The 121,896-nt window shown below is 36.6% G+C and overlaps 1 protein-coding gene and 1 long non-coding RNA gene across 3 annotated transcripts; one reads left to right on the top strand and one right to left on the bottom strand.

Moving 5' to 3' along the window:
- Nucleotides 1-19,523: 19,523 nt before the first annotated feature.
- LOC113965551 lies at nt 19,524-30,560 on the bottom strand. The gene is made up of 3 exons (XR_003533569.1): nt 30,475-30,560; nt 29,288-29,339; nt 19,524-19,752 (listed from the first exon to the last, which is right to left on the bottom strand). It is a non-coding gene; the product is annotated as an uncharacterized LOC113965551 (long non-coding RNA).
- A 3,681-nt stretch (nt 30,561-34,241) lies between these two features.
- Nucleotides 34,242-92,759, top strand: HGF (hepatocyte growth factor). Of its 2 annotated transcripts, XM_027679462.1 has the most exons (18): nt 34,242-34,490; nt 46,571-46,736; nt 51,422-51,534; nt 52,166-52,280; nt 56,292-56,434; nt 58,113-58,233; nt 62,636-62,754; nt 72,281-72,455; nt 73,910-74,037; nt 75,404-75,506; nt 77,363-77,502; nt 79,651-79,689; nt 80,148-80,244; nt 82,953-83,027; nt 83,622-83,768; nt 84,441-84,547; nt 86,404-86,549; nt 88,752-92,759. In XM_027679462.1, exons 1-18 carry the CDS (start codon nt 34,412-34,414, stop codon nt 88,920-88,922), a joined length of 2,184 nt encoding a protein of 727 aa, XP_027535263.1. In that variant the 5' UTR covers nt 34,242-34,411; the 3' UTR covers nt 88,923-92,759. The 2 variants fall into 2 exon arrangements, with proteins under 2 accessions (XP_027535263.1, XP_027535264.1); XM_027679463.1 differs by lacking the exon at nt 88,752-92,759 and having other exon boundaries at nt 84,441-84,611; nt 86,407-86,495.
- Nucleotides 92,760-121,896: the final 29,137 nt, after the last annotated feature.

The following is a 121,896-nucleotide window of genomic DNA, read 5'->3' as shown; positions in this document are numbered from 1 at the left end:
AAACAGTTCTGGTCTTGATGATCACGGAAGTAAGTGCCTTGCAACTCTATGCCACATCATTTGGACATCTCACTCACATTCATTTTAATGGCAATCGCATGCCAAATTACTAAGCTAATTTTGAAAACATGTTTTGCTGTTTCAAAATTGTACATGAAGATCAGAGAATGTGTGTTGTGTTGTCAAATAAATGTCCCTGTTAGACATCAGTCAAAAGCATGAAATTTTGAACCAACATTTTCAAAACCAGATGGCTAAAACTAGATTCTTAGATTCATATTTAGGCACTTATTTGAGTTACTTTTCAGAAGTGCAAGCTTTAAAATTGATGACTTCAGTAACATCAGAGAAGCTGATAGGCAGACTTTGAAAACAAGAGCACTCAGAACTCAGATCTGTGTCTGAACTCTGAAGACCAAGGTCCTTAGCGTCGTAGCAGAATTCCTTAATATTAATGTAAAATCTTCAATTTTGTGTTGCATAATACTTTTCATGGGCTTTTACTTAAAATCCTCTTCTGTTTTCCATTGCATTAATAGAATTTACTAGTTTTCTTACATTTATTTTGTTAAGTGAAAGAATCATTTGTGAAGCTGGTCGCTCCTGGTTCAGACAGCTAGAGGTTTCTCTCTCTTTCTTCCCCGTCCCAACTGCTAATCCATCTTCATTAAAATAAAACTGATTTTTTTAATTCATATTTTTAATTAGTTTAACTATGTTGGGAGGATGGATCCCTACGAGCAAATACTGATGAAATTGAGACAATGGAACGTATTATGTACATATAAGAGATAGAGTAGCAAATGCTTCAAAAGTACAGGAAAGAAAATAGGAAATAAATTAAGAAATACTGAACAAAAGATCTCTTTAGAAGAAAGTGGTTTCTCAACAAAGTTCAGACATTTTCATGTTTTAGCACAAACAAGAGATTGGGTGTACCTTAATGCACTCTTATGTATTTAAGATTCTCAGTCCCTTTCACCTTTTCTCCTGTAGATTGATAATGTTCAGTATCTTCCTTTACCAGAAGAGGCAAATTAGGCTGCTTACTTTTACAATTGAACTACCCATTTTTTAATTTTTTAAATTTTTCTTTGGCAAGCTGGCATGACATGGGCAGCCTATCTCTATCTGTTCCCCATTTCAAGAAGGCATCATTAACCCCACTCTTCTGGTAAGATGAATGAAATAAACCATGGCAAAGAAGCAGTTCCTTCCAAATTCTTTTAAAAATCCCTTATGTCTGGGAAGAGACAGACTTTTATGAACAAGTTTCAGAACAGTAACATGATTTACTGTATTTTCATCTCAAACTAATTCTGCATTAAATCACCAGTATATGTGATGTCAAGGTGAATGCAGATATGTAAAGAAAAGCAGAACATATAAATATTTTAGGGATTTGAAGATAAGGGATTTAAGCATGTGCAGTGGCAAATCACCTCTACAAATTTTGTTTGGTAGTTGCCAGCTTTTGGTAGACTTTCCATGGCAATTGATGAAGAAAGTTTTACTTATTCTTCGGCCAATACTGGCCTTCTAGGCAGCCTGGACATCATTCCAGTAAAACCTACCACAAGTATGTGTCTGTCTTCTTCTACAAGCAATTATTTTATTCACTTTCAGAGGTTACCTGGGTTTTTGGTGAACATATAGAATGTAACTCATCAGTGAATGACAGAATCACTTATGAGTCATACTTACATGGCTATTGGGAATTCCTCTTTTGAAATTACTTGCAGATGAGAGATGAAACAAAAAAAAAGTCCTCCTTCCTGGATAACATATACTTTTAAGATCTGAGTCAGTAGTGATACTGGGTTGTGAAGCAGAAAGGCAGGGTTGGTTAAAGAAAAGGAAAATACATACATCTAGCTCTACCTCAGTCCTCTGATTCAGGAAAGACTTGTCCTGTGGCTGCTTGTTAGTGGCTTTACTGGCTTTTGAACACTCCTGCATGGTTTGGTGACATTTTCTGTTATAATTACAAAGTGAATTTCAGGCAAAGTGAAGTTAAACCATGACTGTTCTTCTTTCACTTGGTCAGTAATTTAGTTTTCTTGAAAGGTTTTTATTTAGAGTCTTGGAGGAAGTGGCAGTTATCAGTAGAGCTGTTGTTAATGAACAGTTAGGCCCACAATGGCTAATAAAGGGTTAAATTACAAAGATAAGATTTTTATCAGTAAATGCTACATGTGTATAGCATAGCTATCTACATCAGAAATAATCTCTCCATGCTTCTTTTATTAATAAAGGGGAAAGGGCACATTTCTCTAACCTGTTTTAGATATCCAACTTATGATGAACATAATAGTGCCATGATTGCTTCTTGGCACTGACTGCGACAGGGGCCTCACTAACTTGTTTAGATGAAGTCATCAACATTTAGTCAAATCAATCACACCTAGATTTCTTAACACCTTGTATACTTACTCAGTGCTAAAGCAGCCTCTGTAACTTATGCACTCCATAAAAAAAAGAACAATCAAATAAGTGGAGACATGTAAAACAGTGGCACATGAAACAGTCTAGATACTGGCATTTTCTCATTTTATCAGAGATGTTTGCACTTCATGCTTGAAAAGGAATATTTGCTAACATTTCTGTTGGATCAGTTAGACATAGAGATTAAAAACACATTGCAATTATCTAACCAAAAGAAAAAGAATGGGAACTAAGCTCCTCAGAGAACAATAGTTGTAGTTTCTGAAGGTGATGTTGAGTCATCAGCAGATTTCTGCCCCTGGAAGAACGTTTAGGAAGTGAAAGTGCAGACTTGGGTATTACAGCCATCCAGAACAACCCCCAGACGAGATCAAATTATATGATCTGACTATGTCTGTCTCTTCTCAAAAAAGAGTGGCTTTTTGCTTGTTTGTTTGTTTGTTTCTCATTATAGTGATTGTCCTTAAGAATTTATGACTGTTTAAGATGGATCTGTGAAGGAATCCCCACTACATAGCAGAGTTGCAATCTCAGCCAACAATTCTACCAATTTATTCTGGACTTTCACGAATCCCTAATATAATTCTTTCTTTTAACGTTAAAACCAGAAAAATTGCCTTTATCATTTCAATCTTTATTTGGCCAAGAATTTTCTAGGATTCTCACCAAAAAAATTGTTCAAAAGTATGTAATTTATACTCAATGTATCACAATCCAGAAACTCATGAGGGGAGAGGAAAGCATGACAATGAAGTCATATAATTACTCAGCAGAAGGACTGGTCCTGGACTTTCCTCCTCTTTTCTTCAGTTACTCTCATTTTCCAACTTTATGTGTATGAACTCAAGAAACAAGCATGGGAACAGTGAATGGGGTGAAAAAATGCAATAACTGATAAGACAAGGAACACACTCTTTGAATAAGAGGTTGGCAATGGCCATGTGATGTATGGACTGGAAAACAAGAAGAGATGTTGGAATTATATTATGGATGTATCAGCAGTGGATATGGTCACTGCAGAAACTTTAGGGGGATGTGATTATTAAAGGCAGCAGTGTAGACAACTTGCCTTGATTATACTGGACTTAACAGACAAATTATTCTAGATGAGCTATTCTAGATGAGAACAGTATGAGTGAGAACATAATTCTAAAAGTTCTGGAGCATAGATGTGTAAATTCTAAGTAGTTAGTCTAGACATAGCAGCCAAAAATCCATATAAATAAATAAGGAAATAAACATGGAAAAGGGGGAGTCCTGATGTAAAGGCTGATAATGAGGAAACAGCGGGTCTGCTGACAGAGCAGTTAGAGAAATGAGCAGTGAAGAACAATCATGAGGGCCAGGGAGAAACTGGCTGCCAACAAGAAGGGAAATGACTAAATGCGTTAAGGACAACAGGAAGATCAACTAGGCTTTGAGCCAGGCCAGAAAAAGAGATTCAGAGGGAAGCTACCATGGCTCATGTGCTGGATTGAATGGTTATTCTGCAGTGAAAACAACAATTGAGATGTTATAAGCAGTCTAAGATTTAGAAGAAAAAACAGAGATAAGACAGATCCCATGAAAGAGAATAGACCTGCATCAAAGTTCAGTGGCTTTTCATAATTATTTTTGATAATTATTTGCAAATTTGCTCCTCCTGACTTGTGCAGTACTGTTTTGGTGTACAGGGATTCTCTGTTCCAGCAGGTTCTCATCACAATGTGAAAGGTTCATCTCATTCCGTGCTAGTAGCTTTTTATACTTGTAGCAATTCCCTCAGGTTACTAATGGATCATTTACACATCTGAGAATGTTGTTAAGAAGCTCCTGAGGTGGAATGGGATTCCAGCTGTAGCAGCTACCTACTGCTCTTATTTCTTAGGGCAGGCTCCTGAGAGTTGCACAACTGCCTATTAGCAAGTTGATGATGGATGGAACAGCTGTAAATTTACAAGTAATGGTAAGCTTGAGACTCCTAAATTAGTTAGAGAACAGCAATTTTCAAATCTTAAACCAGACATTGAACCAGGATCTTTTTACAGGATAATACCACCAACAAGACAACAAGTCAGTTGCTGAAAGGTGTAAGCATTCCTCTGTCCTTTCCTATGGTTCTCCATCTGTTTTGAAAATAGATAATCACAATCTCAGGTCAATTTAGCACAGGCTTTAATTTTTCTACTGATCTGCTGGATGGTAATCAGAAAATTATACGTTCCTCTCCACTTCGCTGGACTGTGTAGATCTATTCTTCTGCAAAATCACGTAAATGCATTTGTTCTGGGAGGTAAGTGAAAAGTAAGGAATTAATACAGTAAAGAGGCAAAGCAAGAATAGTCACGCAGGGAGAGTGAGAAAGAAGAAACAACAGAATGAGGAGGAAGGAAGAATAAGGCAGCTGGTTCAGCAGATGGAAAAGAGAGAGCATCATACCCCTGGTGATTCTGTGAAGCTCTTAAAGGCACATTAAAGTGAAGAGAATACTCTGGGAAAATGAAAATGAGAGAACTAAGAAGATGCAAACTTGATGCAAGAAATCTTGTTTTCCTCGTAGCCTTTGACAAAAAGCCAGAAATATATCTGAAAGGCCGGAAAGAGGCCTACTGAAGGAGAAAAGAACAACTTTCCTGGAAAGAGAAAACTGTTGTTCCAATCATATTTAAAAGATTGAAAGGAATAGAATGAGAAGTGACCTTTTTTTCCTGTTGTTTCATCTGCTGGTCTTACAAGACAAGGACTGATTGGTGGGCTTGACCTCACCTAACTTTACAAGTCTTTATCTGAGCTAATTTTTAGCACATGTACAGTTAGGTGTCTCTGGCACTCATTTACTACTAGGAAAGTAATTTGTGTCCATAATGTGAGGAGCTCTCTGGGCAGAAAGGAAGCACATCTGAAGATTTTGGATTAAAATTCTTTTCACAAAAAAAAAAAAGCCGTATCCTCACCGTTTGATTTTTTATCTTAGTTTTGGTATATCTCTAGACTTGGTCTACATTTAATAATGAATTACATGGAAGGTGTCTCCCAGGCCTAACAGATTTCAAATACCTCTTCCTTTGGATTTAAAAATCCTTGAAATGATTTATTGTAATGATAACTCAGTCTAAGAATACCTTATGTAGTTCATGCCAGGGAACTGAAATAAAAAACCTGAATTTTAAAACACACACAGGGGAGAGTAATATAAACTTAATAGTCCTGTTTTCATCTTCAGCAAGCATCGGTACTAATTGTTAATTGCTCTAAACAGGCACATGATTAGTGAAGGAGTACGTGGAGGACTTGTTTCACTAAATACTCGGGTTATTTTTTTTGTAGAACTACATTTTATACGAAAACATGGAATGCATCATAAGGGCTAAATAGTATTAGTAGGCACTTTTAATTAGTGTCTGTAGTCTTATATATGGATTTCAATGGTGTTACTATATGAAAATAAGCTTGCAGCATCTAGAGAATAGGACTCGAAGTTCAAAGCTAGGTAGCGAGCTCTGAGATGTGTATAGGACATTATATCATTGACAAGAGTGTGTTCCCACCAGCAGATACACCCATAGAAATGGAAGCTCAACCCATCTTTCCCCAAGACTTCAGTGCCTGATTTGTCTCTCCCAGTTATTCACATAATTCAAAGAGGTACCTGAGTGAATTTTTAGAGAACTGCTCACATGTTTAAACATTAGGTCAGAGTTAGATCTCTGTTTAATTGCCTTTCTCTTCTATTCACCAATTTTGCATAAAAAATTTCTAACACAATTCAATTACAATAATCTCATAGCGTGCATGAAAAAGGAGAGAAAAATGTCACCAAGGGAAATTAGAACACTAAGGCAGTCCTTTTGCTTTGGTACTTTTTTCCTATGAAGCTTACTTTTATTGATGGCTTGTTGTACCACTTTATTGCTTTGTTTGGATGATCTCTGCAGTACTTTCCAAATTTAAAAATGAAATATGTGACCCTCTTCTTTTGTTGTCCCCTTTAAAAAAATAGTGACTAAATGTTCTCATCTGACGTTAGCTGTGTCCCTTACACAGATGATTCATGAGATATCATGTCATGGTGAAAATTAAAGGGTAAAAGGGCATCTTGAATCCTATTACTTTTATTTCTCTGTTGATTATGGTTTTTTTGAAATGGGTGGCTTTTTACTGGTTCTCTATCTCCTTTTATGATTTCTACTAGTCTTTATGTTCTCACAATAAAGTAGTGGAACAATCACTGAAAAGGGAAAAATAATCAGAAAGCTAAAATACCACTTCAGATTCACTCAGATATATCACAATAATGACTTTCCTGGAAGAATCAAGCCTGATGCCAAACTTGAACATCATCTATGAACAAAGCACAAACAGCTAATACGCCACTTTCTCACAGCTATTGTAACTGTGGATAATTTCAGATCAAACGATAGAGTATACAGATGTGTTTAAACAAATATCTTGCCTAAGAAGAATTTTTTGGTTGTGAAACAAAGTTTAGAGTGGAAATTTACTGACAGGCTAGAATACAATGCTCAATTAGAACAGCGGACCTTCAAAGCAAGAATAAACTCCTATGCTCTTAAGAATATCTGTCCAATAGCTCTACTAATTAATGTTATTCAATTGGAGACAGCTTTTTGACCTCACTGCACAAAAAAAGGCCTCTTTCCTTAAATATAGTGAAATCATGCCCTTAAAAGTGTGAGACACCATTATTCCTCCATAACTCTTAACTCTGAATATAGTCCTAGAATTTGGATTTCTTTTTAACAGACATAAGTAAGTTTCCATAGCATGCCCATGGTAAGAATGTGTCTTTTTAGTTCCATTGTAATCTCTAGTTCAAGTATTGTTTAGTTTACTGATGAATTGGTTTTGTTAGCGTTGTTTATCTGATGCTATAAGAACATGAATTTAAATTCCAATAATGAAAACAGAGATCAAAGACAGAAAAAAATCCATTTTCACACTCAAAGATTCTTGACATGGTGAATTATTTTATTTTATTTTTAATAATGCAATTACAAATGTGATGAATGACATATATAGTGGCCTCAGGAGAATATCATCCTACATGTGTTTTTATAAATATGAGAATAAAATGTCAGTGAAATGCTGTCCAAAATCTATCTCCAAAACAACTCATTTCTCAACTCAAACCACCTTCAAATTTGGAATAAATTTTGATTTCCTCCACTCTTTCACAATGTTGATAGAAATATTAGTGTTACTTTGTTTATACATTTGCAAATGTTATTATTCCTCAAAATCATCATAGTGGTCCATAAGATCCAACATGTGAGTATATATTGATTTGTAGAGCAGAGATGTTTGAAAGGTTCATGATCTGCTTGAGAATGTCTTATTGCATGAACTGTTTTCCTTTATTAAATATGCCACAGTATAATGGAGGCCAGAATTTGGTTCCATTGTTCGAACTTCGGGATAAAGTTGTTAAAAATTTCAACCATAACAACATGTCTCTTTTGGGACACAAACTGCTTACATGTGTTTCTTGTTTGGTGAATCAGTGTGATAGCTGATTTGGAAAACCATTTCTGGTAATGTGAATGTAGTCACAAATATGCCATGTTCTCATACCTTCATGGAAAACCAGTACAACTTAGCATTCCTGTCTGTCTTCAACAAGACTAATTGGCAGGCTAACGAGGGTAGCAGATTGCACATTTTCCTTTGGGTTTTCAAAGGAGTCAGAGGAAAAGTCAGTGTTATTTGAACATTGCTACCTGTTTTACTTTTACTCTTTTGAAAATTCCATAATAAAATATAGATATAGAAACACACATTCACAACAATCAGAATACAAAACATATGTAATTGAATAAGATATTTTCTTTAACAGTTGCTTTGCAAGCTCATGTTTTTAGTTGCTATTAAAAATTCCTCTGCCATAACAGAACATTTTTGCTTCTGATGTTTCTGGTATTTATGTGCAGTATTTTGTTATTAGTGTTTTTTTCTATTCTTATTCTAATTTTATTTTCATCCAGGGTTTCTAGTAACATGGTAGATTTTTTTGTAGAAGCTTTGGTCTTTCTGATACCTATGTATCAGAGTGTGTAATGTGGTTAGGTCCAATTTGGTTGAGCTTCCATTTGCAGACATTTATAATGATCCTATATAGCACTTCTCTTAAGCACAAGAACATGCTCTAGTTGCATCTATTTGATTGGATATATTACAATCTTGACAGATTTTCAGATTATACACAACACATTCAGCTTTCTGAAGTGCATATTCTGAAGTGAATATTTCTCAATATTCACTATTGCTAGTTCTTGTTGGATTGTCCTTCATTTAAAATATGATTACATTTTCTAAAAAAATTGTATACTTTTTCAGGGGAAATAAGCTAGAATTTACTTTTGGAAACTTCAGTTTTATGAAACAGATATGAAATATTTTTAAGATAAGGATATTTCAAACTCTTTTTATTTAACATTATATTGTGTAAAATGGACATTGCCCAATAAAAAGTTTTAATAGTAAGTGTCTTCACGGTGTCTTCATAGTTTCTATATTACTGAAATATAAATCTTAGTGATGAATTAATTTAGAGATAATAGTATGATTTGCTTCCTTTGCTTACAAAGTTTGCTGAAAACATACTGCCTTATTATCTCCCAGATTAATTTCATTCTGTGCAAATGTATTTAAGACTGTGCAAAATGAACTGGAAAGAGAAGAAAGCCCTAAACAAGTTATTTGAGAAAAAAACCAAAAACACCAAAGAACCTCAGTCCTAAGAGTGCTCATCAGGCAATTTTCAAATCATGTATCTGGTTTTGTCTGGAATAAGACTGTGCATTGCAGTACAGTGTCTACTAATTCCATGTCATGTTGAAACTTTTAAACCTCAGCTATTTCTTGGGCTGAGTTTTTTTAAAAAAGGCACAAGATGTTGAAATGTTTTAATACAGAGTAAAAAGTATATGTATATGCATTTTCATTCTAATCAATGAAATCTTGTCTTTTGGAGCTCAGAACACTTACAGCGTAAGAGGTGAGAAATGATATCCAAGAACTGGATGTTCCATTAAGCTAACATGATCTGAACAATAAACATCATAACTGACATAATTTTGAAACTATTACTTTCTGCAGTTTGTTTCAGAAAAGAAAAGAGACATCAGCTTAGGCACATTTTCATTTGTTCTTCCAGAACAATACATCTGGTTTACTTAAAAAAATACATTATAAGGAGATCGTCAGGCCATCTACAACATGCATATTTTGTCTCCTAGAAGTATTCTGTATCTGAAATGCCGTCAATTCATCTCTTGTTGTTTGCCAGAAACACCCTTTCTTTGCATTTGGGGCATAGAATAGTATTGGAGTAAAGTTTTGGTGGGAGAGATGGAAGTTCCATCTGCTTAGGTACTGAAGATGAGTTTAAGCTTTGCTCTGGACTTGCACGTATATCTCAGCTGTATAAGGTTATTGGGAAGGAATCAAACGTGATGTTAACCACATCAATCTTTGTTTTCCTGTGGATCTGGTGCCCTATAACTATCCTGGCCTGGTAGTTGACCTATCCCAGGCCTGTACCTTCTCTTTCATGTAGAAGAAAGGAAGGAGTTGGATTTTGAGTAAAGTATGTAACATCCTCCATCCTCATGGGTGTTTCAGATTTCTTTGCAGATATTTGATACAGTGCAACATAACAAAGACCAGCATTGGCTACTTCTTGGTTTCCCAAAAATCCCATACTTCCAGCTGAAGAAAAACATACTTGAACATCCCTGGGCCTCTTCCAGTGACATGGAGATATACTAATTTCTTCATTTAAATTCATCAATTAAGAAGTCAGCTGCACTGTGAACTTTCTTTCTTTTTTGTTTCTTCTTTAAAAATTCTCCCTTTTTTCTCATTTGCAAAGCCCTGTGTTTGCAATGAAGGAGGAAAAATGAGAAAAAACTTGTAGCACCTGCTGGAAACAGAAAAGTAGAGATAATTTTGTGCATTTTGTGAAACACCTTCAAGAGTTCAACTCATAATGCCTAAGCATTTTTTATTTCCAATTACATATGATTCTTCTTATAGGTTTCTATTGACAATGACTGATGGCAATGCAGTAAGCACATGAGCTCTGGAAGAAAAAAAATGTTGTGATGAGGAAATTGTTTAAACAATATGAAACTGCCAATCTAAATTTAAATGTGCCCTTTAAACAAATCCATTGTCTCTACCTCCCTTTTGCAAGTACTGTAAATATGTCACTTCTGTTTTCTGTAGTTTCAGACTCTTCTTATCTCTTAATAGAGTCTGATGGAAATATCCCACTAGCTCTTTCTCCCTTTTCAACATGTTCAATGAAGTAGGGTTACAAAAACCAGGACAACACTGAAAAACTGCTATTTGCATGATCTTATCTCTTGCCAGTTTTCACTTCTGCTCTCAATTTATTCCACACAGCTTTTTTAATAACAATAACTAAGTTCCTGATATGTACAGTACAGGTTTTTTTGAAACTCTTTTTAAAGAAGTAGGCTAAAAATTTCCAAAGGCAGCTTTTAATTCCTCGTACAGTGATGATTTAAGCATTCAAATTAAGACAAGTGAGAGCCTATTTTAGAAGTGCTGAGCATCAGCAAGTCTGAGTTCTAGAGCATTAAAGCTCTGCACAGTCAAAGGATCAAGCAGGCACACACAAGCAACTCCAAATCAGAGACTGCTTTTGGAAAATTTAGCCTTGTTTCTTAAGGGTGAAATCTCAGCCCTTCAAAGTCAATTACAAATCTCCCAATGACTTCAATAGGCTAGGATTTCACCCTTTATATTTTATAGGAAAAAACAAGCAACATCATACAGAAGTTTCTCTTTTATGATTTTCTTGATGTTTGCTCAACCCTGGCTTCCCTTTAGGTAGGAAAAATCATGGTTTTAATTTAAACTCCATAAAAACAAATAAACAGTAGCTTAATTACAAGGGTGGATGGGATGTTTCACAATGCTTAAATTAATGTAGTAAAACATCAAGTGTTTGAAAAAACGTTTTTAAAACTCAGAAAACTTTAAACTGTAGTGTGTCTTCTCCTTGCTGTTCCCATCAGTGCTGGAGTTGCTAATTTTACAGCACAAATGGGAAACTGATGACAATTTCTAGTAAAGTAAGTTCAATTTATTTTGACTGATGCCAGCATCAGCACTATAGAATAACACTTTTAACTGCTTTATCTGTAGTAGGTACTTCATACACCTCTAAGGTACACTGTGTCTCTGCTCCAACTATGTCTTATTGATCTCTTCCCATTTACTAAGGTATGACCACTCCCCTTAGGGACTAGAGCAGAACAAAGAACATCAGTGGTCCACATACAGAGGGCCCTTGGCTAGAAGAAAGAGGGTCTTGAAAAAAAAAAGTCTATTCTTTTGACAGAGTAGGATGAGGACCACTCTTTCCTTTGAAACTTGTGCTACTCCTCTTCTGTTTAACGGTCAGTAATTTCAGGGCAGATTTCCTTTTTTACCTACAGGAGGTGGTGTTAACAGTGCTCATATTACATTTTCTTAATTTCACTTGGTGCATCAACACTAGTAGCTGGACAGTCAGAGGCCTAATTTTCTACTCAAATTATTTGTTCCTTGAGCCAAGCAACCTACCTAGGGTACAGGTAGCCTTTATGGGAAATAAGCTCAAGGAAAGAAAGCTCATCCTCTGTTATTTCAGTGGCTGGTTGTTTTCAAATGAATTGGTGAAGCTGTTCAGGGCTGGAGGGTCTCATTTGCAGAGGTACCAAAGGACAGACAACCACTGATCATGCCCAAAGCGCAACCCTGGACTCCATTTTAGACTACAAGAGTAATTTTAAAAAATTTGCCTTCAACAGCTAGAAAAGATAAAATAACAAGTGTATGGAAAAGACTTTTTCCTTGTTGTGTGCCCAGAGGTCATATTTTCATCTAGGCTCTCCAGAGCCTCAAAGTTTTCTTTTGTATATTCATTGCCATTCAATACTGATGCTAAATTTTAGCATCCTGTTAAACTACCTTTTTAATGGGTTTTTAACCAACCAAAATACTGCGGGTTATTTCTATAGATAAAGGGCAGTATTGGCCCAGTGTATCTTGTCTAGATCTGCTTTTAGACACCGTAAGCTTTTTTCCAGGATTTTAAAAGTCTCTTAATAGACAGTGTGTATCCTTACCTACCCACCTGTCAGTTCTGTGCATATAATGTGCTTAGAAAATAATGTGCAGCACTAGTCCACTTTACCTTTTGCCTGGCAATGCTCCTGAGGCATCTGTTCTCAGATCAAGGGAACATTGAAAGGCCTTAAATCTGATCTCTCAGACAGCTGCGCTAATTTAACTGAAGGGGCTACAAGAGGGGATGGAGAGAAATCTATAAAATATTTGGCTGACATTTGAAAAAAGAGATAGGATGTTTTCTTGTTAACCTTTAGAGCAGCCCATTACATAAATTGTGACAATGTTCTCAGATTAAATGAGACTGTATTCTGGTTTAGCTCTAGATTTATCACTTCAGCAAATGAATTCTACTGTAAATTCTGGCAATATATCTTTTAAAGAATGCTGTTTATCTCACTGGGGAAGCAGAGTGCTGATAAATAAGGAGCACAGCCTTTTGGATGAAACATGGTAAAGATGGATCGGAAAGAAGATTCAATAGCATTGCTTTTCTGCTTCAGTGTAGGAATGTTCCATGGTATGTATCTCATTAAATTACAGGTTTCTCATAGCATTTCTGTAAGTTTTAACATGATAAGCAAAAAGATCTGTGAAATGTTGCTTTCTCATAACATTTTATTATGTGAATTCTAATTACATATGAAAAGCATTTGTACAGAATTCAATAATGAATTGAATGGTTGTTCAGCAGTAGCTTCAATTCCTACTTAAGTTTCCATTCACTCTGAATGAGTAATTTTCACCAATTTATGAATATAAGAGCAGGCTGAGCACTGACATTTTAAATAATTTTATTTTAAACATTCCTAAAATTAAAACAACTTCAATGGAATTTTTTGAGTTCTCAGAAGACAAAATCCTGCACTAGTTTCTAAGCGATGAAAATTTCTTTATATTTATTTAAACTCTGAGTAACATGAGAAGCTGAAATAAAGACAGTTTACAAACTTCTAAAAAGTCTATGCACATCTTTAGGAAGAGAGTGAAAAAAAGAAGAGAGTAGAAAAAATCTAAATTATCTTAGATTAACATATGAAAATATAAGAGTATGAAATACTATCAGAGGCAGTCAATCTATAAAAACTGGTTTCTAGAAATTATTTATTCAATTTCTGTAAAAATTTTTGAAAGATGAAGAAATTAGCTATTAACAAGCCAAAGGAAAGGAACATGTATGTTGATTCCATTAGGATGAATTTTTGAAACTTAAAACCCACCCATTTTCAATGTTAGTACCTAAACTGCACTGCAGAATCTGTAATGAGTTACTTATACTTCCAAAGAAAGGGATTGCACACATTGTAATGTTCAAAAAGAAAGACCTTGATTATTCAAAGGGTAAATTCTCTGAATTGTTATAAAGACCAAAAGTTTCCAACTGTAATCATGAAAGTAAAGCCTATTTGTCTGAATAAAGCCTAGGATGGTTCCTTCTTGTAGGACAAGTAAGATTTTGTGTTCTCAGGGCACTGAACAGAGTTGACCAGAAAGCAGAAGTATATAATCCTACCAGCCCCAGACACTAATTTTGTTAAAGGTTGCTGTGTTTCTTTATTTTATCTTTATTTACTGTAGAAAATTTGTTGGATGATGGTGACTAATAGCCGAACATCTGGATGCAGTGACCTTTAAAAGCCTTTAGTCATTACTGTGCCCAATTAAACTCAATATCAACAGAAGTGCTTGCATTTTGACTGCACTAGTATAAATCACTCTCCAAATACATTGTACAAACATGGGGAAGTATTACCATCCTGGGCTCATTCCTCTCTAAATGACTTCAGCAGGATGGGCCAGGAGCTAAGGATCTGTTTTGGTTTTTGTTTCCAAAGTACAAACTTTGAAAATTAAGAAAATTAATTAATGAGGTTAACTGAACAAAATAGCTCAAAAACTTCATCGGAGAACAAGATTGGAATTTATCTAAGGCAAACGTACAAAAATTATCTGGGATTCACATCTCATCCAGAGAGAAAGTAACTTTTAAGAAAGCTTTTTAAAGGCCTAACTGGATAAACAGCCATCTCATAAAAAGGATATTAGAAATAAACAGGCAGTCTATCTGGAATGGGAAAAGGACAGATCATTAAAGGAAGCTTTACTTTAAAGGTCAAAAAGAGCAAGTACAAAGTGACAATTTTGAAAAGCCAAGCTGGGTTTGCCTTCACAAAGGAAAATAAAACAAGTGAGCAAAAGGCTCTTCTAATAATGTCTAAGATGTAGAAGTATGACTCCTGTTCAGTGAAGGCTCAAGATAAAAGACAACCTAACATGGCACCGAAGCCCAATATTCAACAGAGTAATTAGTGGAATGAGAAGATGGATAGGCCAGGGACCAGCTTCAGGCTGAATCCTTTGGCACAGCAAAAGGTCAAGGCCAGCCTCGGACCTTGATCTGCAGGTGGGGTTTGGGATCCAGGCCAGCAAATGGAAACGGGGTCTGTCCCTGTCCTGGATGGCCCATCAGGGTTGTGGGGACAGACCTGGGGTGAGGCCAGGCTGAGCCATCAGCCAGCAGCCAGCTGTGTCAGGGTTGGAGATGTGTCCTATGGCCTCTCTGGGGCAAGGACTGATGGTACAGGAGGCTGGAATGGGGTCCTGCACTGTGGCAAAGGCAGGGGGAGCCCTGGGGGCAGGGATGGGCATTTGGGTCCCTGGAGTGCACTCAGGACCCTGGTAGAGTTTCCCCAGTGTTAAGAGTTAAGCAGAGCAATCCAAAGCCTGGTTTTTCCATGCTCCTTTAAAATAAATGGAAAAAAAAGGCCTCTATAAACTCCAGTTCAAACTAAAAACTAAATGCGTGTCTGAAAATTCCTGTCTCTCCATTGACAAGTAGAAGGACTTTGGGTGGTGCCTGCATTTATGTGTTGTGAAGCGATAGGCTGACTTTGGGAGAGCTGGTAAGCATCATTTCAGACCTTCAAGAAAACTGACTCACAGAATGTAGCAAGAAATAATAAAGAATTTGTCAAGCTGAAGATTGTTCTTCATAGCTAGAAGCTATACGATGTAGAATTTTTATTTAAAAGAAGAAAAATGAGATCTTGGGTGGCTGAGGAACAATTGTTTAACTTTTGTAATATGGAACACCTGGAGTAAGTGTAATTGAAGATTTCACAATAAACAGAAAATGACATAATGCACAATGAGTTTATCAAAGTTAATCATGGCTTGCCAACAGGAAACTTTTGATATCACTGTTTTCTAGACAGTGCACATATCCAAAGAGCATTTGATATTATGTCACATAGGAAACTATTAATTTTACTACAATAAAATTATGAATTTATGAGAGTAAGATAATAGATTGTGATAAAGGTAACTGTCAGTGTAGAGGCACTGCAATTCTTTGGAACTAATGTTGTTCAGTATTTCTAATAAGTGGCTAGAGAATAAAAAGTAGACATTTCCATGAAATTTGTTAATATTAGCATGTTGGATGTACTTAAACTGGATGTCACATTATACTTCATAACTACCAAAGGTCCCAGTTCTTGAATTGGTTGCACTGATGACCTACCTGGAACAGATTACAGTTCCTTCTGTCCAGATATCTGAGTATCTGGCAAAAAGGAGGCTGCTGTGTGCCTTGATCTTGCTCTGAGGTAGTGTTAGGAGAATATGAAGTAGGTTAAATGCAAACATTGTTTAGAGGACTGAAGTGCTAGGAATAAAATTGAATTCAACAGTAAAATGTGCCTAGGCTTACATGTGGATCTCATAACAGAGAAATATCGTATAGTTGAACAGTCATAAATACAGAAGCAGAGAAAGATTAGATACTTTAAACTTTACAAACATTGCTGGAAATAACTCAGTCCTTTTGTTTTGGAAAAGGATAGAGAGGTATTACTGTTTGCTGGTAGTGCATCTATTAGTAAGAGGAAACTGGTAAAATACAATGTGATTTGGAGTCATTGACCCCAAGTTGGAAACTGTAAGGGAGCATTAATATCTAGAGGGATTGAAACGCTTTACGATAAAAATTCCTGTTATTCAAAGCTAAACAACCTGACTTTCTTACAAGCCCAACTGTGAAGCAGTGTGCAGCTGAGTAGTTTGACATCTGATAAGTCCAAACATTTATAATATAAATCTGAGAGCAATATTCTGCATTTCGGCTTTACTTTCTGCTTCTTGTTGTTCCAAAAAAAGTATTAAACTTACTTATAGTAGGTATAGTGCCCTATCATGAGCTAGCCCAGCTTTTCTGCACCATATGTTGACGAGTGGCGCTAGTATCTGATTTCTTCATTCCTCCTCTTTACAGTATTGGCAGGTTTCAGTGGGTGGTTATAGCAGTCCTACAGGTTGTGTCTAAACTGAACTGCAGTAGTGAATGCAATGTGAGTCAAAGTCTTGATTCCTGGTAATTCAGAACAGGGAGCAAGGCTGAACAGTTGCTCTGATCTGATCCAATATCCTAGGTGCTATTATCTGCAAACCAAGAGCTAAGGGAAGAAGGGAATGTGATTTGTACCTGTCATGGAACGGATGCTAATTGAACTGAAGGAAGCGTTTCATTGTTTGGGCAACATCTAGCTAAACAAACTGTCAGTCATACTTTCCCTGCAAGTTTTGCCCTCTGTTTCACTGAAAAATGGACAGAGAACATGGTGTTTATTTCTGATTTCTAAAATATTTGTATAGTATGTATTTGAAAGGTATGAAAATTTTTGAGTAATTTTCAATTTTTTTCAAAATACTATAATGTGTTTATTGTATAATGTGCAAAGACCACATTTTTGCAAGCATTTTTTATAATGAAAGTTTGATGTTTACAAGGAAACTCGGCTCAAGATTTAGATACCTAAATTTAGTTGCCTGTGATACAAATGTCGGTTTATGAGCTGGATGTGTAAGATTCCATTACCAATGGAAGGCTCAGGGAAGATCTTATCAATCTAGACATATAGAAACAAGATTATAGAGCCAGTCTCTTTTCAGTGCTGCCCAGTAACAGAAGAAGGGGCAACAGACATAAACTGAAGCACGGGAGGTTCGGTCTGAACTTAAGAAAACACTTTTTACAGTCGTGGTCACTGAACACTGGCACAGGTTGCCCAGACCGTCACCATTCTTGGAGATATTCAAAAGTCCCCTGGATATAGTTATGGGAAACCTGGTGGAGCAGGTGGGTTCAACCAGATGACCTACAGAGGTCGCTTTCAACCTCAATCATTCCATGCGACTCTGATTCTGCAAAAATGATAATTTTCAGTCTCATAATCTCTTTGAGATAGTTTCTTCCTTTAAAGAATTGTAACCAGAAGAACTAAGCAAAATTTTTGAGGCTGAAATAATCATTATAAAAGAGATTGAAAATCCTCTCTAAATAAGAACACTACTGCCAACAGAGTATTCAAAATACATGTTATATGCTATGTATTTAAAATTAATGCTTTGGGGCTTTTTTACAATATTCTTGAGAATATGGGTTTTGTAATTCTTTTAAGTAGGTGACTAATCTTACTTTTTATTTAAAATTACTAATTGAGACTTTTTTAAAAAGGTACCTTGTGGAATGTATATTGAATAGACTATAAATAAACCAATTAAACCCTCCTCCCCCCCCAAAAAAACCAAAACCCACCTTAAACATTTTCAAACCATATGGACTCCATTCATAGTCAAGTACTATTTAAATAATAAATATATCAAAACTCCATAAAAGAGTTTGGCGAAATAAACACTTGAAGAAAAGTACAAAGATCAGTGTTTACAGAGCCATTGTGCTGTCTACTCTTTTATGTGGATCTGAATCTTGGGTCATCTACCACCACCACCTGCAACTCCTAGAACACTTCCATCAACACTGTCTCCGCACAATCCTAAACATCCACTGGTCAGATTATGTGACTAATACATCTGTTCTAGAACAAGCAGCAGTCACAAGCATTGAGGCCATGTTACTGAGAACGCAGCTGCGTTGGGCAGGGCACGTCTCTAGGATGAAGGACCACCGCCTCCCTAAGATCCTGCTTTATGGTGAACTTGCCACCGGCTGCCGCAAGAGAGGAGCCCCAAAGAGGAGATACGAGGACTCCCTGAAACAACATCAGAGCCTTGGCCATATTGATCAACATAACTGGTCTACTCTGGCCTCCAGTCGAGAGGTCTGGAGACACACCATCTATAACGCTGCTGATTCTTTTGAGAACACATGCAGGATCACTCTTGAGGAGAAAAGACAAGGTAGAAAGAACTGTGTCTTGCCGATACCACCTAAGGAGTCTTTCTGCTGTGCCTTTTGCAACCAGACTTGTATATCTCACATGGGCCTTTTTAGCCACCAGCGTGCTTGTAGTAAGTGTGGGTAGAGTCCTTCCCAAATCTTTGTTCATGAAGCCTAGCCAAATCTCTGAGTGTGAGTGTAAAAAGACAGGGATTAATTTACTGAAACAAGACAAGTCCTGAATTTCAAAGTTAGGCTTTCTGGATTTCTTCAGTAACTTCAATTTCACCTTGAGCAGCCAAATTTAGGGCTTTTTATGGAGAAAATAAATGATGTAGTGTCACAAATTAGGAACACAGATATAAAATAATCCCATAATCATTAGTGAGCACTTCCAATCAAGAAAAAAAGGCTGAAAGAAACAATATAATGGAAAAAGTTGTAACAGGAAAAGACGTGGAACAATATCCTCTCACAGTAGACAAAAATTACAAACACTTTTAAATTTAAGTCCTCACAAAATGTTATTGCATGTAAGGTTAAAACTCTTCAGATTTATACCTGGTTGAAGTGTGAGAGGCAAAGGAATGTATTCAAACACTTAATTCATGAAGTTATATCTGTAAGCAAAACTAAATAGGCATCTAACTTGACTTTTAAATATTCTTGACAAATATGTACATGAAAATTAAATATAATTAATTTTATCCTCTTACCATGCATTTTTTATAAAAAATACCAAAAAGAAAATGAACTGAAATAATTAGTGACCTAACTATGTAAGTATCTATATAGCAGCCATCTTCTCAGATGTTACCTTGCTCAAACTAGAACTGGTAAACCTGCCAATGGACCTTCTGGCCTCATTCTTCCTTTTTTCTTCCTCCTTTAGTTTTTATGGACTTATTCCAGAGACAATTTGGCTATAAATATCTTATTACTTTTTCACCCAGTCTGTGACTTCCTTAATTCATAGACTGCCAGCACATCTGTGGAAAAAAAAGAATGTGCCATTATTGAATTTTACAATGAAAGATCTGAACTCTACAAGTGATCTTAAGTTCATGAGAAAAATAGCACATCAAACTTATATTATCACAAGACAAATTAACAGAAAGACATACAAATCAGACCAGTTCCTGTTTTCAAACCGTATTCCTGATGACCTGTGAATCAAATCTCTGCAAAAGATCTCTCTCAATATATGATTATATATTACATAAGTAAGACATGGCATAAATCTTTGTTGTTGAGGACACTCAAGACCTAAGATCTGAGAAAAGACATGCAGCTCATTGGCTTGGATTCACGGTTTCAGATATGTCTGGAAGGTGTCTCAGTGTAAAACTCCAAGCCTCCTGCCTCAGGGCTCCCCACAAATTAACATGATGCTGGACATGTCTGGACAGGCCCTCCATGAGGCAGCTTTGTGGAGTGCAAGAAATATGACAGGGCTCTCCCATGGAACCACTATTTAAGAAATTTGTAAACATCACTATAGACTCAAAGCAATTTAGGATTTGCTACAAAAGCTGCAGGCAATGAAACAGCAGGGACCTCCATTCACATATGTTCTCTAAGTTGTTCAACGTGGGATTTTTAACAGCCCTTGCAACTGTTCATAATACAATCAATTGGCAGGTTTTACCCTGGATACATTGAGGCAAAAACAGGTTAGGACCGAGTGACAGCAGTAACACCATAAACCAAAAGAAATCTTTCTGGAGTGGCCCTCTTGTAAGCTTGGGAATATCACAATTGCTGAAAATGTCTGTGGCAATTCCTATGACTATGAGGAATTGTGTTCCTGTTTACTGCCTATTTCAGCTGTGGCAAACACTCAGATCCTGTGTGTTGTGTATTAGTTATTGCCTGCCTTGCAGGTTACTCTCAGAGAAAGAAAGAGCATGTCATAAGAGACTATGCATTATCTGTAGTGATGAAAGCAAATAAAAACTGCAAGGTGCTATGATGTATTTACCTTTGACTGCAAGACCCTCTGTTTGGATATAACAAATTAGCTTCTCAGAATTTTGCTCATCTGAGCAGCAGCTGTTTGCCATATGGATCAAAACTGCATTTGGCAAATGGAATAATTTCCTTATGCCCATCTGATTTTCATGTACAGTCATATATCTGAATGTTTAAAGGAAGGAGTTTGCTGGTCTGCTGAGGGTGGTTCAGCTGAGAAGTGTTTATTTTGAATCCCAGTTTTCTTTTTTTATTTTCCCCAGAAAGTTCTTCTCCTCCAGAAGGCTTAAAACACAACAAAACAAAAAGTCCTAAAACTAAAACTTATAAAGTAATATGAGGAAAACAAAAGACAAGGGAGAAATAGGTTTTAATCTTAAAAAATAAGACAAATATTCTGAGTGAAATTCTATCTCTAAGGAAGTAAGAAACAATGCATTTCTTGATTCTTCTGACTATTGTATTATTATCAATAGAATTGACAATTTAATTGAAGAATAAATGAAGATCATGACTGTCAGTGATAATATCAGAATGCAAGAAGCTATAATAGTTTTAATATTTTAAAATGTGAACAAGGAAGTTCCCAGTTTAATGAATTATGGTTTAAGTCTATGAAACAGGATTATGCAAACAGAAGGAAGAAATGCCCTTTTCCTGTATAGGTTATAATGCTACAAGCACATAATTTCTTTTTAGTTATAGACTTCTAGAACTGCTCATGCAAAGCTGTCACAGCAGATTTCATGCTTTTAATGAATGAACAGAGCCTCACAACACCTTCTGGCTATTATGGGTAAGAATTGTTGGAACCAGTAACTCAAGCAAAGAAGATTAAGGAATTTATTCACGGATATAATGCACATTCAGGTTTACATATTATGTTCACGTGTTCCCAAATGGATTCCTACACTAACAACACAAACCATAGAATTATCAGAAAGATAATACATACATAAAAATTAGGTAATACGTAGTTGTGGATTCATTTGTAACTTTAGTGTGTTGTGCTCATGACTAGAACATGGGTTTCATTGACCTCTTGAGTTCTCGACTCATGACCTATCTAATCAGAAACATAGCTACACAGGAAATTACTTTTTAACATCATAAGAATTATTTTTATTAGTTTTACTTTTCTAGGTTTTTTTCTGTCTGATGAAATGTCAAAATATGATATTTTGGGTATCCAATATTAAAAATCTACTGAATTGCAGCAATTAAAGTGATCCATTTTCTTTTAATTCTATTCTATTTTATAGTTCTCTATGTTACACATTAATTCTGACTTTAACCTAAAGTATCTTCAAAATCGAAAATGTAATTTTAAACTCTGATATCTGTCAGAAAATTCAGATGGTTTTGTAATTTCAGAACTCCTTAAAATTAGAATAAACTTGCAGAATGTACCCTTTCATCATTTTTTTTGTGATTGCATTCTGATTTTGATATATCTGACATATAAATTCTCAGTCAGTTTCAAATAATGCTCAAGATCCTATAAGTAGTTTGACGTAAGTTCTATGTATATATATTAGCAATAGATTGTGTTTTGGACGTTTAATGCAGTCAAAATTAAATTTTCAATTAATCATATAAATGCTTCAAATCTCCCAGTAGTTTTTATTATTCTCTTTATGGAGCTTCATACACCTCTGTTGTTATCAGCTGTGATAAACTCAACAAATAATGTAAAATGCAGGACTGTATTTTTTTTGTTTTTAAACCAGGGAACTAGTCTTCTAAAATAAATCTATAACCCAGAGCTAGATGCTTGAGCCACTTAGACAAATTTAAAAGTTGCATCATATTCCAAGTTGTAAATATTCCTTTAGATGCCTGTGGCCACACTGGTACATTCACATAACAGAGCCTTTTGTTATGTGCCTTTTGCTCCTAAGGAAATATGGGTGTGTTAGATGATGCTGTGCCTAACAGCCTTCACTTCAGAAAGTGTATTTAGCTCAAATCCAACACCAGAATGCTGTATTTCTTGATTCTAGTTCTAGAAACAGACAGGTGCAATTTTGATGTGCATGTGCAAATAAAGATATAATGACCCTAGATGCTAAATCAAGCAGTGAACTGAAAAAGCTTAAGTATGGATATTAATCCATATTTTTCTCTAGAGTTAAACTCTTGATGAAGGGGTTTTTTTCAGTGTTAGGGAATTGGAACCCTTAGATGAAGCAATGGATACTCAAAACAAATATTGAAATAGTGCAGCTAGGGTCCTTTCATTTTGCTGTGGTGTGCATAGAAGGACACTCAGGAAATGTGAACTACCAGTTCATTGTCCCCAGAATGATTATTGACAACTTAGGACTTAAATCTTCAATTCAGCTTGCTGAGTTGCAGGCTGGACTCAAGCCTGAGTTCTGTACTAAGCCATCATTCAACCCAAAACCCGAAGTCCACAGTAAATTTTCTACAAATTCCCACTGATTCTGTATTACATCATAAACATATGAAAATGGCATTTTTATGTGTGGTCACTACTTTTAGGATGGTTTTCTAATTCGTCAGATCACTTCTGGTGCACTAAACCAACATAATTTCTGCCCTTTACCTACTTTGTGCCTTTCCTCATGGGATATACTTCCTTAGCATTTTTTCCTATTAATTTACTTAACATCTTGAAATCAAAATCAATGAGAAAATTTCAGCTAAGAGAAGTTAAGCTGAGGATGCTCAGAAAGGTGGGCATTTGACTCAGAGGAAATAAATACTTCCAGAATACCTTAAAGGGCAAATTTGAAAGTTGCCCTGAAAGTAGGAAATATGGGGTATAACATGGCAGAAATACAATGTGACAAGCAGAAATACATGTTTTCCCATCTATTTGTGATAGAATCATAGGTGTAATGATTTGCCTCTCTTCTAGTAATATTTTTATAGGCTTCCTAGAATATATTTGGAAGTGTTCTTATGTTCCTTATATTCACTTCTGGTTCCCTAGTGTATACATAAAAATGCCTTTTAAAATGTAGTTGTGGGTAGGCAACCTTCCATTCCAAACACAGATGGTACATCTGCATTTATTATACAGACATGCTAAATGGAACCTTTTTTACAGCCCATTCTGACTATCCTTTTTTTCTCACCAACTTAATAAATTTGGATATGACGCAGTGGCTCTTTTATTTAAAACGGAACATTTATACTCTATTTCCTATTTAAAAAAATGAATAAACAAACTGCTTTATCCCTTCATTACAGTTGCTGTTCCACAACCTACTTGTCTGCAGGGATTTTTACCTACTGAGTAGGTTCTGTCATTGTCTTGATGTTCATCAAGTCTTGGCCTAAACAGTGTGAGGCACCACTGAAAAATGAGTTTCCTTCCTGTTTCAGTTATGACACATGTGCTTGAATACTCATTTCACCATGGTTGCTACTTCACTGGAATTTTTGCTGGCCAGATGACCTATGATTCTCAGTTTGAATGAGTGTTTTTCTGTCCTGACATTCTCCTTTTCGAATTACATCACAAAAGCTAGCTGTTCATTTAGCCTGGATTTTACAAGACAGATATTTATATTTTATCAATTTTATTGTGTTTTTACTCAGAATAAAGCTTAATGAGTTTTTTATCAATAGTTTTAAAGTTATTTTTGAGTCAACATGCTTTGAAGTACCCTCTCCCTTTTCATAAAAATAGTCCCGTATGCTTAGAGCCAAGTAAAGTTCTTTTGAACATATCTAAAAACATGAGTAGTCCCATAGATATAAATGGGAGATAAGTAAATTTGTGAGCATGTTTTATTATCTCTTTAAATGTGTCACACAGAACAACAACTAGTTTATGCTATTCAGATGTGATCTTTGTGATCAGTATAAAAGCTGATCTCTGCTCTTAATCTCCATCTTCAGATAGGCTGCTGTTTATAGTGCTGGTTCTTTATCTGTATTAGATGGATACACTGATGTGATAGAACCATTCCAAGCTGTTACTGTTCTTTCTTCTACCTCCTTAAAAAGTTTCTTTGAAAATCTATTGCAGAAAGGTATCTTTGGTTTTATTGCAACATTATATTTCAGTAGTCATTCTGGTATCAGCCAAGTCAGGAAAGAAGACCATGGGCAGTATGGCAGTTAGCATACCTCAGTTTCTCACCTAAAACGCACACTATCTGGAATTGTAGCAGCTAAATTTTGCCCTCAGAGTCATGATACTTTGTTAATTTTTCTTCTAGTGTTTGTTTCAAAGGCCAAAATTGAATTCATAAATCTTAGCCCACATAACTGTATTTTTTAACTGACAGCACAGAGGAAGACTGTGGAGCTTTAATACAACTTTTAAAAGAGAGAAAAAGACAGAAGGAAAGAAAAACAGAAAAACAGAGAGAAAGTTAAAGGAAGATGCTGATGGGGAGAAAAGGATAAAAAGAGAGGAAGAAAGAGATACAGAAATATAGAAGATGAAGTGAGAGATAGAGAAAAGGAGAATGAAAGACAGAGAGAGAAGAGAAAGATTAAAAAAAAAAAGAAGAGAAAAAAAGAAAGAAAAGGATATGTCTCATTGCTGCTGCCAATGAGACATATAAGTTGTTTATAAGACTAATTAGCATTCAAAGTTTTTTTAAAAATGTGATATACAGTATTCAACTTTTTGGTTAAATATGCCTCCTATTAAAAATTGAAAGATTATTTCCAGATACAGAGCCAGGTTTCTACACCAGTCCTTTCAGTGGGACCATATCAAACATCCTTGTCATAAAACACAGATTAATTTTCAATAGTGTGCTTGCCATTTTAATCTTGGGAAACAAATATCAGATTTATTTTTTTTCTTTCCTTTCCCCAAAGAAGCTATAAGAAAAATAGTTTGAATGTTGTTCATCTCGAGCTGAGTGATATAGCCCTGTATTTCCTGTGGGTGCTCAATGCGCATTATCAGTGGGTTATTTGAAGTGTTTCCATAGCTGAAGGACATGTGCATAAAATAATCTCAGGCAAAAATAAAGACTGTTGCCTTTGCTCCTTAATATATGAATTGAAACCACATTGGTTAATCTAGTGGGAATAAATGATGAAATACATTGAAATGGTAAAAAAATAGCTGATATGTGGCATGTAAATCTACATATTTTCTGTATTGATGATTTTACTCCCTTATCAAAAATTGTTTATTCAAGGGTTTATATGAAAATCAAGTAAAGGACAATGGAGTTATTGAGGTTCGGTTTGGCTTTGGGTTTTTTTCTTCTTAAAGAAAAAGTAATTAAGTTTTAACACGGAATATTTATTGTTCCATAGAATATGAAAAAAGCTATTACTTGTCAGTTTTTTATATGTAAAACATTTTGTACCAAAAGTAAAAAGCAACTCACAAAATTGTATATCTGAAAATTCCTTGCCCAGATGATTCATCCCATGTTTAGCTGTTTACACGGGAACTTTGGTAGGTTGCATAGAGAGAGAAAAAAGTTATGAATCACCAGGAAGATAATTAATTTCATAGCACCAAAAGTTGGATGACCATAAAACACTATCAGGTTACAAAACATTCTGAGGAAATATCACTGCAAACTTACTCTGTTTTTATACTTTTCCCTAGACAATCCTCATTGATTACTGTCAGATAGAATTTCTTGTCTACGTGGACTTGTCCTTGAACCCAATCTGCAGATTTTTTGATTAAAATCCAGGGTTACTGATCTGGGGAGTTAGATATACAGTGAGTATTAATCTGTATACCACTATTATAAGAAAGACTTAAAAAAAGCATTCTAGTAATAATACAAAGTCAGAAATTATGTGTTTCAGTTTAGGGTAGACCACACCTGCTATTCAGCAGAAAAAAAAAAAAAAGAAACTTTTCCATAGGTTTTTTCTATGCCACTACTGTAAGTGCATTTTTGGCTTAATGTTTATTTATATCAATCTGATTTTATTAATAAGAAAATCTTATTTAATAATTTAATAAAAATATTGAAATAGACTTAGCAGTAGTGTTCCAAATTAAAAAACTTATTCTTTAATTGGCAAGTTTAATTTTTGATGTCAAGAATGGGATCAAAAACTCCATGAAAGTTGAGCAAAGCTGCAGACAGTTTTAGAATTCAACCCATAGACCTCTGAATTGTGCTTCAATCTCATCTTTGCTGCAGAAGTTGGTAGCAAAATCCTCAGCAGTAGAGTATGCCAAGGCAAGAATATACTCTGTCACTGTTTGATGTGCAATGAAGCCTAATTATCCATGCTCAAATTTCACCTATAACAAAAAAGATTGGCAACAGTTAATCTCTATGAAAAGTGGGGATTGGGTACTTTTTAAAAATAGATACCATAGTGTTGAGGTATAGAATACTAAAAATAGCACAGAAAAGTGCATATGCTTTATTGGCACAGCAAATGTAGAGCAATCACACTGTTATCAGCATTGTTTCAGTGCCAGCATTACCTGTGGTCAGATCTTAGGGGAGAAAGCTATGCTGAAAAAAAGGTTTTTCTTTAGGATATAAAGAAATGACACAGCAAAGAAATGTAAGTTGCTCTACTCTTCCTTTGAGAGTTCCTGTCTTGGTTCTGCAGCCACACGTCCCTTTTCCCTACTTGACTATTTTCCAGTAGCTGCATTACAAAGCTCATATCCCAAACAAGGAGACTTTGATTCAAATAAAGTACCCAAAGCTTCTTCTTGAAAAGAATTCAAGCTGAGATTCCTCCTCTGATAACATCTTTTCTGATAACTTGGCAAGCTTTCTGTCTCTGGAGTTACAAACCTTAAAGCAGGAAAGATCAGTTCTTTATGGCCATGAATCGTGAGCTCTTTTTTGTTGTTTGTGTTTTCTCTGAGCTGCTGTTAATATGTCCTCATGTCTGAAAGATTGCTAGGAAACTGATGAATCCCCATTTAGGTTTCTTCTTAAAATCTTTAACAGCACCCTAGGTAGAAATTCTCCTCTTTGATATGAAATCCTAGAGAATTTACTCTTGACAGCAAGTTCTGGAAGTCTTCAGTCTCTGGAATTCAAAGAGCTAATGCTTTTGTCTCTGGATTCTTGAAATGCTGAAGTTATTCCATAGCATATAGTCCACAGTCAAAGACCAGTTTAATTTTATTCTTTGGTACTCTAAATATATTGAAAATATTTTTAAAAAATTATACTAATCTGTGATATATTAACAGCATCTTTATAGTTATATCTCATTTTTATTAAACCACTCTATGTTGCCTTTATTTTTTTTGGTAGATGATTTTTGGTAGTGTTTTCCCAGCATATCTAACAATAACGTTTCCTTTACAAAAGTATCATATTGGAAGATAAAGACTCTGCTGTTTGCCAACCATTTTACCTCTTCTATATACTATATGTATCCTACAGAGAACCTGTTTTAAACTTTTCCAATTTAGAAGCAAATTTTTCCAATTTAAAAGCATTTAAGTTGAACAAACTAATACATGGGCTTGCATTAACATCTCTGCATTGCTTTTGTCAAAATTTTTCTGGAAATCCTTTTTGTTAGTTTGGATTTTTTCCTTGTTAATGATACATTTTTTAATTTCGAAGTCAAAAACTATGTCATGATTTGAAATCCATCAAAAGTTTATTATATTTTTTAAATAAGAGCAATTATTGAAAATAAAAAATGCTCTAGGAAATCCAAAAATTATTCTCCAGTTTGGGATTTAACATATAAAAAGATCTTAGAAAAACTACCCTCAATTTTATGGTTTAGCCAGTTAAATGAAAAAAAATATTCAGCTAGAGATGTTCAGTGGTTTTGCTTAAGTACACTCTTTGTTTTCTCTGACTTAAAAAATACAGATGGAAGGGTGAATTATCTGTACATATAGAAGTTTCAGAGTAAACATTGCTGTATGGTCCAAACGACATATATACACACCTTATCTCAGAAACTAAAATCATTAAACTGCTTTAAAAGACAGATAATTCTAAGGATAATATGATTTGGAGATTTCCTTAGTGGCTGAATATTTTGGGTTGATATTTTCAAGCTTTTCAACAATAAAGAAATTTAAATAAATTTAAAAGTACATATATAAATGTCATTTTCCTTGATCAAGTTTCAACTTTGTATTTTACCTAAATATTCGAAGGCATGAAGACTTTCTGAACCAAAAAAAAACAGCAGCTGGAAAAAGGGAGATCTGAAGACTGAGTGATTACCACAGATGAATTTGGTCAAAGCTTTGATTTTCAGACTACATTGTCCTAGAGGATATATCTTTTAATAAGCGTGAAAAATAAATGCTTCTTTATTTGCTAAAAATGATACACTTATGGAGAAGTAAAAGTGGATGAATATTTTAATGGTTAAATAGTATAGAGACCAACTATCCTCTTAACTACGGCATGGAAATTAAGGGCTTCTGGGGCCATTGCTTCATATCAAATGTATTCAGCTTCTGGTTTTTTTCCAAAGGCCAGTAGCACTACTTAATTCTAGTGGACCAAGGTCAAAGAGAGGTTCATTTTTTCTTACGTTGTTGCACAAAAAAAGAAATTAATAAAAAGGTATTGTAAAGCTTTTGCAGATCAAGTTAGGCCTTGAGTAATACGAAGTACATTAGAATCTACTTACCAGTACTACCAATGATGTTTATTCTTTGCAGAGTTTCTTGACACTGCAGAGACTAATAGAAGAGGAAAGAAACAAATATATTCATGAAGTTTAACATGCTCAGTCAATATACTTAAATTCAGAGTACATACGGGGAATAAAATTCTTCTGAGTTGAGTGAGGGATTTTTTGTGTTTCTAAAAGCACATAGACGTAATGCAGCACATTTCCCAAAACTTCAAATGGATATCGCTGCAAATTTTAATGAAAATAATAATAATTTTGCATGCACATTTGTTTGCAAAATTGATCTTGTAGATGAAGAATTTAGGTGTGGAAATATATAAATTTTGATCAGATAAAATTTGAACAGATATTTCCTACCAATAGCAATGTACTGTATATAGATTTTGCCTTGTGTGTGGGAGGTTTTGTTGTTGTTGTTTGGGGTTTTTTTGCTTTTGTTTTGTGGGGTTTTTTTTTGCTCCAAACTATTGGAAATAGCAATTTCTGAACTGCTCTTGAAGAGCTGTTTTGTCATCTGCTGCCATTGGGTACCATTCCATAAATTACTTCAGTGACTTTCATACTAGAAGTTAAAAATTGTTTTCTTATTCATCCTAATTCTTCTTAGTTAACATATAACATATATGTGACAAGCAGTTACAATATGTCTCACACAGGAAATCCATAAGGATTTATGCTACTGAATGAATGCTGGGTTACCTGGCTAGGCTTTAGGAACCAAACCTGAATACCTGGGAGTCTGGGTGCAGGAAGAGTTGTGAGTTATGTATGTTTGAATATTATGAAGTATAATGGGGGAAACCAAGCACATCCAAGTCACTTTGGAGCTCGTGTTCCTTTTTAACCTCAGCAACTTCAAACCCATATTTTCCATTCCCCAGGAGCATGCATCTGTGTATAATATGATAACCTAGGATGTTTCATATTTTGCATATGCACTGCATTATTTTGCATGTTTGTGCCATGAGCATGTTTCATCAAGGTGTGAAGCTGCTTACAGTAGTTTGTTTTGGGGTAGAGGAAAGTGCAGCTGTATAGTTTCAAGCCAAGTTGTATCAAAGGTGGGTCATAGCCAGCCCCTGAATAATTTTATTATTTTGTAAGCTCTGACACAGGCCAAAGGACTACGAGGTGTTTTAAAGCTAGACAGTTTTGTTTAGTAAATACACTTGGAATGTTACCTGTGAATGCCATATTTGGTGTCTGCTTCATGTCTGCAGGTTAGTGCCCTCAGTGCAGAGCGAGGCATGGCTTGTCTTCATTCTTGAGTTTCCCTGGTGGGTGATCAACAAGGAGCCTCATCTGAGGAGCCACTTTCCTGCTTCCCTGCACTTGACTGGTGTGGTGAATCTGCCCTCTGGGATTACAGTTCTGATCTGCAACATTTAGTATGATGACATGCTAAGTCCTTTTGACTGAATCTAAAATAGTAGCCTATGAAGTTTCTGAGCCTCCCCTTTCAACTGGACATTAATCCTTGTGCATGGATCTTGTTATCCCCTTCTTCCTATTCTTCCTCTCAGCTTTTACACCCAATTTCCCTTTTTCTTTCTGCATGAAGAAGGTGTGGGGATTAGTTTGGAAAGTACCACACGTCTCCAGAGCTGGGGCTCTGGCTGAGGTACCTCAGCAAGTATTGAGACCTGGCATGTGCTGTAGCTCTGCTTAAACTCTGCCTTTCCCAGCAGTGTCAAATCTTGCAGCATACACCTCAGTCTTTTCCCTTTCTAGTCTAAAGACCAGTTTGTAAAAAAAGACAATAAAATTTTATCCTGCTTGAAATGTGTAGCACAACTGCTTGGCTTAAACTACTCAGGCAGCCTGAGACTTTTTCATCGACCAACTCTATGTTAAACAATAATTACTGCAAGCACTTGCTTATTTTATTTGTCTTATTATCCAGTAGGACTTTAACAGACTGATACCTTACCAGATAAATCAAGAATTAAAAAGGTTTATTTTGATCAAAAGAGGTGATTTATATGACAAATGCTGTTTCATTTAGAAAATCTTTCTTTAAAGCTTATTGTGACTTAGTATTACTCACTATACATGTAAAGACTCCTGCTCAAACTGTGAATATCTAGCATTTCTGAATAGATCTGAAAAACAGACCTAACTGTGGTTATGGTCAGAAAACAGAATATAAAAATAGCAGTTTGTACATATTTGGTCATGTCTGCTTACTTTTCCAACCAAAATAAAGTTTTTCAATCTTTTTTGCTATGTAGGCAGTCCAGAGAAAACACATCTTTGGTAAAGTGTGCAGTAACTGTTTTCTCTTTAGATAATTCCTACAGAAATGTTATGCTACTTTCCTAATACAGACCTACACTGATTTGAAAGTCAGGTTATCAGGGCAAGTTTGCAAAACTGCCAAAAAAATAGAAATGCCCCCCTCCCTCCAAAAAAACCAAACCAAAATGAAAAAACCCAACAACCCCAAAATCCCCCCTCTCGGCTAAGCCCCAAAACCAGAAAAAGAGTTAGAGATTTATAGGCCAGAAAACATGCCCTCCAAAGGTCAGAAAACATAACAGAATATTCTTGCATAAAACCTATTACTTTTGATTATCGTATTTAGGTCTTCAGTTACTCTGAAATTTAACACAGAGTTTTTTCTGAAAACTTAAGCATGAAATGTAATTTTTGCAGCCTTCCTTCACAGTGAAATTCATTTCAAGGTAAAATTTGATTGAAACTGAACTAAACTAGTAAGCTTCGGTTGTAAAATACATGGGGTCAGAAGACACAGAAAAAGGATCATACCACATTTCGCAGTATACGATGAAGGACCAAAGAGCATTTTCATTTCACAGATCCAGATGCAAATCTTTGTCTTGACTGCCTACAAATAGAACATCTAAACATAGTCTCTATATGATCTTTCCCTTTCTAATGTGCCGTCTCTCCCTGGCCTTCTACTCAGTGTGACCTGGTTTCCACTGAGGGGAGATATATAGGGATTATGTAAAAGGCAGAGGTGTCCTCCAGCAGTGCCCCAAAATTGGACAAATGGAGAACCAGGATAATGAAGTTGCACCTCCCCAGCATAATATATGCAGCCAAGGAAGCATATGACCATGACTTGAACTCTCATGCAGAACTGAGAAGCGTGAATAATCTACAGGACTACGTATTAATAATAGAAATCCACATGGCAAAATATTTTCTCCATTAAGGAGCACCTTATTCCTCAAGAGACACAGCAACAAATCTTCCTAAAATTCAGGATAAATCTGACTACAGGCCAAATATTCCCCTCAGGGAAGTCAGTGGCAAAAAAAAATCTACTTGACTTTAATGGCGCATGATTCTGTGCTCTACAAAAAAGGTCACTCAACACATGCACGGACAACAAGTCAAATACATCTGGTTAACAGAATGTGGCTATTTCAGGCTCAGCATGGTGCTATGATTATTTGTTGTTGCTTTTTGTTTATACTTATGTCTATCTTTGACAGGGAGAAAAACAGAAAACAAAACCCAAGATATCCATGTTCTATCAGTTGCAGTGGACAAGGATTGTACACAAGATTGTTGGCCAGTGGAACACACGTTCTCTGTTTCTCAGGTTGTACATCTTTAGAAAACCCCTGTAAATTAACTTTTATGCTTGTGAGAAAAACAAGGACGACAACAAAACCAAAAAAAATCAACTAAAAATCCTAGAAATAATGCTCATTCTGCAATGGAAAGTATTTTTTTTTCACATAAATATGTTTTTCCTGTAATGCCAAATGTTCAAAATATTTTCTTCACAGACTATCTCTCAACTCCCTTTTGTCCCCTTACTTTCACTTAGCAAGGCAGTAATTCCCAAGTGGAAGTTTTAGGTTTTGCCCCTGAGCACATATATGTATATATATTTGGGAATACTTGATTAAAAGTTATTTCTGGCTGGGGAAACAACCTGTTTTTTAAGAAAAACTGTTTCATTCCAAGGTGTTTATCAACATTATGGGCAAAGGAGTCTGGGCTGGACAAGGAGACACATTTTTCTGACTCACGTGGCATGAGGCCACATGCAGGTCTCTGGTTTATTTGAGGAAAATGGAGGGAAACAGTTTCCTCTGTTGTCACACACTTGTGCTGTAGACAGTAGGTGGGTGCATGGGAGAAAGGAACAGTTTAAATTAAGGCAAAACTTCTCCTCAAGTGTTTATTTTCGAACACTTGCATGTCATGAAGGCCGGTCTCATGACTTTAAACAGAAACCAATGTCATTGCTTCCATGAGGTTAAAATGAAGTGCAAGAGAAGAATTACAACGACTTTGCCTGCGACAGAAGGAAGGTCAGGCATTGCTTTGGACTGAAGCTTGTCTCCATGGAGCGATGCCAGCAGCTGATACTTGACCTTTAAATTCCCCAGAGTTGCCACAATTTTGGGGAAGTGGCATTTGTCAGATGGCCAAAGAGGGTGATGGAAAGGCCAGGCTGGTGGCCAGGGACAGGCATGGGCAGGTCAGAGGAAAGGTGTTTCCTTACAGAGAAACCGGCCATGGGGTGGGAGAGTCCCACTGAAACAGCTATGGATGAGGATGCTGCCTGGGGACAAGGACAAGGGGCAGGTGGAGAAAGGGGGACATAGTGAAGGGAAATGTCTGCGGGGAAGGAGAGGTTTGTTTTGGCTGCAGGAGGGATGGCAGTGGAGGCTGTGAGGCCAGGAAGGACTAGGGGGTGCTTCGGGGAATTGTGCAGTGGGAGACACCAGCCCCGGGGCAAGAGCTGAGTGGCCGGCCAGGTTGCCCCTCCCGAGCCTCTAAGGGATGAAGGGAGAAGGGCGGGGAGGAGGAGGGAGGGAAAGATGAAGGGAGGGATGAGCCGGTGGAAGCCCTCTCCCTGGGCTGGTTGAGGGGCGGGAGGGAGGGGAGGCAGCTCCTGAGGAGGGGAGGAGGAGGAGAAGAGGCAGAGAGGGGATGTTGTTAAACAGTTTCTTACCGTAAGAGGGAGTTGGGACCCAGATCTTTCTAGTTAATCACACAACAAACTTAGATCATCGCAATAAAAAGCTCAGCTCACTCTGCCTCCTCTAGTGACCGGCGGTGCACGGGGTCCCTCCGAGGAGCCATCTCCCTTTCTCCTCCCCGCCAGTCGCAGGTGGGGCCGCCAGCACCATGCGGGCCACCCACCTCCTGCCAGCCTTGCTGCTCCACCAGCTGCTGCTGCTGCTGCCCACCGCCATCCCCGCGGCAGGTCAGTGCTTCTATCACTTCGATAGCGAACCCCCCTGCGCCTCGCAACCGCATCACGTCCCCTCTTCCCCGCTCCGCCGGGGCAGGGAGAGTGCTCGGGGCGCACCCCGCAGGTGGGGCGGGAGAGCGGGCGGGGAGACCCCGCTGCCTCCAGCGCCCGGCAGCTCCCGGCAGCTCCACCTGCGCGGCCGGGCGGGGACGGGTGCGCCGTGCCCGCCCCGCTCCTCCCGATCCCGCGGAGCACAGCAGTGCGGGACCATGCGGGGGAGAGAGGAGCGGAGCGTGCGGTGGTCGGGACAAGCAGTGCTCCGGCCGCGAAGGGCGTCCACGGCAGTTCTGCGGGAGGCACCTCCCGCCCGTCCCGTCCCGTCCCGTCCCGTCCCGTCCCGGGGTCTGCGGAGGGGCCGATGCTCCCACCACCGCCTTCCCGCGTAAGCGGGGCGCGGGGCTAGCTCACGACGGGCAGACCTGGAATCCGGGAGAGAGGAGAAGGGAATCTCATCGTTGCCCAGAAGGTTCTCCCCGGTCATTTTCAGGACATCACCATGTATCCTCAGTTTCCAGGGGTAGAACGAGTGTTAAATAACAGTCGTTGACAAGGAATGCCCCAAACGCAGGACAGTGCGTTGCTGAAAGGGCATGTCCTTGCTGAAGTTCAGCAGCATGAACATGCTATTTCCAGACTGAAATACTTGTAATTTCATTATATGTTCCCGATGAAATCCGGGAGGTGAAGGGGGGCAGGGAACAAACAATAAGTAATCAAGTGCTGGATGCTCTTTAGCTGAATTTCTTTCCTGAATTGTCCCCCTTGGACTGGATATCTGAAGAGCCAATTCTGTCCTTCTATTGGCCCTCTGGGAAGACGTTTAAGGAAAAAAAGTTTGTAAAGGTTTCTGCAAACCTTTCCTTCCTTCCGGCAACATTGTTAGGGTCAGACCTTTGCACAGACAGAAACAAAGGACAGGCACAAGAGGGAAAGAATTCTTTCAGGGAAAGAATCTGCCAGGATTGGGCAGAGGAAGGACAGGGACATGTGGCGGCTGGGTCCTGGGGCAAGGTCTGAGGGCATCAGGCAGTGTGTATGGCAAGGAGCGTTGATGGCTTCCGAGATGTAACCACATTTTCTAGTGAAAAAAAAAATATTCTGAAATAGGATTTCAAAGTGGAATATTTTGTGATGTGAGTGGGAAAGTCAAAAAAAGATTGGCAGCATCACATGCTGTAAAACCTGTTGTTTTCCCCCTACAAGTATGAGTGTGGCTCTCTAGGATGCTGAGCAACCTCACCATAGCCTCTGTGCTCAGTCTGCTCATTGAGGATATTGTTTTCACAGGCATTCTTAGCAGGTGACACAGAGACACAGACACTATGATACCACACTTTTCTCAACTCCTTTTCCACGTACATTTCAATTTCCATTTTTTGGACATGCAACTTCTCTGAAAAGTGATGACTAGAGCTGGTTAGGAATTTTCTGAGTTTTGGTTGGTTTTTTTTCATGGAAAATGCTGACACAAAAATTTTCACAAAAATAATTCCTGCTAAAGAGAAACTTTCTTTCATTTGTTTCCCTCAAATCATATGAGAGAGAAATATGCAGTAGGAGACGTTCCCAATAGATTGTGGTACCTGCTGTTGAGAAACCCTTACCTATGATAGAAACTCAACAACTGATGTGCTAGTTAGAAGGAAAAAACAAAATAAACACTGCCGACACATCCACACCCAGAGTTTATTGCAGGAGCCAAAGATACAAAACTGGTTTATAGCCAAGCTCATAAGAAGCTTGGTCATGCTTTGCTCTCTTGATAGTCAGGATGATTTTCTTGAACAAGAGAAAGTCCTTGTTCTCCCTGACTGTAAGCTCTTGGCACTGGTCTGTAGTTTACCAAGCTCAATGAATATTTGATCTATCCAGTATTCCAACAGGAGAGATTGAGAGACAGCTTCTGTACTGCTTGTATCAGTGGGCTGACGAATAAAGTTGTGTCCTTTCCAATGGGCTCTCCAGATTAGGAATGGATGGTCCATCTTGATGAAGAGAAAAATTAGATTTCCAAATCATCAGCATTTTTCAGAGTAGAACTTGTTTTCTGGCCAACTTTCATGGCGACAGTTTCTTGGCAACTCCCCCTTTCCTAATTTCCCTCCCTCACCTGCCTAAATATTAATCAATCCTATTGTTTACCTTATTGGCAAGAAAGATGACTTTTATCATGTGCTGCCATTGTGCTTACCTTGTTTTTAAAAATATGTGGTCTTCAACAAAAGTGTCTGGGTATTAACAACATAAGCAAAGGAAAGTCGTGCCATTTCTTTCTGAAAATACAGTGATTGCTTTCTCAGCAAACATATTATCTTTGTATGGGATGCTGATTTCTTTTTACTGGGATGTTTTTAACAAAGATTAAGATCTGCCTACCTATGATGATTTTTATATATGAAAGACAAAGCTAAATAATGAAAACAGAATTTAAGAATAGGAAGAAAAGAGAAGTCTTTTGTTAATGTATGTCCATACTTCTTCTAGTGCTATTCTATCAAACCTGATTTCAAATGTACATAATTATGAATATAGTTTCTTCTATGAATGGGTATTCTGGGTTTGGAATCCCATGCCCTAAGTTCTGTGCAAAGACAATGTCCTGTGTAACAGAAGTTGCTGACTAATACAGTTGGGTTATATTAATGGGTAAAGAAAAAAAGAGGGTGAAGAAAATGCAAGAAATTTAAATGTCATCAAGCTGTCTACATTATCAGTTTCTGAGTTTCTTTTTAATATGTAAAAGATAAGACAGTGATTGAAGAAAGATAAATGTGCATAGTTCCTATAGAGTCCTTGCCTAGTCATTATCCATATCGTGTAAGTCTCTGTCACTTGCACAAAGAAATTAATATGTAGCTAATAACTTTATCAGGGAGTTTTCTTTCTTGTTCAGATATTTTTATAATCCAGTAGTCTTAGACAGTATCTCTTTAATAATGTTCATCTAGTGAAACTAAAAATGACTTTTTAATCAAAGCAACAAGTAGACTGGCATGCTGCAAAGGAGTGAATTATAAAGTTTTATTTAAATTAAAGATATATTTTTTTCTGTGAAAGGACTGTCAGCCAAGTGTGTTTATTCTAATTTCTCAGCACTTTCTGTAGTTTGGATGATCTGAAGCAGTTGCTAATGAAGATATGGGAGTTTCATTTAGTTCCGATATATAATTATTGCTTAAAAAAAATAAAATCAAATCCCATAGCCATAATCTATGTATGAATGTTGTGTATTCCTGTGGTTTGCATAGCTAAGTATGTTTTAAAAAATTAATGTGATTTATACTTTCCCATCCCAGCTGTGGATAATCATTATACTATATACTGTCAACAAAGCAAAATGACACTCTGCCAGTTGGAAGAGTGTATTCCTTCTGTTTAATGGAATCCTTTTGGTGCTCAGTGCCAGGGGCTGCTTGTTTTGCTCTCATATCTAATGCAGCACTTACCCTGCTTAACAGATTTTCTGTTTCTATTAATGCCATTTTCATAAGCAACATAGCAGGAGAATAGAGTTGAAAGACATGAGATTAAAATGTTGCATAAAACTCTGGAAAATCGACCACTGAAGTCAAGGAAAGGAAAGCCTCTTATTGGAGGAGCTCATCTGTCATTATTGTAATACTTAACTGAGGCCAGGGTTGGAAGGGAAATGTGCATTCTCCCTCAGAGAACAAAATATCTCCCCTTTGGATCTTTATATTGAACATTAGTTTGCCACTTAACCATTTCAAACTTTTCCAAGGAGATTTGAAAGCAGGATGACTGGGCCTCTTGTTTGGTAAAAGCTTGATGTGGAGAAAAAACATTGCCCTGAATGTTTTGCAATTTCTTGTACTGTATGAGTGTTGGAACTTCACTTTCTCCCCATCAGCATTGAAGAGGGGTGGAAGGGCAGAGGCTGGAAGGCAGCACAGAGGTGAGAATGGGTTGATCATAGAGGTGAGAAAGGATGGATCTCCATACTTACTTGGGAAGCATGAATAGTAGGAGAACTGGCATAATGCAAGCGATGTTTGAACCTTGCAGTGGGGAAACACGGCAGCTACAAAGAACTGGGAAAGTGTGAGGACATCCTCACTGTTTCCCCATCTTTTTCTGTAGGTTTTTGTGGCAGTGCCCTAGGAGGATGTAGAGCTGTTCCCAAACATAGTTGGTACCTACACATAAAGCAGCACTGCAGTGAAGCAGAGCTGGGAGTATGCTCCATATTAGTCAAATGTGTTGGCAAAATCTAGCTGTAGGAGTTTTCAATGGCTTGTGGGCCTCCACCCATGTTCTGTCTGATGAGCCCAACCGTGCCTGGCAAGTCCTCATTGCTGCTGGCCCAGCTGGGGACTGGCTGCTCCCTCTGTCCCTGCTCAGTTCCAGCTCTTCCTATGACTGCCAGCCTTGGCCAGCAGCACCACTTTTATGTATACAACATACAACAAGGTCCTCATCACTCAGCACAGGGGCTGTTTTGCTGCCCTCAGTCATCTGTCATTCTTTGTTTTGCCCAAATCCCTGCCCTGCCTACTTGTTGTTTTCTCCTTGCCCCTCGTTCCATGCCCGGACATCCGGTGGCTGGGATACCATCACAAAGGAAGTGCAAAACATTCTGTGTGCCTTGTAGGAGACACCACATGCTTGTGAAGATCGAGGAATGAAATGGGAAATGGTGGGGATTTAATTCTTGTGCACAGTGCATAAGAAGACAAATATTAGAAGGGAAAATCCTCTCAGTAATTTAGCCAGAGGTTAGATACAGCAGGTCAGAGTACAAACTACAGCACATTTGTTTCTGCCAATAGGTCCCAGCATCCTGCAGAGAAGATAACCTTTTCTTGGAAGAGAAAGAGCTGTCCTTTTGCAGCTACCATCCAATTTTAGAATATACTATCAGCTGTTAGCATTATCCTTAGCTCCTTGAGCTTTTGTGTTGACTATAGGAGTGGGTTTCAAAGGCAGAACTTAGCAAAAACATGAAGTTGGGTTCCCAGTAACATGGCAATCTTTGCAGTTGCTAACAAGGGGGTGTGTATGTGTGTGTGAGTGGTAATACGCAATGTGAAGCCAAAAAGAAATATCTTTTTCATGAATTTCCTGAATCTGCCTAACAACTACGCTGAGAGCCAATGTAAAAATAAGGAAATCATTATCTCAATATATATAGATACTATATAGATAGTCATATATATTTCAAACTTTCTAAAAATTGTAGATTTTTTTTTCCCATGAGGCTCTTTCGCCAAAAAAATAAATTTCAGGAGTTAAAATATTCACATCATTCTCCAGGTACCTTTCTGATAAACTTTAGTTGTGACAAGCTAGAAATGGCTCCTTGGACAACTGGTTTTATTTTGGTGACTTTCCATCTACACAGATGACTGCAGATTTTGTGGGTATGGTTGCTAAACTTCTTTCATGCCAAATTATTGTCTTACATAAAATAACCGCATTAAGCTTAATCTGGCATCTAAGTCTATCCAATCTACAAAGTTCTTTTCTTGGGCACAATTCAGATTGTTTTAGTTTCTCATTATGTTGGTCTGCTTTTCTTCCATTTTTTTTTTTTATCCCAAATGAGAAGTCATTTGGAAAAGGTGTTCGGTTTGCATTCCAGCCAGGAATCTGGACATTTCCGATACTGAAACAGACATAAGGAAAAGTCAAAGTAAATGAAAGCAAGTTAAAAGTGTTGAGCATTAAGCCTTTTTTCCAGAGTGAGCCTGTTAGGACTTGATTTATGAGGTAAAAGTGCCTTGAATGTATTTGTTCAAAGAGTTCTAACTGTTCACACAGATAACAATACTTTGTTGACTCTATTAATGATCTTACTATCAACGTTCAGCTTTAACATGTTTTCTTTTATTACTGTGGCCATACTGTTAAACTTAAGCGTGTGGTATCTGAAAGCATTTAGTAAGAACTACTTTCACCATCTGGTCAAGTTTGGGTTTGTTTGTTCATTTTTGATTTTTTTCTTAATGGAACCAGTATTTATGCCATCATACTGAGGTGTGCACCAGTATTCAATTTACCTTTGATGTTTTGTATCCTTTGAAAATGATTGTCTTGTAAATACATTATTGAATTTAATTAAAAGTATTCCTTGTATCATATTTTGTAGACAAATTAAACACCTCACTGTATTTACATACTGTTCAACCTATACATGACAGCAATGGTTGATTTATTTCAAACCCTACTCATTGATTTTTCTCCTCATGGAAATTTTGCCAAATGCTGTTTTATGCATATAAACATACTTTAATTTTAATTTTCATAGTAAATTTACCCTGTTTGTACCGAGGTAAGCATTCAGCTTTGATATAACTGACACTGTGATAATGCATGGTTTTGCAGATTTTTTCTTTTCACATTTTATTTGCTTGTTTGGTTTTTTTTTCCCCATTCAGATACATACTTATTAATATAAATTGCCATGCAATTTTTGTCAAGTACTGTGTTCTCTGATAAAATGTTTGATATGTTTATTGTGTTGGACTGGGCTTTCCTACATTCATTTCAGATGTGTTTAGGGTTGGGTAATTTTTATTTTCTTGTTTTTTCCTTGAAGGTCTTTCATACAATGGTAGATTTCTAATTTTCCACCCTTCTCCTCCTGAGTTTTAAATCACATGAAATTCATCTCTCAAAATTTATTTTTTTTCCCAACTCATTGGGGAAATCCAGTTTACTTTGGCTTGAAGTGATGATTGTTTGCAAAATTAATTTCATAGCTAATCTCATTTTAACATTCTGACCTGTTTATCAATTATAACACAAATAATTCAATCTCTAATTAGTTCATCTGTTAACTGCTCAAGGTCAAGTGACTTCATTTCATTACAAACATAACACAAAATATTAAACAGAGTTTAAAAATGCCAGTTGATACTAAAGAAAGAGGCTATGTCTGTTTTATATTTCTGAAATAATTATGTCAATTTATATGACCATTTTTCTTCACTGGAATATATTTTGAATCTTTAGCTTCTTCCTGCACAGAGCATAGACAATTTCCCTCTCTTGAATTTTTCTCCCCATGCCATCTTATTTTGTATTTCATTCTCCATTTGGAAGGAGTGCAGTTGATTCCTACTGTTCTTTGACAGTATCTGCTAGCCTAAGAAATTCAAGTATCTTACTTTTCTTGATTTGTTTTATTTTCCCAAAGATTTAGTTTGTCTCTGACAAACATGAAAAACAATGGTGCTGTTGTGTGAATGTCCATACTCTTTTCAAAACTGGAAGTTATAAAAGGTCTTTATCTGTGGTATGAAGACCTATATCCAGCTTATTTGTATCAAAAAATGTGATCATAGGAAATAAACTAATTCATTACCCCACACAGTTGAAAATTTACCACAACAAAGCAAATAACTACTTAGTAAATGCTCAAGTTCTGCAAGTCTAAACAAATGGAATAGGGAAACAAAACTCAAACCCAAACCATCAAGTTTTTATCAAGAATCTCAATTTAAACGTAAAAATTTAATTTAAGTGTATTTATCCTCTCATTTGGAAAATCTAGTGTCTGCGTTTGCTCTATATAATAAAGTGGGATGCAAAATTTGAAAGAAACTAAAGGAATAAACTTTCTCACACTATCAGGAGACTTCACAATGTGTTTCTTTAAGAAAGTACTAACTTTTGCACATACTGGAGTGAAACTTGGTAGCCCAAGAAGTTGACATGCCAAATGCATCATATCTGTTATTTAATAAAAGCTTTGTAGAATCTGTGGCAAGTCCATAGAAGCAGAGATTTTTCTAGGGGATGCAGCCAGTATGCTCCAGTTGTAAGATCATAACTTTGAAACCTAAAATATACATCTACATTAGAAAAAGCTGGACTGATAGAGGAAGGAAAAAGGGATTACCAATTGAGTAGATAAAGTCAGATAGTCTCCTTGTAAAACTTTGTTGTGCAGACAAAACAAGTAGTGTTTTAATCTCATTATAATGGACAAAGGTGATCCTTGGGCCTGTTGACATCCTGTATGTTATTTTGATTACCACAACAATGGTGTTGTATTTGCTATATTAGGTTTTTTACTACTAAGGAGGTAATGAAAAACAAAAAATCCTTTTTTGTGGCAGACTAAGACCTGAGGGTCTGAAACTTGACTTGTTCAAGTTTCAGGCTTGTATTTGTTCAAGTTGAAACTTGTATTTGAACTGTAAATGACATGAAACTAGATTTATACTGAATTTCTTGACTCTCATATAGCTCAGTATCAGGTCTGTTGTATTCTGTGAAGTGTGAATTTTAATTTGATATACAGAACATAATCAGGCAGTTTCAGGGCTGAGTGATGTGGTGGTGTGGGACCTCAAAGCCCTTTTTGGTGTGGGACTCAAGGCCAGAAGAGAAAAAAGAAACTACTTTGCTGCCATTTTCCCATTAGCCCAACGATTAGAGAATATCTGGAGAGCAGAAGAGATCAAAATGCAAACACCTTTGCAGATTCAAACCTACTTCTCTTGCTAATCAAGAAAGTGTCTTAATTTCTAAGATACTGCATATTATGGTGTCCATTACTTTCAGTTCTCTGTGTAACTGGTTCTGTTTTGTATAAATATACTTAACCTCATAGTTAAGTAGGTTCTAGCATACAGGAACTGCAACCTCCTGGTGAATTTTCTTACAAAAATGTTGCAGAATGACAGTTTTCTTTATCTCTGATTATTGATTTGACACGGTCTGGAATTGTCCCAAGAAAAGCTATTGTTGGAAATCTTTTCCCCCAGGTGCATTATAGTTTGAGCAGTCCTAGTCAATGATTCTTATCTGAGAAGATTGTACAGAAACCTCATTTGAAAACGTAGAAAGGGAACCCAAAGGTGAGTTCTCGCAGCTCCCAGGTAAAAGACTTTGCTTGTGAGGAACATTTTTTCTTAAGTAAATATTTAAAGCCTTTTATGAAAATGGGAGAGATCCAGCAGGGAGACTGTGGAAATCCCAAATGAGATTATGGAGCACTTGTCCAATGCTGCATCCTACCAGAGCAAATGTGGCAGTTTCCATCTCCTCGGGCACTGACTGAGCTCTTGTCTTTTCTGTTCAACTTCATGTTTAGAAATAGAAAAGGGCACCACGCTCACCTTTTTGAGTTTTTTTTTAAGTTGACTGAAGAAATATTTTGAGTTAGTGGTTGTTTCTGTTGAAGAAAAAAATGTTGGTTTCATGTTTGACTGGATTCCTTTGTGTCTGAATCAGCTGCTATTATTGTCAAATTTAAGTGGAATGTCAGACTTTCTCGGTAACATGATATTCAACTACAAGAAACATCAGAGGACATGGCCCACAAAATAGGCGAAAGTCCCGATTAATCAAAGTTTAGGAAACTGAAATGAATGACAATCACAAATCAGGAACATTAGTTATAGCATATTGCATGCTAATCTTTAAAGTAGAGCATGTCTAAGATGCTATTTGATTTAACATTTTAATAATAAAAGCACCTACTTTGACACAAAAAGGCTATTATTTTTGTATATTTTGTTGTGAGAGTTGTAAAAGTTGTGCTTTGCATTATTCTGATGTTTCTAACAGTCACACCACAGATGCACTTGGCCCTTTGCCTTTTGGATTATAGGCAAGACATAGAATGTTGTTGTTTGAAAGCTAAAGTAAATCAGGCTGTTATGAATTGCTAAATGCAAGATCAAACCCATAATCCTCTTTGGACAACTGCTAAGAAAAGATGGGGAAAAAAAGCAGAACTATGAGCTGTGTTTTTCAGGCAGAACAAAATTTCTTGATTTTTAAAATCATTTTCTTGCATGCTAGCTGGTGAGTTTAAGAAGCTGTTATCACTGGGAATTAAGATAATGACACTTATCAGTAGATGGGAAATGTTAACATCAGCAACTGGAAGAAAATACTTTGATATTTCTATACGGATTCTTACCACCATTTGACATAAAAATCTTGGCTGAGAGAACATAGAACTAACAAGTATGTCTTGGAAGATAATAGATTGAGAAATATACCACAAAAGCTTTATAGAAGATTTGTTTTTCTGTGACTGACTTAAAGGGCAAATGTAATCCTTTTTGCAGCACTTTGGCTCTATCACCGGTGAAGTAAAAAATAAAGCAGCTTCAATGTGGACACAACAGTTTCTAGTAACAGGAGGCTGATCCTTATGGTGACAATTTCCCTAAGCATAGTGATTCATTTTTGGTGCATGTGTAGTGCACAAATAGAAAGCTGAAAATGCTTAAGAGAGCTGATATGAGTCCCTAACACAATGCCAAAATTAATAGCATTTGATCTTTTCATCAAAAGCTTCTTCATATAATAATAACAACATGGATTTGAAGACAAATTCTTTTTTTCTTAAATTTTTTGTGATTGGAATTAAAAATGTGAGTATTAGATGCTGGGGAATAGCATAGCTTACCTTCATCAGTTCAAAACCAAAGAGACTAGGATGGGGTGAAGATTATTTTATAAGGACAGTGTAGCACAGATATTCTAATCCTTATATTTATTTTTTTTAAAAAAAGCTGAAGCTTGATGAGATCTGATTTCGATGTCTTTAGTGTATTTCTAGGTGTCTTAGGCATAACTCACCACTGAGAGGTGTGATTTAGCTGCATCAAGTGAAAATGTGAACTCAATGATCAGGATGGAAGTTCTGTAAAGGGAACACCCTTAAGCCCTCTTTGGCTTTACAGTATGTGGAGCTGTCAGTAACTCCTCCAGAGCCTCAGCTATTGCACTTTACAGTTATTCTGAGCTTCTGCAAAACGCACCAAGCAAAAAATTCACTGGCCTGAGTGCACTCTGCACTTGCATGAGGAACTATGTATTCAGGATAACAGAGTACTAGGCTGAGGTTTTATATATTTGGAAAACTCTGGCAAAATGTAATGACTTGCACCTGAGCATTTGTGTTCCATTATTGTTGCAGATTCTGTAAAGAAAAATGAAAGGACATCTGTGAATACAGTTACATGGAAATAAGTTATGGAAAATACTATTATCTAGTTTGTAAACTAAGGAGGAATTTATTCACCTAACCTTACCTGAATTAGCCATCTAATCCAAAAACATCATCTGGGATCATTGAGTGAAATAGGAAAATCAGATCCAAGGCAATTTATCCTCCCTACGTTACTCATCTGACAGAATAGGGACAATTACTCTCCAGATGTACTTATCTGCCTTCATTGATGATGGAGCAGCCTACACTGGCAGGTTGGATTTTATGGAATGCTAAGTAAAAGTATAAATAAATATTGGGAAAATTCTGGGGTTTTCTTGCAAATATCAAAGATCATTCCTCTTGCACTTTAGCCAAACATCTCCAGCCAATCTTTCCCACTCCATTTTATACCTCTTCCTCTGGGCCTTTCAACAGAGACAGGGAAACCAGATCAGTGTGTTCACTTTTGTAGAACTGTTTGCAGCACAGCAGACTTTCCATGCTACGGCCTCAGTTTGACCTCCTAATCTTTTCTGTAAGCTAACAACTCAAGTTCAGTCGCACTTAAACTGGACACAACACTCACACTGAGACTTCGCTGGAGCAGAGAGAGGACAAATGATTATTTTGTGTCACTTCCAAAATCCACTTCTTTTCACAATTTGTGATAACCTTACTCTTCTAAGAACAGTTTATCACATTCAGCTAGTGATAATATTTTTCACTTGAGCTTTTCATGGAAATATTTACAAGATTTCTGATTATTATCAGACATATTTTGGGAGGTCTGAAAAAAATTTACAAAGAGTGAAAAACTTCCTCTTACCTTTTTACAGCATTATGTGTCTTTATTTAAAACTAGTTTTGTTAAAATTCCTACTATTTCTGGTTTTAAGTATGGAGATCACCATCTAAAGTAATCAATTCTTCTTCAGTAATTCCTTTAACCTTATTTTTGTGAAATTTTCTATGCTTTAGGTACTGAATGAAGATCCTATAATTCCTTTTAAATGTTGTCCATATCTAATGCCAACTTTAATGTCAGCACCCTCCTTATAGTGTTTTTTTGTTTGTATCTTTTGTTAATTTTTTTTCTTTGCTTCTTTTTTAGAGGGTAAAGGAAAAAGGAGAAATCCTCTTCATGACTTCAAAAAGACAGGAGAGTTGATGCTCATTAAAGTAAATAAAACACTGGAAGTAAAAACTAAGCTGTTAAATACCACTGAGCAATGTGCCAAGAGATGCAGCAGGAACAAGGGCCTCTCGTTCACTTGCAAGTAAGTTATGTATCTCATTTATTTTTTCCCTAATGAAACATATATAACAGCCTTTGACCAAAGGTATCTCTGTAATTGTCATCAGCGGTAGCTTGTACCTAGAACAACCTAAAGATTGTGATTTTTGATTTCAGTGATGTTGTTCTACCCATCCAGAGAATATTAGTCTTTTCTGAAGCTCTATATGAATTATCTGTCTTCTTAGCTTGTTCAGTCTCTGACCTTTTCCATAACATAGCTTAAATAATGTACTCATGCTAAGATGTGGATGACTTGGGCTGCACTGTAGAGGTCAGTGAACATTTCTGAGATTTCTATGTCTCTTATAAAATGGTTATTGTCACACTTCACAGCTGCAGTATTTCAGCACCACTTCAGACCATATTCTGCTTTCATTCTTTGCACATTACTCCTGCTGCAATCAATGAGAACCTCACACATGGAGCACAGACACATGCACTGCTGAAGTTGACTGGCAAGTACCACGAAACTAATACAATGGAATCAAACCTTCTGGGCTGTGGATAGCTATCCTTCAGCATCTGTCATCTCTTAGAAACACATCATGCAGCTGATTGCTTGTCTGCCTTGTACATATCCTCTACTATTTTTTGGAACAAATCACTATTATTTTTCTGACGTGTTAGATTTAAATGATCCCCTTGACCTCACTTAGCCTGGACCATTAGCAATAAATGAAAGACCATGAATGCAGGAGAATCTTGGAGAGAATGGATGACTTCTGTACTAGCCAATACCGGGCTAAATGTGAGCCTGAATTTGAGACATAAAAAAGTTTTAACAATTGCTACAAATGAAAGCTAGAACAAATATGACAACAAAAACTCCTTGGCAGAAAAGGTTCTCCACTGTGATTTAATTCTTCTGTAAGCCTTTAATCCCAGTGTTGCAAGATCTAGTTAGTATTGTTCTGTACTCTGACTATTTATATATGTAAACAATGAACAGAGTTTACTTTTTTCTGATAGAAAATATTTGCCAGGCACTAATATTTTTCACATGGTGCAAGCCACTCCTTTTCTTATTGGCAGAGCTTCCACTACTGTTATTGCCAAGGGAATCAGGTTGTATTCAATACAGCAAGACATCCTTGAGTTCTGATGGTTAGCAGTGAGGAGTATTATAAAATTATGTTTCATACTATAAAATAAATTCTGAATAATGCCGAGCAAACAACAATTCTATATTCCAACATCAGCTTAAGAAAATTGCCTCAAGCTAGTTGTGGCTGTTCAGAGTGGTATCTTTTGTGTTCTGAACAGAAAAGGTAAGTTAATGTATTTGTCTGTTCTATTTTACATTAATATTAATCTATAATATCTCTGAATTGTTAAAATGTTCTCATTTATTGTAGATTTTTTTCTCTATTGGGGCAGTGTCTGATGGATTCCTTAAGGAGTAAATTCTCCCTGGCTTAATCAGTCCATACAGCAGCATAGAGCAACCATGAGGGACTTTGAGAACACAGTTTGGAAAATTCCCGCTCACAGATATCAGAATCACAATCTGTCGTGCAATTACTTCACACTGAATATGAAAAAGAACTAAAAATCTGACGACTCATTCTCTGAATGCCCCATTTTCTATGCCATACTTTTAGGAAGGAAGCGGTGTAGGTGATCAGGTCTTGTCTTGCTACTGTTGTGCAGCAGAGCAAGTGGGATTTTCTTTTCTGGGATCTTGGAACATCCTTGTGGTTTTCCTTTTGGCCCCAGAGGAGTCCCACTGTAGTGTGCATAGTTCTTTGATGCTACTGTAAACACACATTTGACATGTGTTCCCTTTTAAAGGACAAGTTATTACTAATGTTTTCCTTTTATTCCTGGGATCATAGTCTTTCATTTCATACCAGTACATGATTACTACAAGGTGAAATTTGTTGCCAACTTAAATGAAAACCAATTAGTTTACTGCTTGCTGAGAGAGCATTTTAAAATAAGAAGTAACACAAAATAACATTTTAAATACTTGAAATATAAGACTTAGATTTTCCTTTGTTTGTTGTTTTCATGGCTTGATTCTCATACTCCCTACCCATGTATCAGTTCTCCATCATTTGGGCCACAGCACTGATATTTTATTTTCTGGATGCAAACTCAATTTATTTAAGCATTATTATCCAATAAAAAGGAATTGTTTTTTAATATAATTGTGACAATAGCACTGGGAACAACAACATCTGAGTCTGTGCACTGTGAGGTACACAAGCAGGAAGAAGATTAGGTTTGTTTTCTGCCAGAAAGTTGTAAAGAAGCAGATTTCAGGCACTACAGACTTATAAAGGATCAGCCACTCTTTATTTTCTGGGAAAAAAAAAGACAATTTTTGATTTCTTTATTATAAGTTTCTGTATCACTTGCAAGCAAATTTTGAGTATTATGTCAGTTAATAATTAATCCTTGCTGTTTTAATCTCTGGCACGTTTTTGTTGGAACTAATATATGTCACTTTTCAGAACAGATGTTTCCTCTATTCCCTTGCTCTCATGCTTGCACAGATCTTGTTCTTTCCGACTGAGTTACAAGATCCTTATCTAGACCTGTTTCTTTTTTATAACATTATTCCTAAAACCCTCCATCAAAGAACTCCTTAGATTCATTTATGTTGTCATTTTAACTTCATAAATCTCTGTGCATCCTTTTGTGCCTTCTCAATAAGCTTTATCAACCTGCTGCTGCTAAGCTCTTCTGTTCCTGAGTTTCATCACCCTTTGCAGTCCATTATTCCCACTGTTTTCTTTCAGTCATTTTTGCAGGTTTTTCCACTACATTTACTAGGGAGGATAAAAAGATAATGTAGTTACTATTTTATTACCTATGCAGGTGACTTTTGCAGGTATGTCCCTTTCTTAGCGACAAAGTCGCCTCTGTCTCATCCTTTATCTGCTTGGAGTGTCTCCATTTACACAGGAAGGGATTCCAGTATAGATCACGGAATTTCAGTACCTGATGAGAAAATCTACTGACTATCTCAGTACAAAGAGCAACAAGAAAAAATGGTTGTGATCATCAGTATCAGTAGAAGAAAGTCCAAGAATTTTCTCAAATATGTTGACTTTGGAAGCATAAAAAGTCTCAAGATTTGGGTCCAAGAAAAGATTGTTAGAAACTTTTATGTGCAGAAGTGATTGAAGCCAAACTGGAAAGAAACCAAAAGGCAACTGAAAGGCAAAAACTGAAAGAACTGTTTGTAAACAGTGCATTCTGCATTCCCACTTTAGGAGGGAGGAGTGAAAAAGAGAATGTAATCTGAAAGGCAGGAAAGGTCAAGGATATTTTTGTGAAGATGGAGTTAGAGGCACTTGGATATGCTCATATTTGAGAATCAGCCAGAAGAGAACAGAAGGCTGCACAAGGGCAGAAGGATGAAGGTTAGCAGGTTGGAAACATTTGGAGTCAACAGAGTAGAGAGAGCAGTTGGATGAAAAATCTGTTTGGTGATGGAAACGATAATGAAGAAGATGTTTGAAAGAGAGAAGACTGGGGAGATTGGATTGGATCGTGTAATATTTTTAAGCGAAACCAGCAAGATCTCCCACAAGAAAGCTTGTATGGTGAATTAAATGAAGATCAAACAGTTTTTTGTTGAGGGATGCAGTGTTTAAGAATATGGCACGGCCAAAATATGGGTGAAGTGTAAGAAATCCGTGTGTCTTTTCAGTATTATCAAGTAGTGATAAAATGCCTTCTCAGATCAGAATAAAATATCTTAGAAGGTATGGGATGACTGACAGAAATGTAGATTTTGTGGTAGGCTAGAGGCAACAGTATGATGTCCATGATTTGTTGTTTTGTTCTAATGAAAAAAGTTAAGGAAAAAACACCTGTGGGGTTTTTTTCTGTCTTATTTTTCTATCCTTATTGGAATAATTGTTGCCCCCTCCAAGGCAGTCAATTATGTTCTTAAAATCTTTTAAAACATTTTACCTACACTTAAAGTCTATCCTTTCAAAATGATGTTAAGAGAAAAAGCCTGCATTTTTCATTTCAAATATTGAAAGAAGGTGTTTTTACTCTTCTGATTTCTGTTTGTCTTTCTTGCCCTCCCCTCAACCCAGTCAATTCAGCACACATTGTGCTCTATCCTTGAAAGCAGTTAGAATAAGAGAAAAGAAGAAAACAAAAGCAAGGCAAGGACAAACTCTAGGCACACTATCACAGCTTAGTTTATTCATAAAAATACAAAGAATCTTGTTTTTAAGCAGCTCTGTTGATCTAGTTAAGAAACAGATTTCTTGCTCTTGAATTTTCCTCAAGCCACCAGTGTGAGATATGGAACTATTTCAGAGCCATATTGTAAGCATAACAAAAAAGGATGTTTTAGAGTCTTCCTTTTTTTTTCCCCGAAAGCGGCATAACTGGGGACACATATGCTGTCTCAGGCACATTTATCTCACTTTTAAAATAAAGATCTTTAATGACAAGGGAACTCTTAGATTAGTGTGAACAACTAAGCTGGTATTTAATGTAATGGCCACATCAATTTAATTTCTTTGTTTCTTTGCTCTTGTCAGCAGAGTTGTGGGTTTAAATAGTAATTTGGACTGTTTCTCTGACTTTCCCAGTAAAAATAAATCTGATGTCATTGCATGCTCTTTGGCAGGCCATGTGTCATTATTATAAACCACACAGAGATTTTTGTTCTCATCCAGATTTTCTTTTCAGGGCCTTTGCTTATGACAGAGTTACAAAACGGTGCCATTGGTTATCCTTCAACAGCTTGACAAATGGTGTGAGAAAGAAGCAAGACCATGCGTTTGATCTGTATGAAAAGAAGGGTAACTGATTTATTTACTGATTTTGTTTTTCCAGCAATGAAGGGAGAAAAGAACCCCTGAGGTCAGTTAGTGATTTTTGACTGGAGGAACATCCTGGGCAGGGACAGTTCTATGAATTTTGAAAGTTGCATTTTACAGTTTTATTTACACATATCCTGAGTTTGTTGTCATGCTAATTCCTCTACAAACTTGGTCAGTTTTCCAATGTACATATTTGCCTGCCATCATACATACTAGCCTAAATTGGTACTTCATCTTACTACTTAAAAGCTCAGCTGTATGTTAACATTTTTGACTTAATATTGTTTTTATTCACCTCACTAATGAGTGGGAGACTTCAGTCATCAGACTTAAAGAGTTTTGTTCAATCACACATGTTGGAAACATTTTCAGGAGAGTTTTTAAGTCAGTTAGTGATCAGTATTTTGGAAAAAAAAAGGGGACATGAATGTATGCCAACAACTAAACAGCATTTTGAATAATTAGGAATTTAAAGGCTATTAAATTATATTATTTTTATAATATTATTTATTATAATATTTATTATAATATAATTTATTAGAAAAGAGATTATGAACTTTAGTTTATATTGCATTAACCAAAACCCTAATTGTCTTATTTATTTCAATAGACTATGTCAGGAATTGTATCATCGGGAAAGGAGCAGACTATAAAGGAACAATATCTGTTACCAAAAGTGGTATCCAGTGTCAGGCCTGGAATTCAATGATCCCCCATGAGCACAGGTAAGAGTTCAGGAGCAGAGACAATGGGAATAGTGTCGAGACAGCTTCCATAAAGCATAAGAATTTATGGGAAAACTAACCTTAGACAACAAAATCTCTTCGATATTTTCTTGCCTTTCTCCAAGAGATGCAATTCTCTAGATCCCAGAAAATCCTTACTTTCATGGGCTTTCTCCAAAGAGGCCTCTTTTAATACCAGCCTGTGTGTCTGTATCCCTTCCTTTCCTGTGTCAGTGTTTTTAGCGGTTTATATCCTTTTGATCTCTTAGTTACTGACAGGAACAAAACATCTGCATAACTTCAGCCTGGGATCTGGAAGTTTATCACAATTTTCTAATTGTCTCCTAGGGAATGGGCAATTTTAAAAACCCCATTATTAGGAGGTGGGGGATAGCCCACCTATTTGTTTAGTATATAATTATTTTTACTATAGTTTGCATAGTTGTTGTTAATTCTCTTCTATTTGTTGAATACGTTAAACTCTATAGAGCACTTAGGCCAGGCAACAAACACATAGAAAGGACTGAAGAGACTATTGAAATCCTTTCCTTCACATCATACTGGCAATAACTAAAGACTGATGCAGCAGGTACAGGACTTAACTTTTCAGGTTAAGACCTGATACAATGAAAAACTGAGGCCAAATCTACATCTTGAGAGTAAAGCTCGTTAGACTTCATTGTCTAAGGAAAAGAGAAGAAAGCCAAAACGTGAAGCCAGTAAGAATAGTGGTAGAAGCAGAGTCATCCACAACAAACATTGCTGGAGACTAGTTAAAGGACTATGAAGTACTGGTCTACTCTTTGACCATTTCTCTTTGAATCTTTTTATATTGACTTTAGCCATTTAGATAATAAAACTTTAAGAGACAAAACTAAAATGTCCTCTCACCCATAAGCGTCCTGTCTATGTTGCTGCCTTTTGCTCCAGACTCCCAGCATCAGCACTTTTTTTAGGAGCCAAACTGGAGATTGCTAATGAGGAACTGGACTGAGGAACTGCTCAGTCCTGCCCTGACCAAATCAATCCAGTGTACAAGATGATATCTTGGAACAACATGAAAAGGCGAAGGATACTTGGTTCTCTCCTCTTATGATGTGTTACAAAGCTGAGCCTCAGGCTTGGACTTACTGGACTTGGCTGCTTACAGTATCGATGGTAGTGAGTCTGATTTTCAGAGTGGGGCCAGACCTGTTCTTGGCTGGGAGCATATCATAAATATCACCAGGTCCCACAGCAGTGACCTCTTGAGACTTAACACCTTGAAGTATACAATCTTCATCTTTCAGAAGGGAAAGAATTCTAAATAATTACAAACTAAGCAAGAATGAGCATTTATTCTGTGTAATATACATATGACTTTATATAATTAGAGAAAGGAAAGTGTCTTTATAGTGCATATTATCACTGAATTGCATTTTAATACACAACATACACAGTTTTATCACATTTGGACACCCACTCTTCTACGATGAATTTTATGAGAATGACTTTTCTCCTGCCTTGTGCAATAAGTTTAATTTTTTAAAGGTCACCGGATAAATGAGGTGGCTGCATGCTAATTTTGTTTTTCAACATCAGAAAATATGATTTCATCATCAGAGACATGAGGGAGATGGGAAGAAGCAGACAGTAGTGGTGTGTTTGGAACTTATTAGTACAAAAGGCTTAGATTTTTAGGTCAATTTTTCTCAACATCTGATTATCTCAATGTGCCATTGTAAAATAAATCCCCATTTCATATTTAAAGGAAAATGTACTTAAATGATTTTAAATTATATTTCTAGACAGAATAGAAATAACTACAGACTAAAGTTGTGCTTGAATCCAATGAGTCATATTTTTATTGATTTGTATTCCAGTAGAACACAGAGACTCCCAGCAAAACCCAGGGTTCTATTATTTTCATCTCCATCCCGGTACAGATTGCAGGACTCTTAGAGAGTATTAAATGGATAAAGCCAATGTAAAAAGGGCTCAAAAAAATGGTCAAAAAGTAGACCAGTGCTTCACAGGCTTTTGGCTAATTTCCATGACTTTTGGGTGGTTGAATCTGTTTTTACCATTACTCTTACTGGCTTCAGTTTTTTGGCTTTTTTTCTTTTTTTCCTTACCTAATGTAGTTGAACTAAATCATCAAACAATCTTAGGAGTGGCCCTTTCTTCCATTTCTGGATGGACCTTCACTGCAACTCATCTTTTCCTCTCTCAAGAACATTGTTTCAGTACCTGTTGAAGCCATTTGTTTATCTGACTCATCTTGCGTTTCTAAGGTTATTCATTCAGCCTTTTTTTTTAATGTTTTTATAGCATATCTGATACAATTTGAGATGCCTTTTCCCTATATTTTCTTATGTCCATAATTTCTGAGCAGAAGAGTTAAATAAAATGATCCTATATGCACTGACATACTACTTTAATATATTTGCCGGTTGGAATATCCTATCAGAAATGTTTCCCCAGGGCTGTCTTTAACTAAAAAACATTTAAGATATTTATATTACAAGACCACAGAGAAAAAAAAAAAGCAATCATTTTATAGGCAGCAGCAATGACATAAAAGTACTCTCTTAAAGCACCAAAAATAAAAAAAAAGATAAAAAACCCACTTTTATGTAATACTTCCACATTATATTGGCTAGAACCACAATGTAATTAACAGAGGTATTTTTCACCTCAGTTAGTTCAAATATTTCATTAATGGGAATAAAACATGATTAAAATGTCACATGGCCAATTTTTTTTAAATTTAATAACTTAAATATACTGACAGAAAAAAAAATGAAGCAAATCTTAGAAAGTTCAAAAATTAAATCAATTAATTAATTCAGTTACAGGTTTTGTGTGATCCCCTATGCGGTTTGCCCAGTGTTTTAATTAACAAAAAAACCCTCATGGAACAGATCACACAGATCACTCTGAATTTAAGGTGTTTTCTAGCTACAGAGATTTAGCTGCAGTTTAAACATCACTGCAGCGAAACTGGCAGTGAAATGTCACTGGATTTGTCTGCAATGTGCAGCCTGAGCGTGGTCGTGACCTGTTACAGTGGCATTGAACAGACCAGTCTGGGGTTTGGTTCCTTGCTATGGAGTTAACAGTTCCTTAGTTGGAGGAGAAAATTAACTAACAAACTTTTATGTGTAAATATATATATGTGTATGCCTATGTTTATATGTCAGTGTGCATGTGAGGGTTTCTCTAGAGGTAAACAAATACATTTACAGATAGTTGGGAAGACAAACCTTGCACCTGGACAGTTTAAGTCAGCTGGGCTACTGTTAAATGCTCTAATTTATGCAATAGAAATGATGAATAGGTCTGTAAGTAGCAGACCCTAAGGTGACAACAGTCAGGCTTGTGGCAGAATATGAAGCAAGACAGCTTAAGTGACATCTGGGGAAATTTCTGATGCTGAAATGCAAAGCAGTCCATGGTTTCATGCAGTGAAAGCCTCTTGGCGAGGTGTATCACACCACTCAGTCACGCTCACATGCTCCTGATGATCAGTTCTAGCTGCTGCCTGAGCAGGGATGCAAAGAGGTTTCTCTGCTTGTGGACTTTTTAGTCTAAGCCCAAATGGACCCGTTGTTTGTGCCAACAAGCACAGGAAAGACAGGTCTGACTGGCTATAGACCCGATGAATTTTTCCCCTATGCACCCACAGTTCATGAGGGAGAACACAGGGTGGCTGGCAGGGAGTGTGTGGCTGCTTCTGGTTCTGTGGTAGATAGTTGGCTCTGGACAGCTGAGGGATGGGAGTAAAACTCACTACAGCATGCTACAGGCTAGACAAATTGTCCCAGATTTAGGCCATTTAGGTGGAGTAATCCCTACTGAAGATGTGTATTTTTGCATGGACAGATGTTTGGGGGGTTACATTTCTTTAGGTGGGATGGAGGGAGAAGGAAGCAGAAATGTGATTTTTTTTCTAACTATTTGTAAAAATAGTATGATTAACCCCAAAGTTTGCATGCTCTTATACTGTAATGATTGTCATTTTAAAACTAGCTTTTTGCCTTCGAGCTATCGGGGAAAAGACCTGAGGGAAAACTACTGCCGGAACCCCCGAGGGGAAGAGGGAGGCCCGTGGTGTTTCACCACCAGTCCAGAGATGCGTCACGAGGTCTGTGACATCCCCCTCTGCTCAGAAGGTAACCTGGCATGACTTCTGCAGAAAGCTGCTTTTGCTCTGCTGACAGCAGCTGAACAGAACTTCCAGTAGTCACTTGCTTGTGGCCTTTGGATAAAGAATAGGTGATTTCTCAGCAAGAATAATTCACATAGAAAGAAAAGGAGGTATTAGAGGAAGAGAAGTTCTTGTATGATCCAATACGCTGGAATATTTGAACAAAGTTTCAGGCTCAGCAGCTTTTTTCAGGTCATGGAGGAGCTTGAACAGTGTAATTGTGCTGAACACACAAATGTGATTTGCTTGTCTAGTCCATAGTGAATCCATTACAGTCTCAGTATTACTATGTGATAAAATCATCTAGTTCCATTCCATGGTAAAATCAGCTTTTCCTCTTCTTTTTGATGAAAATTTAGATACCGAATTACAAGATGAAAGCTCAGGATAAGCATGCCCTTTGTTTTTCAAATAAATACTGTAAATAAGTATAACTATAAATCCAATCCCATTTGACTTTCAAGTCACAGAATTCGAAAGACACTTCATGTGCACCATAGCATTTGTTGACTTTTAAGTTCTGTTAACCTCCAAACTAAGCTCTTATATCTTGCTAATCAGCCAATTCAGTTCCAATCAATCAACTCATTTAAATCCTCAAGATAGGATGCCTTTAATTTTCCTGCTAATGTGTCACATGCAATAGCTGTGGTGTTGTGGGGGAATTAAAAGGAGAGGGAGGGAGAGAGGGAGAGAAGGGGGAAGCAAATAATTTACAAGGAGCTTGAAAACCTATTAAAGCCTAACATTTAAAGATAAATTTAAATGAGCTTCAAATGAGATAATACCTGGAGCTCACTGCAGAATGAAGACTTTGGTAGCAGATGTTTTGACTGAAGAGTGAGATCTGTAAATGCATAAAATAGTATTTTCAAAGTGATCCTTCTTTAAAATTACTCTGATTAGGGAATACTTGAGAAGTTTGTCTACAGTTAGTTATGATGAATTTATTTTATATTTTCTGACTTCTAAATCTAAATTTTGTTCAACAGTGGTTTCAAATCCCTTTAGTAGTTTTTGCCCATTCTCCCTCTACCCCCCTCCACTTTCCCAAACCAGGGCTGAAAATGTATCTTAGTGTAAGCTGCCAAAAAGAATTATCACCGAAAAGAAACAGTATCATATGTAGCTGAAAGTGCTGGGAATTTAAAAAATATACTGTACTGCACTGAAATTGGGATTCAGCCATTATTCTGCACTTAAACTCGTGCTGTAATTATAGCAGACTTAGAGTGACTTGAAATAATGGATGATACTTAATTGGAAAACACTACCTTTAAAAAATACTTCTTCCTTAGATATGTGTCTCTCTCTGCTACTAACCATAAGCGAGGTTAAAAATCTTTTAGGAACATGAATGCCTCTAGCAGCTGACCCCTACCTGCCTCAAAACTGTAAGTGTCCTATAAAGTGATATCAAATTTAAGATCCTGGATTAGATCTAAGAAAGAGATGTTATTCTGTTCCAAAGGGCATTACCCACACTAACTCACAAAAAGGTACCATTTTTTTATAACTCTTTAGTTTGTTTTCAATATATAAGAGCGGGGATGTGATTTATTTCTTTTTAACTTTCTTCTTTTTTTTGTGGTGCAAGTCATCAGTGCAATAAATGACTAGTGTCTACTTTTCTTTTTCCCTAGTTGAATGCATGACCTGCAATGGAGAGAATTATAGAGGGCCAATGGATCACACCGAGACGGGCAAGGAGTGTCAGCGCTGGGATCTTCAGAGACCACACAAGCACAAATTTCGACCAGAGAGGTAACCTCTCCTCCCCCCCAAGCAAGACCATGTGGTCATAATTTGAAAATTGCACACATTCTGGAAACAGCTGAGTAAAACTAGCGTGAGCTCAACTGAAATTTATGGATGTCATCAGTTTTAGATATTTGGGCTTCTGGTCCATAGTGTAGGCTGGCTACTGTCACAATGGAAATGCGGGATAGGAACTAGAGGTTGTTTTGTGCAGTTGTGACTACATCCCATGCCGGTTTAGTGTAGTGGTGTGCATGTGCTGCATTAATTGATCAAAATTAACTTCATTGATACTAAAAAATTAACCCCTGAATGTTTCTGTATATATTGATTTGCAGCTTCAGTGAGCTTAAAATACCTTAAAGTCTCCACAAAGTAAATAATGATTAAAAGTCATAATTTTTTGTTAGACTTCTTGACACAATTGTGAATATAAACTTGCAATATCATCAAGTAACATTATTCTCCTTTTTGAGATATTGAATAGCCTTAAAGCTGTGGATGATCTTCTGTTATAATCACATTTAAGTACCCAATTTGTTTGACCAAAATATTTGCTCACTGGATATGTTTTTTCAGCCTGGGAAAGGACTTCATTGCTCTGTTTAGTACTTTATGACTGTGGATTTCTATCTTAGATTTGTTTCTTTTTTTTTTTAATTTAGGCATGAATGCATAATGCCAAAAGTTGAGTCAGAAATACAAAGACAAATTTCATCCCTATTAGGGTTTGTCCTAGAGGGCAAAATTCACCTGACCACAACTGGTCATCTATAATACACCCTTCTGGAAGGATTGTGGGGCATGGGCATGGGTGGGGGTTAGGCCACATAGGAAGGCCTCTGTGATCATCTAAACTGGACTACAGTTTCATTTTAGTTTTATTCTGGATTTTGGATTAACTCCATTTATAAATTGGACTAAATAAACTGCCAGAGGAAGACTGCAAGAATCAAAAAACCCAGAATGATTAAGATCTTTCACTGAAAGGATCTTTATATATGTCAAAGTGTTTCACTAAATAAAGCATTATTTTTATACTCAATAATGTGAATACTACTAGATTTTAGAAAGCCTGATCATTCAGCAAAACATTAAGGATCTGAAGTTTTGGAGTTTATGTGATATAATCTCTTTTCTCCCTTGGCTCAGATGATCTGCTTCATGAATAATAGCAGGCATCCCACAGCTCCGCTACAATAAATATTTTGTATTAGCAGACTGGGACTGAAGATAATCTGAGTTTTGCCATGCACTTACTGTGCATTCTAGAACAAGTCACTGAAAGAGTTTTGTTCCTTGGGAGTGAAACATTTGTAGAACTTCTGAGTACAAATAATAACAATTTTACTGTCAGGAGGAAATTTCTTTTTTTCCATTAATTTCTAATTGTTTGCAAAATGATTTTTCAGACTAACAGCAGTCTTACCAACAATTGTGTTCCTCCTTGAACTATTTCCTTCAGAAAACATCTTCTTGAGAGTTTTCAGACTGTAATAAAAGTGGGGTTTTTTATCAAATAGCAACCCATCCAGATTGAATTGATTTGTATGAGCTTTCAGAAGAGTAATGGGGCCCAATGCATTTCTAATACACTGATATTAATTACCTTCATGGTAGTAACAATTATACTTTAATTTTACTAGATTTTAAAAATGTTGTGGGATTTGCTTTGTGGTTTGTTTTTTTTCTAATGGTCATGTAAGTTAAAAATAAGAGGAGAGGTTTGGAACAAATGATTCATTAAAACACAGTAGTCTCTAGAGACATTTATAATGTGTAATGTGAATAACTTGTAAACCAGGAAGGACAATCTAGGCAGATTTAAACCTATTTTCATTTATGGCTTCACCAGTTGTAACTATGAAGAAAAGGAAACAAAGCTAGTAGTCATTTAAATGCTCCAGTCTACCTGCTGTTGGACAATGCTTTCAACTCAGGGTGAATAAATCTCACTTTTGCTTTTTGTCACCTCAGTGAGTTGTTCCACATTCATTCCCCTCAGAGGTCAGTTACCGACCAGAATTGATAATCAGCCCTTGCTTACTCAGATTTGATTGAAGTTAGCAGAAGAAACCCCCCAAACAACTCCTGCATGGCCCATTTTTAGCTATTAGTGGATGCAGAATTGTATTCTAAAGCTCCAGTTCTTTTGTGTACTCCTCACAGGCATCATGGAAGGAAGACCATTGAGGGTAATGACTTAGGCATAGAGCAGTGTAGAGGGGAAAAATTTTTCTCCTTTTCTGCTTGTATTTTCTGCTCAAAGTCAAATATGCCATGAAAATACTTGTTATAAGGAGGAAAGTAGGGTTGAAGTGTAGCATAAGAGATGAACGACTGTAGGAATCCTTTTATTAATACCCTGGTTTATATCTCTTGTATGAAAATTTACTTTATAAAAAATCAAGTTTCCAAGATCTTTAAAAAAAAAAAAAAGAAAGGGAAAATAAATATTGGTGAAGAGCTTTAGTACTAAATTTCATTTAACTTCCAGGATAGCTAGAGATCAGCCTCTGTCTCTTTAAAAAGAATAAATGTTATCTCTTTGACTAATACTCTCCTTCCTCTCTAGAAAATGAGAAAAAGTCTTGATTTTGACACCAGATGTGTATCTTGATGCTTCATTTCAGTTTAATAAATGAAGTACAACTTCCCCTTTTTTTCAAGGGGAAAAAAATAAAATATGTAGAGTTCTGAAAGATCTCTGAAACCTCAGGCTCTTTAGGTTAGGTTTAAGCAAGGAGTCTGTGTCCAAGGTACTTGGGAAGGAGGAGTGTACAGATCAAAGGGACTAGCTCTCAGGGAATCCTCCACAGCCTCACTACGGAATTGTGTGGAACAACTTGAAGTCCTGTTGTTGTTTATTTAACCTTTGTGTCTTAAAGGTGTTAGTTTGCGTTTTTTTGTAGGAATTGTTGCTTGCTGGATATGAAGGAAGGCAGAAGCATGTCTGAATATTGTGGAAAGACACTTGTATTCTAGAAAGTGGATCCTTTACATCCCCATTTGTTTCCTGGACTCATCTTGGTTCTTAGGTAGTGACATGAACTCTCCATGCTACTTGACATGGAATGTGTTCTACCGACATCAAAGCTCATCACTGCATCTACTGGATGGCCAAAGTCATCTCGTTTTCTACTGTATTCTTAGCCCATTAACTGCTTCCTAATGAAATCCTTGGACACAATTTGTTCCTTTACAGTTCATCTTTCACCTAGCAGAAAACAGGGTACTGTTGCTAGATCTGAAACTACCACATTCTTGACTGCCATTGAATTCTTAGTTTGGTGAGGTTTCTCCTTGCTGTTTTTTCTGTGATTTTTTTTTTAATTCTGCTTAAATCCTGTCCCTGTCCCTTGTATAGTTGAAGGAACCCAACTTTCCTAAGGAATGGGAGATCAAGTTGCAAATGCATGAGTCAAAATTAGCATGAACATTTGGCATGAAAAGCATCCTAGCAAAGACGCACACTTGTAAATCATATTTTCCTCTGCTTCTGTGAAACACATCTGCTTGCAGTTGTAAATGGATTCAAGTTCCCAGGTAGTTAACTTTATTGTTCTCTTACATACTTTTCATGATTCCCTCAGGGCAAATCTACTTTTTGTTTCTTTTAGTAACACATTTCAATAAAATTGGAAAGCCAAGACAATTTTTATTCACTAGAGGAAAAAAAATAGGATTAATTTATCTCTTTCTCTTTAAGTTTACAGATGTTATCATTGCACATTTATGCAAAAAAACCCTACTTATGTTGAATATCTCTCTGACCGTTCAATGATGACAGTAGGAATGTGGAAACATTTAAATAGCACGATAGTATCAAATCTTAATGAGATAAAGTGAGACAGAAGTTAATTCCTTACTTCTTCTTTCTCCCAGTACTTGAAATGAGAGCATGACCAAGAATGAGCTCTGTTACAAAAATGGATCACTAGTAAAATTGCTACTCAAAATAGCTTCCAGTTTGAACCCAGGGCTGTTGCACTGAAGAACCTGCTTTGTTAATGAGTCCAGCATGGCAGACAGTGTTTATATAATCCACACTTAATTGGGCTGTTTAAAAAAAATGAGTGGCTTCAGTGTCTGGTCATCAGTTGACAGACACAAGAGCAAGTGTTTAGCAATTAGCGGAGTTACCACATCCGGTACCCTGTGCATTAGCACAGCAGGGAATCCCCTCAGTGGAGATCTGATTCTGCTGTATATTTGGAAACTGTTTATAAGTTATTAGCTTTCTAACAGTATTAAAAGAGTTGCATCCATCTTACACAATCAGACCCCAGGTAAATAGGAATTGGTTCTTGTTTGCCTCTGCTGAAGTCTGTCCTTTAAGTACCTTGTAGAAGCCTCCGCAGTGTTGGCAGGAAGACTTCCTTGACACGTTTCTCATTGTGGTTTACAGATATCCTGACAAGGGCTTTGATGATAATTACTGCCGCAATCCCGATGGCAAGCTGAGACCATGGTGCTACACTCTTGACCCTAACACCCCCTGGGAGTTCTGTGCAATTAAAATGTGTGGTGAGTTCAAGCAAAATTTATTACTTCCTTTTCCTTTCCAAAATCTGGACACAAATATTTCAAGGAGTATAGGACCACCGCTAGTTCGTTCATTGCCCTTCACTGGCTTTTAAAACATAGCTTTCAAAGAGGGTCTCCTATAAACATTTTCTTTTTAATCTGGACAGGAAAGAAGAGTTGTGTATTACTTACCACTGGAATATGTGAAAATCTTACATACTGGAAGTTGCAATAAAATGCAGGAAAATCAAGAACCAAAAAAAGTGAGGCAACAAAATCATGGAGACCTCATGTACATTCTTACTTTGACCATGCTGGGCATTTGCATTATCATTTAAGAGTAGCTGCATATACACACCATCCCTACTCAGAGTTCTCTGCCAACAACTCTTCACTGCTTTGCAGTTCTAGGCCTTGGGTCCTGCACACTATCCACTCTTGTGCTGAACACAGAATTATTAATTTCCCCATGGGTTTTTCTCTGATATTCAGCACTCCATATCAAAGCACTCCTCAGGCAATTAATTTCTTTTCATCCATCAGCTAGAAGATGGTGGCATTTACTATCCTTACTTTACAGATAGAGAATGGAATCAAAATGACATTAAGGTATACAAATATCAGATGTCCTCTTTGAGATGCTTTTGTTCAACATTTTCAGAGCATCCTGCAGCATCCTCTATCTTCAAAGCCCAGATCATCTTAACTTTCATGATAGCTCTGACAGCTCTGTTCACTGATAATTAGAGGTTAAATAGATAATTAGAGATGTGGAGGAAAAATAAGAAAGTTAAAACTATTGAACCTCTCTTGAAAACTTTTCTAGACTTTCATGATATTGCTGTTGCTAACGCAGATGGTAGAATTCAGTTTTGTTGAGACATGCTTTAATCAGGAAACCAGGATTCACATCCCTGGAATTCCTTGCCTCATTCACAGCTTATGGATTCTACAGGTGATAGTATCCCATCTTATCTCACACAATTCTCATTGCCGTATTTAGGGGCCATTATTTTGCCCCAGTGAATGGACAACATTTGAAATAATGTGCAAGCATCATATTAATGGCAGTTTCTTAGTACCTAAACTGTTTTTGTTTTATTCTCTTTACTCAAAATTCTTTATTTATAACATCTTGGGAACAAAGACAATTTCTTTAAACGAGGCATAACTTTAACTGAACCCATACTGTGGAAACCTTTCAACTTCATGTGCCCCAACCCTGTGGCAGAGCCCCCCAGGAAAACAAGCAGAAAAGGGGAAACTATTTTTGGATTTTCCATGAAGTGGAGGCAAAAGGAAGCTTCTAAAACTTCTCAGTCAAACTCAGTGTCATATTAGCTCATGAGAAAGTCAGTTTTTCTGACTTTTATATTGTTGTCCTGCTTGAACTTCGACCAAAATGAAGTGTTAAAAAATTGTTCTCGAAACCAGACTGTCTCCTTTTCATCTAGCTCTGTGTCACTTCAGTAGGCTCATTGTAAAACTAATTTGTCTCTCTTAGGAGGAGGATAGAACAGGAGAATAGAATCAATTAAAAAGAACAATAAAGCTCACCTGATGGTGGCTTAATGTGAGAATTCAAAAAGTGGAAAAAAATCTCAAGCACAAAAGGAGTGATTTTTAAAAACTGTTTAATTTTCAAGGTCCTCTATATTTTGTAGCTCATGATATATATATAAAGATAACCCATTACTGGTGTATCTAAAATCAAGGTAAAATAGAGACAGCGTGAGTCTGGCAAAAAGTCTGTTTCCAAAATGTAATCTGTATTTTCCCTATGATGTTAGCATATACATAAATACTGAGGCAGGCAGGAGGGGAAGAGGTAATGGCTACAGCATGAAGCTGTGTATGTGAGCAGTTGTTATCTAAAGGAAGAAACATGGCATTCTTCATCTTCACTTAGGATTCTTAAAAAAAAATATGCCGTGTTTTCTGCTTCCACCACCAACAATTCAGAATTTTCTCTCCTTGGTTGTTCTTAGCTTAAGCCAGTCTAACGTCTTGGAGATTCAGTCACTTCTAATGAATTCATCAATTTTTGAAATCCAAGGGTTGAGTAAGAATACTCTTAATGTACTTCCAGATGCAGAGTAATTGAGCTTATTCTGCTCTATCATAAGTCATTGTAAATCCAGTATAAGGTAGTTACATTATCTATATTATTCCACTGTAAAAAAAGGTGAGGCTAATTTGCTACTTTGGGCAATGTCTGTAATAAGGTTTTCTAGAGACAGAGGGAACTTAACAGGACCACTGCTTGTTTTGGGTCAGGCACCCATGAAGTCACACCCATATTGAAATTCTTACCTGTGAACTACAGTACTAGTTCATGTCATTTATACTGAGACTTACTGATAATCTTTAATAATAGGGAAAGCTAAGTCTTTCCCCTTTGTGAACACAGGCTTCCTTAGTTATACAACTGAATCATCTTTCAATTTTTTAGTTAATCCATTAATTTAGGAACTGTTGCTTTGGATTTTTGGCTTGTGTTGGTCTGGGTTTTGCCTTGTTTTGTGTTTTTTTTTTTTAAATTAAACTGTGCTTCCTACACTTCTCCAGTTATTAGATAACGTATGAATCATGTGTAGCATACTAGATCTGTTCTTTTCCCCTGCTGGATATGTTTTTATTATGAAAGAAAAATATTCCTACGTTACAGCTGACTGTTTCACAAATGCAACTTTTATAAACCTTTATCCTTTGGCATTTCCTGAGCTGATGTGTCAGTGTTCTGAGGATTCACATCTGGCTTTGTTGGGCACGTAAAGTTACAGTCCATGCAACTTTCAGTATCTACAGTCTGGCCAAAGCTTTATAAAATAGTTGGGTGGGAGATCTCCTGCAAACTACTGGATTATCACCTCTGTCTACCAAATCACAGTTAGAGTCCTTAATAAAAGGTAAAGATCAAAATGAAATTTAAAAACAAAACCCATAGTGAAATTATTTTAATGTTGTGATGAAAGTCTTTGATCTTGTTTCTAGGCAAAAGTTGACTGAAGTAACTAGAAATTCTTTCTTTTATCTTCAATTAGAAAATACATTAAAATCAGTGGAAATTTCCCATATAAAACTGTATTTTCACTGCAGAAAATTGTAGATTTTTGTAAATTAATAAGGCAATCTATTTGAGGAAGTATACAAAAGTGGTGGTCTTGAAAGTGCTTAATCCAGCAGATATTTTCAATGGATGTTTCGGACAGGCATATGGTACTGCCCTCTACATAAGATGCAATGCTGCTCAGTGCTTTCTTTTATAACCCACAGAGGGAATTTATTGCTGATACTACTGTTGTATCAACAGCCAGAATACCAACACAAAATATCGAAGCCCTATTTTCAGTTTTCTGTCTTTTTTGAGGCACATAGAAAAACTCTTTTCCCACCTCCTAGCAGGGAGCCCAAAACACTTGGCTATTCTGAGTTTCAGTGGCTGCTCTGTGTTTCTGAAGCTGTGGCTGTTTGCAATCTCAGTGCACTAAAAAGAGAACATCATGAGTTATAGGTCTTTATAGCTTTGTGGTTTGGATTCTCACACAGGTTTTTAATTCCTATGCTGAGGACTGTTTATTTAATTTACAAGAAATTCTAATTAGGAAAAATACTTTGCAAAATCCAAGTTCTTGGACCGTATACAAAAATGTAGGTGTCCTCTCTTTGGGGGAGTGACCACAAGGCAGCATGCTGCTTGTGGCTTTTGCTACATGTCATGAGGGCTAGTGTGCTCTATAGCCAAAATGCTGACAACAGCTCATATACAAAATTTTCAGCAAAAAAGTCGGTGGAAGGAAGCATTTAGAAAATAAATATGGTTTTAAAACTGAAGAGAGAGAGGGCATTGTAATTTTACTTCCAAGCACAGAATACAGCATAAAACATTGTGGCTTACAGCCAGGGCTGTGAAAAAGAGATGACAGGAACAATTAGGAATTAGAGATGGCTCAAGCTGCAAAAACTGGATTTGGATTAAGACTTCAGGGACCCCAGGACTGGTTTGAAGTTGCTCACATATGTGTCTGTGGTTTTGGCTCGAGACAATTTTTAGTTAGAAGAGAGGATAAAAGGACAACTAACAGCAATGAAGAAGTGTAGGATGAAATGAAGAAATGGAAGCAGTGACAGCAAACATGAAAAAAGAAAATGACTGTTATTATGGCATGAATGAGGACATGAACTACAGGGAAGACAGGAGTAGGGAACTAATGCTACTTTAAAATAAAAAAAAATGGGTAACAGCTCTTCTATGGATCCATTATAAGGCTATAAGAGAGATGCTGAGGCCCAGAAATGAAACTACTTATGTCAGTCATTTAAGAGCTTCAGAGTTACATGGAATTATTAAGGACAGTGTACTGTTGAGGCCCACCTGATTTCCAACCAACCCAGATGCCTTTATTATGGATTTAGCCTTTGCTGTCAGTATTCATAGACAATAGGCAGGAGTGACTGAAACTCAAAAAACCTTGAAAGAATTCAATAAAGGTCTAAGTTTGATGGGAAAGAACAAGTAATGAAACAGCAAAATTGAGACTCTAGGTTGTAAAATGAACCATTGCAGTGTGCCTATAACTTTTGGGAAGGCAAAATACTCACCAGTATTAAATTATTCATTCTTTAGAAAGAGATTTCAACTGCCCATTTGAATGCGAAGTTCTGAATAAAGAGTTATTTGTTGAATGATAGTATGTAAACAAATAAAAGTTACACTCAATTTAAACTTAATATTTGTATAAGATAAAGATGTTTATAGAAAGGGGGCAGTGAAAAGAGACTGATATTTAGTAGATGATAAAGTGTTACCTTCCATCTCGCTTCACACAGAGACATAGAATAGGTCCAGCATCCACTGTTTATGCATCAGCTTAATCTACATTCCCTCAAAAAAGATCCATCTCAAATCCTTTTCATCATTTCTGTGATAGTTTTTAAAGTGAGATTTAAGAACTCTAAACCTGAGGGGATCCATTTTTACTATTTTTTTAAATGTATTTAAAATAAAAATTGTTTGGACTTAAAGTCTTGTTGTAGACATTGAAACTACCTGGAAAGGTCTCTCTCTGCTCAAGGACAAATGAACTGTACATGTGAAGGTTTTAGGTGCAGGTTTTAGGTGATAATGAGTTCTTCAGTACTGTGATTCTTGAGCTTGGCTTTAATTGATTTCTTCACTTTCTCCTTTGTTTTTACTGAAAAAAGCAAAACACTAGAAATCAGTCAGTCTTTCACATCTTTCTTGATTGTGAGTTAGTACACTGAAGAAAACATGGAAAGGAAGGAACCACCACTAACCTAATGCCCAGAACTGTAGATGTCATTGCTTGAGGTAGGGATGCCTACAGGCAATACAACTGAGCATGAGCGGCTTCATAACATCCCTCAGCTTACTCAATGACATTTGTAGAATTGCATGGATCAGGTTTAAAATCTACTTTTTAAAATTTTTTTTGCTAATCGGGGCACATTTTCTTTCTGCTGACTGACACTGTAGAAAAGACACTACATGAATATAAGCAAAAGCAGGTATTTTCCTCATGATGTGATTTAGGACCCTGCTTCTTTTCCAGCAATGTCTTTTTCCAAAAATACATAGATTATATTGCAATGAAAAAACATGAATTCTCCAGCAATATCTCTATCTTCTTTTAAGTCAGTAGGAGCTTCACATTGACCTAAAATTTGTGCAGGATTTTCTTCTGGGTCACTGGGATTAAAGACAGAAATAGTACTCTAACTGGTTACTTCAGCTGTCGAATGACTCAAGGCCCCTGCTGATCCCTCATGCTGGTGTTACTGTGAGAACCAGAGCTGAGAAGACTATCTGTGGCTTTACACATGAAACTGGATAATGTTTCATTTTTTTTACTTAAGCTTCTACAAATGCATGAGCTGGCCCTTATTAATAAAGCTATGTATTTTAAAGTATCAAAATAGGGAGGGTTTTCTGGAAAAAGGATACCTTTGCATAATTGCACTTTGGTTGAGGACTTCAGAGTAAACATGTGGAGGTGGAAATACTACTAATGGGAAATACCCTCATGTAGCTGGCTGAATTACATGGTTAATCTTAGTCACCCAGAATTAGAAAAAAAAAAATCAAACTACAAAGTTCAAAAGTAGCAAAATACTGCTGACAATTACCAAATTCTTCTGTTCATAATGAGCTTTTATACAGGAGTAGGAAGTGACATTTAATCAATAAATCATAAATAGTAGTCTTTCATAAGATGATACATTGTGTGTTCTTCCTTTAACAGTACTTTTAATCTTGATTCAGAACTATAAAATTTGAACTGAAGCAAAAAAATCCTGGGAACTTATATTATGAAGTATTAGTAAGTAATGCAGAATAAGGATTGCTTATTGATTTTAAATTAATCTAGCTTAATTCATAGTATCTTTCTCATTGGAACAAGCCCTTGGTTTGCAGATCTTGATTTATATTTTAGAGGAATTGCAGGGATAAGGATGGGAATTCAGCTTTATGGATTTTTATCTTGAGCCCGATTTTGCCTTGTAAAAGAACTGGTGATTGTGGTCTCAGGGCTCTTTCACCAGTGCTCTGCACATCTGATGTTCATGCTAAGAATTATTAAACTTTAGACGATTGGCCATGTGGATGATGAGTAATTAGCCTCAAGGACAAGACCAATAGCGAATGGAGATGACTATAAAAGTTGTAGGCTTGGACAATCTGGGCACTGCCTTATAGTCTGCAGAGCTGCTCTGTAATGCCTGGTGAGGCAGGCACTGCTCCTCAAGCTCTTGCATGTTCCTGTGCACATCCAGCCCAACTTTCATTAACAGGAACAGGGAGACTGTTCCCATCATGACTGTTTGAGGAAACCACCAGCTGAATGAAGGATTTCTCGAGCCTTTATTGGTAAGTTTTGAGTTTTCCGTGAGACTCAATAACCAGAAAGAGAATTGTTTCAGAATAACATTTCACAAATATTTTGGAGTCTCATTGTTCACGTTTTGAAATGAGACATTTGTAGGAAATGCAGGTGGTACAGCACGAAGAGTTTGGGGATGGGTTTGTGGACCTTTTGGAATGAAGGAACCGCTGTATTAATTAAAATGAGAATATTCTAGCAATCCTTTTCATTAATAGAATTCTTATTGAGAGCTGCCACAAAGTAGCAGCAGATAATCACATTGTAGATTTTGAAATAATTTCTCTCTTAGTCATTATAATGTAAGTCTTTCCTGAGATGGTTTGGCTGTGCAAGTATTCATGACAATGTGAGAGTTAAGTTTGTCTGGTGCCTTTACATAGGACATTTTGGCATGGAAAAACTGTAAAATCTGATCTACAGATAGAGGTCACTGTCCAGACATGCAGTGTAAGGTTTGACAATAAACTGCGCATCTGTCGACGTACAAACAGGAATGCTCTACGGAGTGACTATGGCCTTACTTAAATCAATTGGTGCATTACTTACTTCATTTCAGGTACGTGATTTTAAAAACCCAGATCCACACGATGATATATAAACACCTACCCAATTACTTTTTCACTGGTATGACTGAGTACACAGTAGATGTACCAGATAGTTCATTACAGTTGAAATAGTAACTTCTTGTGCATATATAAGGTATTTGCAACAGCTTTTATTAGGTTGATTTTTTTTGTGCCTTATTAGTAGTATTATTTAAGAAGACTTTTTACTAGAGTTATGTAGTTGTAGTTTATTAATTTAGTTACAAAAATAATATGAAAACGGGATTTATGCTGAAATTTCTTATATTAGAAAGCTCTTCCCCCCCCAAGTTATTCACTACATCTCTTACATTTGCATGTATTTTCTGAAAAGACTAAGATATATTTGAACGTGGCATAGCAATGCCCACTCCAATCAGTTTAGAAGCTATTTTACAGTATAATTCCAATATGTTTTATATATTATTTATGATGGAAAACTGAAATGTGCATCTATTTATTTCTATTAGTTGTATGAATTCATCTTTTTGTAGTTCAATTATTTTAAAAGTAATCTATAAAGACTAAAAAGATAGTTACTAGCTGCAAGTCTGTTTGATGAATCCACTAGAAAGAACACATTTGTCAGCCTGCAGAAACCTACTTGTGATACTTGCAGTGCCATATCCTTTTGACTTTGGAATGAGCTTGGAACTCACAATCACATTGAAACAGGACAACATTTGGAGAAAAAGTGCCTTGGGAAGGATGAACAGGAAATGAATTTGACCATGAAATACTGATTTGAAAACATCAACCAGATGAAGAGAAAAAGGGATGCGTGTATAAATGTGTAACTCAACTGCACAACCTGATGTTATCATTTGACAGGGAAGTGATCTTTAACATCAAAGATCAGTCAGCAAATCAGCCAAAACCATCTGTTATGACATTTGGTTTCCTTAAGATCCATATTCTCTCCAAGTTCATAGAACTGACTTAAGTTACCAGGAGTGAAGTATATTATGAGTAACATACAAATATTTTCTATTCACTGGACCATTTGAAGAAAACTAGTTAAAAAACTTTATTAACATACTTATTGTGAGCAACTAATACTTTTAAAGTAATTTATAAAATTAGTCTTCTGAACAATATAAATTACCAACAAATGGGCAGTTACTTACAGAAATATTGTATTGGGAACCTTTGGGGACATTGTAGAAGGGTTGCTCTTACTGCAGGGTATTTTGTTTTGTACTACTTCGTATATATCTGATGCAATATCTGTGCCATTAATTTGCAATTATGAAAATTGCATAAGAAATAAAAAGAGACTTTCAAGTTATGTGAATGAGTCATTTGAAAACCACTATTTTTCTGAATTTAGTTCAAGACAGCCCACACCAGGGTGAGTACAGAGTATATCAACATCTGTAAAAGATCTTGAGTCTGTTGAATTTGTTAGTCTTTAAAGCATTTGTCTCTCTGTAGAGCATACTGATCTTTGATTTTAAAAGCTGGATTTTTCCCCTCTTTTAACCATATGAGGCACAACCCCCCAAAAACTTCAAGGAGAAGTTAATACTTTACTTTATAATAGGATTTATCTTTTGCTTTAATTTTTTATCTGCAACTTTTTTCCTGTGATTTGATATTCTGTGAATTCATTAGAGAAAACCAATTGTATTTTATTGCTACAAATATGTATTAACATGTGTAACAGTGCACACGTGGGTGGTCACTCAGTTTTGTAAAGCTAAGAGAATGAGAAGGTACTTGCTGAACAGAAAAAAGTAATCAGGAATATCTTCTGACCTTTCATGACACAACACAGGCCAGGTGTCTCACAGAACAAAAGCTATTAAATGTTGCAGATTCTCCGCATGCAAGCGGATAAAGTAACATAAGGTCTAGCACTTACTTTGATTTTGTCTATGTTGTAAACGTGAAGAGGGGAAAATTGTTCTGTAATCACATCAGCAATTTCACCAAAGAACTCCAATCATCATGATTTGAACTGCAAAGTAGAGTTCAAACCTGACATCCTCAGCCAGCCTTAAGAGAGTGAAACAGCATTTACTCTCTGGTCTGCAGATGAAAGCATCACGAACAGCACAGAGGCAGCAGCTGAGACTTCAACATGCATCCAGGGCCAAGGTGAGGGTTACCGCGGCACAGTCAGCACCATATGGAGTGGAATCCAGTGCCAGAGATGGGACTCTCAGTTTCCTCACCAGCACAATATCACTCCTGAGAACTTCAAATGCAAGTGAGTAGAGATGTGTGGGTACTATTACTGCAGTGGGAAAAGAATTTAGTTTTAAAATGTTTAAAAAGTCATACCACTGAAGTAAGCCACAGGGTCCCTGTCCCTGCTCTGCATCCTGATGCATTCACTCGACTTGCTGACGCTGAAAACCATTTGAACATGGGAAAATCAGTTCTTCAGATCTCAAAATAGTAGTTCTAGATGAACTTGTGTGAAACCCTAGGGGTTTTTATGAACTTTTTCTTCAAGCATTATTTTAAGTGTCTGGATGTTTTCCAGACTGGGACCTGAATCCCAGCAGTGCTGGTACATTATCACCATTTTTCTTTCATGGAACTAGATACTTGTTCACACTTTGATTGCTGACTTTAACTCAATATGTCCTAAATATTACCTAAGTGTAAACTTCTTGGCAGTACTTAACATTTATAATATTTGACAACATTTCTTTTATTTTCCATATTTTAAGTCCTTTTTCTGTCTCATTACTAACTGTACTTGCATCAATAGGACTGCTTTTACCTGAGGGGTCACTGGTCATCAAACATTTCTGTGCAGTTCAAAAACTCCCAGGATGTGAATAATCTACTAATTTTAAACAGTTACCTTTGTAATGTTCTTTCAGTCCTTTTTTAACTGAGCATAGAGGAAACCTTGCTGACCAGCATGGAGCCACAGCTCAGTTTGTACTAAACGTCTTTATTGATGGGTAGATATCAGTAAGAATTACAGTATTAGGCCCATTCTTTCCATAGTCTGTTGTCAGTAAGTGTTGCAGATGGAAAAATACAGTGAAATATGGAGATGCACAGAACATGGCAAAAACTGTCAGGAGATGGGAAAATAAAACTTACATTTAAGAGGTTTGACTATTTCATGCAAGCTATGAAAGACATTTCAAGATGTTCCCTTGTGACTAACTTTTATTTTAAAGGTAACAGCTGTATGGAATTTCAACATACATTTTTTTTATTTTTCAAGATTCAGTTTCTCAAATGAGTCACTGATAGTCTACAGGACTCTTCTTTCTCTAAACTCAGTAGAACCATTCAAAATACAGGGAATTTTAAGCACTTTGGTAATGTTTGTATTTAAAAGCACTTGTAATGGATTGCAGGTGTATCCAATGTCAGTTGCATGCAAATTTTGATGGAGAATCCTGAATGAAAATAAGCTATATTGAAAATATTGTTAATCTTCAAGTGAAATCTTATATCCAGTCAAAACATATGTCTACTGAAAATAAATTCCCATGAACATATTCTTATTACAATTACTATATTTTTCTGGACACTGTGTTCTTACTGGCTCCTCATCTCCTTGCACTTGACACTGATCAGTAACATAGAGACCTGAAGGAGCTTATATAATTGTTAACTCATAATAAAAAACAATGGAATGCATCAGTGGGTTTAAGTTATCCCTGCTGTGAGCTAACATATTTATTTTTATAGGGATTTGAGGGAGAACTACTGCCGAAATCCAGATGGATCTGAGTCACCCTGGTGTTTTACCACTGACCCAAACATCCGTATTGGTTATTGCTCCCAGATTCCTAAGTGCGATGTATCAAATGAACAAGGTAACAGAGGAAAGGGTGATAGCGTGATTTTAAGTGAATGCTGTACTGTTCCAAACAGCAGATACATAGGCTTGAAAACTGGAGAAGTTGATCTGTATTACACCTGTGTGGTTCTGCTTTGGCTTTATTTGCATACTTGGGATTCATCGTGGTGTAAATGAGATTCATTTCTCGGTTCAATTTTCGATTCCAGCAGGGAAAGCTGTAGCAAAGATTTGCTATTTGATCTGACTTTTAGACAAGGTGAATCTGTGTATCTGCTCCACTGCCTTTACCTTCTTAGTTTGAAAGGCCTTTTTCCAGAGCTGAGATGATTTCCTTGGTTCACAGTCCTTCTATAATTGCACATGAGGCCACCAAAAGTTGTGGGGTTTTTTGTGGGTGTTTTTTTGCATATACCTCCTTGTCTAAAAGGAATTGATCCTCTTAGATACCTTTGCTTGTGAGGTCCACCCTTGAGTCTTCATGCAAATGTTTTTTCCCATGAGGTCTTGGTATTACTCTAAGAAGTATTATTGCATCCTGACAACTGATGTCAATCATACATTAACTGAGGCTAAGACCTCAGACCTATAACTCTACAGCAGGGTGCATTAACATCTCCATCTTTAAATTTTAGACAATTTTTCTTGTAAATTTGAAAAAGTTGCAGTTGCAAGAGTTATATTAGAGAAAGGATTAAAGTTTTACTTTCATTCTGTGTTTCTTGTAAAGTATCAATTATCAAAAAGTAAAATTACTGATGAATATGAAATTAAATGCTTTATGCAAAAAGTCTTTATAGTAGTGATAATTTTAAACAATCCTCTTGAAAAGTCTCAAAAAGGCTTGTGATAAAAGCTTATGAATTAAACATGACTTCTGCTGGAGCGAACAGGCAAGTTTTTGAATTACATTAAAATGAAAGTCATCTTGATTTTTTGATTTTACTGAAGTATTACTCAAGTCTAGGATTATACACAGTTGCCAGTATCCAGAACCTACACAGAGCTAAGCTGTTTCAAGTAGGCTGAGTGCCTATTTTTTGAGGAGGGAGGAATAGGGGAGCATTTTTGCTTTGTTTTGTATAACCCAACTTCTAACAACTTTTAGAATATTCTATGTGACCCCTCTAAATTAATCATAAACAAACTATTTAAAAAAGAAATTTTCCCAGTTTATCTAAGTAAGCCAATTTAAAATTTGAAAACTTTTTCCCATTTTCTTTCTGAATTGATTTATACAATTTTCTGATTTATATTATATAGCATTTGCTAAATGAAACACTTGTCTTTAGTAATTTGGGTTACTGATGGAAAGGAAGAGTTTTCTTCTCAGTGTTGCACAATCACTCTCCACTTTTTTGACTCAACATTCTTTTTTTCAGATTGTTATCGTGGCAATGGCAAGAGTTACATGGGGAATCTATCCAAGACAAGATTTGGGCTAACTTGCTCCACATGGGACAAAAATATTGAAGACTTACGTAGGTGTGTACATATGAAACAGAAAGAGATGGTTCAATGAGTCCTGAATAAATACTGCCTCCAAATGGCAACTCTTTCTCATCTGCAGTGATTCTAAAGCAGGTCCTTATGCCCTGAAGCTTTTAGTATCTTTTTCTTTTTTTTAATCTTTATCTTTTTCTTTTTTCTTCGTGTTTAAATACGTTACACAACATGACTTTGTTCCAGCTAACCACTAATTGCAGGCTTTGGGATGTTTCTTAGTGTTTAGTTTATCGACCTGTTTTACCCCATCTCTGTCCTTAAAAGTTTTGTGCGATGAGACGACAGCAGGAATGAGGCAGAAAATTATTATCTCATCAACCTAATCTCATAGCTCACACTGCTTCAAAGAGGAGGTTGGACTTGAAACCACCTAATGTCCCTTGCTGCCTGAAATTGAATCTTGAGTCTACAATCTAATGACACTGACATCAAATGCCATCAAAAAGACTTGCGATTTCTGTTGTTTATCATTACTTTGGCTTCACATTCAAGTAGTGGAAATGGCAAGTTACTTTAATTTATTTGTTGAAGTAAAATGAATCAGCACGAAGTACAAAATAAGGGATTTATCTAAAATTTCGCCATGTATGAGATATCACACACACTAGTGGCCCCGATGGAAACAGGGGGGCCACTTTCCTTTGGTTTCTGAGGCTCATGTAAATATGCCAATATTGGCTTTGGTACTTGTTGAGTCATAGTGCCCAACATATTGGGCACTATTGTCCTTTGTAATCTGGCTGTCCCTGATTCCTTCTGCTGATGTTGTTGTCAGTCAGGACAGTGTGTAAGTCAGCAAGTCAGCCTTTGGGGAAGCTCTATTGCAAAAGGCAGAATTCAGTGGCCCTGTCTGGAATCATCACTTGAACTGCATGTGTTTTTCCCCACAGAGGTTAAGAGAGAGGATACATATTCCAGTGTGCTGTCCATGTAAGGGAAGCAGAGTTATAAGATCATGACTTCTGAGAAGCCTGATAAGTCTTCAGTTAGCTGTGAATGAGACAGCATAAACCTACTGGATGCTTGATGCAATTGCATTCATTTAATTGAGCACAGATCAGCCTTGTTTTTCTTACTCCCACGCATTTTCCATCTGGGAACTTCTTTGGGGAGTTATCGGTTCTCACTGCAACAGTTTCTTTGGTTATGGGTGTGCTAGAGGCAGCATACGTGGTTGGTTATGAACTAAAAGAGCAGTACAGCTGTAACGAGGGAAGCCTATATCATTGTGTCTGGCAAACCAGAAATAAACAGATTTCTCTGCTTCAGATTGTGACCCCTAAATTTCCCCTTTAAAGTGCCCCACATAGAAGCAATTTGGGTGACCTATCACTGCAGTTTGCTTGAGCCTTCTGCTTGCCTGCTGTTCAGCCTTGCTAACTTTCTTAGTTTACCCTTCCTTTGCCTATGATTCATCTTTGAATTCATTTGCCTATGAATCAACACTCCCTTGTGCCGTTAACCTGCAAGGAGGAGGTACCTGTGCTCCCTAGCGAGGACTGCAGGTTTGCTGAGGACATCACAGGCACCCTTCTAATCAGTGTAACAGTCCCTCCTGAGGGTATCTGGAGATTTTAGGTTGACTGGAAGATCTAGAAACCTCCCAGCTGTCCAGTGCACACTGTGCTTAAAATACCAACCAGAGGAAACTTGGACCCAGATCCAGCAAATATTTGGGTCTCATCTTCTCTTTGATTTTAACCAGCCCTAAACCCTGACCTGTAGGCTTCTCAATCAGCTAATAGTACAATGTGGAGCAAAGCAACATTTAACCTTTGAAAATTTGGGCTATAGTATAAAGCTTTTCAGCACTTTGAATTTTTTTTTCCCTGTAGGCATATACAAATATTCAGAGAACCAGATGTTAGTAAACTGAAGAAAAACTATTGCCGCAATCCAGATGATGATTTTCATGGTCCCTGGTGTTACACAGATGATCCTCTCGTTCCCTGGGATTACTGCCCTATTTCTCGATGTGAGTACTTGCTATGCCTCTGGCATTGTCAGCTGTGCTGTCCCAGTAAAGCCATGGTTTCACAGGCATATGCACACCTTTCCATTGTCACTTGTGGCAGTGGAAAATGTGTGATTCTATCAGGAATCAATTGTGCGTGACTGAGAAGGAGCAGACAGAAGCTGCTTGTGCAATATATGAACAAGGGGTTCTTTTCCTTGACCAGCTTGGAGATTTCAAGGCTTATTTATGCGGCAGGAGCACAAAAGGGCTATTACAGATGGTCAAACATTTTCCAGCAGATCTAGCTATTGAATGAGGGCTGGACGGAGACAAAGAATTGTCTGGTGGTCAGAATGCTGGCTGTGGCCTCAAGAAACCCAGGGAGAGTTATCTTCTAAACTACAAGCTTCAGAGTCTCTTTGTGTGATCTGTATTTGTAAAGTTAGGATAACTCACTACATATACGCTGAAGTGTATATGTGCTATACAGATTAGATTCTGCTTTCAGATGTTTATGGGATGATTTAACTCCTGGCAAGAACCAGGAAAATTACGCCCCCAAAGTTGAATGTTTAAATCTAAATAGCTTAAATAAACAGAACTAAAAATCCTAGGGAACTCAGTAAGAAACTGATGATAAGTGGGAAAAGATAGTTTTATGCTGAAAAATGTACAATTCACATATGTGTTCAAAATCTTTCTCTTCAATTCTTATTTCTGAATTACTCTGCTGTGTATCCTGGGAGAACACTTAAATGGTAAATCAAGCTTTTGAATACGTCTCTGATCTCTAGAGGTTAAGGATAATGTTACACTCATTCCTAGTGGCAATCTGCTGCATTTCCTCAAAAGTCTGAACTCCTGCATCTCTAAAAAGTGATATTTGAAGTCTCAGGCGATGCTTTGGCATCTATGAGAGGAGTAAACAAACTGTGCAAAAGGTTATTTGTGTCAATATAAATTAAAAAAAACAGCTGAAGAAATATACTTTTTGTTCACTTATTCTGTGTTCATTATCTGAATCTATGAATTCCTAAGGAAATATTCACAGCAAACATTTCTAGGGTAATGCAACATTGGTGACTATTACAATTTCTGCAATCAAACTCCAGAGTGGGAATATGTCTGTTTTACAACTGTAACTCATATGGACTACTACTAGTAGCTCATTTACTTATAACCAGCTTAACCTGTACAGAAAAAAATTCTCACAGTTCCCCAATGAACTCACTTAGTGCCTTTAACTGCATATATATATATTCTATATATATATATATATATATATATACACACATACATATATATGCATACATACATACATATGTATATGTATATATATGTGTGTATATATATATATACACACACATATATATACACATATGTATGCATATGCATGTACATGCACATAGAAATTTAACTCTGTATATAACTCTATACCTTTATATTTTATATATACATATATATGTGTCTCTATATATATTTGCTTAAGGGTGGAAATCTAGTTAGATGAGACTGTTTAAATTTTGCTTGTGCAAATTTTCGGCAGCTACACCTGTACCTCCGGTTCAATATGCTGGGTAACTCTGTAGACTTTACTGAAGGCAAAAATTTTGAGTGAGGGTTAAGAAACCTTTTGTAACTGCCTTTTTTTTTACTTGGACTAGATGGAAGAACTGAACCAGATTTTGGGGAACACATTTTGATAAGGATAAGTTTTTTGTTGATAGGAACATAGAAGGACTTTTGAAGTTTCAAAGATTATTAAGGAAAATAGAATTTATTTTAGTCTGATTTGGATTTAATCACATGACTTCCATAGTTCCTCAAAGCTTGTAGAAAAGTCACAACTTCATTTTTCAACATTTGCTTGTTTGAATAAAACATGTAAATTGAACATGATAGTCAGCCTGATGTATTCAGAATTCAGCCAAGTAGAAAAATGCTTACATGTCCTGTTGCAAAATGTTTATTTCTTATTTCATTCTGTTGGGATAAAATTCTGCCTTCTTGTTAGTTCTTACTAAATTGTATTAAAGAAATCATTGAAGTTTAAAACTTGGTGTATCATTAAAGTTAACAATATGCCATTTGCTGGTGATTTTTACTCTATTCAATTTTTAACTGTGTTTTAATTTTGTATTATGGTTATCATACGTGTCTGTCTAGGTGAAGGTGATACAACTCCTACGACAACCAGCTTGGATGGTAAGTAAGTTTGTACATATACTGTGCAATGCATGACTGTATCCCCTAAAACTAACCATTTCTTTCCAATTGGGAAACAAGTAAAGATCAGTTAAAGTCATAAAAAACCCCATATAGCCTGTACCAGAGGAAAATGAGGAACAGCTTTATTGCACTCCTTTATCTATTCTCACTGTCATGTCTTGCCAGTGGTAAGATTTGGTAGTGATTTACAATGTTTGATTTTTAGCTACATAAATCTCAAAAAAACTAAATGAATGTATTTTATATTTCCTATGGATATTTATACAGACATACTCAGCTTCATTGAAGTAGTTTTGGTGGTTTAGAAATATATTTCATTAGCACAGGGAAGTTAATCTGCAATAAATATTGATCTTCTTGTGGCCCTTATGTGCAACTGTGCAGGTTTCCTACCGCTGTTTTTAGTAAAATGTGATCTCTGGACCTGCTTTCAGATACTGCCATTCCCTGTGCCTCAACAAAACATTTGAGAGTTGTAAATGGAATCCCAACACAAACTAACGAAGGATGGGTGGTTAGTTTGACCTACAGGTAACTATTACTTTGATTAGAAGGACAATACATCTGATAGGGCATTTGTTTCGGAATTGTAGAAAATGTTGAACATACTAAGAATAATTCTACATTGCAGTTAAATTCTGTAAAAGCAGAGAAACAGGATTCCTGTAATGTCAGATGATGCCATAGTATGAAACCTGCTAGTGAAATATTTTAAATGTTCATTATTACTAACTTAGCCACATGAACTTGTAAGGCATTCATAGTGTTCTGCTCTTTCAATTACTGCAGATGTTTTCATAACATTGGCTTAGCATTCAGCACTAAATTGTTTATTTTAAAGACTGTTAATAAAAAAGTTGAATTTCATACCAACATTTTCACTGTGACAGTAGAGCATTAAGTTGTGGAGTATAGGATTGAGGACTTATACCCAGGTCAAATTTAGCTTTCTCCATATATCAATGCATGCAATTAAAATTTGTTTTGTATTAAAAAAAAATAAAAAGTAGGAGCTATAAGGAAACCCTTTCCATTCTGTAAAACAAGACCCTAACACGTACAGCTTATGTTTAACACATGTATTACATTATGGCAGATCTTACTTTGCTACTGTGTAAAAGCCAGAACACAGAATTGCTGCTTCCTATGTTCTTTACTCTGGTTCATAACTCATCAGCTAGAAGTGTGAATCATTAATTTATAACAGGATATATCTCATGCATCAGCCTACATCTTCTATCATGGAAAAAAAAAGTAAAAAACCTTTTGTCTGCAAGTGCAGACCAAAGTAATGCTCAATTCTATGAGCTTATGATTTATCATCTCTTTTAAAACTATATCGTAAAAGACATCTTAAATGAAAAATGAGAGCAAAGGAAAAGATTAAAAAAAATATTTTCTACATTGCTTCATTGCTAGAGAAATTCCAGGGGTTCTTCCCATCCGTAGTAATCTTTGCATCTTGTGAGATCCCATCAGAACCGTTCCTTTCTGGAAGTGTAGTGAATGGTCCAGAAAGATATTTCCAAAGGAACATTGCTATATTCCTAGACTAAGTAACCAGATAGGTGGGCTAAATCACTCTGGAAAAGTTCAACTTTGTTCTGTTTTAAAAGCAGCCTTGATATTTGAGGAACTTTTAGACAGGTAAGGTGAATTATGTCTAGGTACCCAAAATTTAAATAGCTAACGTTACGGTAGTTGAACCTGGATTTTTTGCTATGTGACAAAATTCCATGAAATAGACTAGTGCTTAAATGATTGCAGATCCTTTTATGAATAAGGGATTCCTGGAATACTCCAGCAGCAAAATATATTTTGAACAATTACATGTGGGCATAAAAATGTAGCTTTATTTTGTATTGTTACCAAGGAAGCAAGTAGAATATTGTCTGAAACAAAATCCTAATGACTTCAGAACTTTCTGCAAGAAAACGTACACTTTAAGATGGAATTGCCGTGTCTGAATGGTGAGGGCTTAGTGATACTTAGAAACCATTCTTATTTGGCAACGAAAGCACACCTTTAAATGTTAAATTAATCAATGAAATTTTGTTATATATCAAATCCAGATTCTGGTATCAAGTATATTTAAGTATATTTTGATGGATTTCATCTGTTTCATGGAACCAGCTCTAAATTTGTCCCATACTTAAATAAGAAGTTAACCTTTCTAAGTGTACTAATTAATCTTCTAAAGCAGATGATGAAATCTTGTATAGTAAAATAATAATAAGTGATGCAACTATAACATGAAAGAACTCATTTATACTCCTGTTTGTGACATTTTTATAATAAAACTGGGGAGAATCTATATTTTCGAAAGACTACAGCCTTTTGGACCAGATATTTTGCTACTCAACCAAATTCAATTAAAAAAAAATCAAACGTTTGTGTTATTCTGCTGTCTTTGAGCTCCATATAGAATCTGGTGTCCATCCAGCAGTTCTTTGCAAAGCTTTGAACATTTGTGTGATTTGAATTTATAAATTGTGAGATTTTAAGCTTTTCTGAAATTGCTGACAATTCTGATTCCCTTTCCAAAATGCTGCAGAAAATAAATGTGATTTTGGAGGCACAATGAAGGAAACTAATTAATCTACATTCCACAGTAATCTTTTTTTTTTGAAAGAACTGTCATGCCTAATTGTTTTAATTTTACTTGATATATTATGCTTCAGGTTTTCTATAATCATATGTAGGATGTCATACACTGCAGATTGTTTCCAACTGAAGTATGTGGGGACACAAATCTCCTAGGGCTTGTAATCAAGTAGGAACTCTCCACCTTGAGGTCAATGCTTTGAATGATACTTACATGAATAATGACCAAATGTTGTTTACATCTGGTGGCAGTTTGGAGACTGGCTTGAATGTTTGAGTCCAGCTCCTGTTAAAAGAATTTGCTCATTTGGTTTATTGTTTGGGTTTTTTTTTATTTAATTTTAATTTTAAATTAGGTCTCTTATTACAAATTCAACTTTGAAACCACTAAATGAACAGAGTAACTGAACTGGTCTTTCTTTCTGGTTTTTACACATTAGAGTAAATCTTTGCTAAGTCATGTTACTGTAAGTGTTAAAACTGTACAGCAATGGACAGAGACAGGTTTCTGTGTATTGTCAGTCCGCCACTTTTCACCAGCAAAAATACATAGGGAGCAAAGTACTATTTAACATTTTGACTATGTAGAAATTAATACTATTCCTTTTTTTTAATCTTTTTTTTTTCCCCCCCAGGAATAAGCATATTTGTGGTGGTACTTTGATAAAGGAGGAGTGGGTTCTTACAGCAAGACAGTGTTTCCCTTCTCGGTACAGTAGTCTGTAACTTTGCAATATTAAAATCCATCTATTTTCAGGAACTTATCAGCACAACACTTCAACTTAAACGCAGCAGTTTTCCCTCCTGTTTGGCTTTAATACTGCTTTTCTAATATAAAAGGCCCATGGGACCTTGGTATTTTCTGTTATTATTGTTGTAAATCTAAAGGAGCTCTGGCTATTTTACATAGAAGCATAAATAGGTTTTCCAAGTGTCATGGTTAGACAATTGCCTTTTTATGAGAATAATCTCATGTCTCTGCTTAACTCGACAGAATAAAATAGAAAACTTGGGCAAATCTCAAAAAGTTCAAAGTTTCATACTGTCCAAGGATCTAAATGTTTGGATACTATTATGAAACAAAAATTAGATTTTAGTAACAGTTAAAGATAAAATTATGTAATGGCTTCAGGCCAAAAACTTACGTTCAAGCATGTTGATTTTGGAATAGCGTTTGGCAGCATAAAGCCATTTCTGCTGAAGAGCATTAGTTAAGATCTTCTAGCCTAATCGTATTAAGCAGAGGTTTTTGAGTTATTTTATCTTATACTCAGTAAAATCATAACCAACTTTGTCTCATTTAGGTACAAAGATTTGAAAGACTACAAAGCCTGGCTTGGAGTCCATAATATCAAAGGAAAGGGAGAGGAGAAGCATAGACAAGTCCGGAATATCTCCCAGTTGGTATATGGCCCTGCAGGGTCAGATTTGGTCCTACTGAAACTTAACAGGTTAGTGGTTGTTATTGTGAAGTCCAGGATTTTCATCTGATGGATGAGATTCTTCCTAGATAAGATTTGCGAGTTCATTACTCTACTATCTCCAATACTACAGATGCTGTCTCCATGGGCTAAACTTCCAATTCAAAGAAATTTTACTTGGTATACGCAGAAATACATATCCATCTACAGTGCTCAGATTCAGAAATATCATTCCTACAGTTGTTTTTTTTCCCGATAACCATGTTTAGGTTTGTTGGGAGATTTTAAAAAAACCCACAAACTCACAAAGTACCCACATGGACTAGTATAAGGTTTTAATTTATAGAATAAGCACCAGATTGTAACTTAAATCCTTGTGTATATACAAGCTTTCAAACTCTCTCCAGATTAACAAAACTATATATTCAAATGAAATACCATTATTACTTACTTTTAAGATTAAAACCCAAGTTAAATAGCATAAAAGTGGTGACAGCATTTCAAGAAATCTTTTGACAGTTAACAGCTGTAGCACAAAAATTAGGTAGAAGAATCCATCACATTCTTTAAAGACAAAAAATGAAGTAAAAGAATTGGCACAGTTTTTGGTTGCTGTGGTATATAATAGATTTAATGTAATTTTTAAGATACATTTTAGAAGATCAAAATCCATTGTATCTGTTATTTTGTCTCTCATTTCAGACCTGCTATATTGACAAATTTTGTAGAAATAATCCGATTGCCAATTTCTGGATGTACCATTCCAGAGAAGACCAGTTGCAGTGTTTATGGATGGGGATACACTGGATGTAAGAAACTATTTTTAAAAACTAAATGAATACGTTGACAGCTTACTTCCTCTTGTCATTATAGGTGAGGCTGCTGGTATTGCCTGATGCCACAGTTATCCAACACTTCTTGTTATAAAATACAGTTTCTTTTTTTTTCCTAATTTTATAAATCTTTGACCATTTTATGTAAGTTCATTTAATACGGAATATTTTCTACTAGTCTATCCTTTTTTGTTGTTGTTTCAGTGACAGGTAAAATGATTCAAATATTTCAAGGAATGAACTAGAGAAAAACATTGATCTACATGTTAAAAAATTAGAAAATCTGTTTTGCAGAATGCTAGCTGGTTTTTGGAAAAATCTGGTTCATCTGGTTTGTCATGAGCAGCCTCCTTCTGTATCCCAAAGTAGGCCGCCCTGTGGAAAAACTCATACAGAAACATGTAATCAAAGATTTTATTAACATATGCAATGACACTGAACTAGGGATGCACAGGCAACCCTAGGTCTGGTATTTCCTAACTTTTGAATACTTGACTTCCTAATGTTTATTAAACACAGTTTTTGTGTGAAGAAAATACAAATATGTGGGAGAACAGACATTTATTTAGTCTGGTAAATGCTATATCTGGCTAATTATGTGTTGATAATAAAGTTAATAGCTGCCAGTTGACAATAATTACTCCAATATTTACTGCACTCAAATGTTGTTTTGCCACAGACCCTGAGTAAGCAACAGCAACATACTCACACTGTCCTGGAAGCAGGGCAGAAACTAGACTGGAATTCTGAGTCTCTCTTCCATGTAGCCATTACTCTGCATTTCTTTGTGGGTGGCAATTAATCTGTACCAGCCCTCTCCCAAATGACTGCCTTTGATGTTCCCAGCATGTCCACATTAGCTGTCCTCTGGGGCCATCGGCTGTCTGGGGGACAGGGACATAGGGCTGGAGCACAGCATCACAGGAAAGCTCAGCTTAACAGACCTGATAAGGAATTTGCAATGCTGTGGAGTTATGTAATACAGTAAATACATAACATCTGTCATCCAAGGACTTTGTATTATATTTTATGCACTACTTATTATAATCCTCACAGAATCCTGGTCAGGGAAGGAAGAAGTGTTACATCCATTTTTTCAAGAAAACAGCATAATAAGTCAGTGGAGGGCAGGCTTGGCGTTTTCTTTTGATGGCTGTGCAGAGAATGGGCAGGTTCAGACCCTTTATTTATCTTTGCAGCTTGTACGGGCTTGTCTTTCAACATGTAGAACAAGAGTAAGCTCCACAGGGCTCCTGCTTCCTGACCTTCACACTGATGAATGGAGATTACACAAGGCTGTGGCTCTGCCCTTGCGGGCACAAAGTCATTCAGTGTAGCTGAGCCAGCACAGAATGAGAAAAACTCTACTCTGCTACAGAATTTCTCAAGTCACACGTCCTTCCCTGGGCCGTGGCAGGCACTGTTACACATTAACTCGTGTTTAAGGCAGGGAGCAGAATCCTTGCTCCACTGATGGGAGAGAGAACATTTTCAGGCTCTCTTCTGATTTCTTTGATATGACAGGGCAAGCTGGTGGTGAGCTGTAGAATAAGCCCTGTTACCTAACCCTCTATTCTAACACTAAAATCTTATCCACATATTCTCAGAGAACTGAACAGACAGGTAAACCAAACAAATGCCTTGAAAATCTCATTTGTAGAAAATAGAAGAAATCCAAAATACAAAAGCATGGTGGGGATGGACAAAAATGTGAATACTGCAGAGAAAGGACAATAACTCAAATTACATGAGTAAGTTTATCCAGACTGCAGCTTGAATTATCTTTTTCCCTCTAAAATAGAATAAATTTTTTATTCTCTTTTCAATCCTAGTAGTTAACTATGATGGCCTGCTCCGAGTAGCAAACCTGTTTATTTTGGGAAACGAGAAATGCAACCAATATCTAAAAGGGAAGATCACTGTGAATGAGTCAGAAATCTGTGCTGTGGCTGAAACCATCGGTGCTGGGCCTTGCGAGGTAAATATTGCATTTCCTGATACATTCTTAGGAGCTATCAGTCTGGCTGTTTCTTTCCAAAAAGTAATTTACTGAAGGAGTTTATAATTATTCTCTCTGTATTATGCTCATGCACGAAGAATTATTTCAATCTTTTGCATTGGAAAATGATTTGTGTTACAAGTGTTCTATTTTCTGCCAGAGTGCAGGAAGAGGTTCCTTTGCTTCAACTTCACCGTGCCACCACATCAGTGAAAGACGTACATGAATGTTAAACATGCTCATATGACTGAACACTATGCTTGTCTGAGACAAATTTGTGTTCTGTACAGAAAGGGCTAAAATGACCTGAGTGCTAGCAATAGCAATATATTTTGATTGAGTAGAAAGAAAAGACTGGAGCAAATTTAGCTTCTTAGTTAGATGGGGAACTTCATGCAAAATATATGAGTTAATACCCAACAGAATTGACAAAGTTATGAAGGAAGGAGAAAGACACAAAAATGTTTTGAGGTTCATATCACTCAGAAGACTGGAGTATTTGGTCTCCCTAATCAAGGCTGAGCAACATATCAGCGAGGACAGGAGCACTACTTCAGTGATCATATAGCTTGATAGAGTTGTTTTGCTTGGGACTAGTTTTGATGATGGAGAAAAGACATATGAGAAGAAATGTTGTAAATAATGTATTACAGGAAAAGATAATTTTTTTTTTTGCAGAAAATCTGACTGGTGAAATGATATCTAGATGGAGAGCAGTCATGAACAGTACTAAGTATTTAATATCTGGAGTAGAATAGTTGATTTACTAATACTGATGTTAACCATGTAGTGAAATTTTCCCTACAAGGGTACTACCAAACCACGGGGAACAGAGATCATGTTCATCAAACTGAGGCCTCTTCCATTTATTATTAATATTTCGCAGGATCACTTTTTTGTTGCAAAGTATTTTCTTCAAAATAAGAATTTTATACTTAATTGTAAATGAGGTCTTAGGCTTGTCAAGGCTTATAAATGAAACATCTGCATGGAAGTCTGCTGGGGATCCTGCACTTTGTTTTCCCCTGCAAGGGGAATGGACTGAATTAATATTAGCAATCAGTCTTAATCACTGTGTGGTTTCCTGCTCCCCAAGTTCCCCTTTGAAACTACTTTCCTCAGCAGAGAACAGGCAGAGGAACAAAATCAGATTGGCAGGTGAAACTCCACTCCTGAAACTGTTTTATGAGCTACTCTGATGGCACTGACATAGTTCATTGTTCATGTGGGAACTAGTCTGCCATCAGTCAAAAAAACCCCCAAACCAAATAAAGGTCAAGCATTGTTGTTTCTCTGGTGATCCGGAGAGAATACAATGCTAATTGTCTGCTTTTATTTTCTGAAACAATATTTCACTATCTGATATGAACATTTACTGTCTAGTTTTGCAACTAGTTTTCTAGGTTCAGGGTACCTTTAGCCCAAATAAAAACTGCAGTATCTATGTTCAAGTCCGAAGTCTATATGAATGTATCTAAATTACTGTTTCCATCTAATTTAGACTGGATGTATTTCAGTGTTAAATAAGATCCTGATCTCAGTGGGTCATACTCAAAATTTTGACAGAATGCATAAACTGTTGCATGGGTGTCTCATTCATTCAGAATAATAAAAAAGAGCATTTTAACAAGTTATGTCTCAAAATTATGTCTAAAAAATATTACCTTTTATTATGTTTGAGATCCTCCCCCCTGCCTAGTACACATAGATTCTCATCCTAGGGCCTTTGCAAGATGATTGACTGAAAGATATTAACCTGACTCTGTCAGTAGTCTTGGATGCAGAGCCTGTTATCATAACAAAGATGTTTATCAGTCACCTCACATTCTGCTCATCTGGTTTATATTTACATAAAAAAATATTATACTTGCAGGTAGCTGAAAGAGGTGAATAAGACCAGATAGTTTGAAGTTGCTAGAATCACATGTAAAGATGGATCACAGGATTTAATTTGCATGGAAAAGAACCAAAGGGTCAGAGGCCAGCTTTGACATTGGTTCTTATAAGTTCTGGTTATGAAAAAGATATTGGAAGTTGATTTATATCCTGTGGTGGAATAACACTATCGCCTGTTCATTGAGCAAGGTCATCCCCAAAAGAAACCACTCAGCAGGAAACAGGTGGGAGCAGTGTCTTGAAGCATTTTGAGAAGTGACATTCATTATGTTTATCTTTTCCTAGCGAGATTATGGTGGTCCCTTGGTTTGTGAACAAAATAGGCTGAAGATAGTTGTTGGTGTCATTGTTCCTGGTCGTGGATGTGCCATTCGAAATCGTCCTGGGATTTTTGTTCGAGTCTCATATTATTCCCGGTGGATACACAAGATTATGATGACCTACAGAAAACCCTGAAAAACTCAACAACTTCCATTGAAAGATTTTGGACAGCATGGAATCAATGTCTAATGTAAAGATCAACAATTTTTTAACTACTTGATAGTCAAGTTTGTTGAGCTTCATTTAATATTTATGGGTGTTTTTGTTTGTCTATCAGTGTTGTTTTATAAATGTTGGAGTGACTTACAGTATATGCAAGTATGGTGACATATCTCCTGAAGATACTTGAATGGGTAAACAATTTCACAATGACACTATTACTGGATGATAAATGATTCTGTAGAAATAGATCATATGACCTGTTTTATGCTGCTCTTCAGATTATTTTAGAAGGAGAAAAAAATTATAGTTTTATTTAACACATTCTTTCCATGAGCCATATATTTCTCTTCATATATATGACAAAAGACCTACTGAGAGATATATGCAACTGTCAAGGACAGCATACATGATCATATTTCTCTTCCCCCCTTATAAGAGGTCAAATATTGCAATATTTTATTAAAAAATAATCCTTTAATAATTAATCTTTTAATTATTGAAGGACTTTGACAAGTCTGCCAAAAGCAGAGTTCTCATGGAAGTCACTACAAGTTTGGTTTTTTTAACAGTGCTTATAGACTTTAGTTCTGCGCTTGGTTCCTTCACTGTGTATGTGATCCTTTAATAGTTGTCTCAAAACACTTTTTGGTTAGCAAAGCATTAATCATTTCTTTAAAGTTTGACCCAGAAATAACTGTGAATTTCCAGTGCTAAAGACAGCATTTTGTACAGTTTGAAAAGTAATTCCGATTATCTACTGGAAGACTTTGGACATTAAAATAAATTTCAATCAAATATGCCCAAATCTTTCTCAACAGACAAGTATTAAAAATTCACTTGGTACTAGTTATTTCATGAAAGTAACTCTGTATTTACAGCAGGAAAAAGAAGAGTTAAATTTGACACCTGGCTGGGAAACTTAAGACTGGGAAAACTCAGAGGCTTGAGTTCTTTGCTAAAACCTTACCTAGATTTGGACAAAATTCTATCCTCTGTATAATTCCTTTCAGGGTAATAAAATTATTGCAGAGATTGATATGATCTTGTGTATAGTATGGACAACATTATCAACAGTTTAATAGCTTGTGTTTCCTGCCTGTGTGTAGAATCATCATTTCCTTTTATGTTCATGGGGAAAGAGAACAAAAAATCAGCCTCTATGAAAAGGGTTTGTTCTCCTTTAGGCATTTGGTTGTATGGCTGGAAGTATTGTACCAATACATTGTTATAGATGGCACTGATTACCCTGCAATTTCTGGAAAATTGATGCAACATATATACAATTGTTAGTTTTACTACTGTACGTGTAATTGCATAAGTAACAGCACTGTTACTTCACTTGTGGCTGCATAAATTGTAAATGTTTCCAGTAGCATTTCCAGTAGGGTATGTGTATCATGTCTAACTGCATAGCCACCAAGCTGACACCATGGTGTAGACATGCAAAAGGACATTTCATGCAGAAGACGCAGGGTTGAATTCTGCCCTTGCAGAAAGTAACCACTTCAGGGGAGTTCTCTTGGGAGACTGGCCCTCGTGTTGACTTACCAAATTTTCTTCAGCAGTGCACTTTGACTTCACATCTCCTGGTGAACTGGGATGAGTTTCAGCTCGTGCTTAAGTAGCTCGGCTTGCTGAGATTTGTGTCAAGCATCCAGCGGATTCTACTGGCACATAGGAAGAAGTCTTTCAGCAAGCAGAGCTTCTAAAATTCCTCCCAATGTAAATAGTCTCATTGGACAAGATGTGACTTCTCTGTACAGCAGATTTGAGGTTGTGGATGCTACACAGACAGTCTGCCTAGGTCTGTGTTGGCCACCTCCGAAGACTTTATGCTCCCTTTGGCCTCTCTTACTTACCAGGCCCAATGAGGGCAGGATTTAGCCAGTTGTATTTACAGTTAATTATTGCCATGTATGTGAAGAGTGTATTCTTACTAATTATATACTGACCATATCTTATAGAAAGGATTAACTTTTGAAGAGAGACTTTTAAAAAACTCCAAGTGAGTTTTGTTTTCTACCACAAGTAGAATGTGGATAAAATATACAATTTCATGTTCACTCTTTGTATTCCAAGAATTGTTATGTGCTCATTGTATTATATTTGCAGGTATTTTGTTATGTCTATCTAAAAGAAATGAATCCTAAAATATTTTAGTTATAAGCTTCTGCTGTGCAGAAGACCGTGATTTTTTTATATACATATCACACACATATATATATATATATATGATAAAAATACTGTTTTTTGTTAGACAATGTGTAAGGATTTTTACCTGTTCTGGGCAGTGTCTCAGTAAAATAAATTGTGCAGAGTTGATGCTCCAGAACTTAACAAGTTTGTATGCACTTGCTTACCAGGTACTTTTGCTCTCCCTATCTCAGTATGGAGGGCACCTGAGACCTTGAAGAGCAAGGAAAGAGAAGAATAGTGATATGTGGTAATGAATTTGTACTTCATTTATTCCTGTGAATATTTCTTGTTGGTACCAATGGTACCGTACCAGGCAACTGTTATAACTACAGGATTCTCTTAAGAAAGGACACGCTATAGATATTTTTTTCACTGTCGTAATATTTTTCTCTCTGTTATAACAAGGGAACCTGATCTCGTGCCCATCCAAATTCCTGGAAAGCCTCTTACTAACTTCAGTGGGATCTGGACTTCACTTCATAAATGTAATTTTATTCATATTAGGATAAAGGGTACAGAACTTAAATTCTTATCTAAAGACATTCTTAAACTCCATTGAATTTCATCTTCATTCTCCTTGCTGTAATGCTGTAACTAATCCTTGGTCTCTGAAAAATGTAATATCTGGTTATAAAATTTTGGAATTGAGATATAAGAGCTGATTTTTTGCTATTGAAGTTAGTTTACCTTAATTATTGTTCTTCTTTGGGCATTGGAACTGGCTGATGTTTCTTCCTTTAATTAATGAAAACATTTTCCCCTTAAAAAAAGCTTTTTTCCCTGTCTCTTTTTCTCTCATAAACCTCATGACCCTCAGAGAAACATAGTTGTCATTGGGAATGTACTGGTCTAGATTTTTGCTGCTACTGCTGAAATCTTCTTCTCTAGTTTAAGATTAAAACTCTCTGAGGTATTCTGTAATCCATTGCTGCAGGTAATGCCAATGTACTTGACAGAGCTACTCACTTGAGTTGATCTTTTCAGATGAGGGTCCAAATATATCTCCAAGGATCAAAATCTACTCAGGCAAAATGTCCCTTGAATTCAGTGAATGGGATTGTCAAAAGAGCGGGGCCTGAGAGTTGCTCAGTCCTTTTCCCAACGTGTGTTCTGAACCACATGGATCCTTGGACACTGAAAAGCACACAGATTCTCAACTCCAAGGCAACTGCAGCAGGAGTCAAGGCTTTATCATCATTCTGCTGGAAGGCTTGTTGTAAACCAGTCAACCCTCAAGGAGACTGTATGAAGCCTATTGGATTGGTTGTTTAGCCTTGTTTTCTTATCAATTATTTTCTTCCTCCCTCATGTGCACTGACATATTACTGGTTTTGAATGTTGGGGCTGCTGGCGGGAACTAACATGGCTTTTCACCCTAAAATTTTGCAGTGTTCCTTTTTAAACATACTCTTGGGCATTTATGTGTGGTGTTACTTTGCATGGGATCTAACTTCAGGGAGCTGCCTGTGGAATTTAGTGTAAGATAAGAGTATTTTTTCATATTTAAGAGGGAAAAATAATCTCCCATTAAATGCAACTTTCTGAATGCCTAATGAAAAGGGAACACTGTGGTTATAACTTGTATTACAAATCTTCTGTAATTAACAGCTTCTTCATTAGTTAATAAAGTTGGTATTTTTGTAACCTTGTTTACTCTTATCATTCTTAATAAAGTATTTTATAAAAAACCAACAACTTAATTAGCATTAAATTTCTTATTTAAAGAGGAAGGTTGGACCCTCACTGCTAGGCTCCCAGTTCTAATTTCAGTGAGGGATTTTGGTGTGCACAGTAAGGAGGACTGGTGCTTTATGTTCAATAACAGAATTGCAAATAAAATGAAAGATAGAGCTAAATCCATGGTGATCCTGCTGAGTTTCCCCAAGACCTTTCTGATTGAATTTTGCACTGAGAATGGCCTAAGCATAGTGCTGTGAGAGTATATTTGCAGTCAAAGGGATGTGCTTAACATAAACATGAATATTTTCCAAGAGTTTTGTAGTTCCTTACAATTTCATTATGAGATGCTTGACATTTTATTTTTTTATATAAATTTTATTTTTTTATATAAATATACTTTACATTAGTGGAAAGGGCTCCCCTCACAGTATCACTTAATACTACTGATGGTGCAAAAGAAGATGCAAAGGAGACCACTAACTTGCAACAAACATAGGTGCTGCTGCTGCACTTACTGTCACAACCAACCAGCAGCTACCAAAAAAGGAAGCAAGCAAGACCCTTACTAACCCCACTAGACTAATGTTTGCATTCAGCCAAGTATTGTCAAGCCTCTACAGCATCAGAGCATTCTGGTAAGTTCAAATAAGGGACAGTAAGTTCATTACTTCTTTGTCATTATCCAGCTGAAATTTTAAAGTTCTAAGTACTTCTGGTTACACTGTGGTTTTGGTGATTTAAACATATATTTGCTCCAGCTATACCAGCAGTGAATCATTCTTCAAATAAACTTATGTGCAGAGTGTCTGAAATCTGATTTTGAATTTTCCATGGTAAACATCGCTTTCTTTTTGTTTGTAGTCCAAGAAAGGGATTTTGTAATTGATTCATAAAATCATTGGATTTTATCAGGAGCTCCTGAAATCAGGGGGAAGCTTGGCAATAACTTCACCCACGCAGGAATGCTTCTGAAGTTATATAAATCTAGAAATAGTCCATATGCCAAAATCATATTTTGCTACAGTTTTACATTCTAAGTATTTAGTATGTTCAGGTGACCTGTCTGTCTTCAAGGAGGCATGAAAATTAATTGCTTGTACAGCAATTTACACCACAAAAACCTATAAAGAGATATTGCCTTCAGATTACACTGCCATGGCTTTATCTTTTGTAGTTGCAGGAACACTATAATCTGCAGATGATAAATGATGGAAACCCACACTGATGCTCAGTACTTGGGTTCTGCTCTTTGTTTTTTAACAAGCCTCATGTAAACAGAGCAGGCCATTTAGTAGAGTTTAGTTGTGTATCTATTCTGCCTTCAAAAACACCGATTTGGACAGCTATGTTCCAATAAAAACCATGTGTAATAAATAGGAAAGAAAACAGCTGGGAGGAAAAAGGCAAACCATAGAAAGACTAATACCAAAGTAAGCCTTAAAATCAAATAATTTCTTTTTTTTCATTTTGTCTCAGTTTTTATAACGTAGGATATATGGTATGAAAAGCTGCAATAGAATAGCTTAACAACTAAATCTGCTTCACTTTGGTTCACAACTCTTGGGAAGATGAAATGCCTTCCCCATATGGTCACCGAAGATGTAGGACAAGTTGTGCTTCTGAGGCTGAAGACCTGATACTACTTGCATTCAAATCACTATAAAAACACTCTTCTAAAGAACTACTTAGCCCCATCCAGGGCTAATAGATATGTCCTTAATCTTCTTTCTGAGTCTGTTAGACCTTTTCATGGGATTTTTTCACATCTTGACTTAGGAAAGTGATCAGGGCATGTCCCAGACTGTTAATGAATGGCAGAGGAAAAAAGAATATGATTCACTTCAAAGCTGAGCATCAAAGTTCCACTTCAGACTATCAACTTTGCTCAGTCAGAGTCTAACTGAATAATTGATTTGTTTACTATTTAAATGCTTTTCATTAAAATACTAATAATAGTAGTAGTACTAATAACAATAATAAAAATAACAATAATAGGAAGAATAACTTTAAAACCCACAATGAATGCATTTTCTATTTAATGTAGCTTCCGTATACATAATAATAAGTTCTTTAGGGAAAAACTCCCCACTAGAGCAAAAAAATGTACCACTTCGTAGTCCAAGGGTTGGTATTTGCTCAAGATTTCTCAAGTTGTGTCTGTTTAAGTTAGGGTTGTCCTCAGTTGGGTTATTTGATATATTCTAGTGGGAGAAAAAATATATACAGGACAGTACAATTCATAGCAATTTATAAAAAATACGTCAAAAAATACAGCATTAGAGGTATACATTGGATTAGACAAGGCTAGTGTAAAACACAAAGAAGAATATAGTCCTTCTCTTCAGTTGGGAGAAGTTTTGCCTTCCATGAGTTTATAGTATTTATTCATTTCATATTATGCTAACTGAAAATTTTCCAGATGGTTTTCTTTTCTTGAGGATTAATGTCAGCATGATACACAGACTGAGCAAGTATGCATTTACATCAACATCACTATTACAAACCATGTCAACAATAGTCTTATGTCTTGGGCGTAAATATGCCATCTGCTGTTCAGCTTTGTATTTAACAGGGCTCTAACTTCACAGAGCAGTTACAAAACTGCTGTCACAGATCTCCTTTTCTCCTTTTTTCTTTTTAATTTTTTCACTTTTATTAAATGAAAGCTTAGAAAATTTGCTGTTCACAGCAGTGTGAGTTGTGGAAGCTTTGCATTAAGCATTCACTTGAAAGCCTCTGTTTTCCACTTCTGTGCATCTTCAAGAGACAGCTGAGTCCCAGTTATTGCCTGATCCTGTAATTATTTGAAGTTTATGTTTCTGTTGGCAAAGTCCACACATAGCCTCGATTTTTGCTTGACAAAGTCAGATATCAGCCTTCAACTATCCACCCTGATACTCCAGTTTGCCATCAAGTACATTAACTCATGGAAAGGAGAACTTTTTGGTGGGCTAGATGGATTCTACACATCCCACATCAGCAAGGCTTAGCTATGCCTGGAGAGGTGCTCCACAGCCCTCTATATCAAACCATCTATACATAGCCAGAGGCTTGATGTGGCTGAGCGCTAAAAGCCCACAAATCACACATGGACACAGAAAGAAGTGCACATCACACCCACACAAGTTCACATAGATGCCTTCACAATGGTGGACGCATCTTCAGACTAATTCAGAACTTCTTGGTCTACACACATACTTCAGGAAAAGGCTTATAACCTGGGATTTTCCCTGTCCCAGTGCTGTGCTAACACAAGTGCCTTAGTATAGGAACAGGACAACACGAGAAGAGAGGTCTTTCCACCTGGAGTACTTCTCTCACTTCCAAACTAACTAAGAATAACAAAGGGAAGTTTAGTGATGACAGCTAGGATTATGAATTTTTTCCATCCTGAATTTGCACATTTGTGATGATAAACTTTTGCAGGGTAAGCCTGAGCTGGGATAAAAAGTCTTACGTCCCTCATATCTTCTGCCCATCCTTTGGATTAGCTGCATCCAAACTCAGTTCCGCAGTGATTGCATGTTTACGTGTGTTTTGTGTGTGTGTTCATGTGTGCGGATACACAGGTATCTATTCTTCCTGGAGCAATATAGAAGCTGTTTATAGTCCTGGAAGAAGACAAGTAGACCTGATTGGTGTTCAGCCATCTGTGTTCTAGTTTTTACACATCAGTGTAACTAAAACATGCATGTGAAGGACCCAAAAGTTAGAAATTAAAAAGCTCAGTCTTGGCCCTTAAGATGCTTAAACCTTTTAGGAAATCAGTGATAACCACTTGCATCTACACTGAAATAAAACATGGGCCTTTGGAGACCCTTCTAGATGTTTTTTTTCTTTTATTCCACTTTAATTTGAGGTAGGTATCACCAGAGGCTGACCTTAATACTAAAGCTGTCTTAAAAGAAAATATTCTTCTTGTAGAAACCTACTTCCTTACTGGAGCTCTTTCTGGGCTGTTATGTTAATTAATTTGGTTAGAAGTCTCTTCTGAAGTTCTGGATGGGTTTTGCAGGCTGACTTCTTGCTTTACTTGTAAGCATTTTGTTTTCTAATCCCCTATGATGCCACTTAGTGTTAGCAACTTTTTAGTTCATATAACTCCCTAACACTAATCTCTGAACTAATTCCTGACACTAATTCCATCAACTGAGGGGTTTTTTTAAGCCCTACATTTCTGCCTGGTTTATATACATGCTTGGAAAATAAAAGGAAAAAAATAGGTTTTTCAGTTTTCTTTAACTGATGTTAGAATTAATGTTGCTAAATTTTCTTATCGGTACTTTTTTCCCATCAAGACATGCAGATCTTGCAAACTCAGTCTGCAGGAACATGTCAGTTTTATTGGTAAGTTTGACAAGGACCAGGCTGGTTTCCAAGTGAAATCCATTTGTTTTCCCTCCAGCATGCTTGCTTACCTCCCCAGGCTCCTGCTCTGCGTGGCTTCCTTCAAAGAGGTATTTCCTTGCCTATTTGGGTATGCATTGTGCATTCCCTTTCAAAATTGGCAGCAGAATTTCCTATATTCCCCACTCTCCCTGGGGAGGATGGATTTTTCTTCCCATTTCCCTGTCGTATTCTTCAGGAGAGTAAAATACTCCTTACCTTTAAAGCAATTTCCAACTAAATGCAGGAAGGAAACTGTGAAGCTGATGCGATCTTGGGCAGCCAAAAGTTACAGGGAAACACCTCACTTGAGCATAAAACAAAAGCTTTGGATGTACTTCCCTGTTAAATATTTGAATATAGTCTTGGCATTCCTGTATTCCTTTGAATGGCTATTTCAGACAGTTCAGAAGAGTTTGTGAATTCCTTTCTTGGATCAGACGTGGTGAGACAGGGGTGTTTGTAGAGGCTGCAGCACAGTGTGATCCAAGGGACTCCTCAACACTGCTGATTGACAAGGTCTCCAATTCTTTTTCTTCTCTACTGAGTTTTCTTGCTCTTTTTTGTTTTTTGTCTTGTTTGTTTGTCTGGTACTTTATTATTCTATTTTAATGCTGACAGGAAGAAAATAAATAGAGAAGAGTAGGGCTGGTGCAAGTGATGTGTTTGAACTGTCTGCTGGGTAAGATTTATGGTCTGCTAAGGACAGCTTTTTGGAAAGTTCTTCTCTTCACTCCTCTCTTGCCAGTTTTCTTGGCCTCCTTTGCTGTCTGAAGACACTTCACTTTCTCTGTTTGGAAAGTGCTTTCCTCATTATCTTCTCTGTACGGGTAGAAGTGATGAAGTCACTTTGTCTCTCTCCCCCCATTTCCCCCCTCCACCCCTGACCCCTCCATCCCCCAGGCTGCTATCTGTGTCCCTCAGCACACATTCAACAACAGAACTGAGCACTCACTGCAGGACATTTTCCTTTTGCAAAATGCAGAGCAAGGGGATACTTGGGCACACATGTATCAGAGAACAAAATATAACAAAAGCACTCGGGAGTGGCATTTCTACAACACTTGCCTCAGTCTCTCCAGAGACCATGCCCGTAAAGAGAGAGTCCTGTGGTGTATGAGAGAGTAGACAAAGAAAACTCACACTGGAAAAGAGAACAATTGTTAAAAAAGACTGTTGCTCCTACTGTAGGCTTTTGATTGCCCTTCAAGATGGGCTACTGCCTGCACATGAGTAGTGAATGGATGTCTGGCTTGAAGCAGAGGCATTCTGCAGAGACAAATGAAAGGGTTAGGGGCTACCCTCGGGGAATTTTAGATGTGAGAAAGTAGGGCAATAATTTTAGGTCCTAGTCCATAGGAGTGGCCACTGAGGAGCTCAGGAACCACATAGCTTCTGACCACAGCTCATGAGCCATGTTGTTGTCAGGTCTCTCTCTTTGAAAGATCAATCTATGAGAAGAAATTCAACTTTGAGGGAGAAATTTCAGCAAGCTCTGCTGAAAACACTCAGCAGCACGCCACTGACTTCCTTGAGATCAGTCCTTTGCACATGGAGCTGGTTTGGTTTGGTTTGGTTATTTCTGTCTGCTATGGACAAACTGAAAAAGTGGCCTGAACCAGTTTATGTCTGTATCTGAATTTAGCCTGTCTGTTGACTCCAACTTAGAAGATGAAGGGAAGAGAAGTTTTTTTTAAAAATTTTCTCTTTCAGGCCACATCCTTCCTATCGTTTTCCCAATTTCACACATTCACTAAAAGGAGAAATGTACTCATGCAGAAAACAAACCAAACCCTCCAAGTGAGAACATATAGCAATTTCATTCAAAAATGCTTCTTTTAAGGCACAGAGTCTATAAAAACCACACCAAGAGAATACTGTACTCTGTGGTCATTTGTTAGCAAAGCTGACAGGAAATCAAAACTGAAAGGATTCTTCTGTAACTGCCAACTTGCTGTAATAGAAGCCAGGGGAAATATATTTATCTGTTTACTTGACTAAGAAGAAAGAAACCAAAACATATTTTCCTCCAATAGTAAAAGGAGATTAGGCTGTTAATAGTCACTTGTGTGCTAGACTTCCCTCCAGGCCTTTCCTAATGTTTTGTCTTACATTCAAAACAAATAAAATATGACCTCTGAGGAAAGGAAAATATTTCATAGAGTATAGACTCTAAAAAGATCTTTATGTACCTAAAATTTCACCTTATAGCCTACAGGATATTGCCCAGTACCACACATCATTGAGAACTATAATTTTGTAGACTTTTTTTGCACAACAGAGATTTCAGGCCCATCATCTGGCACTAAACTGCATCTGCAAAGGAGGACAGGCCATTTGGAGTACGACACACTAGGCTTGGTTTTCCCTCCAAAATTAATTTTTCTTCAATTGAAATAAATAACATGAAATAGAATGGACCTGATTCTGTCACCTTGGCTAAGACTTGATGATATTAAAGGTCTTTTCCAACCTAAACAATTCTATGATTCTACAATTCTATGATTCTTGTTATAGATGATAGGTCAGTTGAATCATATAGGATGATTCTACCAATCAGAAACTTAATGTGATCTCTCTAGTTAGGATCTCTGTAAGAAACAGTTTCATGATGATGTGAAGGATAAAAATAATCTGAAATATTCCTGCTCAGTACTGGATTTTGTTATTGCTACGTATCTCTGATGATACAGAGCTGCCATAAATGTCTTCAATTAATGTATTTACAGAGCTTTTCCACTGCCATGTAGCAGTCAAAACCAGATGGCAAATTTTGTCAAAGATATTTCATTTGATTAATTCTTCTGTCTGGGCAGATGCAGTGCAGTCTGTCAAACCATGAAGATAACTAAAAATTAAGATGTCTTTCCTAGAGACTGATAGTTGGGTAAAGCTTTGGTAGCTGGAAGAAGGCAAGAATAAAATGGATTTTTTTCCTAAAGATGGATATTTATCCTAACAGGACAAATATCTGTTTTTAGGGAGGTTACATGAGAGGAATTGATCAGTTTATAGTGTGCAAGATAGCTGAACCAGATTAACAACACAACAGGTTTTGCCCAATTTTAAAAATCCACAGTAGGAACCATCATATTTGTAGCAAGAAATGAATCTGTGCATGTTACCACCACCTATCACATCAACATGTTTTGCTGTCATTTTGTATGCTTTCCAAACTTTGTCATAAATGTTCAAAGTGCTGAGAAAAGATCTCTTACATAGGCATTATTCTTAAACACTTAATGTACCCTATAGAAATTCAGCAAGAATAGCTAAACTGTCACTTATGACTTATTTAGTACCCTAATAGTAACATGAATAGATTATGCTGTAACAAAGCACTTAGGTCCTCATTTGGGACCATAATTAAACATATGTTTAACTTCAAGTATAAACTTAAGACCCACTGACAAGTGCCTGCCTTTAAAGATGCAAATAATCCAGTGAATTTATAAAGCTTTGTGACTTTGGCTGAATGTGGGCAAGGATTCCAGTTAGGGATGGGACTTGTTTATACAGTGCCCAAGACAGGAACACTATAAACATAAAAAAGACTTCTAAAACTGACATTAAAAATGTTAGTGGCTCCCTTTAATTCCTCTTCTCTTTTCAAAGTAACAGCTTAAAATGACACTTAAAGACTCAACAATGGAAACTATATTGGAGAAACACATTGAAATTTACTTCTACTTTAACCAGAGTTTGCGTTACTCCTGTGAAAATAGATGTGGTGGTGTGGTTTAGTGTTTAGAGTCTTATTAGATGCCTTATTACATGTCTTCGTGTAGTTGAAAGGTAATGCAGAAAACATTTTACTATAGTTGCATTTTAATCACATTCATTCCAATTACTTCAGAGTCTGTGGGGAGCACCTATAACTGGTCTGTGCTCTGGAGCTGAATTTAGATTTTATATCTCTGCAGCATCTATATTACTTGTCTAGACACATCTCCTAGGATTCAGAATTACAAATGACAGATTGTATACCAGGCCTGACATTTATGTGATTGAATTAGAGATATATTTATAACATGATGATAACTGTATCTGATACGTGCTTCATCTAAGATCAGAATGAAGACCAAAACATTCACATGTGGTAGGGTCAACACCCCTTTATGATTACGTTAGAGAATAAAAGTATAGCTGTACATATGTAAAAGCATCAGATCTTGAATTTCCAAACTTTTTTTCTATACATTAGACTCATGGCCATCCTCAGAAGGAATTCTGAAGATTTAAAAAGACTTGAAAAGTAGCACAAATAGCTAAGTCATGTGAATTATTTGATCAAGCCAATTGAATTATATTCAAGAAGTTATGCTAAGGTATTTAGGGAAGCTCAATTCCACATTTCTACAAACAAGGCAATTGCTTTGAGATTAGCGTGAAAGATTCATGGATTAAAACCAAATGTTGATGACACGTGAGGATTCACCTGGAAGAACTTGAGGATATGCTCCTCTCTAGAGAAAGAATAAGTTCTTAAATAGTTATTTGCGAACAATATATGTATCAATTTTATCACTATTAAGAATTTCTTTTGATCACTAAACTAGAATTTGATTTGTATTCAGTTCTTGTCTCTGCCTCTCACTTGTCGAGAGTCACTTTATCTTTGACTGTCTGTTGAGATCCTGAGTGCGCTCAGGGGCCTTAATGTCCCTGCCTGTCCCTGGGGCTCCCCCTATCCTACCCATAGCCCAGGATACCACTCCAGTCCCTAGAACTGTCAGTCTTTGCCCCAGGGAGGCTGTAGGACACTGTCACCACCTGTCTTGGCCCATCCCAATATCAGGCTCATTCCCAAGGAGGTGCCTGATGCCCAGGACTAGGGTTGCCCTGTCTGCCCTGCTGCCTGCCCTACTGCTCCAGGGAGACCCTGACACACCTGAACCCTGGCCCAGGAAACCACCAGCCCTTCCAGCAACATGATAACATGGATTCTTTACTTTCTAATGATTGTAATATATTTTTTTCATTATTATTATTGCCATTTCTTGTTACAAAACCCAGAAGAAAACTCCTGATGCTCCTTTCTGCTGTAGTCAAGGTCTTGTGCTTGTGAAGAGGAGTGTGAACCTGGAAAATTCCGTTTGATATGAAACAACCTCCATATCTTTCCCCTGTTCAGTAATTTAACTTTTCAAATTCATTTTTTTCAACTAAAAATTATTAACTTCTGAGGCACAGACTTTATTTCAAAATGGAAATGAAAGACTGCTCATTATAAAGTGTGTGGGGAAAACAAGTTACTTATACCTTACTAAATAGAAGGCTTCATTTTAGAAATGTTCCCCCTTTACAGGTATCTTTATTCTTAATTTAGGCATAATTTAAACTAATTTAAATAAAAACACCTCCTTTGTTGGTGTCACAACCCACTGGTAGCGGGTGTGATGTTTGTTGTAAGTTCTCATCAGGCTGAACAAAGACACCAGACACGTGTCAGAGAACTCTTGTGCTTTATTACGCAGTTGCCATGATCCCAGCAACCAACCCACTCTTTCGACTGAAAAGGTGTTGGTTAACCAGCCCTTAAATTCATACAACACACTTCCACAAGAGTGGGGGTAACAGGTCCTTAATTAAGTACACTTCAGTAAGTTCTCAGCTCCCACAATAAATTCTTCAAAAGTTTCTGGCTCACAAGCCACAACACACCAATATGCCAGAGTGCTGGCTAAGAAGCCACAACACCCAGACATAATCTCCCCACTCCCACAATGAATGAGGTTTGGGGTAGAGTGTGCTAGCCGTGCTTTAACCAGGCAAAGCAAGGGAAGAAAACAAAGAATATCACCAGTCCGTAGATCCCACATTGGTCCTGCTGCATGGACGGTCTGGAGTTGGGGTTGCGAGAACAAAGAAAGTAAAACAGAGGAAAAAGAGAAAGAGAGACAGAGAAAAGAGAGACAAAAATAGAGCAAGGGGGCCTGATCTGCTCCCTTTTATAGCTAAGCTGGTGCATACCTCTCATGTAAATTAGACTTTTCACATGTTTTGTTCACACATGCACAGCCAGCCCTTCCCCAGGAAGTGACTTGGGGGTGAGAGGAGTCCGAGCACGAGTCTCAAGGAGGAGCAGGAAGTTGGCTCAGAACAGCACTGCCCCACCTCCATGAGACCCTCTCCTCCAATCACACCTTTCCCGTAGGAATACTCAATGTTTGAGACAAATCATGTTTAGGTCTGGTGTGCTACAGTTGGATATCAGTGTTGAGTTCAATGACACAACTTTGCTGCAGGTCTATTATGAGTAACGCTTCAAAATGCTCTACAAGATGCTGTTGGTTTCTCCTGAATCCGCACGAGACCATAGAAAGGTAATTAGCAGATGTTTGCCTTCCATTTACAAAAGAAGAAATAGGTGAATCCATGCTTCTAAGATTTGTAAGGTTTTATTTATTCCTTGCTACTTACATCAAAAAAATTGACTAGAGCATGAGAAACACAAGAAAACTGGCACAGTTTTTGAAGGTGGCAGATCTGAACATAAGGACCCCAAAATCCCTTATGTGTGTAAAAACACAATAAGCTTTGCCTTTGTGTTTGTCCATATTTCCTGAAGAAAATTTTACAAATTTGGTATTTATTGACTAGATGTGATTGTTTTGCATTCAACTGGAATAAACTGTATATTACAGTTGCTGGTATAAATATATGGGGGAAAAAAAAAGAAATCTACCCTTCCTCCAGCTTAGAGATTGCCAGGCATGAAGGTAATGATTTTAAAGCATCTTTAAAGAGAAGGAAATGTACTATGACTGCTTTATTTTATTTTTTTTTATTCTTTCTCTTTGAAAGTGATTACAGATCCATCTATTTGATATTAATGTTAAAAATTATGGTAGATATTTCAGGATCCTGTAGGTTTTTTATTTCACATTAAGCTATTTACACAGTGATTTTCAGAATAATTTCCATATTGTTGAATTAACAAAACATTTCACCCAAAGATGAAATGTACACATTTTTTACAGCCGTTATGTACAAAAGTTTGGTACTTGAAGTAATATATCCAAGCTGAATTGAAAGCGTAAGGGAAATTTTAAAGAGGTAGAATGCAACTAACATTGAAAGTTGGCAAAGATGTTATACAGTTTAACACAAGCTGTTCCTCTCTAATATCATAGTGACAGTTTCATATAAATGACATTTCGTGAGTAATAAAATGACAAATACATCATTAAAATTAGAGACAGATTGCTAAATGGATTAGACTGCAAGTATCTTAGTTTTTTCTTTATTCTTCCACATGCATATTTCATCTTGCTGAAAAACTATATGCCAATGTTGTTCATACTGCCAGATCTTAAAATGAGTTTTAAAATTCATTCAGTTCTACTATGTAACAGCTCTTTGAAGAGAGGAAATTCAGCACTATTTTTTTTAGTATCCTTGAACAAACCACTCCCAAGATTTTAGATGTATGAAGTGCCAGGCACATGTAGGGCCTTGTACATGTATAAAGTAATTGAAGAACAATGAAAGAGCCTCTCTTTTTACATGATTTTTCAAAAAAAAGAAATTCTACTTGAAGGCTTAGATTAGAGTATCAAAGGCTGTAATAAAGTTTGGTCTCCGAGTATGTAGAAAAGGAAAAAGTCAAACCACATTCACACAGAAAAATAGTATAAAAGATAAAAGCATGAAACCCAAACAAAATAGATTCTTGTCATAAAGAGGTTAAGAGGCTGGCAAAACACATTTTTTAAAAAGACTGATTACAAAGCTATCTAGAAGGACATCTAATATAAGGAGAGGTACACACAGTTTTATAACAGGCTGTCAGAATCCTACAGTAAAAAACAGTTTTCTTTGGGGCTCATTAAGATTATCTGGTGTAAGCAATAATATTGATTACAGAATAACTTAGGAGTAATTTCCTAGTCTTATTTAAACTTTTCAGGAGTCTGCTGATTTTAGTCTATTTTCACATATTGTTGAATTGAAGACTTGAGTGACTTGGTAAGTGTGGCTACAGTATGCCTGTAGCCCATGTAATTGCAATAAACAAGATGATGTTCTGCTAACAGAGGAAATAAAGAAGTTTGATCTCCTATGGATGTGTCTCCCTCAAATACCTTTCTGTGTGGTAACACCAAATCTGTCTCGCTGTACAACAGGGAACAGTAATGAGAGCAGTCCAGAGATCTGTGCGTGCTGAAACTGAATTGTTTTGGAGACTCCTGCTCTTCCTTAAAGTGAATTTGATCAGAAGATTCAAAAGTTGTGAGAGAAAGACAGACCAGCAGATACCTGAACAGTGGGGTATTGACAACAAGCCAGCAATGCACCATCACAGCAACGCAGATGAACAGCCTCTAGTACTGGAGGAACACAAACACATGTCAGGTCTTGGAGCATCTCACATATGAGGAGAAGCTGAGTGAGCTGGGACTGCAACCTGGGGTAGAAAAGGGCCACAGAGAATCTTATCAGTGAGTATGGGAGAATGTCAAGAAGATGGAAGCGGAGACTTTTGAGTGGTGGGACAAGAGGCAACAAACTGAAATAAAAGGAATTATATTTGAATATAAGAAAACCGCCACACATTTGTTGCCCAGAGGTGCTGTGGAGTTTGCATCCTTGAAGATACTAAAAAATCACCTGGACAAGATTTTGAGCAAACAGCTGTAGGTGACGCTGCTTTGAGAGGAGGAGCTGACAAGTTGAACTCCCAAGGTCCCTTACAATCTCAACCATTATACGATCCTGTGATCCTGTTTCCTTAGGAAGCTCATCTAAGCACGCATATATGAAATCAAAATATCTGTGCAGCTGGTTCTTGTTTATTCATTCTCATGGAAAAAGTAATTTTGCTTACTGGAGGCTCCTCATATATCCTGTAAACCCCACTATTTGTCGAATACACAGAGAGAACATTTGAATGGAAAAAACTTGTCAGAAAACCCTAGATTTGTTAGAAGTACCATACGTTTATCTGTCAATGCTTTGTTAACCAAAATCATCTTTTGAGAACAATAAAATATCTTTTGCTGGCAAAACTAATGGGCATCTTATCAGACAACCTTCTTAACAGTGTTCCAGTGGAAAAAAGCAGTGAGTCATTTTAGTACTACTGAGCACAAGAGAAAGGAAGCAATTTTTTCTTTACTCATTCTCCGACAAAACCTCCAGAATTTATAAATTCTGATGGTAATGGCAGCCTGTAGGAGTAATCTTAACTCACTTTAAAACTGTTTCACTCTTAAAAAGGAAGTGAAGATTCCACCAAATTGACCATTATGAAGTATGTACATCTGGTACAAACCAGGGCTATTAGTCACTTGGTAGTTTCCACTTTTTGTTAATGGACTGTGGAAATGAAAAATTGGTAGACTTGGCTAAGATATAGTGTTTATAATAATCTTCAGAATTGTGTAGGTCTTGGATCTAGCTGTACAAAACTCTCTTTATGCCAAGGCACAAATGAGAGTAATTGCAGGGCCTAATCATGGAAGGTACTGAATGACTCTGGTGAGGGACTAAGGGTCCTTGGCTTTAGCTAAAGCAAAAAGCAACTCAGAAGGAGGACCCCACTCTGTGAAATAATCTTCTGATTAAGTGTGTGCTATTTTCTCCTCTCCTGAAATGAGTGTCTGCACATTAACATCTGTAAATGTCAGACAAGTGATCTGCTGTATTGAGCAGTCTCAATTTAAATCTGTCTAATGCATGCCCTGTCTTTGTAAAGATACAGATGCTTTCTGTGGTCCTATAAAAATGTGCATTTTAATGATGAATGGGACAGTTTATAGTTCCAATTACTCTTGTCTCCTTTGAAGAAGGAAAACTGGCAACCCCTTATCTAGACTTTAGCAGGTTGAGATAAACCTTGATAGCAAAAAGTATCCGGATTGTCAGAGCTTTTAGCTATAGTAAACTACTTAAACTGAAAGCAGCTGTTAGTCAGAAAAGAACAATACCTATTCATTTGTAAGATGTTCTGTACTATTAATGAGTTTTTTCTGCAGATGAGACTATTGTAAAAAATCTAAGTTACACACGCAGACACTCATCTGTACAAACATGCATACACAGTGATATAAAATGTAGTGTTTGAAGAAGTCTTGTTTGGCTAATACATGGGAGTCATTTGGAAGAAATAATCCATGGAGATCACTGTGTTCAGAAAACTATGATTTAGTTCCAACCGTATAGCAGTGAAATTTCATTCACAGTTATGAAAATGTTATTGTTGCCTCTACAGATCATTTAATGTCTGGAACAGTAAAATTATCCTCGCTGAGAAGTACTGTTCTGTCTGCTTCTTATTTTATCCTAAATATATTGAAATAACATGGACAATGCAGTCTTCTATCATGTCTTCTGAATCATGACCAATGTATTTCATTGTATTATATAAGACAATTATTCTGACTCCCTCTGGGTTTTGTACTATTTTTCTGCCAAGCTTCTATAAAGATTTCTGGTGTAAATTTAAGTCTGTGTTTTAGTTAATATGACAAACAGGAAAAGATACTTATTCAATCTGTAGTATATCTTCAGTGTGCTCACTTTGTTTATAAAACAGTGTTCAGCAGTCTTAAAATTCTGTGCGCACCTGTTTGGTCAAGAATGAAGCCTCCTGTAGCTGTGAAATATATCCCCAGTTCTCTTTAAATGTCTATGTTATGTACAGAGTTTCCCAAACCAATCTCCTGATAGTATGAACAACCAAGTCTACAAGATCAAAGCTATAGTTGACAAACAGTGACAACAGTACATATGATTTCCAAGGTGTAAACATTTACACCAGTTGGAATAATCCCTTCTGACTGCAAAAGTCTGACTTCTGCTTGATTTTTCTGTGGTTTCTGTGCAAAATTAACTTCTGTGCAAAATTCAACTCCCAATCAACTTTGTGAGATTACAGCACATTTTCCCTTGAAAATTATTTTGGACACTCATGAAACTCAGCCCCTGTTCAGTCTGTACTTCCAACAGCCTACACTAATATTTGACTTTACAATGACAGGGTAATGTCAGTACTCCTTTCTGGAGTTTGTGTATTAGTTCACTATTGGCTATGAGACAGGGGTGAGGATCTAGTGGGAAAGATTAGGCTGGCAAAGGAGAGGGTTTGGGTTATTATTGGTAATCTCCCCACAGTTTATCCACATACATCTGCCAATGGGTCACCATAACTACGCAGAAGCACAATTTTCCTTCTGGTTCATTTCTGTGGTAGCATCAATACCTAGATGAAGTTTGAATCCCTGTACTAAACTCTGAAATTGAATCCTAAAGAAATAATTTCTTCTAACAGAGAGAGAGGAATTGGCAGCCAATGAGAGGTTGAGGATTAACCTTAACCTTTTTCTCATATTTTTGCATAAAATCTGACTTGCCTAGTTTGTTTCCAGACAGATTTTCCCATTTCCACATGCATGTGCTTATTCTTGACATGACATTGCTTATGCTGAGTCTTGGCAAGTTGATCAGAGTTGTGGAACTTTCCCCCCAGACAAGGACCTTGAGCCTCTCCTGTGTACCAAAGACCTGGGATCCTTCTTCCAGGATTTCCTGTGTAATACTATAATAGGGTGGTATCTAGATTAGTCAGTTTAGGGTCTAAGGTACATGCCTACCTTTTTCCATTGAGAATACAGTAAGGTAATAGGAAATATTCATCTCCATTCACTTGGGATGCACCCTCCTGATTTCCTCTGAGCAGAAATTGAAACATCCAAATCTAAAAAACAAGTAAGACTTTGTATGTGCAGGACTTCAGGCTCTGCTCAGGATATAATCTAATACCCAACAGAGTGTTTCCCTCACCGAGACCACGGTCTGCTGACCTGAATCACTGTTCAGGTACTGACCTAGACCAGTCAATGAGCATAATTATCTACTCTAAATGCACATATCTGTCCACCATCAAAATTGGCTTCAATTATGACACCATAAAACTTTCCAGGTTTCTCCAGAATATTTAGACAGATCTGTAGTGTGGTTGCTCATAAACTGGGCTGCAACAGAGCTTTAGCTGGTATTTAAAAGACTGTCATGTCATCAGAAGTACTTGTGATCAACCTGAGATTAATTTACAAACCAGATTATGCTGTTCTGGAAGATAGTTCTACTCTTTTGGATGTGCTATGTTCTAGAGATCTAAGTCCCAATGATATGCGATTTACAGCACTAGGATTTTATCTGCTTTTGGTTTGTGCTTCCAACACCAAATAGAATTATAGTGTTTATGTGGAAGAGGGAATATAACTGCTTCTTCTATCCTTCCCCATCAGAATATTATTGATGGCTGATACAGCAACTCTGGTTGGTTAGGTGCAGATGATGAATACAGGTGCATCAAACCATACTATTGAGCAAAACTGAGATTTCTGGGCTTTATACTTTCCCTAAGTCAATGAAATTATTTATTTCACCCTGTGCCACACTTCTTCACTTGCCAATGAAGTAAGGAATCCTCGTGTATTAACATTGCTGAGGGAATGAAACCAAATCTTTAAAATATGGGCAAAAAGTATAAGCAGTAGAAAAAGATAGTAAAGTCAGATAAACTTTTTACTTTTAACATGAATATGGATTACAATACTGTGTTGTAAAACTTTATTTTCAAGGTTTGTATTGCTATAATACCAGATATTTTGATCCTGCCAGAGCCAATCAGATTTCATGAGAACATTAACTTGGTTTGGAGCCAGGAGATAGGTGTAAACATCAGACCTCATTAGATTTTTTTGAACTTTACTGAAATTGAGGTTTATTTCGTGCCATGTATAATTAGACAGTTATTGTAATTATTCCAATTTATTTCACATCAAGTCTTTTGCATTGCATCCTTTTGAAACAAGAACTGAAATCTCCTGTGCCCCAAGGCAGATCAAAACAGAATTTGTCATGTCCTATCCATCTAGAGGACAATCAACATTTGTATCTGTCCTCCAATAACAGCCTGATGCCTCAAAGGATGGCAGAATTTCAGCAGAACAGAGAATGCCTGTAGATGACATGTGTATATGAGAAAGGAAGAATCTGCATTTTTAAAGGGCCATTTAAACCTACAATAATTCATTTCTAAACTACTTTGTAGGCTGAGTCCATCTTGAAGTGTCTTATGAAAAATGATGCTGCAGAACTGACTGACTGGAATGAATGATTTAGGCGTAAATTATTTCATTACAGTTGAAAGCTTTTTCCATCTGCTGTCCTTGCATGCACAGCCTGTTTCTAGAAGAATTTTTGACAGATTTAAGCTGACTGGGTTTATATATTTAATTCAGTCGTACACAGCAGGGTAGAGCATCTACAGGCAGCTTCAGAACTCTTAGACCAGTAGATCAAACAGTAATAAAAATATTTTTCCCAATAAAATCAAATAAGCTGAGGGAAGGCATATATGTTGAGAAAGGAGTTGTAATGCTTTTTCTTCATGTATGCTGCTTTCTAGTGTAAATTCTTGTATTTGCAGTTCATCTACTGCTCTTTAGGGAATTCTAGACCAAAAACAACTACTTCCCAGGTTTTGACGATTGTGGTCTGTCTTCATCAAACTTTTTACATTAGTCTCATAAGACCCTTTCCTCCTTCAGTCATTCAAAACACTTAACCCTGCAATTATTGGAGAAGTCTTTCATCTTTTGGGGTCTTCAGATGTTTTATTTCCAGTTGCGTTTGTCTGAAATATCTTGAAGAATTTTTTTTTCAACAGTCCATGTTGTTCTGACTTTTGAAATCATATTCAATTTGGGTAGGCGGTTTCTTAAAAAAAATACCACAGATCCACACTACATTTTTGTCTTATTGTCATAGTCCACTTTATATTCTCTGGAAATTCGTGGAGTAGTAAAAGGCAAGTAGTGTCTCTGTAACTGCAAGGTAATACATTTTTCCTGGAAATCGTAAAATGGGGTATACATGATCACCTCCTCACAGTTAATAATGAACACACCATATATTCCTCTTTGAGCCTGTATATTTAATACTTTTTACTTAATTTAGTAACGAAACTGATCATACAACAAATATGCTATGTGTCCTGCTGACACATATTTTTCTATCTGGGGAGAAGATACTGCTCTTCTCATAATCAGTATATCAAGATTATCCACTGTGGTGGTTTGGGCTAGGCCTTCCTTGGTGACCAGTTTGTAACCAAGGAAGGGTCCAGATTTACCCAGTATTCCCTACGATTTTTACGTAAGCCAGACTATAAGAAGAGAGGAGGAGAGGCCTTCGCTCTCTTTCCTTCCGGCGGCTTGGAGGTGCAGGTTCCCTGCTGTTGAGTCTGCCGTGTTGGGGAGCGAGGCCTGGCTAGGCCTTGCCGACCTTGGGAGACAGAGGTTGCCGGCGATCGTTCCGGAGCGACTCTCGGTTGTCCCAGGAGAGTAGTGAGATATCTTCTTTGCTAACTCTTTTGTTCTTTAGTTACTAGATCTCGGGCTACTGATTGGGATATATATATATATATATATATTTTATTTTAGTTTTGTTCCTTTTCCCCTTCCCCTTTCCCTTTCCCTTGTGAAATTGTATATAAGTGTAAATATATTTATATATATCAGTTTGGTTGTCCTCTCTCTCGTTTTCGGGTTTTTCTTAGTTTTTTCTCCCTCTTCTCCCTGAGGTTTTTTTTTTTGTTGGGGGGGGGGACTTCTGGTGGTAAGGTTTGGAGACTTGGCAGGGAGCCAGCTTCAAACCATATCATCCACAAAATACTGTAGAATAATTTCAGACTAGGAAGGAGCAATAGAGGATTTTTGAAAATTTAAGGATTAGAGAAAAGAAGTGTAAAGGTAGTAATGCTTGACCAGATTTAAATGGTTACTTCTTATGAGTATTCACTATGACAATGTGATATATAATTGTCATTAGAGAAACTGATCAGTAGTCTTCAGGTTTTAAAAGCAACATGAAAGGAAATGTACTTTCTGAGATTAACATATGCAATGAGATGCGGCGATCATGTTTTAGCTCTTTACGTATTAAGGAGCTTTTAAGCTCATAAGCAAAGTCAGTGTTGCCTTCATGGTCTATTGTTAATAAAACTGTTCTGTTGAAGTATCCCATTCAAATACTTTAAATGGTTGCTTTGGCAGGGAGATATATCTCTTTATATAATACCCTTCTGAAATCAGACTAGTACTAGAATGATCAGAAGGGGCAGAAGATGAGATTCCAGAACTATTTTTGCACTGCTCTTATTCTGAAAACACAGCTCTGTAGAAACTTGGACACAATGAAAAGGAAAGGTTTTCTGGTGCAGAAGTAACAGTGGACGCAACTGCAGCTAAACATTGCTTCATGCTTGGTATTGCCTTAGAAAAATGTATAAAAGCAGGGTTAGATTAAAAGTGAGTGTACTACAAGTAGAAAGAGAAATGCACATATTACATAGTGCTACAAGAATTTTGAATTGTAGTACAAACTACACTAATCACCCAAAGCATTTTCTCTCTTTCCAGTAGAGTAGGACACCTCTTAACATACAGTGGGGCCATGGGTGCTCTCTAGAATGTTGTTTCCCCTGTTGTGCTGACTCTGGTCCACCAACGCAACAAAGAAAAAGCTCATTCCTGTCTTGTCTCTGGGTCCTTTTCTTAACTTTCTTTTCTGGTAGTTTGATAATGAAGCACAATCTGCCTTTGGATCACCTGTTGCTCATGGAAACTTTATTGCCAATACATCTCACAACCTTCATCACCAGTACTGATACCCAAACAAAATCTTATCAAACAAGGAATGAGTCAGATAAAAGAAATTTGAGTAATAGATAAAAAAACAAAGGAGTGGGTCACAATTATTCACAAATTTCATAAGCACAAGATCTAAAGGAATGTGAAGCAGCAGCCTACGAGGAATCATGGAAACTTCACCTTCAAGGGATGATATATCACTCCAAATGGTATTATACTGTGAGAAGAGGGGAGCATACAAATAAATAGGTTTTGTTCTGATAATTCATGATTTTTTTAGTCCATAACAAGAGTTGAGGACAATAACAGCAGTAATCTTTCATTATAGCCCTGTTAATGATATCAAACAATAAGCCAAAAGCATTAACCTCTTCATGATATGCTTGTCAGGCCCTTTCGCCTTTGATTAAGTGTAGTTGGAAGAACAATTGTGCTGGATCAGGTGGCTAACACGTCTTCAGAAATTAGAAACAAAGTCATGCAAACCAAGACTGACAAAGTCATCACAGCAGTTTATCTCTTGTAGTATGGCCAGTCTTCACGAACGAAGATTTTGGGAAAGGTCTTTTACCTTTCAAGCCTGCGCAATGGATTTTTTAGGTGAGACACAGCATGCGCTGAACTGAGCCCACCCTTTAATCCTAAGGTTCATCTGCCGGGGCCAAGCAAGCTTGGACAATGGCAGTGAGGTCCTCAGGACGTAGGTTTGTTTAGAGTGACCTTCTCATAGATGGATGGCCTCACAGGGCTGACAAGCTCCATCTGCCCGGGGGAGTATCCCTGACCGGGAATCGAACCCAGGCTGCGGCGGTGAGAGCGCCGCATCCTAATCACTAGACCACCAGGGGTCCCCATCTTGTACAAACCAACTATTACTGCTTTTTCACAGTGTTCCTCCCTGAGTATCAGAACACGATATGAAGTTTCTTCAATGAAGATCCACCATGACTGCATGAGAAAAATGAATTACCTGCTGAGCCATTTGTCACACAAGGGAAGATTTGGAAGGAGAATTCTGATGTCATGGTCTTTATTTTAAATCCATTCTCTGTTTTTCTTTTGGTTTTCTTTCTTTTTTTTGTGCAGTGTCTTATAATGTGGACTTTAAAAATTTACAGGCAAAGAAACTTTTGTATATTGTTGTTTCTCCTCTTTTTTAACATTAAATCTTCTTACGAAGCTGCTACAAAATGAAGTAAAATTGCACTCAATGGCAACTGAAGTAAAAATCACATCTGCCCCAAAACATGTACTTTCTATCTACAAATCTATCCATTTTTTTTTTAATCAGTACTAATTTTACATTGTCAATTCCATTACAGTGGCTTGCTTTTGTCATGCAAATTATGATTAGTAGACTTATATTACATTTAAGAAATGTTTTCACACATGTTTCCACAGCCTTCAGGGCAAAACACCCTCACCTACTTCTCAGCTTACTTTTATTTCATTTTGTGAAAATTAGACTGGCTCAAGTAAAAGTTGAGAGAAAGACTGTGTTCTCTCTCTCTTCAAAGAGCTTATTACTTAAAACATTTACTAGTTCTTAGTCACAGTAATGTGATGGAAGTGAGCTCAAGCTGTGTCATGTGACAGTGAAATAAATTGCTGAATGCTCCACCATCCAAGCGATCAAATAACAAAAAGTTTGTGTAGAAGAAGGTCAACACTTTGTCTCCCAGTACTTCCATGAGGACTTCTGTATACTCTCAATCTGATGGTCAACAGATGTCATAGGTGGGAAAACTCCTATTCAGTGAGTCCAAAAGGAGTAAAATATGATGATATTTTACTCGAATTGGGCACATGTCTTAGAGCAGAATTTTAAGGACTTCCAAAGGAAAATTGAGTAACTGAGACATTTTAAGGAGCTTATGTGAGCATCTTGGAAAGCGTCTAGTTGAGGCTAGGCTCCTACATTTAAGGTGGTTAAAACTAAGTGAGATGAACTCAAACCACCAACAATTGTAAGTGGGAGTTGAACTTACATGCTAGTCTGTTCTGTGAGTCAGGCCAAAGTGCCTGTTATGACTAAGGAAGTTATTTGAGACTTTCTAGGGGCTAGATCACTGGAGACTTACTCAAAAGTAAGTCACATTCTCATCTAGCTGATGTCAAAGACACTCCTGAGAAAGGTCAAAATCTTGACTGACTCTTTTCAGTTTATCAGTTCCACACCACTCTCATATTATCTTTGTAGTACAAGAGGACGATTCCTCATTAGTTAAACTGGCTGTCTTGGATTAAAGCTTAGTTGTGGAAGGGAGGTCCATCATCAGCTAATTTGTTTGTCTGCCTGGCAGGCTATTATTTTGCTGTGGAAAAACCTTAAGCCCACAGTATAATGGCATTACTGTCTGGTATTCGTAATTCTAGCCACACAGTCCTCTTTCTTCAAAATTCATCTGCTCATTATTTGCTGAAGCCAACTTTATTTTTTCTGCAAGATGCAACAATAAGTAAACAACATATGTTGTTGATTCAAAGAATTAACAAAAGAGTGGTTTTTTCCCTGCCCTAAAATCCTGTCTGCTGAGGGTGTGTGATATACTTGCTGCCTTCACTAATTTATCCTGCTTCTAGATGTTTGCATTCAGAAGCTGAAAAGGGCTTAGATGTTAATTGCACGTGTACTTTGAGTCATGAATTTATCCTTCTAAATATATCTTATATACACTTAGAGAAATTCCTTTTTTTATTCTTATTCTATCAGTAATTATAAAAACACCACAAGTACAAACATTTGTCTTGATCTTTGGAAAACTATTGTATATAGCTGCATAAGTCAAAGTTCCTATTTTTCTGCACTGGAGTATGATTTCATCCCTGGATTAGTGACACTATGTTTAGTATATATGACTTATGTGTGCTCTAGCAGCAGCCAGCATCTAAAGCCTGCTCTTACTGACATTGTTTTCAGTTGAGCAGAATTGTTAACTCAAATGTCGTCGCTCTTACCTGCAAGAAGGAATCCAGGCATATTATAAATGTGATGGTAGTGGAAACCAGCTTTTGTGTTATGCCTAAACCCATATTGAAGATCCTACTATCAAAGTCTATAAAGAACATTTTGCTGAAAGACATTGGTGGATTTGATAGCCCTTTTCAGTCAGTGAAAGTAAATGCGTAACTTTATTGTAAGTTCAGTCCTTCCCATTAACCTTACCCACCCACCCAGTTTGCAGGAAAGCCTCTGACTCACATTTTTACTAATATCCTCCAGCTCTTATTTTGTCTAAATTGTTCTTTGGCTTAGAAGACCATTTATGTCAGTGTAGCATTTGTGCATGTGTTTGTCTAAACCTCTATTCACAGTAGTATTTACGTAGACAACTGCAATTAAATGTCAGCAAATATAATTTGTAAATAGTTATCCAGACAGGAGATGGAACCATGTGAGACTTAGCTGGCCAATCAAAAAGTGGGATGTGCAATGAGTCAAATGAATATTCAGACTGAGAAGCTGGCAAACATCAGAATCTGAGAAATCACCTAATCAAAACCAGCAAATAACTAAAAACTGAAGAATCATAGAAATATCTCATTTAGTAAAATTAACCTATGCCCTGGCTTTTCACAATCAGTCTTCTAAAATCTCTTTCTAAAAATTTACTTTCTCAGCACTCACTGTTGTGCTTATTAACCTGGTAAAATATTGTCATGGCTTTATAGATAGTGTATATTTGTCTTCTTGTAGCACTAGAAATAACTTTATTGCAAAACATCTCCTTCCAGATACAGTTGAGAACAATGTTTATGCAAGATGCACTGCATAAATTCAAACCTGTGTAATACAACATACAATTCATTATATTTTGTTCTCTGTGCCTGTGTGAATAAGGTAGTAGTAAAAGGAGATGTTATATGCTTAGCATTTATTCTTCAATGTACTGATGGACACACATATCTATATCCAGTACTCCTAAACTATGACTATGAATTGTTAAAATTATTAAAATAGACAAAAAAATTACATTATCTCTTTATTTAGCTCCTGTTTTCTTTATTAGGTACTAATGCACATTCTACGTAGTACTGTGAAGTAAAAACAAAGATATATGTCAGTTATTATGGAAAGATTTCACTGTAAAATTTCCAGAAGAAAGCAAAATAACAAGATAATAAATATAATAAAATTTTTTTTGCAGTTATTCTGTGATTTTTAATGGATGTTCACTGATTGGAACATTTTAAAATGCAACTTACAGTTCAGAATTATTTTAGGATAAATATAAGCATGCAATACTCAAAAGCATATAAAAGGTCTGCAAATTAATAACAAATGCTTAAATCTAATGGTGCTAATGCAAAGAAAAACAGAGAAGGACAATATTATCTCATATGTCCAATTTAATAAACTATTCCACATCTTCAAAGTGTGTTTACAGATGATGTACACATTAAATAGTATTCATTTAAATTTTACTGTCTTCAGGTAGGAAATAATTATTTTAAATATATATTCTCTGTGGGCACTGTGCATTTAAGCTATGCATACCTACTTGCAAAGAATTCTGTCAATTGTTTGCACTATAATGTAGTCTGCATTTCATTGTCTCCATCTACTCAATTATTTCTAATCTTTTCTGACATCTTGTCTGTGAAGACCTGTCTGAAATCAGGCATCTGCTTCTGATTAGAATCAGTTGTGATTTACACATATCAACTTCTAATCTTGCTTTAGTCACTGGACCTTCGTGTGGTCACTAGTCCCTACTGGCTGAATGATTTCTAATTTGATTATCCTGCATTAGTCACCATCTACCAGATGTAGACATGAAAAATTTCCCAGTAGGTTTATAAAGTCATTTATGACAGGAAGCAATTTTTCAATGCATTCATCACTTCTGTCTCCATCACGCCATTTCTTTCAACAAAGGGTTTTTGAAATATAATACCCAAAAAGGTGAAATCATACAGCTCCATCTACCATTGTGATGAGGGTATCTCCCACTTTTTGATATAGCCTAAGCTCAGCTGGGTTGTTCATTGAAAAGCTAGTCTTTTCTAAATCATTTATATACTACTGTATATTTCTGTTTTTACTTGTAATTACCACTAATCATTATATTTGTGAATATATTAAAATTCAGTGGTTGTTCTCCGTCATGAATTATTTATTCTTAGTGGTATGTGATTACTTGCCAGCCATACTGTGCTAACCACATTGTATTAGCACTGTATCAGTTGCTAGTCGCATTACATCTCTTTTTTATTACTGAGCTAAAAAAAAATGATAGACTAATGAATAACAAAACTCAGATTTTTTTATTAATAAATTCATGTCCTCACTGAGAGAGACAGCTTCCTGTGAGGGAATGCCTTTACTAGAGCAGCTGAGATAGTTTGAATAAACAGGATTTTAAACATAGAAGCCTTTCTTCAGGTATGAAATGGTACAATCCCCAAAGCCAGAAAGAGATTGCTCCAGGGTTTACCAAACATGTTGTGAATTAGACCTGTGGGGAGAAAATATAGTTAGTAACTGTGAAACAAAGAAAAGGGAGGAGGTGTCTGCATAGCTGCTAAGTTGGCTAAGTTATATGAGAGAGAATAAAGAGATAAAGAGAGACAGGTGACTTACTGTCCCACAGACACTGGTAGGATATTCATGTGAAATATTCATTTTCCAAATAGCTATGAGAGGTAAAACCAAACATAACATAAAATTGGAAAAATACAGGAAATCATGGGATGCAATGAAAGCTGAAAAAATTGGAAGAAAAGATATCTTTATGTTCTTTCTTCATCAGGTTTTAATAATTAGTCAGCATATAATTTACAGACTTTTGGAGCATTATGACTGTTAGACTAAGAGCAATTTTTAAATTTTTACTTTTTAACATGGGATAGAACCACAGATGATAAGAATTTTAAAAATGTATTTTTTGGGGAGTCATCTTAATGTTTTTTTTTGAGGGAGCAGTAATGTTCAAGAGGAAAGTCCCTCTGGGCAGAGTAGCCATCACATGATCTACCCACTCATGGTTCAACAAGATCTACAATTTATTTTGGAGCAGATCTCTGTGTGGGAATAAATGCAGTGTGATAATCTGTGTTTTATTATTGCTCATGACTTTAACATTTTTATTTTCAATTTTATATTTAAATCTAGCCTGGTTCTTATATTCAAGTCATGGTCCAAAAAGGATCAGTGATTGCATGTGTGTGCTTTTAAAATGTAATAAACATAATGTTTCAAAAATTAAGTAAACATTTAACATTTAAGTTTAAACCCAAGATGTCTAGATAGAGGTATTAGCAAATGTGTGTTTGTGACAAAATATAAAATAGTAAAACTGTTATCAAGTGGATCTTTTAAAGAAATGTAAATTCAACATCATAATAGAAAAGGTCACTTTTATCGTCATCAAACTATTCACAGTCATAACCTTGCATTTAGGACAGTGAGTATTGAAGCACCACTGTATACCCATTAAATATACAATAGCCATTTGCTTTATCTGACTTTATTTAAACTCAGTTTTACCAGAAATTATTTTAATTATTTGGTTTTACAGTGAAATGTAATCATGGATGGCATGGTTTTTTTTTGCTTGTTTTGGTTTTCTTTCTAAAGAAGACCACAAATAGAATTGCTGTTACTTCCGTTACTATATTCTGCTACTTCTAACTGGAATGGAAGCTTTACATATGGATTAAAATCCCTCCAGCATTCCATTCCTACTTCTTTGCAATGAAGTATGTGGATGATGATGGTACCATTCATAGAAGAGCTCTTTATAATCTGTTTGACTGCTTCAGCTGAGAAAAGAACATTTGATGACCTGGTAAGGTCTTTATAATTTACTCATGACTGGGTCTTGAACTCAATGAAACGAATATTTTAAAAAAATATTAATCTTGACTTTTCATCCAAGAAGGACAAGATGTACCTTAGGGCCAGGATATTTCAAATATCAGGCCTGAAACCCTGTCAGCCATTCAAGACTTCTTTTTCTCACGTCAGGAAAGTTACTTCACCTGTTTTTTCTGGAATACTTTATTCCCCAGTGTGCATCTAAGGAATTACACCAAAGCAGGCTGACCTGAAAGCAATCATTGTGTAGATTTAGTTGAATGTCTGAGTCAAGACAAAATCAGGTTTTATGAAATTGAGAATGGAGGATGATTAAGGGGGAGCAAAAGAAAGGCAAGGTAGAAGAAATAATAGCATTCAGGCTCTCAGCTTTCTTACTGGTAGTTATGAAATTTTGCCCAAAGAAAATCTGTTAATGTGTACATTTTGAAAAATCTTTTCCTTTTTTGGAAACAATGAAGTACTAGAGAAAAAAAATCCATCAAAAAATTCCTAAGCACTTCAATATTTCTTTTTGTGAGGATAGAGTCAGTCAAGGGGGCTAAACTGAATACTGAGCATGTAGTTTCTCTCCCTGTTCTGCCTAATTAAAGAATGGAGAAAGATAATAACTTGTAACCGGGGTGTTTTCTATTTATTTTTCTTCTCTATTTCCAGTTTTTCCTTTATTCCCAAACCTATTTTCTATTATTTTTTAACGGATAAATAGATGTCTTCAGAAATCTGTTTAGCTATGGTAAAGGAAATACACTATATTTTGCTGGACCTTGTGGTAAGCATCAGTTCTTCAGGTTTTTATATCTAGTGAAAGGGAATACCCTAAACACCATGAGGTCCAGCATTGACTGGATATGTTTGGCCTTGGATTCCACAGCTTTTCTTGATATAAGGTAATTAAGCATTGCCTGAGGCAAGGAAATGTGTGCATCTCTTTCGTTTTGGGGTACACCGGTAAAAGCACGAGATGGACTGCTCTTGGAAGGCTTTTCTGCTCATTCTCACAGTCGGCGCTAGCTCATATTTCTGTTTGTTTCTCTATGGACCACTTTGAGTAAAGCAGATATGTATTTACTCCATGATCTACAGCTAAGGCATATTTCCTTAGCTGGGTTCCAGCTGAACCTGAGCTGAAATCTGACATGTGGTTTATTTTAATGGGAAATTTCTTCTGTTTCACCATGATATTTGTCATCTCGAAGTAACTGCAAGTTGTAGTCATATATATCTTCTCCCTTGAGTGGGATTTCCCATATGATGGGAAAAAAAACAAACAGCAGAGTGTCATGAAATCTGAGTACTGAAAGGGAACACCTTTTCTCAATCTCCAACTGTTTGAAACACAAAGTAATAGCATCCCAGCAACAAGACAGGCAGGCTATTATCAAAGCATACTTTTTTTTCACTTTGACATAGTAGAGGCGGAATATCTGTCACAGAAGCTCCCATACCAAAAAAAAAAAAAAAGTATGTTAACATTTAACATTTTCAAACATAGGCCATTTTAATCTGTTTAGAAGCTCCTAAAGAATCTTCTGCAACTTGGGCTTCAATTTTTATCTAGCCTTATTGTACAGGTCCTATGATTATCAGTAAACTGATAATATTCACCATAGTTTGAAATTATAGCCATACATGAAGTTATTTAAGATATTACCTGGCTTATGGGTGACAGATTTTGGGAACTGGCTTCAGAGGCCTAAAAGAGACTCTTGTAGGCCCACAAAGACGCATGTAAATTGATCAGTAGGTGTGAAGACCCAGAGTCTGTGAGACTGAGTTGACAACTTGGTGAGTTGTTTTGGATGAGGCTGGACTTGCCTATGAAGTGAGTATGAAAACACATTCTACAAAAGCTTTTGCCTCTCTTGCATTATAGCATGACATAAGTATAGGTCTATTTGTGAAGAAAAATAACATTTTCTAAAGCACTGATCAGTCATTTACCAGTTCTCTGATGAATTGGAGTTGGAATCAGAAGAGTCCTTCTGAAAATGCTACCAGTAAGCTAAAAGGTATTATAAAGCAGAAGAAATCTCTTTTTGACTGATAAATCTGTTGATGGACAAAAGCATATTCTTTCCTGAGCTCTTGTACAAGAGGAGGTCACTGGTATGCCTGGACCAAAAAGGAAAAGATGGAGCTGATGGCAAACCAAACTGCTTAGATTGTTGAGTCTTCTCTACAAAATATTTAAAAAACA

Source organism: Neopelma chrysocephalum, unplaced genomic scaffold (assembly GCF_003984885.1).
Source record: "Neopelma chrysocephalum unplaced genomic scaffold, ASM398488v2 Primary Assembly neopelma1_45, whole genome shotgun sequence".
In the NCBI taxonomy this organism is placed as follows: domain Eukaryota; kingdom Metazoa; phylum Chordata; class Aves; order Passeriformes; family Pipridae; genus Neopelma; species Neopelma chrysocephalum.
The sequence above is the reverse complement of the archived record's forward strand: the minus strand, read 5'-3'. Positions and strand labels throughout refer to the sequence as shown.

Coding starts and splice junctions, on each gene's coding strand:
- HGF (XM_027679462.1), top strand. CDS start 34,412: ATGCGGGCCACCCACCTCCTGCCAGCCTTGCTGCTCCACCAGCTGCTG. Junction 74,038..75,403: donor CGATGTATCAAATGAACAAG/GTAACAGAGGAA, acceptor TCTTTTTTTCAG/ATTGTTATCGTGGCAATGGC. Junction 83,769..84,440: donor GTCCTACTGAAACTTAACAG/GTTAGTGGTTGT, acceptor CTCTCATTTCAG/ACCTGCTATATTGACAAATT.